General features: G+C 36.1%; 4 protein-coding genes across 12 annotated transcripts in view; 2 read left to right on the top strand and 2 right to left on the bottom strand.

Annotated features, from left to right (window-relative positions):
* Positions 1-3,214: 3,214 nt before the first annotated feature.
* rfk (riboflavin kinase) lies at positions 3,215-7,528 on the top strand. Its single transcript, XM_058785667.1, has 4 exons — positions 3,215-3,595; positions 5,117-5,268; positions 5,374-5,476; positions 5,599-7,528. Exons 1-4 carry the CDS (start codon positions 3,514-3,516, stop codon positions 5,745-5,747), a joined length of 486 nt encoding a protein of 161 aa, XP_058641650.1. The 5' UTR covers positions 3,215-3,513; the 3' UTR covers positions 5,748-7,528.
* Positions 7,529-14,350: 6,822 nt separating this feature from the next.
* pcsk5b (proprotein convertase subtilisin/kexin type 5b) lies at positions 14,351-74,775 on the bottom strand. 3 transcript variants are annotated; one of them, XM_058784769.1, is made up of 37 exons: positions 74,011-74,775; positions 72,301-72,405; positions 70,846-70,989; positions 68,517-68,660; positions 66,452-66,528; positions 54,668-54,756; positions 53,040-53,212; positions 51,484-51,696; positions 48,922-49,022; positions 48,028-48,131; positions 46,606-46,723; positions 46,340-46,528; positions 46,016-46,152; positions 43,551-43,676; positions 43,359-43,461; positions 40,871-41,064; positions 40,700-40,784; positions 38,960-39,063; positions 37,060-37,198; positions 36,855-36,970; positions 30,999-31,101; positions 30,765-30,901; positions 30,484-30,684; positions 28,991-29,059; positions 27,471-27,513; positions 26,654-26,796; positions 25,512-25,712; positions 24,880-24,963; positions 24,567-24,762; positions 22,689-22,903; positions 21,874-22,110; positions 20,571-20,804; positions 20,160-20,337; positions 17,611-17,825; positions 16,419-16,519; positions 15,975-16,164; positions 14,351-15,078 (listed from the first exon to the last, which is right to left on the bottom strand). In XM_058784769.1, the coding sequence occupies exons 1-37, from the start codon at positions 74,179-74,181 to the stop codon at positions 14,675-14,677; spliced, it is 5,583 nt and encodes a 1,860-aa protein (XP_058640752.1). In that variant the 5' UTR covers positions 74,182-74,775; the 3' UTR covers positions 14,351-14,674. The 3 variants fall into 3 exon arrangements, with proteins under 3 accessions (XP_058640752.1, XP_058640754.1, XP_058640753.1); XM_058784771.1 differs by lacking the exons at positions 14,351-15,078; positions 15,975-16,164; positions 16,419-16,519; ... (12 more) ...; positions 30,765-30,901; positions 30,999-31,101 and adding an exon at positions 31,121-35,365 and having other exon boundaries at positions 74,011-74,713; XM_058784770.1 differs by lacking the exons at positions 14,351-15,078; positions 15,975-16,164; positions 16,419-16,519; ... (12 more) ...; positions 30,765-30,901; positions 30,999-31,101 and adding an exon at positions 31,122-35,374 and having other exon boundaries at positions 74,011-74,710.
* Positions 74,776-82,138: 7,363 nt separating this feature from the next.
* On the bottom strand, positions 82,139-113,203 carry ubap2b (ubiquitin associated protein 2b). 6 transcript variants are annotated; one of them, XM_058784596.1, is made up of 27 exons: positions 113,098-113,203; positions 111,935-112,071; positions 111,745-111,822; positions 110,128-110,238; positions 109,766-109,910; positions 109,519-109,596; positions 106,039-106,099; positions 105,838-105,908; positions 105,454-105,506; positions 105,296-105,366; positions 101,282-101,468; positions 100,068-100,272; positions 98,047-98,282; positions 94,202-94,389; positions 91,425-91,569; positions 90,910-90,949; positions 90,665-90,800; positions 90,509-90,554; positions 90,185-90,377; positions 89,964-90,055; positions 89,808-89,858; positions 89,030-89,105; positions 88,560-88,913; positions 87,866-87,964; positions 86,988-87,049; positions 83,003-83,185; positions 82,139-82,836 (listed from the first exon to the last, which is right to left on the bottom strand). In XM_058784596.1, the coding sequence occupies exons 2-27, from the start codon at positions 112,028-112,030 to the stop codon at positions 82,756-82,758; spliced, it is 3,138 nt and encodes a 1,045-aa protein (XP_058640579.1). In that variant the 5' UTR covers positions 112,031-112,071; positions 113,098-113,203; the 3' UTR covers positions 82,139-82,755. The 6 variants fall into 6 exon arrangements, with proteins under 6 accessions (XP_058640579.1, XP_058640577.1, XP_058640582.1 ...); XM_058784594.1 differs by having other exon boundaries at positions 113,065-113,142; XM_058784599.1 differs by having other exon boundaries at positions 88,560-88,799; positions 113,065-113,142.
* A 300-nt stretch (positions 113,204-113,503) lies between these two features.
* Positions 113,504-121,896, top strand: part of adamts13 (ADAM metallopeptidase with thrombospondin type 1 motif, 13) — a 25,303-nt gene continuing 16,910 nt past the window's right edge. The window contains exons 1-12 of one of the 2 annotated variants that reach the window (XM_058784686.1): positions 113,504-113,587; positions 114,321-114,726; positions 114,984-115,050; positions 115,155-115,423; positions 115,508-115,670; positions 116,977-117,110; positions 117,193-117,276; positions 117,362-117,486; positions 117,737-117,883; positions 117,986-118,120; positions 118,812-118,962; positions 119,397-119,501. In XM_058784686.1, coding sequence (XP_058640669.1) covers positions 114,634-114,726; positions 114,984-115,050; positions 115,155-115,423; positions 115,508-115,670; positions 116,977-117,110; positions 117,193-117,276; positions 117,362-117,486; positions 117,737-117,883; positions 117,986-118,120; positions 118,812-118,962; positions 119,397-119,501 — 1,473 coding nt within the window. In that variant the 5' untranslated portion in view covers positions 113,504-113,587; positions 114,321-114,633. The remainder of the gene's footprint in view (positions 113,588-114,320; positions 114,727-114,983; positions 115,051-115,154; positions 115,424-115,507; positions 115,671-116,976; positions 117,111-117,192; positions 117,277-117,361; positions 117,487-117,736; positions 117,884-117,985; positions 118,121-118,811; positions 118,963-119,396; positions 119,502-121,896) is intronic. The other variant, XM_058784687.1, reaches the window with a different exon arrangement.

Genomic DNA, 121,896 nt, shown 5'->3' with positions numbered 1-121,896 from the left:
GCCGAGACGAACAGATGGCGAGAGACTATCAGAGCAGTTGAAGGTTTATTCACAGGTGTGTTTGAGGAGTCAGTGCGCGTGTATGAGGGGAAACTAAGAGAGAGCTAGAGAGATGGGGGGCACTGCTGTTGTAATAATGTTGGAGTGGGTGTATAATGTGAGTATACAAGCTGTTAATCTCTCCTGTGTAGCTGTGTTTAAATGTGTTTATGCTTCATTAAGCATGCATTACCTGCTTCATTACTGCTGTGTTGCATCCACAGCCAGCGAGTCTCACGCTCTGAGTGTGGGTGTGTGGAAGTTCATCGCGCTCACAGACTGACCCGGCCCTGACAGGACGCTTGCTTCTCTGAGGTATTTGCTCTTTTTTGAAGCAACTTGGTTTAGTTTCATTTGTGCAGTGTGGAAGGGTGATATGAGAATGGGTAATTAATGACAAAATCTTCATTTTTGAGTGAACCGGCGAGTTGCAGCTAAAAGGGGTTTCTTTAGGTTATGGGGAAAGTTGTATATTTTTATCAGGTGTGGCCAGATGATGTTACATAATGTCCTGTGGTTGTCTCATGTTATATACAATTATAAGGTAAGGTCATTAAAAAGTATGACCATAAAAATGTGTAAATACACACACATGCACATCGATATCCCCTCCAAAAAACATCACCTTAAAGTTGCACAAAATAAAAATTCACCCCTTCTATTTTGTAAATACAATGTATAGATCTTATTGTGAATGATTCATCCATAGGTTTCATTTAAGGCAAGACACTATGGGAAAAAAATCTGTGTTTTTTCAGATTCTAGTCCCAGAATTTTTAGATTTTGGGCTATTTTTCTTCCATAACTTGTCTTCCTTCGGTCTATTGAAAAGAAAACATCCAAAATAAACATTTGAGTGTTTAGGTTATGCATATTACATGTTAACTATTTGCATGTGTATATTTGAATTATAATACATATATCTTTAAAGTAATTTTCTTAAAATGAGTTTATTTCTCCTGCACTGAGCCAGAAAGTTCTTTTCATTTTCTTTCTATTTTCTATTATTTTTTTAAAGAAGGGTTTGTTCATATAACATTCACTTGATTTGTATTTTTTTTCCTTTTTTTTTTTTGCCCTTGCTGATAATAGTATTTTTGATTTAGAGAGATATCACCTATGTAAAAACCAATATGTCAATAAAATGAAAGGAGAATGTTGAACCTGCTTTACCCAATGTTTAAATTTCTGTTCTTAAACATTTTAAACTCGTCATACAAAACAATTGTCTCAATGTACAGTGATTAATCAACAGGGGAGAGTTTGGTGATGTTTAAATTTTTAACCTATTCACCTGTTTTGTCATTGTAATGGTGAAAACAACAATCTTCTCTCTGGTGACGTATGCCAGATTTCTCCAATTATTTAGTTTTTTAAACCCCGCCCCTCCACAATTGACTCCAAGCTCACGTTCATTTTTGAATGCAATGCATTTTTGTATGCCTATATCAAATCCAGTCAACAACCAATGGACGGACCCAATTCTGTCAGATGTACTCTCTCAATTCTCTGAGTTTCACTCAGATGTACATCACAATAAGTAAAAAAAAAAAAAAAAAAAAACCATCAGTCCTTGCTTTCACAGCAGCTTTATGGTAAAAATGTAAACATTTAATAAATAAACAAATAAATAAATAAATGCAACTTGTGCCTGTTTTGACTAGTTTTGACTACTTTTTCAAATGAACAATAAGTGATGCATTAATTTTCTACAACAAAAAGTCAATTTCATGCTTTTAAGAGCCCTCTGAAAACTATGTAAGGGATAATGTACAATCAGCTGACTGTAAAACAAGACAATGAAGTAATATAGCCTAAATAAAATTAGTTTCTAAGTTACTTTTTCTATGGACTATTTTGGCAGTATAATATAGCTATAATGTAACATCTCTTGCTCTCTTTTAAGTTCTCTTTCATTTAGCTCTTTATATCTGACCAATCAGTATCAAGTATGACATGTTTTTAGAATTAGCACAGGGTTTTTACGGCGTTAAGCACAGTGTTATGTAATACTGGATCACTGTTGTTATACATAGTTATTTAGGCTTACTTACATCATTTACGGGATGTTCATTGTGAGGAAAATATGTTTTTGTTTACTTTAATTAAAGCTTGAATATAATATGGTTATATCCAACATGGGTAACAGAGATTAGACTAGATTTAGATTAGACTTTATAGCAACGATGTGAACATATGAATTGCTTTTTTAGGTTTTAATCGTTTAAATGATCATTTACAATATTTTAATTTTGATGAATATCACTTGTATTATTATCTCTTCTGAGAATATTTTCTTCATTTTCTTCTCTTCAACAACATTATTAGTGTTAAAAGAGGACTAAGTACACAACAAGCAGCTAAATGAACTGCAACTGTATTTTTGCATTTAACTGAATTATTCATTAAAGTATGTATCTCCAGAGCCAAATGTTTTGAGATGTTTTTTTTAGATCAACTGATTGATTGATAAATTAATAAAATGTAATTTAAGATTTAATAAAACATAAAAGAGTGTGCAAGAGTCTGGTGTTAGAGACGCAAATGATGGAAGAATGATTGAGGACACCTCCAGACGAATGGCGACACCTTGTGGTCACTGACTAAAAGCCATGACCTTCCCAGATGACTACTACGCAGTTCGGATAGTTGCAAATTATTAAGAAATCGCAGAAGTACATTATTTGGTATTTGAGGACATAAATACTCATTTATTTTACTTTGCATAATAATTTATCAATCAAACAGTATATATATGGGAAACATAAACGTTCACATAAAATGTAATAATTTAAATTCATACTGAAGTTATTTATTCAGTGAGGTAAATAAATATTTCAAAGAATGTAATAGAACGTGAATACAACTAATGCAAATTAAGGTATTGAAAAATCATACGATATCTGACCTTTTATACACATTTTGTCACATGATGACTGACAGACAGCAGGAGTTGGGAAGGTCTGTGGAGGTTTAACTTTATTAATCCTACCAGAAAAAAAAAAATCTAATTATTATTTTTGTCTATTCACTTAAATCCAGTGAGTAAATCCAAAATACCAGTGAGTAAGTAAGTTAAATTTACGTTTCCGTTTGATTTAGTAAAAATTGTGGGACTTTTATTTTGAATGTACGCCAAAGGAAATACGTAAGCGAAGGTCGTTGAAGAAAAAAAAAAAAAGAAAAAAAAAAAAAAAACCTGTATGATGATGATGATGTTGAGTGCGACACACAGTTGACTAACCGGTCACATTACGACAGGAATCAACTTACTGACCTCTTATATCACTGAGGATATCACTTCTTCATTCCATCTCTAGATACACACCAGCTGGGATCGAAACTTAAAGGCTCCTCGCTATAAAGCTGGGTAAACGGCGCATTAGATAAGAGAGAAGAGTCTAGAGTCAGCCGGTCACTGTCCGCTCCAGCGCTGGATCTCTGGGTCACTTTAAACACTTTAAACGCGTCGACATGAGGAGTTTACCGCATTTCTGCCGGGGACAGGTGGTCCGCGGATTCGGTCGAGGAAGCAAAGACCTGGGCATCCCAACAGGTGAGACTAAGAGAGAAATAGCTAAGTTAACCCAAAGAGACAAACTCTGAGAACACTTACTGAAGCTTGTGTTGTTTAAAACTGCCTGACTTTCTTCTGTGGGAGAGAAATAGGAAGAGTGTTAGCGACATGACTGTGTGTCAGTAACCATTCACTTTTGTTGAATAAAAGGACCCAAATAAATGATACTGTGACTGAGATGCATTCTGATTAACCTCATGTGTAAATGACTACATAAGTTAACGATTTTTATGTGAACTAATCATTTAAGTATTAAAAGCAGGTTATTAATTATTTGACTTTCTTTAACTTACACTCAAGTGATAAATTCATTTTGATGTCAAGTGATCTTGTTTGAAATTAAACTGATTCAATTTAATATTCAGTTAAACATCACACTCTTGTAATGAATGTTATATTTAAACTAAAGCTCTGGTTAAATTATTATATAACTTCTCTTATGGGTTATAGGTCTTTCTACACGCTTCTGTAAGCGGTTTTATTCTGATTGGCCAGACACGGCACTCAGTGCCCGCCCATTTTTCAGTGGCCTTGGTTACCCATTCATTTTCCATAGGGAGTATATAGAAGTCTTAAAGAGTTAGAAGTGATCTAAACTAACCAGCTACGAGGTGAATCATAACATTGCAAACTTTGATTTGAAGCAAAAAGTACTAGAACTTTTGACAAAATGACCAAGGTACAAAACTGTACACTTTAATGAAGCATTGTAAGTGACAGTCTATTTAAAATTATTTAAAGATGTAGATTTTATGGAGAGATGGAGATAAACAATATATTGTGGGTTTATTGCAAAATATGCATATTAAGTATACAAAACAGTTTTTTGGCAATTTGCTTGTCTTTTATTATCTGATTGGTCGATTTCTCTTCGGAATTATGGGTAATGTAGTTTTTCCACTGGAAATTAAGCTGTTAAACTAATTTTTATTTTATTTTTTTAATCATTTGAAAGAATGCGGTTGATGGCTTCAACAGAAGCATATGCCGTTGATTAACAACCTCATAGTCTGTCTTGAGCGGTATAAGTTATTGTTCAAAATCAGTTCCCCTATGGAGAAAATTAATGGGATTTTTACTTCTAGAACCCGACTGCTGTACTCTATTATTACCAAATTGGATATTTCACCACAGCCCAAATTCACATTTTTGTGCATCACATGGAGATGATGACAGTATCATTTTCGAGAACTTGCGTTTTCAAAATCATGCAGAAAGCTTTCTGTTTTTACTTGAAAAGAATGTTGTGTAAAAGCCCCCTCATAATCTAGAAAATAAAAAAATAAAAAACATTTCATGTGCATGTATTTTTAAGTAGCAAAGTATTCTCAGATAATAAACGGCTGTATATTATCCGTTACTTTTCATGTTTTTGTACATCTGTAGCTCTGAAGATATCATATCTCAAATATATACACGCACATCCTGATAAAAGAAAACAACATGAAGCCAGTATTTAGTCTTACTAGATCTAATGTTTTCTTTCCATTCTTGTCTCAGCGAACTTCCCAGAGTCGGTTGTGGACAATCTCCCTGCTGACATTAGCACAGGAATCTATTACGGATGGGCACGCGTGGATAACGGAGACATTCACAAGATGGTGATGAGCATCGGCTGGAACCCTTACTACAAAAACACTAAGAAATCCATGGTGCGTCCATATCTATATTTCTAGTGTGCAGACATCTACAAGCTAGTGGTATAGTTGATTTGTATGTCTTGTGTCTGATATCACATTTATCTTTCTGTGTAACAGGAAACACACGTGATCCACACTTTTGAGGAAGATTTCTACGGTCAGATGTTGAGTGTGGCCATGGTCGGCTACATTCGCCCTGAGAGAGGATTCAACTCGCTTGGTAAGACATTGAGCTGAACTCACTCCCACATCACATGATCTCACTGACGCCACAACACATTGCTCAGCCACCCAAACACACTCATTCTGTTACAGTAACTCAAGGTTGTGTCTTCCTCACAGACGAGTTGATAGCAGCGATTCATAGTGACATTGAGGAGGCGAAGATAAAGCTGGACCTGCCTGAGCACTTAAAACTGAAAGAGCATCATTTCTTCAAGACGTCAGTATCGACAACAGCCAATCAGATCTGTAACGGTCATCGACTGTAACATTCACTTTCACCATCACCTATTTAAAGCCTGTTTAGTACATATGCAGTCTGTTATTTTTTTTATGTTAAAAAGATTTCTGTCCCCATGTGGTGCTTTGGTCAAGTGGAGGCACTATATGTATTTCTTCATACGGTATCATCACGCAGCCCTTTTGTTTCTATATTTATTGCAAAAAGGAGGATTCAAGTTACTTACTGGTGAATGATCACTGCAGTTCACAGGGTAAACGACACAGAGCCCTTCCCAGAATTCAATGATTGCTACGGATGATACAATGTAGAAGTCATGGAGTGTCAAAATCTCTTCTTTCTGGTAAAATTCATCTTTAGACGGAGAGTTCTTCCTCCACCTTCATTTTAATTTCATTTTTGTTTAAGAAAGACTCTCTTTTAATGAATAAAACACTTTAACAATAGTCAAAATTGGCGTTCCTCCTCTTTGAGATAAAATGAATACTTTTTATGGTTCTCAGAGAACCGTGCCCAGAGGTGGAAGTCCAAGGTTGAGATAAAGAGAGTTAAAGCCCATGTTATTTGTAATATGAGTGCAAAACTGGGCAGTCGGAGAACAAAGTGACTGAATTGAATTAATTTAAATGTTCTTTTAAATATTTAAATGCTTACAGAAGCTCTGCATAGCAAACACTTGCTCCTGTGTACATATGTATTACTAAACCTTAACCTAAAATAACCCCCCCCCCCCATCATTTGCAAATGATCTTCTGATTTTACCTTATTTCTCCATGGTGTGTTCTTGTTGAATTGATGCTTGAAACACGTGCTGCTGGTTTAGTGTTAAACTGCAGCAATCCTCAGTAAAATGGTGCGGTCACGTTATTAGCGAAATTTCACGAAATGTTAATTAATTGTCAGTAGTGTAAGGATGTATGTTTACACAGAAATCGATTTCAAACCAAATTTTCGCCACTTTCTGTTGGTCAGAGAGAATCTGTGTGTGGGAAATGGTTCGCCCTCACGCGAAATTCCCGGTCACGTGGAAAATTCGCTGAAGAACGGAAAATGTGACCGCACCTTAACCTCTTAACTGTCACCGTCCACCCTGTGGGACGCCTACGTTTACTTCACTATTTTACAATTAAATCCTAATCTAATCATGACAAACTATATGTCGTTTGGAAAGGTCTAAGACTCCTAAATAGATATTTTACCACTTTTTTTGTAAAAAAATTATGTAGGAAAAGTAATAGATTAATTTATGACAAGAGTGCACCTGAAAAATCTACATCATAACAGGAGTTCTGACCTTTGTCACAGAAAGTCTTCTTTTTTGCCTTTTTCTCTGTCACGCTTTAGAAATCATAAGAAATTATATATCAGTTGAAAACTTAAAATCTCAAAATTCATCCTTTGAAACCCATTTTAAAATCAGACATTGCATTACCATGGAAATGGTACATCAAAATCATGTTGGAAAATGTTTTCATTCATGAATTATAAAAAAATAAGTTTGGATAGTGCACTATAATGTCTCTGTTCAAAACTGTGAGTGACAGTTAAGGGGTTAATGTAGGAATCAATAGAAAAATGTTACTCTTTAAAACCTGTCTGTTAATGCTGTTATCGTCACAATCTATATTCATCAGACTGGGCCTTTAATTGTTGAATTGCATGTTTTCTGTTTCTTTTTTTCTTCTTTGTTTTTGTAGGTCAGGGCAGTGCCTTACTATGTGAAATCAGACATTAATATACGGTGCACAACCAAGCATTCCTTCACTGTTGACACCTGCTTGTAAGCATTAAACAAAAATGCCTTATGTTTTACTGTCTCTTCTTTTTGTGTGTGTGTGAAAACAATGCTTTCATGATGTCATAATAAATAATTGAGAAGGGAAATGAGAACTGGAAGTAAATCATATCTAGTTCTGAATCAGTGGTAATAAACACTCTGTTCATTATAAATTTCGCCAGCCATTGGTCATCTGGTAGCTTTACTTTAAAAACAAATTCTTTTTAATTGTAGCCTAACTATTAAATCTGGACAAAATAAAATTAATATTAAAAAGCTGACATGACTGAACACTGAATTTAAAGGAATTATTTACCCAAAAATGAAAATTCTGTTATTTACTCATCCTCAAGTTGTTCCAAATCTATAAGAGTTTCTTTCTTCTGGAACACAAAAGATGATATTTGGAGGAATGTTGGTAACTAAAGACTGTTCGTTCCCATTGACAAAATACTATGGAAGTCAATGGAACCCAAAGCTGTTTGGTTCCCAACAATCTTCAAAATAACTTATTTTGTGTTCCACAGAAGAAAGACATACAGGTTTGGAAAGACATGGGGTGAGTAAATGACTAAATTTTCATTTTTGTTTGGACTATCCCTTTCAGTTTAAGTAGCCTACTAAAATGACTAAACTGAACAAATAAGATAAAAACTAAAGTATATAAAGTAGCCTATATATTATTTTGATAAAGGAACATTTGAATCGTCTGACTGACAAGGATTCACAGCTGTAATCTTTCCTGTGTCTATTAGGTGATGTCCCAAGATCTTAACATTAAGAAAGAGTTAAATATTTGGTCAGCTTGTATGGATGAGAGGCTGCTGTAAAGATAATGTCCTGAAAACAGACGCCCTCAAGGCTAGTGAACCGGCTCTTATTTCATTTTGTGCGCTGTTGGCCACGCAACGCCAGAAAGATCAGCTGAAGTGATCAGATAATGAGGCAAGATCACGCTGATACTGTGGTCTATAAGTCCTCCCCGAACACAATTAACAAAGATGACTTGTTAACAAACATACTTCTGCTGGGAAATTTTTATATACACAAATCTAAGTAGCCTACTTGAAAGTGAAACCAACGTGTTGTGCATTTTATGAGTGTATTTCTTATAGCCTATAAAAGCCCTCAAAGTGCTGAAAAAGAAAAAATGCAATAAATCTCTTACTTATTATTTACAGGAAAAACCCTAGTCCCTTCAGTTATTGTTCAGCTCAATGTTCAGTGGCAGCTGTCACAGCTGAAGTGGTCCGAGTTCTTCAGATGCAGCCTCTGATATAGTTAGCAACAATTTACTTTTACTTTTTACTTTACTTTTAGTCATTTAGCAGACGCTTTTATCCAAAGCGACTTACAAATAAGAAAAAGTAACTCAAACTAAAAGTTAAAACTCTATAAATACTATATATACACATTTAAGAAAATAAAGAAATTAAATAAAAAATGACAAATACATACAACTACATTTCAAAACTACACATTTAAATGAAAACAAAAAATAAAGCTAAAAACAATTCAAATACTAAAACAACAAAAGGTATGAGTATAATAATGATTCTAACATAACACTAAGCCAAACACCAAAAAAACAACTACATATTTGTATGTACAGCCACACAAATATAAATAAATTCAATATATATTATTTCATTTCCATTTAGTATGTTGAAATACTAAAATAACTCAAATTAAATAAAACTAAAACTTAATTAAAAACGTATGCAGACATAAAATAAAAAAAAACTAATAAAATGACAACATTACTACAACTGTAACTAAAACTAAAATAGATAACAAATACAAATTAAACTGCATTATTTCATCAGTAATCCTAAAAAATAACACTGAGCCAAACACACATGCTAAAAAAACAGCGATAACTTACTTACACATAGTAAGAAATGGTTATAAAAACTGAAACAGAAGTGAAACATGTGGTAGGAAAGAGGAAAAATAAAAAGCAATACATTTATTAATACTATTTTTTTATTAATTTTTTAATACTTTTATTTAATAATTTGTTAATATTCTGACAATAGATGTTGTTACTTTCATTTTCAAAATAATCAGTGGTGGACTGTAAGGAAGTACATTCAATAAGTATTCTCGTACAAATGTGAAATACTAAGTTTTCTTCGTCTTTTTTTTTTCTCACAGGACAGCAACACTACAAAAATATGGTCTTTTACAACATCATGCATTGTTGTAGATTAAACTACCCAACAGTAGGCAACTTTAAATTGAACAATCTTGAACATATTCAGAAGTAAAATGCAACATAAACAGTAGTGCAACAGTAATATTAATGCAAAACCATCCAGACGAATTCTTTTTCAGAACAATACTGTAAATACCTTTACTTTTACTCAATAAGTATATAGAGTATGTAAGATAATACTTTTAATTAGAGGATAGGTACCTAAAAATGAAAATTCTGTAATCATTTGCTCACCCTCAAGTTGTTCCAGGTTTGGAATTTTCATTTTTGGGTGAACTATCCCTTCAACTAAGGTTTTAAATATGACTAGTTTTTCCCCAATGTGGTATTACTACAAGCAGTTTACTAAAGTGCCTCAATATCTATTCTACTAATTACTTTGTCATAGCTCTAAACAATTTCTCTTTTCCTTCTTTCCCTGAATCAGACCAGACCCTGTACTGCAGGATAAAGCTGAATGTGCCAGCGCTGGACAGGTTTTTAATGGTTTTGGGCTGAGCAGGGAGGCCCTGACAGTGCTGCTGGATCTTCTGAGAAGTGCCACAATCCAGACCCTGGTGTTTCTCTTCTGTCTGGCCAGTGGTGCATCATACAGAGTGGTCTCCAGAGTGTTTGACGTGCCTTGTTCCACTGTCCACCGCACTGTCCTCCGAGTCACTGAGGAGGTGCTGGCCATTCACCTCCCGAAGACCCCAGAACACATGGAGGCAGGGCTGGGCTTAAAACTGACGTTGTTTTTCTGATGTTAAACCTAAGCTATGTTGTAAATAGTTGTAAAAAGTACTTTCAGTAATGTATAGAACAATTTGTTTTAATGTGTAAAAAATTTATTTACAGGACAAAAAAATAAACGTATATAAGGTTCTGTAAGCTGCATTAAAAAAATGAACAATGTAAATAACAATTACTTCCCTTTTATTTACACGTGAATATGCATAACAAAAAATACAAAATGTGCAGAAAGTACTCAGGCTCATTTACAAATAAATTACATTACAAAAATGAATAACATATACAACTTACCATTTCGTTTTTAACTTGCATCACAAAAATAAACTGCAGAAATTAGGTTATTTCATTGACAATGTGATATAAAAAAAAACGATATTTATGTACCCATTTTTTCCACTGTTTTCTCTGGACTGGATGTCCTCCCTGAGTAGCTCCACCAGCCTCCACTCACTCCCTCACCTGTCCCAGGACACTCACCCCCTCACCTGTCCCAGGACACTCACTCCCTCACCTGTCCCAGGACACTCACCCCCTCACCTGTCCCAGGACACTCACCTGTCCCAGGACACTCACCCCCTCACCTGTCCCAGGACACTCACTCCCTCACCTGTCCCAGGACACTCACCCCCTCACCTGTCCCAGGACACTCGCCTCCTCACCTGCCCCAGGACACTCGCCTCCTCACCTGCCCCAGGACACTCACCCCTCACCTGTCCCAGGACACTCGCCCCCTCACCTGTCCCAGGACACTCACTCCCTCACCTGTCCCAGGACACCTGCAATCCTAAGGCAGAGCAAATAAACCATGCCTGTTAACAACAACAGCACAATGGATTTCAGCAAAATGTGTCTATTTTAGCTGTATAAGATTGTGTGCTACGCTAATATATTTCTTCACAGGCATTACTGGCTTGTACTTTTACATCCATAATATTATAAACTGACAGTTTATTGCTGGTCTGTGGTTTTACAGTGCTGTAATTTTTTATAGATTTCATATTTCAAGCTGAGTTTAAAGGGTGCACTATTATGAAAATCACACTGCTTCATCAATACATCAATAAGAAAAAGTATAATTTCATAGATATTGTTAATGATAGTTGTTCATATTGAAATATGTATGAACATAATACATGACCTAGATTATTTATTTTACAAAATCTTGTCATTTTAATAAATATTACATGAAGTTACTTAAAAATTGTTGCTGCTCCAGTTAAGCTCAGTGTGCTCTTTCACATTGAACTTCATAAACAGACATATAAACTGATGGTTGTCACTTTAAGTTAAGTTAATCGATTTTCTATGGATTCTGTCGACTCAAATCTGCAGACTGGCTCTGATATTTGCCAACAAGCATCAACTTCTCCAGACTGTAAATCTGTGGAAAATCGGGGCAAAAATCGTGTAGTGTATTCAGCCTTAAGAGACTATAGATAAGTTTACATCCATTTAATAAGAGGCTTCATAATGAGGCAAGTTTCTGTGTTCATCCCCATGAATTAAATGTTTTATTGATTTGTTTTATTTGATTTTTGAATATGTTACTTAGCTGAACGTGGACTAGTCGTTGTTGCAATGTGCTTAAATGACACTTCATTATGGATATATATCTGATCACATTGAATGCCTTGTTGCTTGATTTTAGCGTTCCGTTTTTTTTTTTGTGATTGACTTTGTGAAAGTGAAAGTGACGTGACATACAGCCAAGTATGGTGACCCATACTCAGAATTTGTGCTCTGCATTTAACCCATCCAACGTGCACACACACACAGCAGTGAAACACACAGCCATTTATGCTGCGGCGCCCGGGGAGCAGTTGGGGGTTCGGTGTCTTGCTCAAGGGCACCTCATGGTATTGAGGTGGAGAGAGCGCTGTACATTCACTCCCCCACCTACAACCTTTGGATTATGAGTCCAACTCTCTAACCATTAGGCCACGACTTCACCAGTGTACCTTCAAAAAAATATTTTTCAGTTATTCTTTTAAAAGGTTGTTTAAAATAAACAAGAATTTTTAATAAAACATGATGTGTGCTTAATGGGAACAGGGGTGTGCTTAAAGGTCCCATCCCATGGCATGAAAATTTTACTTTATGAGGTTTTTTAACATTAATATGAGTTCCCCTAGCCTGCCTATGGTCCCCCAGTGGCTAGAAATGGCGATAGGTGTAAACTGAGCCCTGGGTATCCTGCTTCGCCTTTGAGAAAATGAAAGCTCAGATGCCAGATCTGGAACCTTCCCTTTATGTCGTCATACGGGGAAAGGTTACCTCCCCTTTCTCTGCTTTGCCCGCCCATGTGTGAGGCGAGAGAGACCTCATGGCTTGCAAACGAGTGAAGCATGATAGTTGCTCAGTGTTTGGATGTACAAATGAACACCGAAGTATTTTTTAGTTCCTTCATCCGAGCCTATGGCTAGCATTAGCTACATGATAATAACTGTAACAGCATACATAAACAAACCAACTAAAGTACCGTATCCAGACACAATATTTTAAACTAACCATTCAGAGACGTCCTGCTGTAGCCGCTCAGTTTCAACTTCTTCATCCGGTGCTTCTCCATCCAGATCAGATTCTGGGTCAAACTGAAAAGCTTGAACGACTGCGTGTCTATGAGCCATTGCGATACATCCACCGTCAACATTAGCGCATGGTAGCGCAAGCTTTTTAAGGCCACACCCCCACCCTCCACCTTGCCCCGCCTCTCTCATCCTCATTAGCATTTAAAGCTACAGACACAGAAATGGCACGTCCTAAGGAAAGCTCATCGTGGGACTGGCTCGCAGTGGCTGAAATTCTGCACCAAGGCTGAATTTCGGGAAAGAGACATTAGATATAGTACTAGGGACCACTTAGGCCTATATAAAAGCATCCAAAAAGCAGCATGTCATGGGACCTTTAAAGGGTACAAAAATGTCCCATTAAGCACAGCCAGACTTTTTGCACTTGATGTATATCTTAATTGAAATGCTTTTGTCATTTAAAATAAAATTAAACATTTTTGTGTGAGAGATTATTTTATTTTAACATAACTTTTTGTACTGAAACCAATATCTTGTGTGCTAAAAATGTCTCAATGTAGATTTTGCTGAGCTTAATAGGTACTTTTACCCTATCTCATGTTTTCAGCATGTGCCAATTTAATCAATTAATCAAACTTAACTGAGATAAACCCAAATCAAGAAGCCATAATGTCCTATTCATCATCCTTTATAGATAATAGACCGTTTAATCGGCTAACACTTGAAAAGGACTGTCAATACACTGTATAAATCCTTTACAGATCTTAAAGGAATAGTTCACCCAAAAATGACAATTTGCTGAATATGTATACTCACCCTCAGACCATCAAAGATGTAGATGAGGTTATTTCTTCATCAAAACAGATTTGGAGAAATGTAGCATTACATCACTTGCTCACCAATGGATCCTCTGCAGTGAATGGGTGCCGTCAGAATGAGAGTCCAAATAAATATTTATAATAAACACACACCTTTTCGCTTCACTAGATGCCAATTGATAGACTGGAGTTGTGTGGATTATTGTGATGTTTTTATCAGCTGTTTGGACTCTCATTCTGACGGCACCCATTCACTGCAGAGGATCCACTGGTGAGCAAGTGATGTAATGCTACATTTCTACCAAATCGGTTCAGATGAACAAACAAACTCATATACATTTTGGATGGCCTGAGGTTGAGTACATTTTCATTTCTGGGTGACATATTCCTTTAACTACAAACATAAAGCAGGCATGACATTTAATATTTCGCTATTTACCAAAAGAGTATTACATTTGCACCATCAAAGATGCTCTTTTCCATTAGAAGTAGATGGAGACCAGAGTCTGTCAAGAAAAAGAAAAAAAAGCACCATAAAAGCATACAAACAATAGCCTGTATGATTCCTGCACTTTATTCCAAGCCTTTTGAATTCACTTTTCAGTACGGTACATCAAAATTTACTGAAAATTCATGGTAACCATTTATTGTATGTAAAAGAGCAGCTTGAACATTCTGCTGAATATCATCTTTTGTGTTCCATAAAATCATATGGGTTTAGAACAACATCATGGTGAAGAAATGATGACAGAATCGTGATATTTGGGAGAACAATTTCTTTAACGGTTGATTGGTGAAGATTAGTGGGTTTCTACATGTCAAAATGGTAATGAATAAAGTATTGATATGCATATATCAAATAAAATAAACAGGCTTTTTGTTTTATGTGAGAGTATACATATCATCATATTCCAGTTCCACCTCCACCTCCCCTTCCTCATCTCCCTCCAACAGGCTGTATTTAAACTTTCGATACACTGTCCCGTCCCTCCCCATGTACACAATGTCCTCGTCGTCCTCCTCGTCATCCTCTTGGCCTACTTCTTTATCGCAATACTCCGCCTGCATGCTGTCACTGAGGGTCGCAGAGGTGAAGGGGTCATCTTTGATTTTGGTGTAGCCGTTCGATTTGACGGTGATCTTCTGCCGAAAATGCAGGAAGAGAAAAATGGCAAGCCACAAGCTCACCAGCACAAATATGACAGTGAAAACAAAAAGGCCAGGATAAACCGAAGTCACTGGATTGTTACTGAAGAGGTTGTAGCTCAGTGCTGCAATGCATTCATCTGAGAAAAGAGAGGTTAAAGGTCAATGGCTTCACACTGAAAGCTCCAAAATTTAATTAAAAAAAATGTACAAACCATAATTTAGTAACATTTCCCGCTTTGAGTCAGTGTTATCTAATGATACAGTATTATGTGAATCTTACATGGTTGGTTCAGGCATTGATGGCATGCTGTTCATTACGAAATAAATTTGTTTTTCATTCTCAAGTTTTTAAAATCAAACAAAAATGCATGCAATATTTGAATTTGTCAGGGTGTTGAGCAGAAGTGTGAGCTTGTGTGTGTGTGTGTGTGTGTGTTTATATAACTTTATCTGTAAAGCAGTTTAAATATGTCAGTGTTGTTATTTTTTACTAAAACTAAAACTGTTAAAAATGTTACTTGAAATGAGGCTGAAATAAAATATAAATATTAGACAATTTTTTTTAAATTGAACCTTGGCAACTAACTGAAATAAAATAAGCTGAAGTACCAAAATTAATAAATCTAAAACTGAAGCTAAATAGAAATATTAACTATTTAAAATAACTACAAATAACAAGCACATAAGATTACTAAAACTAAAATAAAAAAAGAAAATAATAAAAGCTCATTTAATATGAATAAATACTACAATAGTACATTAATAATATGTAAATAACACTGACATAAAAATAATTTATATATTTCTATTTTTTGTAATTTTAAAGACTCAAACTGTATTTATAAATGACAGTTAAAACTAAATTTCCTTTTAAGCACGTCATTCACAGTGAAACATTTTCAAAGATGTACATTTTTGAAGATGTAAATAAAAATATTATTGGAGTACATTTCAAAAGAATACTAGCCTTTCTTGACTGTGTTTTTTTTTTGTTTTTTTTTCAGTGTAGAATGAATGCATTTAAAGCTTGTACCATTCATTGTGTGGCACTGGCAGCATTCCGAGGGAAATCTTGAGGAAGTCGTGCGCATGTTTTCTCCACAGCAATGAAGACACCTCCCGTTCTCTGTGAGGCGCTGTAGAACAGGGCACGAGGTGCAGCTGTAGGGTCCCGGACCTTTACATTCATTACAGGATGGGTCACATGGGGCACATGTCTTATTCTGTGCAAAACACAAAACATGTTAGAAAGAACTAAAAATATCTAAATTAAGGAATTTGTCTAGAGTATTCTATGAAGTTCACACATTTAATGTACATTTGAATGGCTAAGAAATATCAGGAAGTGATGAAATATAAGATAAACAAACAATGAAGTTATAAGAGAGAAAATAAAAAAAATAATAATAAAAACACTACAATATAGTTAGATTAGCACATTACAGATTTGATAAAACTGTATTAAAGAGACATTTACCACATGGATGGGATATTCCCCAATTAGACACGTAGATGAGCAGATTCCTCCAAACAGTTTGAAACCATCATAACATGATGTACAGGAGATCGCACCAGAGCCTGCCGATCACATGACAGACTAGTTCAATCATGCTGAGGTGCACAAATAATATCATCTGCACTAAAAACTGTCTAAAATGATTTAAAATGCAGGATGAAAGACAACTTTCTGAAAATCCAGAGTTACGATGATAAAAGATTATCTAGTCTTATTTTTAAACACTTAAAAGTAAAAAAAAAAAAAAATTCACTGCATTAGTATTTAGACACTTTTTTTGTCAAACATTAATGTTCATATTGTGATAAACTTCATATCAATAAAAATCACTTGAGATATGCATAAGTGTGGATTCAGTACATGATTAGGTAAATCATCAGAATAATGTTGATTACCATAAAAAAAACTATTTTGACTCTTGTTTTGTTTAAAAAGAACTTACAATGGAAGTGAATGGGGACCAGTTTTGAAAGCGTTAAAGCAGAAAGATAAAGCTTATTATTTTATAGCTGCTATATTGTCATGGCAGCAAAGTTTAAAAATTGAATATTAAACTGCACACAGAAAAGGATAGTACCTACTACTGTACTATTGAAACACTGAGTATTTAAACATTTACAGACTGGCTGCATTCACTTCCACTGTAACCCAGATTTTATTTTTAAAGAAAAGGAGCGACAAATCAAACTGAACAATATTATGGCAATAAACATTATGCCTGTTGATTGAGCTTAACTTGTGTTGAACCCAGCAACCTTCTACAACGAGAGGGAAAAATAAAAAAATAAATAAAATCACTCCAATATTTTTGAAAAACCTCAGACTGGCCATTAACTAGTTAATTGTTCTCTCTCTCTCTCTCTTATGAAGCTGTAAGATGCAGATAGGCTTCTTAAGTTTATTTTTTAATTTAGTTATGTAAATCAGGGTTTCCCAAATTAGGGTTTGCATTGCATCCAAGTAAATAGATAAGATATTACATTTTTAGTTTTTTTTAAGTGTTTTATTTTGAGTTTATAGCTGGATTTTGAAATCTGCCACTCCTAAAACATGCTACAGCACTTAATTTCACAATCAGATTAAACTATATATCACGATTACTGTGCAACCCTATTTATTTATTTGACAGTTGCAGGCATGTGGCGAGTCTTACCCTTGCATGTTTTACAGGTGGGGTGGCATCTTTGGCACTCTCTGTTTAAGATGTGAGGGAAGTAGTTTGATGGGCATGTACGCAGACACTGTCCGGACTTTCTCAACAGGAAGTATCCATCTCTACAGCTGAGACAGAAATGGCTGCTTCCTGAGCATTTCTCACATGTGTGGTCACACTCTCGACATGCTCTGCTGGAGGCGTCCACAAAGTAACTGCAGGAAAACATCATTTTTGAATAATCACGATTTAGTTGCATCAAAAGCAGGTCATTTAGCATTATTATTACCCTACACTCTGAAACACCTGATTCTGATTGGTCAATTGTGGAAAATGTTTCTGTATAATTACTGCTAAACTATATATTTGACCTTTGCGCATGGCATCATTTTGCTACTTTCATGTTTCTCGTAATAATCTATGGTTTCAAATGAAAGCTGTTGTGAAAATGAGAAAAATGCCCCATATTCTACCAATTTAACCTGCTCAAGCAGCATCAGTTATAAAGAGGTGGAGTAGAAAAACCTTTCTAGCAATTATTGAACATCTTGCTGCACATGTATTTTGTTGCCATATAGTCTGAAACATATCCCAACAAACCGAAACAGTAAATTATTAGTTTCAGTTAGCTCTGGTGAGCAGTCATAGTGATAATATCAATGTGACAGTCTTATGACACTGGGAAATCCCCATTCAGAGAATCCACCATGTCCTTTTGTGGCCTTATAACCATCTGTTCTCTATCCTATAACAAACGAAATGGATGAGAAATTGAAAGTGAAAATGCTTCACCTTGTTATAATATATGTTGTTATAAACCCATGTCAGTTTGTTTCAGCTGTGGCAGGTTTTAATGCACCTCATTAGGATGAGTAACTGTGGAAGAACTAACCCTTTAATGCTTATATGTTTGTCATTTTATTATTTACCTTTCAAATGTTTGAGGTTGGTAAGATTTTTAAATGTTTTTTTTATTCAAAAAGTCTCTTATGTTCACCAACGCTGCATTCATTTGATCAAAAGACAGTATAAACAGTGGTCATGTAAAATAGTGATATAATTAAAAAAAAAAAATAAAATAAAATAAAAAATAAATATATATATATATATATATATATATATATATATATATATATATATATATATATATATATATATATATATATAGATATTTATTTATTTATTTATTTTTATTTTTATTTTTAATGTCATTTATATATGTAATGCAAAGCTGAATTTTCAGCATCATTACTCCAGTCTTCAGTGTCAGTGACCCTTCAGAAATCATTTTAATATGCTGATTTGTTGCTCAAGAAACATTTATGATTATATAATAATAAATATTTTTGTAGAAACTCTGATTCATATTTTTCAGGATTCCCTAATGAATAGAAAGTTGCAATAGAAATCTTAACATTATAGATGTCACTTCTGACCACTTTAATACATGCTTGCTGAATATACACTTTTGAATGAATCAGAAATATAAAAGCGTAGTGCATAAAAAAGATAAAGCAGCAGAAATAAAGATGACAGTGTAAATTTCAGGTCAAATTATCCAATTGCAAAAAGACTTTCTGGACTAACCCATTGACCTCTTAAAGTGCTTCATCTCATAATTGGAAGGAATGTCAGTAACTTGGCATTTAGCTGAAGCTTTTCATCCAAAGTGACATACAGCATACTAATTAGAGATGCAGTTCCCCACAGCAAACCCAGATTACATGCCTTACTAAAGCGCACAATGGCAGGAGTGCAGGACTGTACCGACAGCAGCTCCTCAACCACACGGTCACTTCTGTGTTATTACCCCAGATCATAAACCCAGAGGAAAGTATGTGAAACTCTGGGCCGTTTTGAGGGTGAAATGCTTCACAAATTTTAGTAGAAAGACAATAAAGTACAAAAGAGTGCCATTAGTATTAACGGTAGTAATACAGCATTTGGCCACTTAAATCACATTTAAAAATGTCAGAATGTTAAGGAAGCCCATTTCTGCCACTGAATAAAAAAATAAATAAAAAAAGTAGTAACTGTGACTTTTTCTAACTTTTTTTTCTCATAATTGCGAGATATAAAGTTAGAATTGAGACATACAAACTCGTACATTGAGAGATAAAATTGCGAGTTTATATCACGCAACTGTGAGAAAAAAAGTCCGAATTGTCAAAATTTGACAATTTTGAAAAGTCAAATGTTTAATTTTTTTTTTATTCAGTGGCAGAAACGGGCTTCCATAGAATGCCATTGCACAGATGCACAATAAACTAAAAAAAAGATATGTACTGCACCCTAGAGGTGAAAGAGTTAAAAGACATGAATCTCTGTCATTATGACAGTATAAGTTTTTCTGGTCCAGTTTAATTTACATAAATGACATAATTGACACACAGTCCTGTTGCACTGCATTTGATTTAATTTTAACTGTAACTACATTTATAAAGATAATAAAAAACGAAATAAAATAAAATAAAATAAAACAATAAAAGCAAATAAATAAATAAGTATATAAAATAACTACTAAATACAGTAAATAAGTTACATGATACCTTGGTGGACAGGTGGTGACGCAGCTGTGTCCGAGCAGAAGCCAGCCTGGTTTACAGGTTATACAGTCATTACTGTGATGTCCACGGCATGACGCACATTTCACGTTGCACTGAACACACTCCAGCCTGCCCTCATCTACATAGTAACCACCCGGACACGTGGACACACACGTCTGATCTGATGAATGACCAAAATAACATGTACAAGACATTACATCATGCATGTAAGACTAATGCATAACACTGCCTTTCCATTAGTCTTCTTCAGTTATGCAGTTGTTTCGCAATTATTTAACAAATTGAAGAACTTCTTTTGTGCTAGATTGCTTTATAATAAACGTTACTAATGCTCAGTTTTATTATACCCAGTTTCATATGGAAATGAAAAGTGATGTGCAGGTGGGATCTTACTGAGCAGGAAGCGTTTGGGGTTGCAGCTGAGGCACTGCTCTTTGCCTGCACCCGAGCACTGGAGACAGCTCTTGTGACAGGACTTGCACTGGCCGTCCTTATCGGTAAATGTGTGCGGAGAGCAGCCACTGAAGAACTCGCAGTGCCCGTTCACATCCTTCCTCATGTTGTCTCTGCAGGTGAGGCAGGAGGACGGATGAGGACCTGAGCACGTCTGGCAGGACTTGTCACACTCTAAAAGCAGACATATTTGGGTGTCAACAAACAAGTATGGTATGACTATAATGATAGCACGATCAGGTGATTGTTATTAAAATATGTAAGGCTGCATTTGCTTGATTAAAAACACAGTATATTCTTGTAACATTATACATGTATTTGCTGTCTCTTTTGATCAATTTAATGCATCCTTGCTGAATAAAAGTAATCTTTTTTTTTTTTTAAGTTTGAATGATAGTCTATCAAGATTTCCACAAAATTATGAAGCAACGCAACTGTTTTCTATACTGATAATAATCAGAAATGCTTTTGAGCAGTAAATCAGCATATCAGAAAGATTTCTGAAGGATCATGTGACACTGAAGACTGGAGTAATGATGCTGAAAATTCAGCTTTGAATCACATGAATTAATTATATATTTGAATATATTCTTAATTTATAATATTTTAAATTGTAATAATATTTCACAATATTACTGTTTTTCTGATCAAATAAATGCAGGCTTGGTGAGCATAAGAGACTTATTACAAAAATATATTTTTAAAAAAAATACTTTTTGAGCTGCAGTGTAGGAAATCTTATGGAAGCCCGTTTCCGCCACTGAATAAAAAATAAAAAAGGTTGTTGCTCTCACAAACTCGCAATTCTGACTTTTTTTCTCATAATTGCGTGATATAAACTTACAATTGCGAATTAAAAAGTCAGAATTGTGAGATATAAACTCAAAATTCTGAGAACATATCAGTCCCCATTCCCTTTAAAATTGGACTTTAACTCGCAATTGCGAGTTTATAATTTTGAAAAGAAAGTCAGAATTGCGAGATATAAACTCGCAATTGCAAGAAAAAAAAGTCAGAATTGCGAGTTGTCATCTCGCAATTCTGACTTTATAACTCGCAATTGTTTATATCACGCAATTATATGAAAAAAATGCAGAATTGTGAGATAAAAAGTCGCAATAACCTTTTTTTTTTTTTTATTCAGTGGCGGAAACGGGCTTCCATAAAATCGCATGCATCATCACCTTGCCCAACACTATCTTGTCAATTATCCTGTCAAAATGACGGAGAATATGTACCATACCTCGACACTCTGCTCCGTCCAGATACGTTTCTGGCGGACAGTGGAACAGACACTTTCTGTTGTGACGTACAGATCCATAATTGCCACAGGAGGTGCAGTCATCTTCATCAGGTCCGTCACATTCTGCACAATCACTGTGACACGGCGTACACTCTTTCTGCTCAACGTTTGTAAAGTACCTCTTGGGACAGTCATCAAGACATCGATCCTCATGCAGGAAGTGGTACTCTTCACATGCTGAGAGAACAGGAGAAAGATAAATCCAGAAAGCTTCAGAGGTGTAATGCCAATCTTCAGTGTAGAGAGAAGTAAAAGGAACTTGATAAATATGTTCACTAAGATTACATTTATTTAATTAAAAATACAGTAAAAACAGTAATATTGTAAAATATTATTACAATTTAAAAGAACTGGTTTTTATTTGAATATATTAGAAAATATAATTTATTTCTGTGATGGTAAAGCTGAATTTTCAGCATCATTACTCCAGTCTTCAGTGTCACATGATCCTTCAGAAATTATTTTAATATGTTGATCTGCATCACAGGAATAAATTAAGTTTAAAATATATTCAAATAGAAAACAGTTGTGTTAAATTGTAATAATATTTCAAAATATTACTGTTTTGTTTCTGATCAAATAAATGCTTGTGAGCAGAAGAGACAAAATTTTTTTTTTTTAAATATTCCACATTTTTGACCAGCAGTGTAGCGGTGTAGGAAATCGCTTGCCTGGGACAAGAGTAAATTATACAGTTTTTTAGTGGTTATTACTATAAAATGTCAGTCGGTGATGAATAATGTTGAGAAGCTCACCACTGCATTTGCCCCTTTGGTCACATTCAGTGCAAGCGTTTGGACAGATCTCACATACTCCATCCTTTACAAAGTGTCTTGAAGGGCACTGAAGCACACAGGAGTGTTTGAAAAGCACGTAGCCTTCCTCACACCTCAGACAATAATTGGCTTCTCCCTCACATGAAGCACATCCAACAGCACAGCTGACACACACGTCGACCTCTGGGTAACCCCTGCGACGATGACAGACATTATATGATGTTTGTTAATATGTGGCTTTATATGATTTATGTTAATGCATGGCTGTGTTCCAGCTTTCATACTTCAACTAAAAGTTGGTACCTCGTTGGTAATGGCACATATTTTTGAGTTTTAACAAGACGCCGCACAGGTATTATGATCCAAAAAGTCTAGTAAAATTAATTACTTTAAAAATCATCATTACATAAATTTTAGAAAAAAAAAAAAAAAACACAACATAACGCAAGAAACCAAATTAAAAAAACAAAACAACAATCAAATAAAATATAATTGCAATAAATAAAACACTGCTAAAAAGTTGAGAGTGTTAAAATAAATAACACAAAATATAAATAAAACACTGCATTTTCTCTACAGCTAATAGGTTGTAAAACTTAAAATAAAATAAAATATAAACTAAATCAAGTTACTATTTTAGGATTACTAAAATACATTAGTCAACATTTGAAGTCGATCAAAAAAAGTTCAAAGTTTTGATGAACGCATTTTGGTTTTAGGTTTTAGGACAACTTTGATGAAAGGTTTTGATCCACTTCAAATGTTGACTAGTGTAGTATTACAGTATTAAAAATTAGTATTATATGGGTGTTATAGTACTGCACAATAAAAGTCTTGATCTACAGAACCATTTGTCATGTACTGTTAGCTACATTCATTACTTTAAATTTAATCATTACGTAACTTAGAAAACAAAATAAAACAACAGAACACAAAATGTGAGAAAGGAAAAGAAAACAGAAAAATAAACAAAATAAAATGTAATTCAATTTAAATAAAAAAAAAACTGAATTTTCTATAGAAATAAAAATGTTGACAGTGTTAAATAAAATAATAACAAATAAAATAAAACACGGCATTTACAACTAAATTAAAATAAAAGGATCTTTCGGTGTCTTTCCCACTTGGAAAAATTAACAAATAAAATAAGTTTAAATCAACATTTTTTAAATATCCATGAATTGAAGACACCTTAAAATGACAAGAAATTGTATTGTGCCATCTCAGGCTATGTAATTTATTATTTTATGACTACTTTTCTACCTCAAGTTTTGGTATTTTTGTCAACTCTGTTACCGACACAAGCATTACTAGATACTATAATTTAATTAGAACTATGTGATAATTTTCACATACTGTATATGGGCAGCATTTTTAGACCCTCTTTTCACTGGGATTCCTTTTAATTTTGCAAATTAAAAGTCCCACTGAAAAGAAAAATCATAGTGAGGGACAGGCCAAAAACCTTACCCTTATCAACATAAATGCTATTTAAATTATTTAAAATATTTAATTGAATTTTTTTATGTAATATTGATGAAAGAATACATAGTATTGTTATGTTTTTAAATTGTAAATTTACTGGTTGTTATATTAAATCTATGTATGATTATTTCTTAGGGACGCAAAAGGCAACGATTTCTTGGAATGACCCAAAAATTAATTTAAAAATAAAAAAGCATAGAAAACAAAAACAAAACAAAATGTGAGAAAGGAAAAAGAAAAGAAAAAGAAACAAAAAAAATAAAAGAAAATGTAATTATAGAAAATAAATACAACATAAATAAATCAAACATTTAAAAAATTACAATGACAAGTGCAATCTGGAATTTTGTGTTTTGAAAGAACATTTTTGACCTTTTACACTCAGCAACACATTTGCCGTCCTGCACGTAGAGTGGACCAAAGGCATTTTTGCACTTCAGACAGTGATGGGCGTCCTGACACGTCAAACAGCCTGCTGAACAGTCTTCACAGCGCCCGCTCGTCTGGTTCCCATGAGTCTCATGTGGACAAACGGACACACACAACTGGCTGTTGGTGAGAAACGTGCCTGTGTAGACATACAAACATGCATATAGATTCCAGCTCTCAACATTTGACAAAGATAATCTTTCTGCACTTGCATATGAGAAATATGTAGACTGGAGGCACTACTGAAATCACTCACCTTCCTGACAGGAATCACACTGGTCTTTCCGATTCCCTGAACACGTCCTACAGGAGGAATCACACTGCTCACACTCGCTCTGACCTGCACACACAAACACAAAATCAGTGAACAAAGAATCAGACTGGTTTTAAGAGATTTGCAAAGTCTTTAAAATCAATATGTGACCCTGGACCACAAAACCAGTCTTAAGTCGCTGGGGTATATTTGTAGCAATAGCCAAAAATACATTGTATGGGTCAAAATTATAAAATTTTTCTTTTATGTCAAAAATCATTAGGATATTAAGTAAAGATCATGTTCCATGAAGATATTTTGTAAATTTATTACCGTAAATGTATAAAAACTTCATTTTGATTAGTAATATGCATTGCTAAGAACTTCATTTGGACAAATTTAAATTTCGATTTTTTTGATAGATTTTCAAATAGTTGTATCTCGGCCAAATATTGCCCGATCCTAACAAACCGTACATTGATGGAAAGCTTATTTGTTCAGCTTTCAGATGATATATAAATCTCAATTTTGAAAAATTTACACTTAAGACTGGTTTTGTGGTCCAGGGTCACATATAATATAATTCATGTTTACTTTTATTAAAATAATGACTTATTGAAGTGAATCTTTCGTACCGTTTAGGAATTTTCCATCAGGACACTTGATCTTGCTCATGCTGATGCATTGACCCTTGTCCAGCAACATGTCATCTTCACAGGAATCACAGTCGTTATAGTCCGGACCGCCACATGATCGACATGTGCGGTGACACGGCTCGCACTCCTGCTTCATGTCAGCATAAAAACCCTCCTTACAGGTTTTTGCACATGTGCCATCTGCAGAAACACAGGATTTCAGTAAACAGACAGATATTTGGGCAGGTGGAGGTTTAAATAAGGGTTCAATGTTTTATGTTTAACCTAAAGTAATACAACTGTGGGGAAAAAAACTAAAATACATTTCATGACAAAAAATTTAAAAAAACTTTGATGGTGTATTATAAAACTTCTCAATCTGTCTGCATAATTTAAAATGCCGCTAGACAGCAATAAAACAGAAATTTAACACAGCTAAACATTTTAAATGATTGCCCTAAAATATTAAAACAAACCTAAATCAACTGGAAAAAAAAAAAAAAAAAAAAATATATATATATATATATATATATATATATATATATATATATATATATATATATATATATATATATATATATATATATATATATAAAACACAAAACATGAAAATGAAAACAAAGTAAACAAAAACAAAACACTTTTCTCTGCAATTTAAAAAGGTCAAAACACATTTGTGTAAAGTGTTATTATTGTTAAAAAAAAAAAAAGATTTCCATTAACTGAAATAAAAATAAAAACTAATACAGCTTGGAAAAACTGAAACAAATACATTTTCCTTAGTCTAAAACAGTTTATGAGTTTGATGGTCTATTGTAAAACGTGTTTGCTTAAAAAAATATGTAAATAACTGAAACTAAAAAAACTGTTAAAAACTTAGAACTGACAATAATATAGTGAGACCTCACAAAAACGTAACTTAATTACAAATTTATTAAATAAAAATAAATATGAACACTATACTAACTATGCTTACAAATATGCCATGTGTGCACATGTGTCAAAACCAGCTTCTATTCAGAGTCTCCTCAAACGCGAACAACAGATTACATGATGCATACATAACTGGGGCATGTTGTCACAAAGGCTCAATGTATATCCAATGAACTTTTTTTCTGTGTAGTAACATGTGGTCCTCTTACCTGACAGGAAGAAGCCTTCCTCACACAGGTAACACTGAGAGGCATCACAGGTCTCACAGTGATCATCACATCGAGCACACCTCATCGACAACTTGTCCTCAAAAGTCCTCTCAGGGCACATCTTGTGACAGCTCGATTTCAGCCTGCAGAAATACACCATCTCTTATACTTTACATCAATTATAACTAGGGTTGGGTATTGTTTGAATTTTATCAATTCTGATTCTTATCGATTCCAGTGTTGTTAAAAAAAATCAAGTCAAACATCAAACATATTTATTCTACGTCTCTTTTTGCAAAATATTTATTTGCTGCTGAATACCATGAACAAAAATCAGCCAGCTGCATAAAAACTGGACTCGTTTAAGAGCTGGGTTTTTTTTTTTTGCAAAATAGAGCTGCACAATTCTGGGAAAAAAATAAATAAATAAATAAATAAATAGATAAATATATATATATATATATATAAAAATGGAGGTTGTAGTTCTCTCACAATTCTGAAGAAAAAACATGAGACAACTAAAAATCTCATTCAATGACTCACTCAAGATTCACTTGTTTCATTACTGAATGAATCAGTTTTTGAATGAATCTCTTGAATGAATGATTCAAAGACAAATATTAAAAGGCCCTGTTCACCAACTAAAAAAAAAGATGCGCACACAGGAATTGAATAGGTGGAATTGAAATTTTAATTTTACAAGTAGGCTATCCGATCCCTGACCTTAAGTATCCGGAATTGGAATTGATTTCGATTCCAAACCCTAATTATAACTCATTATGAAGTCACAAAGTTAAAAAACATGAGACAGACTTACAGATAATAGTCCGGTAAACAAGACATACAATGCTCTGGATTCACTAAGGGAAAAGACATAACGTTAATACACTCTTCATAGAAACAGAAATGACTCAGTGGCTACTGAAATTACTAATGATTTCTTAACTTTGAATAAAATGCAGATTTTATTTATTTATTTATGGTAACCAGCAGAGGATGACATTGCTGTATTTCTCACATACATTTCACACACTCAGTTCTGGTTTACTGGAGGTCATAATACAAATCAAGAACGTTAATACTGTTGTGTTACTAGGTTGTCTCAGGAATTTATTCAACTAAGTTTCTTTGGTTTGACTATCTATGCGTTTCAGCCCTGAATGAAAAAATAAAACCGTTCAGGAAGTTCGCCAAAGCATTGTTTATCTGCCTGAGCTGCAGCAGAGAAAGAAATGAATGTGCACAGGCAAGAATGACCAGATGATAAAAATGAGAAACTACCGTGTTTAAGCTTTAAACACCTCTTTTATTGTTCCTCAGTTTGAATACGGCATTATTCTTGCAATACTACACTGACCAGCAGAGGGCGACAGTGACGGACGGAATATCTCCATTCACACATCAAATATGATCTGAGGGGAAGATCGCAGGTTTCTGTGTTTCTAGTGTCAGACGGTATTTCAAATCTTTTTGTTGAAGGAAAGATTGTAAGTTTCTCTTAAATTTTATCGATTTATCGGATTTAAATGGGCCGAAACGCTGCGGGCTGGTGTTAGATAATTATCGGTGTCTTTACTACTTTGATCTTGACACTGACTAGCTGCAGATGCAGGCAGCCTGCCACATTTTGAGATACAGACCAGACATACTCACATTTTGAGAATTATAACAGATGCAAAGAGATACTGGAAAGCTGTGGTGAGACACACACAACCCCTATCATTTGTTCACTACACACGCACAGAAATCACTGGTGCATCTAGAGCGAAAACGGGCCAAAGGCACAAACCATTCGTGAAATGCTTCTATTTTGAACTAATTTAGAACAAACATTTGATACATCAGGCTTTTGATGATATGGTCAGAATATAGTATGATATAGCCAGCTCACATTTGAGGAAAAACAAAAAAATGATCATACATACATACATACATACATATATATATATATATATATATCTCAAGTTAACCTAAGTTGCCCAAGTGTTACTCTTTTAATATTACTGACAATGTTAGAGGATTTAAATGGATTTCACTACAAAAAGACCCCTGAAATCAATGTTTTTAAAATAATACTAAAATGCCTTTTACTTGCCTAAAAAGTATAAACTATCAGTCAGATGACATAGTGCATATAAATCATTTTTAAAATGCTAAAACTTTATATCCAGGTTTAATTAAAAATGTAGCCTCTGTTAATGTTAAACAGAATGTTAAATCGGACGTTTTCAAAACTTTATACCGAGGATGTTTTTTTTGCTGAAAACATGATGCATTTCATTTCTTCATGAGCAATGCTTGCTGTGCACACATCCTTCCAAATAATGATATACTGACCAGTGAGGCATTGCTGACAGCCCTCCTCACAGGTTACACAGTCTTCATGATCAGAGTCAGCTGCGTCACCTATACAAGAACAAGCATCACACCACGAGTCAGCAGAATTAGTGTTGCTAACATGGAAAAGGAAAATGCATGATACAGATGTACATAAAAATCAGATAATGTCTGTATTAGCATGTGTGCGTGAGTCTAAAACTACGCAGGCAGAGGCTGTGTGTGTGCACACAGTAGTGTGTGGGAGCCCTGGAGGCCAGAGCGCAGGACCCGTTTATACATGTCTGCCACTAATGATAAGAATTTCTGTTCCCCCACTGTCTCATTTCTGGTGCTATTTCAGTCTGATTTCTGCAGACAAGCTCTTCCCTCATGCTCAGCGCATCTTTGACTGTGATAACAATTTGTGAAGAAGATTAGATAAACAGCAGTGGGTGTCGTGAGAAGCCAAATAACATCCATAGAGTTAGATTTACAGATATACGTAGGCTAAAGCGATCTAGCTCAGCACACAAAATGAGAGAAAAGTCTTGTGTCTAATGGGGTGAATCTCATGAAAACATGTCTTTGTTAAACAGCACTGCAAAATCAAAAGATAAAAAGTATATTTTCGTGTATTTTTAGATCCATTAGCATTGTGTCACATTAGTTTCATGACAGTTAAGTGAATTACCTTCTTTTGAAGTTCCTGTAATTCTTTTTAATGACGACTTAATAGATTCATGACTTAAGATTCATTCAAATAATATATAATTGAATTTTTTTTTTTTTTACTTAAATCACAATATACAATTACTGTGTTTTTTATAGTACTGGTCAAAAATGGGGTCAGTAGAATTTTATTCTTTTAAATACTTTTCTTCAGCAAAATCCTACAAAAATTCTCACGATTTCCACAAATCAGCACAACTGGTTTCAACGTTGCTAATAATAATAAATGTGACACTGAAGACTGGAGTAATGATGCTGAAAATCCAGCTTTGTATCACAGGAATAAATTAGAAAACAGTTTTTTTTTTAAAAATAATAATATTTTACAATGTTGCAATATTGTTTTCATTGTATTTTTGATGTATTTTGAGGCATTTTTGATGCCTTGGTGAACAGAAGATACATTGATAGAGCAGCAATGCAAACAACAACACAAGCAGCAAAACATACTATCATCATAATGTATAAACACATACACCATATATCATAAATACGATATATGTAATTTCTTGACAGGTTTTGTGAGATTCATCCATTGGGAACATTATGGTGATAAATACTGGCAAAAAAAAGCAAACAAAAATGTTTTGGCAGTGGCAATGTGTTTTTAACACTGCGCCCACAGCTCAACCACTAATTCGATTTTCAGAAGAATTTTCAAATAAACCTCACTCACATTCCAAAAAAAAAAAGTAACCAGAATCTTAACATCACAAAAAAGAAACATGGAAAAGGCCAAGCAAGCAATCGAGAACATTCGAGAACATTCTGATGCAACTGACCCAGTCCACACTCCAGTTTGGCACACGTCCCGTCTTTAGGGTAGTAGGAAGGGGTGCAGTGGAGACAGTGGCCTGTAGAAGTACACACAGTGCAATTTGGAGGGCAGGGATCACATGTTCCCTTTGAGGAATGGGAATAGCCCTTTGGACAGGTTTCACGACATTCCCCTTCAAAGAGGTACCGCTCCACTTCGAACTGATCTGTGTGAAAACAAACAGAATAACAACGTTAAGAGCTTGTATTTTCCTCTATTTTGTGAGGCAGTCATGACTCAGGTTACCTTTGCTACAGCGAGTACATTTGTCAGGCCCCTCGTCTGTACATTCGAGGCATGTGTGGTGGCAAAGATGACACTGTCTCTCCTTCTTGTATTTCCCAGGATCACAGCTGATCACACATTGCCCGTTATCAAAGAGCCTGCCAAAGAGTAAATACTGAAATCTGTCCCCACACAGTGCACCTCTTGTCTCACTGGGGCTTTGACTGGTTCTGTGGCGATTTGTTCACACCTCACCTGGTGGAAGCACAGCTGATGCAGTCTTTACTCTCAGGTCCAGTGCACTTTGAGCAGGTTGAGGAACACAGCTCACATTTATCAGGTTTGCTTAAATACTCCCCTGATAAAAAAACAATACCGATAACACATCAGCTACATAAAGCACCTTAACTAGAATATCCCACTTCATCTAGTGTAGGTAGACACTAAAATTGTATTAGCAGTTGTGAAAAAATGTAATGTAAATAATCCAGTGGTTCATGTTTATTATATTAGTATATTTATGTATGTAGCATCAGAAATAACTAACATTTCCCAGAATGCACATTTAAGAAAAGTAGGAAAATACAAACAAGTAAAAAAATAAAATAAATAAAAAGCAAGCAAGCTGATTAAATACAAAAAAGCAAACAAACAACCAAATGAAACAAGAAAATCAAACATGCTAACAAAACAAGCAAACCAAACAAATACAGACAAGCAAGCAAATGAAACAAGAAGATTAAACAAATACATGCAAAGCAAATGAAACAAGCTAACGAAACAAACAAATACAAATACATGCAAACAAGGAAATAAAAGAAGCTAACGAAACAAAAACAAATACATGCAAACAAACAAGAAAATTAAACAAGCAAATGAAACAAAACATACATAAAGCAAACAAAAGTATATTAAATACAAACAAGAAAAAAAACAAGCAAGCAAAACTAGTATTAAACAAATACAAAATCAAAAAGGAAACAAGCAAATAAAACAAGCTAATGAAACAAACAAATACATGGAAACAAGCAAACGAAACAAACAAAAAATAAACATACAACACGAACAAAACAAACAAGTAAAAAAAATACATACTAACAAAAAAGCAACCAAACAACACAAATAAAAAAAAAAAAAAACATAGAAATACATATATACATACAAAAAGAGGGAAACCAAAGTGCTTACCTGCTCAGAGCTTTAGCATTAATAGGAAAGGCTTCTGGTTGAAGGATTGACCAGCTGACGTTTATGATTGCAGACAATTCAAAGGCCATGCACATGCAGGATTCATAAATCAGAACACTCTCAAAAGTAGAAAGAAAGCTTATGAAGATTGTCTCATACAATCAGCAGGCCTTAGAAACTGAAAACTTAAAAGAACTGAAAGCTAAATAAAAAAATAATTGATTTTGCGAGTTGCAAAAAACTGACCACAATAAAAATTCTTGCACATACACAGTCAAACTGACACCTTTGTTCGTATAACCAAAACATATTTTTCACTCTCTAGGTGTCAGAATGGATCAAAACTATCCCAAAGCGATGTTATGGGAATGTGAGAAAAGCTAAATACATTGAGCTAACCTTTAACCCCAGGCTAAGCAATGTATTTGTGAGATTTCCTTTAGAGTGAGCTGGACATCTATAGCTGGCTGACCCTTCTAATGACCTCAGGCTTACGCTCTGATACACTCTATTCACTCAATTCTGACAGTCCTGAAGCAGCCGCTCATGACCCTACATGACCGTAATTGAGTTGTCAATCACTAGACTAAGCATGGGTCCAAAGCCAATGTCAGTTAAATGAGTTTTCTCACTCAAACTGCTTGCATTAAACTGTAAAAACACTGAAGAATCGCTTTGATATTTCTCACAAGGTTTGTAACATTTAAAACAGCATGTGTCAATAGTAATTGCTTTATCACGTTATTCACCACAGGAAAGTAACAATGGTTGTGTGGCAGTCGCAAATATTTTAGAAATGTTCGTTCTAAAGGAAACGGCCACAGGTCACAACAAGGGGCTGCGCATATATTGTCTCTTTTAAAGTCATTGTGACCACTGCGCATTCGAGTTGAATTTCTCTCGGTCAAATGCCGAATTGTTCTCTTCAAAACAAAAAGGGCCTTTTATAAAGAAAACAAGGAGAAGTTAAATCATTCTCACACCAGTTCACCACAAGAATTCAACTCTGAACCATTTCTTGAAGTCAAAGTAAACAAGTGGTTTGACAACACAAGATTTTTACGATGAAAATGTGAGCGGTGCTCGTCAGTGTTAAACTCGCCACTAAAACACTAGTTTTGTGTGCTTTTCTGAGTGCTATTTAGCGTGTTGCTATGTGGTTGCTAGGGTGTTGTATATGGATCCAAGTCAAAAGAGCTCTGTCTTTCTGAACTCTATATATGACTCAGGTCACTATGCAATTGTTTCACCCAATTTATCCACCAAGTCTGACCCAGAATCTAAACGAGCAAACAAAAGTAGTCTCTTTTAATCTCTGAGTCTTATTTTTATTTTAAAGTTCATTAATAAAAAGATCAGTAAACCATTTGTTTCGTCCAGTCTTCTCTACATGATAAAACATTTTTCTTGGCCCTGACTACAACACATCTTCATCTCTAGACTAACTGTTCATGGCAGTTGGCTAAAAACAGAAATACAAAATAATTTTAGAAAACTTGATCATCCATTTTCCCCTTATTTCAATTGAACGTGGGTGCAAAATATATTTAAGGTTAATAGTGATAAAAATACATATATACATTAAGAAAAAATGTTGCCAGAACAGAGTAAATGTAACACATTTGAACAGACTGATTCTCGTAATCCTATATAACATTAGTTATGTAACGTTGCATGTATCGAGTTCGCAGAAAACATCATACTACAACGTTTTTGTGTGTCATGAATACACAATTAGCATTAAGTGGTTGGACAATCCCATCCACAGAACACAACTCATTTGAACTATGACCATTTATAAATCTTTTTCATAAATAAAAGGCTACGTCATCTTAAACCACATCATTCATAAATAAAAGACATAGAAATCCCCTTAACATTGCGCAAAAGCGGATTGGTCAAACATGTCCTTAATGAATGTAGAAGTCTAATTTGTGTTGTGTAGTACTATTAGTATAACTAAACATTTCACCTCGTTTCTGACCTTTATTAAAATGTAGTATACTTCCCCAAGTATTTTTTCTGTTTCCCAAGATACTGCAATAGGGACATACAGTAAATACAGCCAATATGATCAACTGAAAATCTAGACACTCGATTCGAACTCACAAATATCTGTTGGAAATGTGAATTCAAAAACATTCACTAATAACTCCATTATGTCAATAGCACCAGTTACATATGTGAAACACAGACTTGTTACTTTCATAAAGACCTGGAATGATGAACTATTTTAGGTGGCCATTTTAAAGTCGAGCAGTTTAACTTTACATTTCCAAGATGAATCAATAAAATATAAATAGTTCTTGAGGAAAGTGGTTGAAACGGACACTGCGCTGTAAATAAAGTTCCTTATTTCACACGAATCATTTAGGATTAATATTGTGGAGTTGTTTTTTGAAATGGCGAGATATAAAAATGCACGCTTAGGGATTTGTTTTAAAAATATACGATGGACTGATGAGATCAAATGAATTAAACGTATCTCAAATCTCATTTAGCTACCACGACTAAAGCCTGTACTTCAACCCAGTCAACGATTCTTCAGGGATCACTTACTTACGTTTAGGTTTTACGAAAACCTATTTTTCCACTTATGCAACGATGTTGAAACACAAAAACACACACGCACGCACACACACACAAAAACAAGTATGAGATATGAGCCTGAGGTGAAGAATTGCTGAACAGTGAGACCACCTGACGTAACGCATTCATCTTATTTGCTCGGCTAAACGGCAGGTCATTAGTGTTAGTACAATACTCGTCGCTTCAGAAAGTACTTATTGTACCTTGTACCTCCGGAGTCAGCTATCGATTTGACCGCAGTCATGAAGGTCAGTGGATGAACCTGTGCTATGGTTTGCGTGTCCCTTTGCTCACAGAGGTCTTGCTGAAAACTCGTAGAGGTTCTCTGAGTGTGCTTTATTCAGAATATGCACAAACTGGCTTTGATCATTGTTGTCGTCATCATGCGTGAAACTGTGGAAAAATAAAGAACCGCCGCTTCAACGCTCAGCATGTCGCTCCAAATTCTTCTCTTGGACCCAAAACGAAGAAAAAGGTACAAAAATTTGGCATCCATGCTTTGGTCACAAAATACTGACATGTATGATTTGCTGTTTATTACTGATCCCAGTCGCACCACCCTGACAGCTTCTGTCGACACACTCGCATTCACACACACATACAGACACACAGAGATAAAGGTAGGTTTGTTGTAGTTCTGGCATCGAGAAACCTCACGACGTAGTCCCATATTCGAGGTTCCCGACTGGAATATAAATTAGCGGAACGAGAGCGGCAAGTGGGGCCGGAAAAGTTCCTTCAGCCCTTTAGAGAACATGTTCTACAGCAGAGCTGCTGCAGAACCTTCCTCTGGCACAGATTGTTCTTTTTCACTAGCACACAGAAACTTCCCTCAGCCCACGATTCTTCATTTGCTTTCCAGAGAGCAGGAAGAGGAGAGAGTAGCAGAGAGACAGCACGCGATTGGGCAGCGGACAGGAAATGATGCAGATCAGGGCACCGTGAGAGATGACGGGCAAATGTTGTTTTGTTGGGTTTATTTTTATTTTTTTTATAATCCAGTTGATTGGTCGACGGAGGAGGATATCCAGGTGTGATTGGAATCCAGGATAAAAAGATTTGAAGGAAAGATCATCGGGAAGAAAAGGAGAACAAACATTTAGAAAGTGATCAAATAAAATCATTTTTACAGCGTCACAGGTTGACAGTGTAACTTTGTTTTCATTTGCTAGAAAAAGCAGACATTACGCTCCACTGTAAAAATGTAGTCCACATTGAACTCAAGGTTCCCCAAATTCACAAGGATTCTTTGAGAATAAATTGGCCTGAAATATTTGGGTACATTTCACCTCAAAATCAGAAGGAAAGTTTTCAAAAATTATATTTTGCATAATATTTTCTGTGTTTATTGCACAATAGTTTTATTTATTTTATATTGCAAAGAATTTGTACATCATGGTGGTATTCTTTGCACTGCCTTTTTAAAATGTATAAATTTTTTAAAGATTTTTTTTTTCTCCTGAAAGAAATTAATACTTACATTTATCAAGGATGCATTAAACTGATCAAACACAACAGTAAAGACTTTTATATTATTACCAAATTCTATTTCAAATAAATGCTTTTGAATGTTCTATTCATTAAAAGTATGCTGAAAAAAATATCACAATTACCATAAAAATATTATATTTTTAAAAATTACCTACTGTTTTAAATTATGTGTCAGAAACAACAAAACAAATAATTTTGAGATGTAAACTCTGAATTGTGAGAAAAAAATGCAGAATTATTATTATTATTTTAAATGAGCTTCCATAGTTTGCAACATTGATAGTAATACATCTTTCTTAAGGCAGCAAATCAGCATTTCTGAAGGATAATATGACACTGAAGACTAGAATAACGGCTGCTGAAAATTGAGCTTTGCATCTCAGGAATAAATTTACATTTCAAAATATATTCAAATAGTAAACAGTTCTTTTAAATTGTAATTATGTTTTACAATATTAATGTTACTGTATTTTTGATCAAATAAATGCAGCCTTGGTGGCCATAATCGACTTGTAAAAACAATTGTACTGACCCCAAACTTCAAGTAAGCCAATCAAGTAAAACATTCATATGCAACACAGAATAAGAATTTAGGGTTAAATGTGCTTGCTTACGGGAAAAAAAGGTATTTGCAAAATATAATTTTCTTGTTATTTTGGGATGAAATGTAATCTGGACACATCTTTCCAAAATCAGAAAAACTAAATAAACAGACCATGATTCAACCCCTTGCAAAAACGAAATATTTTGTTTTAAAAGATTCAGATCAGAAACTGCAGGAAAGAAAACACAAAATTAAAGGAGCTAACCAAAAGCTAGCATGGATGAATCTACAATACTCACCATCTTTGCAGATGGTGCTGACGACACACACGCCGTTTTCCAGGTTATAGCCGCTCACGCAGGTGCTGCAGTTCCTCTCCCCGGGTCCTGCACAGGCGTAGCAGGTAGGATCACACCTGCAGGCACAATCACAGTCGTGACGCATTGTTACCACTTTAAATCTAAACGCTTTCTCGGATGTCACGTTTAGCAGTGAAACACTGACTTTTGACAGGACTTCTGGACATCTCCGTTGTCTGTTGTTTGTTCTGCCAAGAAATATCCCACACTGCAGCTGGAGACGCAGCGCCACTCCTCAAAGTAATAGCCCGGAGCGCACTCATTACACGCTTCCATGCCAGTTCCTGAGCAAAGGGAATACCATCATGTTCCCAAAAATTTAGACCGCAAATAATTTGGAATACACTTTGGAATGTACACACAGAGACATTCTTCCTGAAAGGGTTTCCTCTGAGAATCCTTGGAAGCCACTGACACGAGTGTATTGGTTACAAAAACACAAATAACTTGTAGGGAAACAAATTTTAAAAGGCACATATCATGATGGATGGGAGCTAATATTAAAAAGAATTAAATCCCTGAGCTATTGAAATTCACATGGAAGCCCATTTCTGCCATATACAAAAATAAATCAGTATGAGATAATTAAAAATAATGAGATGAAGTCAAAATGATGACATAAAAGCTCTAGCATAAGTCAAAACTGACATACTAAATCATATTCATGACAAAGTTATTACTGAAAAGTCAAAATTATGACATATATTAATTCACAGTTGTGTGATAAAGCTGAAATTAACATAAATATCAAAATTATAACATAAAATCTATGGCATAACTCAAAAGTATGACCCAAGTCAATTATGAGATAAAGTTGAAACTGACAAGTCAAAAGTATGACAAACCACTATGAAAGTCAAAATGACCTTATTGAATATGCATTTGTAGCAGTTTCCCTTTCAGACACAAAATTTATGGGAGGAGAGTATTAAAATTAATCACGCAACGTGATTTACTAATTACTGGCATTTGCGCCATTATTTAATGCCCCAAAAAAGCATGACTTAAAGCAGGCGGTAATTTGCGCTGCAGTTGGTAGATTGCGCTGGTCATTATGGAAATGATCTGGCTGCGTCTGTGTTCTTTAATGCGCGCATTGTTAGTAAATCACACGCAGAATTTTCCCCTCCATCAGCGCTTTTATGGAATTGCGCTCCAATGCTAATTTGCCCTGTTTAGTAAATCTGGCTCTAAATTATAGTTATGAGATAAACTATTATGACACTGTCAAAAATATCTTTATTTAGACTATATAAATTTAAATGTCTCATAATTCTCTCATAATTTGGATGTTTAATCTCAAAATTATGACTTAGTACCTCATAATTTTGACTTTCTGTATCATTATTGTGACTTAATTTACCAAAGCATGACCTTTTTTTCTTATATGGTGAAAATGTGCTTCCTTGGATTGAGAGTCGACTCAAAAGGTCGTTTACAACGGTGTTTATTACTTTAATAACCAAACTATTACACATCCCAGAAGAACTTTAATTCAGCCTACAGTGACTTGAACCAGAAAGCTTTTTGTGACCAGAGTTGAGTGAGTCGTTACAATAAAGATTTAAAATCTGTTGTTAAAATCTGGGGCAGAATCTGAGTTAGCAACAGTAATTGTGCTGGATAAACTATATTCAGAAGCAAAGCACTGGTTGTTCTGCAAAGCCTTAGTAATTAGCTGCCATTTCTGGACACTGGAGAGAACAGTGCTGACGTAATAGTCTCAGAAGGCACTTCACAGTCTTGCTACGTCTAGACCTTCAAAATGACATCATACAGTGCATCTTTTTCGTGCCCAGGATGATTATATCCTTGTTTCATTTTTGGATTCAAATTGCAAACTAAAAGGTGCGTATAATATATATATAATTAATTACCAAAAAAAAAAAAAGGAATAGCCAATAAGTATTCTCTCCAAAAGAATATAGAAAACAACTACTGGAAGTTATATTTTATAAATGGCTTTTAAGAAAGAGATCATAATTAAAGTCTACTGCAAACCTAAATGGAAAATAAAGTACCATAAATACAGGTGAAGTGTTTACCTGCACAGGTGGCACAAGTCGAGTGGCACTTTTCACATGCTCGTCGGTGCCCATTATAATAGGTGCCAGGTTCACAGCTCAGCTGACACTTATTCCCCTGTAGACTAGCAGAAAGACAGACAGAGGCAAAGGAAGTGGGAGAGACAGAATGGAAGAGGGAATTATTCAAAGGGGTTCAATGCTGAGACTGAGCCACAAGACACAAAGTTATTTCTTACACACTTATGCTTCACGTCACGGATTAAAAACTGTGAGATGAGCCTCCATAGGGGGCGCCAGAACATATCAGGGGAACAGAATAGTGAATTTACAAAGTAAAAACCCATGAAAATGAATATTATCATTGTTGGCGTGCAAAATAATAATAATGATGACAGCAGGTGTAGCTAAAAAACTAAAAATGTAGGCATTGGTTCTCATCCAGGGGCCCGGAACCCCCGAGGGGTCTCAGCAAACTCCCAAGAGGGCCACAAGATGACTTAAAATTATTTAAAGTAAGACAAAACAAGCAATAAATTAAGCTAAAACCTTAACAAAAATCAAGACTGTAAACTGGCTTTATATTTTTTATTTCATCTACAACTGCCAATTCAAGAACCAGGATTCCCGAGGTCTTGGAAAACCTTGATATATGAGCACATTTGAAAAGTTTGATTAATATATTTATTCAATAAAAAGTATTTTCTCTAGTTATGTCAAGCTCAAAAATATTTTATTATATTTTGGGAAGAAACTGCTGTTCATGAGTAAATAATAATAATAATAATAATAATAATAATAATAATTCTTTAAATCGCAAATGATTGGAGCAATCATGCAAATTAAATGATGTCAAAATGTAAACACTGAAGAAAATTCAGTTATCATTTTATTGGATTATTTTTTTTAAATCCCTTACGGAATTTCCATGTGGCTTAGATTTTTATCCATTTTTGTTTTTTATTGATTAGACTAAATGAACATATTCAATTGCCAGTTTCAACATTTCAAAAATAACTGGTTGCTAAAGTAACACCTATAATATGTGAGGAAATACCTCTCAAAATGGTTGGTGTACAGCTGTTTTTTAAATCACAATTTTTATAAAATAGTGCTAGTTTTTTTTCCCCAGAGGAAAGGGCTACCATCTAAACTCGTGCGGTAGACTAATAAACTTTCCACAAAACAGCAACGAATGACTAGCCATATGAATAATTACAAAGACTGTAATTGCAACCTTAAACGGAGAGAAACTGCAGGCAGAAAAAATTCATCTCATCTGCACTCTAGCCTTGCCATCCTGCTTCATAGCTTCCATAGCCTAAACAAGTCTAAAAAGATCAACAATGATGGATTAAAGTCCAAATGAGTGGGCGAAAAAACCTTTACGTATATTCAGAGAATATTTCAAAACCATTCACAGAACAGCTGCTGCGCATTACGCCAGATTTTGTGCCATGACCTGTTTTTCTTTTCTCTCTCTGTTTTTTCCAGCTCTTTATCGAACGTCAGAGAGGAGTAGGAAAAGCCCAAGCAAAATCACTCACTAGAGACAGTATTTCAACATACATCTGAACCCAAGAGCTACACCGTGTGTAACAGGATGTTTCCAGTGATAATTCAGCATCTAGCCAGAATGGCTTTATTTTGACAGCTCAACGTAGACCGTAGGACAGTATCAGTCATTTTAGTCCAAGATTCTGACTGTATTTCACATATTGGCCCAAAAAAAACATGTAGGAGGTGGATGGGCTGAATTACCTGAGACCAGTCTGGCATTCCGTGCAGATGTTCGCAGACGTGCATTTCTTGCAATTCTCGCTGCATTTCCGGCACGTGGTGGAGTCTGCGAGAGAACAGCCACATGAGGTCTCAAATTCAACAGCCAATCAGTATGTGGGGTTTTCTGGAGCGAGATGAAGTGTGACTTGCCCAGGTCCAGGTAGAAGCCGTCAGGACAGGAGCTGACGCAGTTGTTTCCTCCCTCCATGAGGTACAGGCCTGGGCGGCATGCTGAGCACTGATCGCTGCGGCTGCCCATGCAAGACTCACAGAGCGGAGAGCACTTCTTACAGCGCTTCTTATCGTCCCGGAAAAAGCCAGTCGGACACTCAGGTACACACATCCTGAGAGACAGACAGACGGAGGTGGAAAGAGAAACGGAGAGAGACAGACACAGACAGGAAGAGCCACATGAGACCAGAAAAATCAACATCTGGCAGCCGTGAGGAAAGACTTTCACCAGGAAACAAAGGCAAAAGTCAGGGTCTGAGAAAGCCATCAGCTCCAGATGTGAGCGCGGCTTGTGTAACTGGGATCCCGGAGAACACAAAATTTATAAATGTAATCATGACACGTGCACACACACACACAGAGTGTCTGGATAGATGTGAGATGTTAGCAGGGGCACGCAGACACACAGCTGTTGTCAGCACGTGCTTTGGTGTTTTTATAGAAGTTAATTAATCTTTTGACTCCAAGTCAATAATAATAATAAAATTTTTAAAAAAGAATTAAAAAAAAAAAAAAGAAAAAAAAAAGTACTTTCAGTAATACAACCTTTCTGTAAATGCTTTGAAAAATGAGGTTTTTTTTTTTGACTGACTGGCTGTAGCCAGTTCATTATAAGGTTACATACCAGACAAATGAATGCATGGATATTTAATACTGGTTTGAGTTTCACACCAAAGTTATGTTGGTCAGTGACAAATGTACCAAGCTCTTAGAAATGTACTCATGTATTCCTGCTGCTCTCATACACTACTGTTCAAAAGTTTGGGGTCAGTAAGATTCTCATTTATTTAATCAAAACAATAAAAAGAAAGAGTAAAAACAGTAATATTCTGAAATATTATTACAATTTAAAACAACTGTTTTCTATTGTAATATATTTTCAAATGTAATTTATTCCTGTGATTCAAAGCTGACTTTTCAGGATCAGTACTCCAGTCTTCAGTGTCACATGATCCTTCAGAAATCATGATGATTTGATTTCTTATGATCATCAATGTTGAGAACAGTTGTGCTGCTTTATATTTTTGTGGAAACGGTGATACAATTCAATATCACAATTCAAAAGAATAGCATGTTATAAACATTATAAATGTCACTTATAATAAATTTAATGCATCTTTGCTAAACAAAAGTATTATTGTAATATAAAAATTTATTTTCACATACAAAGTTCAAATTTACTGACTAAAAATGTCTTGCATCTTATAATGTAAATAAATATTGAAAGCAGCAGTTAAAAATGCATCTGATTACAACGATGTGGATGTTCGCATGAGCTCTGCTTTTCAGTAACGTAACGTTACTCCAGTGAAGTCCGGTCACATCATGTTTATTTACGGTATTAAAGCAGCTTTACGGTATTAAACGTGAAAAACCAGAATCAGTGTTGCTTTCAGTTAGAATTACAACTTGATTTTCTGTAAAGCAGCTCTCCAGTGTGGAGCTAGCTAATGATAAAATGTTTTTATTTGTGGGAAAAAAAATTGTGTTGTGAATAAAATAGTTTATCCAAAGCGTCTTATATTTTGTTTCTTATCTATATGACTTACAAAAGGAGATGTTAGGCAGAATGTGAAAGATGTGTCATTCAGTTACTTTTTCATGTAGCTAATTAAATGGTGAGAGAGTGTCTCTGTCATCTTATTTTGTGTGCCAAATACATCTATTTGTATAATGAATTGGTAACACTTTACATTAAGGTATAATTTGTTAACATTAATGTATTAATTAACAACAATGAACAATGCATTTATTACATTTAACTATTAATCTTTGTTAATGTTGGTTAACAAAAATACAGTTCATGTTAGTTCAAAGTGCATTTACCAATGTTAAAAAACACAACTTGTGATTTTAATAATGCATTAGTAAATGCTGAAATTAACATTAACTAAGATTAACAAATGCTGTAGAAGTATTGTTCATTCTTAGTTCATGTTTACTAATGTTAACTAATGAACCTTATTGTAAAGTGTTACCAATTAATTGTATAATAATTGTAATTACATAATATGCTTTTCTAAAGCTGAAGTGACCTTTATTTATGTTAGAATATGTGTAACTTAATATTTTAACTAGTTGCAAAATCTGAATAATCAAACAAACTCTACTGATTAATCAGTGAAATAATTGACGATTAGTCGATTGATCGTTCTAATAATCGTTCGATTAATCGATTATCAAAATAATCGTTTGTTGCAGCCCTAGTGCACATTGGTTCTACCACATGACATGCATTTTTTATATTTGTTTGTATAAGTTAATGCATCCAGAAAAAAAACAATGGGCATTATGTTATACATAAAATTTATAAAAAGTAGTTTAAATTACACAAAAAAAAAAAAAAAAAAAAACACACCAATCAAATAGTCATTAAGATGTACTGATGTTATGAAAAGCTGTGTACCTGGTGTTGTTCTTGAACTTGAGGAAGTAGTGGAGGCAAGTGATGCACTGCTGGGGCCCTGGACCCTCACAGCCGTTGTCACCACACTCAGGGTGGCATGAGCCTAATGTGAGAAAACAGAAACTGATCAGTTTCCACAGTGATGGAATATCCACAATACTCAGTGATGCACAATATAATTAGAGTACTTACCCACATACTCCTCACTGTACTCGTCATCAGGCTGAGGCTCCGCCAGTGAGCGGGGCTTGTCACTGCGGAATGAGTACGGATGCACGGAGGTGCCATAAAGTATCAGAGACCACTCTTTCAGCTTGCCTGGAATGAATCACAAGTCAGTCGATGTGCAATGAAATTAAACCCTCATTTATAGAACTAATATTTCTCAGCCTTGCTAATTGTAAATGGTTATTCACTAGTATCCCAGTATCAGTACTTAAACTAAACAAAGACTGATGAAATGAAAGTAGGATTAAATAATTTTTAGTTTTATGAAATATTACAAGATATACTCAAAACTTGATTTCTACTGTTTATATTTTATAAAAAACTGCTGTCGCATTGCAGCCACACAAATACTTTTCCACTCAGTTATGTCGTAGTAATGAGATGTTATGTTAAAACAATACATTTTCTCATAATAATGAGATACTACAACATTAAATCTAGAGATGCACTGATCGATCGGCCAGGGACAAGAATTTGCCGATTTTCCGTATGATCGGCCTGGACCGGTGACCCGCCAGTCAGTCTGCCGATTCCAAGCCGGTCTGTTTTGACGTCTAGTGAGAGAGAATTGTACTTGCCTGACCGTACAAGAAGCCTGATTAAAACATCAATAACAAAAATAACTAGGGAAGCACTGAAACTTGGCCAACAAAAATTTTCACGCAAGAATGATTGTGATTTTATTGCATTCGGTGTAAACGGTTACTGATAAGGTATATATATATCTTGCAGATGAGGCTTTTTTTATAATATATGATATAGATATAAACTATATTTATAATACATGATATAGGCAAGCAACATTACACGCCCAAGATGTTTCCCCATATATCAACACGATTGCAATTACACACGATTGCACTGATTTTATACAATAGTGGTTCAATAAACGAAGTTAAAATGAAGTGACTTAAATTTTAGACTCAATATTGACTGTTTTTGCTGAATTTCGAAAACAAAACTAGTTCCAATCAAAGCGACAGCAGAACTGTTGTGTTTCTCCCAGCAGCACAGCAACACATTCAGTTTTGTTACTGAATGAATCCACGTTTTTAAACGAATCGAGTGAGTCAATGATTCAGCAATTTATTCACAAAGACAGTCACTTGCCTCGACTCTGAATGATTTAGCCATTTGAATGAATCTGTTGAGTGAATGACTAAATGACTCACTCATTAAACAGTTAATGCTGCCACAACCAATTATGGTTTGGTTTCATATTTAAAGTATCATTGCATTTTCCCTACATTTTTATGTTATTTGTATGTTCAAAAAAATATTTAAAACATTAATCTTTTATAATTATTTATGCATTTGCAATTTTTGCGGTGTAAATGCATTTATGGCACCTCAGTTTCATCAAACAGTCTGTGCCACTTCAGATGCAGCTTTTGTGTTTCCTGCAGTGGAAAGATGGTGTTACTTGTTACCATTCTAATGAAATCAGTATCAACTCTACAGTTTCTTATTATAACTGAATTAATTGAAACAATGTAAGAATTTGATGTGAAAGATGACCATTTAATGAGGAAAAAATGACCATTTATAAACATAGTGGGAAATGACATCTGTTTTGTTATATAAAGCAACTCATTTTCAGTTGATTGTTATCCTAGCTCTTTCCGGTCACAGAGCACTTTATTTTGAGAGTTGTTTAAGTGAGAAAACATCTCTAACTTGGTCCAGATTGGGGGAATTGTAATGTTTAAGAATTTCTTTTAAAAAATTTACTTGCATTGAAAAAAAAAAAGGATTTTTGTTTATGTTGTCAATTATAGTTCTTAGAAAGAAAATTGGAATCGGCAAAAATCAGTATCGGCAGGTCACACCTACAAAAAAAAAAAAAAAAAGGAAATCGGCCAAGAAAATTGCAATCAGTGCATCTCTGATTAATTTTCTTTTTTAAATGACATCTCATTTTTAAAGAATGTTGTTTTAATGACATAACATCTCATCATTACTAGGAAATGAGTCGTTAAATCATTGTATTTTCTTGTAATAACAACATATGCCTTAAAAGCGACATGGTTTTCCCATTATAACTAGATATTATATTGTTAAAACGACCTATTTTGTATGTGACCTGACAACAGGGGAAACAGACGTCACATCCAGCTTCGATATTCCGCCTGCATTATTGTCAATGGACGATTGCCAACGTTGACAAAAAAATTTGGTTCAACTTGAAATCTCACACATCAATTAATTAACTTCTATCACACCACCTGATCTGTTCAAATGTAATCATTGTAATCACTGCAGTAAATGTTGGTACTGTGGTAGTTTTAATAGTGGTGCACCACACAACCCAAAGGTTTATATATATATATATATTTTGTGAAATCACCTCTGTGTAAGACCATGTGGTGTTTTAAAAGGTGAAGGAATGGCTGAAGTAACAGGTAGTGTGTTTTGCTTCGAGAAAGTACCTGGTGCTTTCTGGCTCCTGAGTTGGGAAGGAGAGTCATAGATCTCTAATATCCAGTCTCCAGCAGCTTTCTCTCCCCAGCAGTGAGTTGTCATGAATTCCCAGTTCTTAAAGCCCTCCATTGAGTGATCAAACAGTCTGCAGTTACAATAAACAGATGCTACATCACAGCACAAAATGCACTTAAAAATATTGGACCAATTCAGTGGAAATCTGGGAATTCTTCCACTGAAATTCACCAGGGATAAAGAACAAACCACAATATGCAGTAATTCTATCAAAGTAGCCATTTACTGAAGATTAGTGCGTAGTCTGTATATTGTACCTATTGGCGAGCAGCTGTGACTTTGTCCCTGATGGTGACGTTAGGTTGATTGACAGGTCTCCTCGTCGCGGGTGAGTAATTGTTATACGCACAACCACATGCTCCAGATAAATAACGTGATGGTTTGCATTATCCGTGCAGCCTGTTGCCTTGTATACCGAACGAACAACATGCTCTGGACGGATGGTTCTACGGGAAACAAATCTACATTTATTATGACTTGCATAACAATATAAATGTGACCTGCTGTTGGATGTTGCATATACCTGATTTGTTTATCAGCATTCTCCACACAGATGTGTTGTGGGGGAACCTGTTTCCAGCGCTCCGCCTCTTTCACCATGGCCTCTGCGTCCATCAGCCCAAAGCCATACAGGTGACTGACTGTAAGAATATTTACAACTTAACTGTTCAACAAAAAAATAACAATATGCAAACAGATTTAGAGTTACTATGAACACCAAAATTACCATCAATCATGATGCAGATCAGTGCTATTTTAGTAGCATTGAAACACGATTACAGGTTTTTAAAATATTTTGAATATTATATGAGTTTTTATTTTTATATTTTTCATTTAATTTTAGTAAAATTTTTAAACATTTCAGTTAATGTTTAAGTAATGAAACCGTTTTTTTATGGTTTTAGTTTACTATAAAAACCCTAATCCTAACCCCGGTGCTGTTGGAAAATTTATTGTTTAGCATAGTCAGGAATGATGTGGGTGATACACCATTGATGAACCGGTAGAAATTGGTCAACTGGTAAAGATTTTGAATCATTTTTTGGATTTTGGATCATATTTATCATGGTTATGCTCATGTGACATTTCCATGCAGTGTGCAGTTGCGAAGCCTAAACTGCCTTATTGGGCTTGAACGGTCAAATACACAGACTTGTGTGTCAAAAAGCTCATCTTTGAGACTATCCTCATAAATACAGTCATTTATGTCTTAAGTGAACGTAAACAGTTGAGAAAGAAAATGAATGTGTGTCAGTTTATTAGATCCGTGCATTCAGTCTTAAAGTGACAGCAGTCTAATAAACCTGCTGCTGTCTATGTCATTAATATTAATCAAACAATAAAAGAGAGAAAATCTCTTGCTGCTCTCGACAGAATAACTTCTGTAATTTTAACAGCGATAACTCTATATTTTAATTTACAATGTGAAGACTATGCAGTGTTTATTTTGTCCATAACATACAATTTAATTAGTACTTTTTTTTATTTCTAGCGCTTGAAGTTTTTCCAAGTAGATCTATTTCATTTGTGTCCTTGTTCTGCTGTAGTTTTTAGTCCTATTGCTTGTAATTAGTTTCTTTGCTCTTATTTTATCACTGACTGTTTATTTGTATTGAGAGTTTTTGTTTTTATATATTATGCTTTTTTGTGGTATTGAAATGTATATAATATAAAAATATTGATATCATAAAAGCCTTACTTAAAGCAAAAATAACTAAATTGTGATGTCATTAACGTGAAATAAAATTACTCATATCGTGATATAAGATTTTGGTATTTTGCCCAACCCTACTCTGGAAAAAAACAGAAGACTGAGCACAATAAAATTAACTTCTGAATATTTCTGGGTATGCTTTGTTTCACACAAGCATCACTTCCAATCTAGTGGTTAAAACAAGACAAGGCAGTTTAAAGCCTGTTAAAAACAGTTTAAAAAGGCTGTTACCGTTATAACCAGCAGCATTGGTTTTCCAGTCAGGAGCGCTGAGATGGCCAGCACGAGATGTCTTCACTATTATGTGTTGCACGTCTCGCCACGTCAGGAAAGGACTGCAGCAGAGAGTCAGAAATAAGATTATTGGACATTTGCAACTACGTGACCATTTGCGTGACTAAATAATATCTCCAAACTGGATTTTTTAAAAATCCAATTATTATAATCCAAACAATCACACTGGCCGCAGTTTTCAGCTGTAGTTCACAAAGTCCCATTGCCTGGATGTCTGGTTGAAACATTCGCTCCCATAATTCACCGTGCACAGTGGGATCAAACATCAAACCAAAGAGAGATGGATGCCATGTGTCCCTGAATATCCCCCGAAATATCGAAACAATCTAACTCCGTTTGGTTTGCTGCATTGTGCTGGGAATATACAGTCACATGGCAGCCATATGTCAAGGTTTTCTTCAATTTCCTGTGTGAAATCAGACACAGTTGAAACTTACGGGAAGCACGCTGCTTGCTACACGGCGTTTAGAGTCCCAGCATTTTGAAGGGGCCTGGATTTTTCTTGCACTTTTGAAATAAGGGATTGATGATCTATAAGGACTGACCCTATGAATTAAAGGGATAGTTCATCCAAAAATGAACATACTATGGAAGTCAATAGCTAACGTCAACAGTTTGGTTATCAACATTCTTAAAAATTTTAATTTTTGGGTAAACTATACCTTTAATTCACAGGGTCAGTAAGAGTGTGAAAAGTAACTGGAGTGTATAACATAACAACTGCATGATTAGTGGATAAATATGCTAATTCCACTGAAGTGGCCTGGAGCAGACACTTCCACTAACAGCTGTTAGAGAAATGAGAGCATTCAATAGTTTGCTTCCACTTACTTGGCTTCCAGAGCAAGAGCAATGATCCCTGCCGCCATCGGCGCTGACGCTGATGTTCCAGTGTGACTGTCTGTGCAGCGCTGCCTCAGATCAGTCGTGATCTAACAGGAGAGACAAAAATAATTCAGGCTATTCTTGTGCTTTGTGTTTCCATGTGTTAATCTGTGAATAAAGTGAACATGTTTCGACACTGCAAGTGAGTAACATGACGTGAAATAACCATACTTGACCTCTCCTGTTATAATACACAACACTGTCTACATTGCGAGTATGTGATAGACAGCTTTGTTTATTTTAACAAGTGTGTTCTAGTTTTGTTGCATTGCTTTTTTGTATTTTGTTATTCGAGTTTAGTTTTAGTTAACTATTTTTTTTTAATATATCATTTGATTTTTTGAAAATTACTACTATTTTTTGTATGGTTTAGAATTATATAGTGTATTAATTTGCATCCCGTCTCACACAGGGCCACAAACTGTTCCATCTGCTGCTTTAATCACACACACTATACTTAAAGTTCGGAAATATTTCTTTTTGGATTAAGTTTTATTTGTTAAATGCACTTCAGCATACTGGAGTACTTACTGACAATGAAATGTGCTATAAATGTGCCATTGTGCTACACTTAGCAGTAAATTACCACCACTTTGGGGCATCTGTGATTCAGCAGCATGGACTGGATCCACTCAGATACTGTGTCAGTATCAGTTTGAAGTTTGTGAGATTCACGCAATAAAATCTTTGAAATATATTCATTTGGATCAACGAAATGAGACTAATTTAGCTGCGTGACAGATTTCAGATTTACTCAGCTCAAAACGTCAGATACACAAAAAACAAAGAGTGGCTGGTTGATTTATAAGTCAACACCCCCTTCCTGTCTAATTGGACAGTTGTGTTTTATTTATTTACAATAGATCAGATCAGGAGTCCCAATGAAATCAAAATCAAAGTTTTTTGGCTTTCAGTATGAACATGTTAGCCTTACGGTTATCTATTAATTGGTGTGCTCCAAAACAATGACAAAATTTACATTTAGAAGACATAAGCATTCAAATCTTTCAGTCTCTCACTTTCGCCAATATGGATTAATGATTTTGATCACCCTGCACTTCAGCTTCTCATCAGATTTTCTGTCCAATCAGATGCTCTCTAGAATCTGAAGCGTCCCGCCCCCTACACTATAACACTGAAACTGCGGCTGAAATCGGTCACTTGTTTACAGCGTTAGTATTTTCTGTATGGTGAATGGCACATAGTGCACTATATAGTGGGCAGGGAACGATTCAGACTGGGGCGAATAAGTATGGTTTTCTCGGTAATAGTTTTTTTTTTTTTTGCATTTTAAAGGTATGGACATGTTTACCATTTTTCTGCAAGCATAATCCAGTCTTTCAATATATGAATTCACACAATCAGGAGTTTCATGTGGGAGGGAAAGATTTACAGATTTTACTACAGGTTCAAGTTCATCACATGAATTCACCATGCTGACCAATAGAAAGCTGTTTTGTGTGAAACTGATGTGTGTGTAAGCTGTGCTTCATACATTTGTCTACCTTTTTTGCCCAAATTTTGTTTTCCGTACAGCTGTCTAAAATTATTTTCACTGCTAGTATTTATCTTTGTAATAGTTGCCTTTAATGACAATAACTCTGGATGGGTTGATAATAACTGTGTGTAAATATAAGTGATCTAGTAAATGGACAATGTTGCAAAAACTTGGAAATTCAGTGAACTATAATCTGAGCTGAATTAACTGAAAACTGCAGGAGATCACAACAAAGAAAAGTGCTAATGTCTGTAACACAGGGCTTCAGAATGTAAACATGCATTGCAAAAAGAGTTTGAAAGCCGGTGTGGAATTTCACACGTCACTCTGAGACAAGCCGAGAGACAGGGAAGAAGCGTCGCTCTGTAACTCTCAGAAGAGTGTGTAAAACTGTGTGTGGGCTGTAAACCACAGTGGTTAACACCAGGATGCTCTCATGACACACTGATCAACAAAGCAGATCAAACACGCATGCATGGCCAAAGAAACGAATGAAAATGCATTAGATGTATTTAAACGGCAACAAATTGGAAAAAGGATGTGAGAAGCATCTCTACTTTTGAAGATATTTTGCAGTTCACTGGTGTTTGACTTCCAAAAGGTTTCCATAAATATTTGAATGATTAAATGTGCTTCAGCTCATTTTTTAGCACAGATTAATATCAAGTTTCCACCCATTTGGGGGAAAAAACATTTATTCTAAAGTTACAAGCCAAAAACAAAACTTTCTTTCTTGTGTTAAACACAAAATATGATATTTTGAAGAATGTTGGTAACCAAACATCTGGCGGTAGCCACTGACTTTCATAGTATGGAAGAAAATAGTATGGAAGTCAATGGCTACCATCAAATATTTGGTTACCAACATTCTTCAAAATATCTTCTTTTGTGTTTAACACAAGAAAGAAAGTACAAGTTTGGAACAAATTAAGCATGAGTAAATGACGACAGAATTTAGCAAGTTTACTCAGTGCTGAAGATCTAGTTTTAGCGCCTTCTTGATATCTTACGATTTTGCGGTCGTAGTTCTCTCCGCTGCTGTAGGTGGTGGTGAGGGTGGAGGCGCACTCTTCCAGATACCAGGGCTTGCGGCCGCTCTCTGCCGTGCTGCTGATGGATATTGTGTAGATGCTGTTGGTGTAGCCATCACATGAACAGTGATCGCGACTCCGACCGCCATTTCCTGATGCCCAAACAAAGATTGAGCCCCGTCCTTTCCTGCCCTGTGAAGAAAAACAAAAACATAAGAGAACACATTGTTTACCATGAAATAGGTACTCTTTAAAAATGACTGTTTATAGTACTTATTACAGAGACATCCCTCCAAGAGCAACTTGGGGTTTACGCTCAAGAGAACAAGGGTGATCATGGCTGCAAATTTAAATTAAAAAATAAAATGACAATGTAAATATGAAATGAACTTGAATACAATTTCACCAAAATAAATAATATATATACACACACACACATTATATTAAACCCATTTTCCTTCCCTTACCAACCTCCTTTTTCCTCCATTTTCCTTCTCATTACTGTAACCAACAAATAGATTCTATATCAATTAATCAGAGTTATTGTGGTATTTTTATATATTATTACGAATTTTAAATTCATATATTTTAACAAATACATATATTCTAATAAATATATTTTTTCAATTTTCATTTTACTTAAGTACTTAAGTTACTTAAATTTTAGTAACAGAGTCATTATTATTAGTTTATTATATTTCTATTAGCATATATTTCTATTTATTTCAGTTTTAATTTTAGTAATTTTAGTATTTAAATTAACTTAAAATATTGCCTAGCCAACTAACTGAAATAAAATAAGTTTAAATGGTTTCCTATTTTATTAAAAAAAAAAAAAAAAAAAATGTAATAGTTTTAACAAAAATAAAAACACTGGTGGTTAAACTACATTAACTTAATTTAATTTTAAAAATATATATCTATTCAAAACGTTCTTCATTTCCAGACAGGATGGTTTTCATTGCCATATTACAGTAAAGATAATCTAAAACGAAACATTTAGAATAATTTACAAACATCATCCAGATACATTGCAATAGTGAAAATTGACAAATAAATAAATATAAACTTTTTTTTAACTGATTGACAGCCCTACTTGAAACACTTCAAAGCAAGAACTAACAGCATCAGGACAATATAATCTCCAAGCATTAATATCCTCCAGCCTTTTCTGATGAGAGGAGACCAGTATTACCTGATGTCTATGAGTCTCACATACCTGAAACATGCCTAAACCACTCCAAACACACCTTTGGCACAAGATACATGCCAATTACCGACTGTGACTCATGACTCAGGGAAGATAAACTAAAATCACGTTCTAAAGTTCACTGGCGTAGCAGGTGGTGAGTGTGAGAAGGAAAGGAAAACACCCTAGGTGGGCCAGACTGCTGGAGAAACGTGACTGATGACCTGAAAATTACACTTGCTGATTTATGAGCGCCAACATCATATGGAAAAAGACCATTTCAGTTTCAGGAGAAACACAACACACATTTCATATAAACTTCTATACATGCTGAGATGATTCTTACCAGTCTGATGCCGTTTTCAAAGGCCTGTCTGGCGAGGGAAGCGGGCCCATCCACAGTTTTGCCATCATCATCTGGACCCCAGCTGGCACTGTAAATATCTATGTGTTGAGGGTGTAGACTCAGTGATTTGGCCTCCACCATGTCTGTCACATCTCCGTCCAACATGCGGACACCTGCAGGATAAGCGGGAAAGAAAACCTCAGCAGGGAAAATATATGCAAGGCACTAAAGATCAATGTGCCAATGACGTCCAACAGACATGCAAAACTACACATTTCCAAAATGAACAAGTCAGGGGATGTTGTCTAAATGACTAGTCAACCGATCTATCTTAAGGAAGCCCTGAATAATTTGGCTTGGATGTATTAGAGGGTGTGTATACATATGCTACCATTCAAAAGTAAGAATTCAGTTTTGTTTTTTTTCAGCAAAGATGCATTAAAATGATGAAAAGTTACAGTAATGACTTTCATAATATTACAAAAATATATATTTCAAATAAATACTGTTTTTTAAATGTTATATTAAAATCAAAGAATCCCAAATAAAGTGCATCATGGTTTTTTTTTTTCGTTTTGTTTTTTTAACAAACAACTATTTTCAACTCTGATATTATGCAATGTTTCTTGAGCAGCAAATCAGGATATTAGAATGATTTTTGAAGGATCATGTGACACTGAAGACTGGAGTAATGATGCTGAAAATTCAGCTTTGCATCACAAAAAAATTCATTACATTTTAAAATATATTAAAAAAGAAACAGTTATTTTAAATTGCGATAATATTTCACAATATTACTGTCTTTACTGTAGTTTTGGTGAGCATGAGAGATTTCTTTAAAAACCTCTGAAAATCTTACCAACCCCAAACTTTTGAATAGTACTGAATATGATGTTTTCTTACATTCATAAACAGATACACAGAATGTTTGTATATCTAGTTTATAAGCCGTTATATTTTTTTTAATTGGCATTACGTCTTTAAAGAAAATGACAAAAGTTAAATTAATTTTGCTGACTTCCAAAAAATTTACCATAATCTATAAAAGATGTCTGTCCAGGTTTTCAGACATGCGGATTAATATAGAATATCAGTAGAATATTAGAAATATTAAGTTTCCAATTTTAAAAATATCTTATCTGAGTGATTCCAACTGGCAACATCTAGCAGAAGATTGTTTACTATCAGTCAAAAGTCTGGATACACTTAACTGAAATATTTCTTTTGATTTAAGTTTCTGAACTAAAACTTTTTCCATGAATGATTTTATTTAATAAATTGAGCCCATGTATGAATTTCTTAGCAAAACTTTATTTATTTAAATTTTTATTAATAATTATTAAATTATTACTAAATGGATAAGTTGTACAGTGTGCAGAGCTGTAATCTTGTCATAGCAATCTAGCTACTTTGAAAAACATGTATATAAGTCAGTTTATTTAATGTAACATTTTTGCTCACTACAATTAATATAATAATTTGTGTTAATTCACACTTTTTACTGTTGTGGTGTACTGGGTGCATTCGGGGGCAATGTATTCACTGCACGTGTGCGAGTATGAACAAAAGGCAGAATTCCCAGGTACAGCAGTGATCTAAATCAGACAGTGACCGTCAGCCACACTTACCCCCAATCTTGGCATTGTAAGCGATGCCCACCGTGCAGTGAGAGTTGTTGGCGGATGCTGCTACTTCACCAGCGCACCTCGTGCCATGCCTGAACACAACACATCAGACGATAGTGTTAGTACAGACACACACACACACACACACACACACACACACTGACTGCATAAACACAGACTGGGGACCCATACGCAAGCACAGGCGCTGCTACTGACCTATTACACACTCGCTACAGAAGGAACGTAGAAGTAGACAGGATACAGAGAGAGAGAGAATGAAACAGCTGGGCTGAAACTAAACATGTGCTTCCATGGCCAGCAGAGCTAAAACACAGCAGCTAAATATTTGAGATATTGAATGAAAACATTTGAGCGGTTCCTCCGCTTCAGACGCAACGTGGATACATTCCTGACCCAAACTAAACCCACATAAATCTAATACAAATCATCCGCAAAAAACACACTAAAACGCTCACTAAAGACAGAGACAGACAGATGGAGAGTGATTCGACTGTGGAACCTCCAGCAGTGAACAGCTGCATAGAAAAACTCATGCTACCATGGTAACCACTGTCTCCAATCTAAGCCATTTAAAAAAAGAAAACAAAAAGAAAAAGAAACAAAGATTGTAAAGATCCATAGCAGCACCAGATCCGGGATGAGACCAGGGTTCGGTCGCCATCGCAACCATAAACATTTACAAGGTCAAAAGGTCAAAAGGCTAGAGGAACTCCCAGGTGGTCTGTGGACTCGATCCCAGTGCCAACCCAATGACTCCAAACTAAAACTATTCCAACGATTATCCAATACTGAAATATTTCATTGAAAATAAATGTACAATAAAATCCAAATAACTGACCACTTCAAGTCTACATTACTGTTCAAAGGTTTGGGTTTGTTAAGATTTGTATGTTTTTTTTAAGTAACTTTTCTATTTGAATATATTTTAAAATGTAATTTATTCCTGTAATGAAAGCTGTATTTTCAGCATCATTACTCCAGTCTACAGTGTCACATGATCCTTCAGAAATCATTCTAATATGCTGCTCAAGAAACCTTTCTTATGGTTATCGATGTTGAAAACAGTTAATATTTTGGTAAAAGTGTGACTTTTTCAGCATACTTTGATGAACAGAAGGTGCAAAAGAACAGTCTTTGCTGTCACTTTTGAACAATTTAAAGGATTAGTTCACTTCCAGAATGAAACTTTCCTGATAATTTACTCACCCCCATGTCATCCAAGATGTTCATGTCTTTTTTTTTCTTCAGTCGTAAAGAAATTAAGGTTTTTGAGTAAAACATTCCTGGAATTTTCTCCATAAAGTGGACTTCAATGGTGGTCAACGGGTTGAAGGTTCAGATTGCAGTTTCCATGCAGCCTCAAAGGGCTCTACATGATCCCAGCCGAGGAATAAGGATCTTATCTAGCGAAATGATCTGTCATTTTCTTAAAAAAAAATAAATAAAAATGTACATACTTTTTAACCACAAATACTCATCTTGCACTAGCTCTGCGATGCGTGTCTTGTAATCACATTGGAAACGTCACGTGCGGTTAGTTCTTTGTCTGTATACTTTGGCTTAAAAAGGTAGGGTAGGGCAAAAAACATCTAATTTTCTCCTCCAACTTCAAAATCGCCTGACATCGTTGTTTTACTTTTTTTGTAAAGGGCGTTTGACTTTCTTTGCATGTTCTGCATCATGTACTGATGAACGGAGATCTTACGGGTTTGGAACGACATGAGGGTGAGTAATTAATGACAGAATTTTCATTTTTGGGTGAACTATCCCTTTAACGACGACAGCGAACAAGAGGGAGAATGTGAGCACTGTGTGCTCAGGCGCTGCCGTTCTCAGTGCCGTCAAAATAAAAGTCCCGCCTCGAATGCATCGGCCAAACAGAAAAACTTATCAGCCGATGCCGATATTTGAAAAATGCCAAATATCGGCCGATATATAGGTCGACCACTATGTATTATTACTTCCAGAATGAAAATTTCCTGATAATTTACTCACCCCCTTACCATCCAAGATGTTTATGTCTTTCTTTCTTCAGTCGAAACGAAATTACAAAATTAATGACGGAATTTTCATTTTTGGGTGAACTATCCCTTTAACCGTTCTGTCTAACTGATAGAAAATCAGCTGTCTACAGATATAAAAAGTCTGTCTACGGATAGAAAAAGTCTGTCTAATAATCAGAACTGTTAAACAAAGGAATTAAATGTATACAATAAGTATTATAACGATTTCTTTTATATTATTACTAACAAAGGAAAAACATAATACTTTCTCGTTTGCTGTCAGTATTTAGCAAATACGCATTTATATCATTTAAACAAATCTTTAAATGACTAATAGACATTTAATTTCACAAACTTGCAAACTCAGTAGAATCCAATTGTGAGATCTTGTGAAGTGTGCATGTGTATCCTGCATGATCACGTGTGCTCTGCGTGACGGTTGGTCAGGAGGAAACGCGCGATCAACAAACTTTAAACTCATGATTTCAAACCATGCTGCGCTTTATACATTTGCCCACTGTCATATTCTTGTCATTTTGTGCTGTACGTAAAATACATGTGTGCTGTATGTAAAATGACTGTTAGATTGGCTTTATTTGAACAATATGATTCCCGGTGCACACAAACTTCCCAGAATAAGTGCCCTGTTAGTTACAGTGTTTACGTCCTTTTTAATTATATTTTCATTAAATATTTATTTATTTGTGAAAAATACTTGGTCACCTAAAAGTATAAGTATGTTTATTTTAAATATTTATTTTTTAATCCATTTTCAAATTATTTAAAATTTCTTAAATCTTAATTAACATTAAATAAAATTATATCGGCTATATATATCGGCCACCCTACTTTCCAAGATATCGGCAGTCAAAAAAAAAAAAAAAATTTCGGTCGACCACTAATAATGCACACAGATCTTTAATGCATCCATGGTGAATAAAATAAATTTAAAAAAAATGTGCTGACCCCAAATTTTTAAATGGTACAGTATAAGTTCAGAAAAAAAACCTGAGTCAATATTTTTGTTGATTTTACTCTAAATCAGGGGTCAGCAACCTTTGGGCATGAAGTGCCTTTTTTAATTTTTCTGGTTAACCACTGTGCCTTTGACTAGCAATAGGAAGTAGCAAATCATGGTTCATAACTGTCATGTAAACCAAAGGCTATTGCCGCAAAAAAAAAAAAAACTTTCATACTTTTCACCCCTAAGCTTTTTTTTTTTTAATTCTCAAACAATTTGTGAACAAGCAGTTTTTCCATTCAATGTGCAAAATATAAATGGAAACAAAATTTGTACCCACTGGGGAAGTCACTGTAACTATTTATGCAAATGAAAAATGCATCCAGCTTTGTGTGTGTGGGCTCTGCACAGAAAACAGCGTGCGAGTGCAGAAGTGAGTTCTATTTCGTCTTCTTGCAGTTGAATCTTTTGAAAATCACAATAAATGCGCGTACAGGAATGGAGAAGCAGAACCGAAATGTAATTTTATAACAAGTAATTTGATTCCTGACCTTACGCATCTGATCTGATTTCCAAAATTGGAATAGCTTTTCGATTCCCAACTCTCCTACTAAATAATTTCATTCTTGCATGCAAAAAGACCTGTATGGTGACTACGGGGCTGTGTAAAATATTTTTTGCAACTTACTAGGTTTATCATTTGTAATTTTTTTCCGATAATGTTGATAATCGTCTGTTACCTGACTGTTGATATCGACATTGCGATACTTACGAGACATCGTCGATATATACGATAATATCTTCTTTTCGCCCAGCCCTAATTTTAACACCTCTGCAGCTTCTCTCACTATTTTCATGATGAAAATATTTGTACGACACATTTCAGAATGTTTTATGAAACACAGCTTGCAGAACTTGTGCCATTAGCTTTCACATAGTTGTGTAAAGTATTATTTAGGCGTAAAAACAAAGTGTTTGGTCATTTTACATATCACTCAGACAGTCTTTTCCTGTCTAACTGACTATATGCCAATAATCAAAACCCTGCTCTGTGAGACGAAGTCACATCTGCTAGCAGAATACAGGTCAATGAGAAAACCAGAAACACAAACCACACCTGAACAGAACATTCCAGCATTTCAGCATTTCCAGAACCGCACAAGACACTGAAACCTTTCCTACGTTCCCTTAAAAAAAAATTATAATCATATTATGTAACATATAAACCCATTTACCATACAGAACATACACTGTCCACAGCCACACACTTATGATGTGCTGCACATTTGACATACAGCTTAAAAGTCAGACTGGGTCAATAAACAGCAGTTCCACTGAAAGTCTAGTGCAAAGCCCATGTTCATCTGTCAGATATATGAACTTCCAATATTTACAGTACAGCCGCTCGGTCACTCAGAACGACCCTCGGCGGTGGAGCTCACGGTCAAAACCCACCGCAGGGAAATACAGACTCGCATTACACAAACTATCAGCGGAGGAACCAACACAAAACATTCCAGCACATAAAAGATCAACAGCTTGTGTAGGATAGTGGCCAAACGACAGGGGAGACTTTACTGAATCACTCAATAAACCCCAAAAAAACAGTCATGTTCAGAATTATTAGCACCCTTGGTAAAACTGAGCAAAGAAGGCAGTGAAAATAAATCTGCATTGTTTCTCCTTTTGATCTTTCATTAAAAATGTTTTCACAAAAATCTTTTCACAAAAAAATTAATCGAAGTAAATCAATACACATTTGCCACAATTATTAGTACCCCTAGGAATTATTATAGAGTAAAATATATTCCCATTTAATGAACATGAAATTATCCAACCATGGTTTCCTGTTTCACAAAAGTATAAATGTGAGGGATCACAAAGGCCAAATCCCCTTAATCAATCAATCACAAACTCATAATGGCAGCAAGCATAATCGTATTAACATAGGTGGCGTACGCAGATTTTAATCGAAATATACAGGCATGTAAACACCTTAATCGCAGTATTGCCGCTCTGACCAAAGTGCGCATAGCACAAGCAAAGCACATCTGCTCTTTCTGAGTCCATCATTTGTGCTGTCCAGTGGGGTGTGTGAATAATGGCAGTAAAAAAATAACCACAATTCTTAGCGAATAATAAGAATAATTGCATGTAAACAGGAGTGAAGAGGTTTGCTCTTGACATGTAAACATCATAATGCGATTAAGTCCTTACTCTGATTATTGGAAATAAATCGCATTATTCGTGCGCATGTAAACGTTGTCAATGAGAAAAACCAAAAAATATAGTTCTGATGTGCAGAACAAGATTGTTGAGCTTCACAAAATAGAAATTGGCTGTAAGAAAGTAGCTAAATCATTGAAAATTCACACTTCCACCATCAGGGCAATAATTAAGAAGTTCCAGTCAACAGAAAATGTAAAATCTGCCTCGAAGAGGACGTGTCTCTATTTTGTCTTGTGGATATTTCTCACAAAAATGAAAATTACCCCTTGATTTACTTACCCTCAAGCCATCCTAGTGAATGGGTGTTGGTATTTGGTGGGGGGGGTTAATAAAGGCCTTCTGAAGTGAATCAATGTGATTGTGTAAGGAAAATATCCATATTTAAAACTTTATAAACCATAATGTCTAGCTTCTGCTAACTGTTGTGCATGCATTCATGAGAGAGTGGTGTTCCAGCGGACGACGTAGGCGTAAACTCCAGTGAGAATATGCTAGTCACGTCAGAACCAAGTTTTGTTTACAGCAAAGGAAAACCACGTTAAGAAGTTAACTGTTTTCACTATCCTATGACATTTTTTAACAAATGCTTATTTTGTACTTCTAATTCTCTGTGTTTTGTTTTGCTCTCTCCTCTGTGCTTCCGTGTTCGTCACTTCTCACTGGAGCTTACGCTATGTCCTACATCATCCGCTAAAACGCCACTCTCATAAACGCACATACGACATTTAGTGGATTACACTTTACAGATTACAGTTTAGAAAGCTTTAAAGGGGTCATATGACATTGCTAAAAAGAACATTATTTTGTGTATTTGGTGTAATGCAATGTGTTTATGTGTTTAAAGATCAAAACACATATTATTTTCCACATACTGTACATTATTGTTGCTCCTCTATGCACCACCTCTCTGAAACGCGTTGATTTTTACAAAGCTCATCATTCTGAGAAGCGAGGCATGTTCTGATTGGCCTGTTATCCAGTGCGCTGTGATTGGCCGAATACCTCAAGCGTGTAACAGAAATGTTACGCCCCCTTACCGTATTGTGATGCCGTGTCCCGGCGCAATGAGACAAAAACAATAAAACCCATTTATAAACAAGGCATTTGTTGCATCCAGTGGGGACATAATTACTGATTATAATTACTTATACTGTCTTTTTATGTGTTGCATCGCTCCGCGTAAACATTACCATGTCTGCATTTGTGATCGGAGAAATGACAAACAACAAGCGGTACTCTACACTGCTCAAAACTCGCGTTTGAATAGTCAGTGGCAAATTCTTTAAATAAGAAAATGTACTTACAGGCTGTGAGTCAGAAGCGCCTGTCCTTGCAAAGTTGGAATTGCCCCATTTTATAGAAACAGTCTTTGAGCAAAGCTGGCATTGAAGGCTACTCTCCCAGGTTCAGGAAATAGTCCTCTGTTAAAATGGCTTGAAACACTCTCTAATATTTGGGTTGAACTGTTCTGGAACAGTGTTGTAAATATAACTTAACCACTGATTTCTAGTTGTGTCCTCTTTTGGAAGCCCAAACAAAGTAGTTTCGCTTTCACAATGAAACCCAGCGTCTCCAGGACATGGCGCTGGCGGCAGCAACAACACTACAGCGAGAATAAAAATCACAGCCTCTTTCTTGGTGTATACATTTCAGCTGTGTTTTGCAAATCTCCCCACACAGTGACATAGACATGTGGGGGCGTGTTTAAATGAGGCGTTTTAGGAGGGCGTGGACGAGTCTTAACTTTTATACAGAATATCTCTTTAGGTTTGAGACTTTAGTCTTTGAAACTTTAGGGATCTTATCTATGCACAAACAGCTTGTAACACTCCAAAGAGAAAGGAAAACTTGAAATCGCATCATATGGCCCCTTTAAATATGGATATTTTTCATGTGGAGCACTTTTTATGATGGATTGACGCACTTTTTTGGGATTCAAAACCTTGACCCCCTTTCACTGCCATTATAAAGCTTGGAAGAGTGAAGACATTTTTTAACATAACTCCGACCGAATTCATCTGAAAGAAGAAAGTCATACACACCTTAATGAATAATGAACGTGATATTGCGTAGCTTGTCAGTGATCTACGGCTCTGTGTATTAAACGGCGCTCTATTTGAAAACAGTTGATGGAGATTTAGCGCTAATCACGGAACCGGCTTTTCTGACGAGATGCGCATGAATATCGTGTTCGATATATCGCCCAGCCCTACCTTGGATAGATTGAGGGTGAGTAAATCATGGAAGCAATTTACATTTTTGGGTAAACTATCCCTTTAAAGCAAGGCGAGGAGGATAGTTTGTGTGGCCAAAGACTCTCCAAGGATCACAGCTGGAGAATTGCAGAAAACAGGAGAGTCTCGGGGTCAGAAAGCCTCAAAAATTATCAAACAGCACCTACATCACCACTAGTTGTGCACCACAAGGAAGAAAAAAAAAAAAAAAAAACACATCTGCTTTCATTCAAAAACAAACTCCAGCATAGTACTGGATCTTCAAACAGCAGTTCTACGTAAAAAAAAAAAAAAGAACTTTTTGGCACACATGAGATGGGTTTAAAGGGATGCGAGATAAAGATGAGAGATTAAAAAAATAAAATAAAATAAAATAAATTACCCCATGTGTACAATGAAATATACTGCTGTATCTTTAATGTTATGGGCCTATTTTTCTGCCAGAAGTCCTAGACATCTTGTTCAGATGCACAGCATCAAGAATTCTAGCAAATAGCAACAGACACAAAATCTAATTCTGCCCCTCCCTGCTAGAAATCCACAGTTGGGCCACTGTTGGATATTGCATCAAGACAATGATCCAAAACAAAAATCAAAATCACAAAAATGGGTCACTGAGAACTAAATGAAGGTTCTGCTAAATCCATCCCAGTCTTCTGATTTGAACCCTATAGAAAACAAGTGGGGTGAACTGAAGAGGAGAAGCACCAACATTGAGCTGGGAATCTAAAGAATGTGTGTATAAAGAAATGGTCTCTGATCTCTTGTCAGGCGTTCTCCAAACTCTTCGGGCCTTATAGAAAAGACTCAAAGCTGTTATCTTGGCAAATGAAGGTTGCAAAAAGTATTAAAAAAATAAAAATAAATGTATGACAATAATTGTGGGCAACTTGTAATAGAGAAAAACATTTGTGTCATAATTAGATACCCCCCACCCCATTTTCAATATAGCTGTTGGTACATTATATTATTATTCATTCAATGTATTCATTAGTAAATGTATTATTCATTATTTACAACACATTATTTTTTTTAATCTTATTTGATACACACCCTAATCTGACATTTTTTATAGAATAATAAAATAATAATAATAAATTATTATACACAAATAACACAATAAATTGCTAATTATTAAAGTACATTATAAACGTAATATTTTATGAAATTATAACCTAATCGGATGTTAGCCAATCATAAAGCAGGTCATTTACATATGCAATTCTTAGAGACACAGTAGCAAAATTTGCCTATTTAATTTCCTGCTCAGAGGAAGCTGGAAAGAGGTCATAACTAAATTTTGTTTATCGCAAATAATCTCAACTAACATTAGCAGACTTTGAGAAAATAGAATGGTACAAAAAATGTAGGCTATGCCCAATTTAAAGGAGTTAATTGCCATATAGTTGTCTATACTTCCTTTATGAGGTGAGAACATTTGAACTTTCTGCACTCGAAGCCTGACAGAGACAGAAGAAGCCAGGGCAGGAGGTGGATGGTATTCTATAGAGCGTGTCTATACATGCAGACCTAAACCTCCCTCTCCGTCTCCAACACACGCTTCCTACTGAAAACAGTGACAGCATCAAACACTCCCCTTTTCCTCGGGCCACGGAAATACTTCTAATGGGGCTCCTGAAAGTGTAAATTAAGAGGGGGAATAGTGCTCACGACAGCAAAACACTCATGTATACGTGCATTCACATACAGACACCTCCAGATGGGGGTTTGTGGAGCATTTAGAGGTGTGTGATACAGGCAAGGCAAAAATCACTACTACTACTGCTCATTCTTAGGGATAAGTATTACATTTCATCACATAAGTCGTCCTGCACCATTTGAGCTGCAGACATGAATCATATCTCAAATCGTGCAGATTGAGGAGAGGTGTGCTATCACTTTCCTAAAATAATACAGGGGGGAAATCTTATAGACAATGGAAAAGGTACATAGAGACTTGTTGGACTCGGGGGAAAAATATTTTACCATTTAATAAAAAAAAATGATGTTTTCTTTTTTCTACATTAAGGTAATGAGAATTGGTGGATTAGAAATGTGTCTTTTTGTCATAAAAATGGTCCTAAAAAAAAGCAACACTTTACACAAAACAGGGTTCATTTTGTTAACTAAAACTAAAATTATAAAAAAAAAGAAAAAAAGAAAAAAAAAAGGAAAATCTGAAATTAAATTAAATAAAAACACGAAACATTTAAAATGAACAAAAATGAGAAATGTTGCCTCTGCAGCTAGCTTACATAAACTGAAGCTAAAACCAACTAGAAATAACCAAAACCAAACTAATACTACAAGAAAAAATATTAAACCATAATAGCAATATTTAAAAAAAATAAATAAAAATTAAAAAAAATCTATAAAAATGACAAATACTTAAGACTAAAACAATGAAAAAATTTAAAACTGAATTCAAAATCTGAAATAAAATATTAAATGAAAAAATAAAAACTTAAATTAGAAAAGCTCATTTCAAATAATAAATGAAGCAACAGCAATATTAATAGTAGACATGATATATTTTTAAAAATAATAATTTAAAAGGCATTTAAATAAAATAAGACAAAAATTAAAATGAAAAAAAAAATTAAAATGAAAAAATAACAGCCAATACAAAATATTAATAGAAACTATCATACTATATACATATTACTAAAATAACACTGCACAATCCATAATTTCTTTGTTTTGATTTAAAGACCAAATGTGACCAGTTTGTAGAAATTCACTTTCAAATATAGCACACCAGATTATTTACAGTAATTTTATGTTGCCTTTATGATGTCTTTTTATATTTTAAAAGCTATCTGTTGTTACAGTAGATAGCTTTGTGAACATAAAAATTTCTCCTTTCGCATTCTACAAAAGAAAAAGAAAAAAAAGGAAAATCTGAAATTAAATTAAATAAAAACACGAAACATTTAAAATGAACAAAAATGAGAAATGTTGCCTCTGCAGCTAGCTTACATAAACTGAAGCTAAAACCAACTAGAAATAACCAAAACCAAACTAATACTACAAGAAAAATATTAAACCATAATAGCAATATTTAAAAAAATAAATAAAAATTAAAAAAATCTATAAAAATGACAAATACTTAAGACTAAAACAATGAAAAAATTTAAAACTGAATTCAAAATCTGAAATAAAATATTAAATGAAAAAATAAAAACTTAAATTAGAAAAGCTCATTTCAAATAATAAATGAAGCAACAGCAATATTAATAGTAGACATGATATATTTTTAAAAATAATAATTTAAAAGGCATTTAAATAAAATAAGACAAAAAATTAAAATGAAAAAAAAAATTAAAATGAAAAAATAACAGCCAATACAAAATATTAATAGAAACTATCATACTATATACATATTACTAAAATAACACTGCACAATCCATAATTTCTTTGTTTTGATTTAAAGACCAAATGTGACCAGTTTGTAGAAATTCACTTTCAAATATAGCACACCAGATTATTTACAGTAATTTTATGTTGCCTTTATGATGTCTTTTTATATTTTAAAAGCTATCTGTTGTTACAGTAGATAGCTTTGTGAACACTTAAAAATTTCTCCTTTCGCATTCTACAAAAGAAAAAAAGAAAAAAGAAACATCTGGAATGGCATGAGGGCGAGTAAATTCCTATCATTCAGGGATGCTTTACTCTATGAAGGGAGCAGATGAGGTTCAGTTCTCGCTCATCAGTTGCAGAATTGCATTGCACTGGAGCTCCTCGCAGAAACGGCAACGGCACAGAGGATCAGAGCCCGGGCCAAGCTTTCAGTCTGAACGGTCCAAAAAAGCTGCAGAGCCATCTGGCACAGACTCGCACACGCTGGCAGAGTGGCAGCCACAAAAACACATGGGGGCCTCCACCCACTCACCAAACACACCCATATATACACACAACAAACCAAATATCAACATTCACCAAACACTTCCAAATACACACTGATCTTGTGCCAACATTTCCACACACACACACACACACATAATCTCTCACAGAAAGCTAATTTCAAAAATCCCTTTTTGCCAAACAAACATGCCAAATACACTTACTTCTACACACACCGATTGCAAGCCAAGCGCAGTATTTACTCATACACCTAAGAAACCCTCAAACACACAGAAAGCAAACTCCAAAAACCCACATTCACCAAACAAACATGCCAAACACTCTTACTAGCGTACAGATCAGAAGCCAAATACCCACATTCACACACACCACAGAGAGGACTGTATAAACAAAGCCTTTCCAGGGTTTTAATGACCTGATATGCTCAAAGAATTGAGCGCGTGCGTGCGTGCGTAATGAACTTCACTCTTACTTGTTCTCATTACTGGCATCATATCGGGGCATGGGATCCATGTCATTACCGTTCACATCATAACTGGCCTCATTATCCTGCAAACAGATCAAAGCAAGAGAAAGACGCATGAGAACATGGTCAAATGTGGATTTGTCCGTCCATTATGTGAATGTGCCAATTAGGACACTTAAAAAATGCTAAAAGTGAACAAAATACTGCATCATTTTTGGAATTTTACATGCGAGCATGTGAATTTGCACATTTACTTTTAGGACAGGGCTTACATAAACACAAAAGCATCAGTCAATGTACAAATAGGCTTTGTTTTGCTCACTTGCTCTGATCCAAATCCTAGTTTTTAGGTTGCCAATGAATGTTTGATGGCAAACGTTGAAAATTAGCCGATGTGCGGTCATTTTAATAAATGATAAGTTGTTTTCCCACAAAAGCAGTTCATTGAGCATAGTGAAACCTTTCCTCCATTGGCATTCATTCAAAAAATGGTCTCTGGTCTCCTTCCCTGTGTACTGAACCTTTGCACCTTGCACTTAATGCCTGATACCTCGACCTTAAAGAGATTTTAAAAATTCTGTCATTAATTACTCACCCTCATGTCGTTCCAAACCCGAAAGACCTTTGTTCATCTTTGGAAAACAAAAAAATATATTTTTGATGAAATCCAAGAGCTTTCTGATCCTGCATAGGCAGCAACATAACTGAAACGTTCAAGGCCGAGAAACATAGTAAGGACATATTTAAAATAGTCCATGTGACATCAGTCATGAGCACGTGTCGAAGACTAACACGGAAGAGAAGAAAACGTTGAATTAAGTTGCTATTTTTGTTTTTTTTTGCACTCAAAAAGTAGCTCATAGTTCTCGTAGCTTCATAACATTACAGTTGAACCACTGATGTCACATGGACTATTTTATCGAGGTCCTTACTGCCTTTCTGGGCCTTGACCATGTCAGTTGCGTTGCTGTCTATGCAGGATCAGAAAGCTATTGGATTTCATCAAAAAAAAAAAAAAAAAATCTTAATTTGTGTTCTGAAGATGAACGAAGGTCTTATTTGTTTGGAACGACATGAGGGGAGTAATTAAAGACAGAATTTTCATTTTTTGGGGTGAACTAACCCTTTAAAGCCTGATACTGTGTTTTAGCCAAATTCTAAGGCAGTATCACATATATCCCAGAGCTCACTGCAAGAAGTTCAATAGGGATAATTTCAAGATTTTTCTGATGAGATGAGAAAAATGTTAATAATAAATAAACAAACATACCATTAAATTCTAAGATGTCTCAATAAAATAGCTCTAATGTGATTAAAATTGATTTTTACCCAATATTTCGGTATGCAATATGCTTTTTTATGCTTTAGGGGATTGTGACATTAGCTTAGCATCATGCTAACGTTAACTTCATGGACCTCCTTCTCATTTCTAGGGAGCTCTGCAGCATAAGTCTTTATAGTTGGGTAAACCATTTTTAATGGTGAACGGAAACTACATTAAATATAATTTTTACATTCCATTTTCCCCAATATCAAAAGAATGCAGAAGCGTTAGTTTTCTAAAATTTAAGGTGAAGTACATTACAAAACGCAAAGTATAAAACAAGTTCTGTGTGAACAGCCCCTGAGAAGGAAACTGCCTGTATAGTCAGTAGTCAGCAAGTCGGCTCACTAGGTTTTGGAACAGAGCAAGTATGTTAGAAGAGCATACTCAATACATTATTTCTACAGTGCATATAAAAAGTTTCTGTAAGAAAGGAATACGTGGATGACAGACACAATGTGCAACATACAATGCACATTGTTTCTCCAATGCAATGTGCTCAACCTGACCTACCATTTCTACTGCAACAAATAAATCTTTTTTTTTATTATAATTTGGTTATAATTTATTATAAATTGGTTTTATACAAAATTTGGCTAAACATGTAACCACTAAAAAGTATATAATGCAGAGTATGCAGTATGCAAGAATTATTAAAAAAAAACAAAAAAAAAAACAGTCACACTCTCTCTCACACACACACACACACACACACACACACACACACACAGAGAGAGATACACTTACATAGTTCTGTATGAGATCTGGGTGGTTCCTCTCAATACCGTCATCCAGAATGGTAACCACCACATCCTTCCCCGTATAGCCTCTCTTCCACGCGCCCACGATATTCATGTCAGACTGACAGTTATGGATGTTATCATTACAGTGCTACAAAGACAGAGATAAAAGAGGACGCGAAACGAAACAATCCAATTAGGTGAAGAGTAACATACTATACGCATACACCATTGTTTAAAAGTTTGCAGTTGGTAAGATTTTTTGTCGTTACTGTAAAGAACTAATACTTTTATTCAGCAAGGGTGCATTACATTGATCAAAATTTATAATGTTACAAAATATTTAAACTTCAAATAAATGCTGTACTTTTGTACTTTATATTCATCAAATGATCCTGAAAAAAAATGTATCATGATTTTAACAATGATAATAATAAATGTTTATAAGCAGCAAATCAATCAGCATGTTAGAATGATTTCTGAAAGATCATGTGACACTGAAGACTGGAGTAATGATGCTAAAAATGCAGCTTTGCATCACAGGAATAAATTACATATTAAAATAGAAAACAGTTATTTTAAATTATAAAAATATTTCACAATATTTTTGATCAAATAAATGCAGCTTTGTTGAGCATAAGAGACTTCTTTTCAAAAATCTTACAGACCCCCAAACCTTTGAACAGAACTATACATAGTAGCATTTTGAAGGAATATCATAAATAAATTTAGTGTTTATGTTTGCAAATACAAAGAAAATTTGGGTCTTCTGGTTATTATTTAAAAAAAAAAAAAAAAATGACTGAGATGCAGGGTAGGGTGGATTCGATCCCACATCTCCCACGATTACCACAGCTCAATGTGTCTGCAACATACATGCTAAACACAAGGCCAGAGTAAAATCCTGGCTATTTTTGGTGCCTTTAAAATCCCAAGCACGTGGTAACAAGCTAACATTATTTTTTAAACATATCTTTGTAAATTACTGCATCTTTCCTCATGTATCTCAGACACTGTTATTACATGCGTCACATGGAACCAAATGTACAGTTTCATTGGGCCTAGAGTTGGAATTAGACCCCATCCTGGAAAGTCAAGTTTATTTGCTCCCAAAGTACAACTCGCAGGTCAACAAGAGAAACCTGAGCCAAATGGATGCATTCAGGTCAAAGTATTAATGTTATCTGAGCCATATTAACCATTGACAGAGCTGTAACAACCCATTAGAGAACAAGCGCTTAGTTCACTCTCGCCGTTTCGGTTGAAGCTATAAATACGATCGTAGACAGAAAGTGATGACAACAATTGCTATGTGTGCTATGACTCAAGGTTTCAGCCGCAGCCAAAGTGCAACCTTTCATACATTCTGGCAAATCTAAATGGCTGTTTACCATGTAAAAAAAAAAAAAAAAAAAAAGTGCAAGGATGTCTTCACATTCCCTACGCGCTGATGTACCACACCATCGTGAGCTGAGAAACATGACAGCTACGAAAACAAGAGCCTGTTTGTACAATTACCTCACAGAAAATGTCTCCGCTAGACGTTATGTTAGAGCTTAAGAAAGTTCAATGTATCTCTCTGGGTGGTTTTCACATGTAGAAACTCGGCTAATCTGGTGTGACAAGCATCGTTTCCTTTGAGCGAGATTTAAACTGACAAATTGGTTTTAGTTAAAAACACCAAAGGTTTACTACCTGCCATAGTGTTTTAGTGAAAAGCCGTCTTGAAAAGCAGAAGATCGGTTTTGCATTTAACTAAACACAACATGATACATTGTCTTTAATGAAAGCATTCGCAACACATTTTAATTCAATAATGGCCTGTATTGCTGACTTAAACAGAATATTCAGCTGCAAATAACATGGGACGTGACTTGATTTTATCCGTCTGGACGTGAAGTTAAACTATAATATTACTGGACAATAATTTCATACTATAATAGTGTTTATCTCAAAGTTTCACCTTTTCATTGATCACTGTGGGATTTGTAAGGCATAAGGGAAAAAATGTATTGTGAAAAAAGCTTTACAAATAAATTGAACAGAGTAGTTTTCTCTTTTGTCTGTGTGCCTTTGCTAACATCAGCAAAACAGAAGTTATTTCTGAGGAGAAAGAAAATACATTTTCATGATAGAATACAGACATGACTTTTTGTCTTTCACAATAAGATAAGCTTGATGATTCATTTACTGTTAGACCTTGGTGAAGGACTCGCAGCTCAGAAGTTTTTTTGCGGTAGGAAATGATGAAAACCAACAAAGATCAAGACTTCAGTGTTTTTCAATGTTAGCAATTCAGAAGAGCGATGTACAGCATGTTGATTCTGAATACTCACTATGTACCACATACTGCTCCATTTAGCATCATTGAAGTAAATGGAGCTGGACTGGGCCATACTGGACTGTACAGGACCAGGATATGAGGGTTTATAATCGCGCTTTGTTCTCCTCTTCACCACCTGCTGTTGCACCCACTCCACCTGAGAAAGAAGGAGAAGAGATCCTTAAGAAACTGACAAACACCAAAATCGTTTCATGACATTCATTTTCTTTAACATTCATCCAATTAAATGAATGATGGCTACTGGAACACAATAATGAGAAACTTTTTTTTATTAGGAAAATATGCTTAATTATAAAGAAGGTAATGTCACCATGCAAAAATGTGTAATAATATATATGCACAATATCATACCTTAATTTTCCTTTCAATATTGTGGTGAAATATACATGTTATTATGTGACAGGCTTCATTCATGTAGCTCACAAACATGTTTGACTTAAATTATATGGTTAAAAAAAAATCCATGATTTGGCCATTTCATTTTTTAAAGGACTAGTTCACTCAGAAATTAATATTATGTCATTATTCACCCTAATGTCTTTTCAAACCTGTATGATTTTCTGTCCTCTGCCGAATAAAAAAAACGCAAATGGTTACGAGGCACCAGGAGATTTTGGCATCACTGATGTCAAACTAGAAGATGCATCTTGAGATACCAGATTTCTAAATATATAAATTAGTGCTGTCAAACGATTAATCGCGATTAATCGCATCCAAAATAAAAGATTTTGTTTACAGAATATATGTGTGTGTGTGTGTGTGTGTGTGCTGTGTATATTTATTATGCATATATAAATACACACACATACATGTATATATTTAAGAAAAATGTTATGTTTATATATTAAATATATTTTTAATTATATGAACATAAATATATACATGTAAATATTTTCAAAATATATACTTGCATGTGTGTGTGTGTATTTATATATAAATAATGAATATACAGAGTACACACATATATATTCTGTAAACAAAAACTTTTATTTTGGATGCGATTAATCGTTTGACAGCACTAATATAAATATGAATGAGATTTGAAAGCTACAGTGGAAAAAAATAATTCTCATTCTCAGTTTTTGCTTTATAAAAGTGCTTTTTGTCACTTTTACAGACTGACAGCCACTGGTCACCATTCAGTTTAGTTGTATGGAAAAGAGCAGCGTGAACATTCTGCCAAGTATCTCTTTTTGTGTTCCACAGAAGAAAGACAACCAAATGTTATGAATGACACAGTGATTAAAAGATGACATAATTTTAATTACTGATTAGATAACTGTCGAATACACAAAGCGTTGTTCATGAACAGAACAGTTTACTTGATTTGCATTGTGCAACAATTGTTTTGAATACACTGTGAGTTATAGTCATTCATAAGCAAGATCAGGAGTCCATATAGACTATAGAACACACAGGTGTGGGGTTGTCATAGTGACAGCCTGACCTTTGGCTCCATGGAGATGAAGCTGTGTGTGCCTCTGCTGAAAAGCGTCGACCTTTTTATCGTCCGGCTGTGGAAGAAATGGTAGTAGTCCTTCAGATCACCAATCTACAGGAACAACACACAAAACTGTCATTTACTGTATCAGAATCACTACATTACACCAGCACATCACAAAATAACAGGTTGCAAAACAAGAATCCAACCACGCTGCTATACTACATAACTAAAAAGGCATATCTAATATGGCAAGTCTAATATGTAACAATATTGGTATGAATAAATAGGAAAGAGCTACGGCAACATTTACCGCAGGAACGTTGAAACTGGCGTGCATCATTAATTATTTAGAATGTCATTGACTGGAAGATTGGTTACTCAAGAGGCTGTATCACTTTCCACTGAACAGATTCATTTGACAAGTGCAATAACACCAGGCAGCCATGACACATTCTCCACAGACTACTGTACTCCATAGGGATGCATAAGTCTGCCATAAAAAACAATGACTCCTGAAGTCATTGATAAGCTTTGCCAGTAAACAGTCAATCAAATGAGCTTATCGTGCTTTGAAAGCAACTGCTTTGGAATTAACTTGATGTAGGAAACTTCTGAGTTCATGAAGAGCATCTTACACAAACACATGTGATACAACTGGCTCCTAAGGCAATCTCACATTCCTACAGCAGATTCCCACAGGAGGACACGAGTCTGAGGAGTTGCAAAGTTCAGGAGTACTGAAACTTTCATAAATAGGGACTTTGGTGGTGACAACCTTGCGGTTGAGGAAGGACCTCTTTGCTGGCACAATAAGCACAGATGAGCGATAAGATAGCACATTGTGAAACAAGACACAGAACACGGTCCCCGTGAAATCTCTAACCACATGGCAGATCTGAGATCTGAATGAAGCACAGGGCGAAGTTTAAGGCTCCACCATAAACTTACATTAACCTACTATTTGTTTAAATGCACCAGCATTTTTACCACCAAAGCACTAAGTGGATAACGAAACATATGATTAAACTATATTATTATGAAGACTCTTTCTTGCTCCCAGGAGGAAGATGAAACTGAGACGAAAGCAGTTTATGCTATATAATGCAGTTCTTTAGTTCTACAAAGCTTGGCTTGACAAATTAAAAAACAGCTGCATTTTATGTAATTTTAATATCAGGTATTCCAAGTCCTTAATTTGAACACATAAAAGGTGAAAGATGTAACACTTTTAGCCTGTATAACATTTTCAGCATGTTACAGTGAATGTTACATATCATGAATCCTGCAGAAGCTATACATGTAATTCATGACTTCAGTTTTTAACTTATTACTTTATAACGAATTTGTTAAAATTCATGACTAACAGAAAACAGCAGATATATCCACTAACACGCAGTTAAAGTTTCAAAAACACCTGTTGTTGTTGGGAGTCAGGAGAGACCTGTTTGTTTTCTGGGTTTTACTCTAAGAACTGGATACTCTTGCGCTCTTCAGGCAGATTAATGAAGATTAAAGTCTTGAAAACGAGAATTTATCAGTCTGAGCTATAAAACACAACTCTGTGAAACTTGTGTGTAAAGCTCCCAGCCTTGACGTTTGAACTTCAATCAAAGTGATAGCACACTTGAACTGAGGGAAAAGAGGACAGGACAGCATACGATGAAATAACACACGTGAAACGCTTCAAAACATGTTTGTGCAGGACTCACGTACCTGGCCCAGGTTTCTATACCCATATTTACTAGCGATATGGTCCGCTTGCTCAGGTCCGCCGGCTATCCGAACAGCCCAGTGGTTGGTGTAAATCCGAGCTTTGCACGGAGAAGACGAGAAAAAAACCAAGCACAGCGAAACCAAGACGCACGGGAGGCTGTTCAAAACCATCTTTCGCTACCTCTCTCTCGCCTTGACTCTCCGCAGCACCCCCGGTTTAGGAAAACAACCAAACTTCGTCTCGCCGTTCAGCGGGGATTCTCATAGAAGTGTCGCTTGAGCTCCACATATACTCAACAGAGGGAGAGCGCAGGATTTAAACGGGATACGAGCCTCGGAACGCTTCAGTCTGCAGCGCATCGGCCGCGCACACTCCGACGCCACGGAGAGAGAGAGAGAGACGCGAGAGTCTGTTTGCCCAGCTTTGGCTTGATTTGCTCTCTCAAGACAGTGCCGTTACTTCTGCCTTTTTTTGTAAAGTGGAGATATGGCTCTAGCGCCTCCCTCAAATAACTACAGAGAGAGTCGGGAGAGTACGGACAACGAGCCGTGTGGGGTTACCGGGGCTCCGCAGGGTCTTAAAGACACACCGCGTTCCATCGCCACAGATCCGCTGCGTTGCCACATTCATCACAGCGATGAGATTCCCAGAGCCTTCTGTGAAGAGTAAGCTTGACGAAGTATACTGTTCTGGGTTATTTGTATATTTATAGCCAGTCATGTAGTCAGTATTAACAGCGGTAGCCGGTCAAGTATTAACAGCAGTTTGTTCTAGTCCTCAAATTTGATTGGCCGTGGAGTGCTTAAATTTAATATAACAGCACTGGATGTTTCAAGGTTTGTTTTATCCCCATGATCAAAGAATTTTGAGGGAAAAAAGTCCGAATTGTGAGATTTAAACTCATAATTCAGAGAAAAAAGTAAAAATTATGAGATGAAAACTCAAAATTCTGAAAAGAAAAAGTCAGAACTGTGAGAGTAAACTCAGAATTACCAGAAGAAAAATCTGAATTGTAGGATGCTAATTTTTGCGAGAAAAAAGTCAGAATTCTGAGTTTATATCTCGCAACTTTTCTCTCAGAATATTCTCAGGAATAAAAAGTTGCAACTAACTCTTTTATTTTTCATCCTGTGATGGAAACAAGCCTCTATAGGACGCAGAGTAACAATATTGTTGGAATCACTTCACTTCCAGATGATGAACAATAAAAACATCGACAGCCAATCAGAATTAACTTGATCTCAGGCATTTAAAATGACAAAAGACATAACTGCAGTGTGTGCTTAAACAGAACATAAATGTTTTGTGTGGATGTTAATATTTGTCTTCATTGGTACCAAAATAAATATTGATAACTATAAAGTTTTAATAATCGTTCTAATTCTATGAGAATAGGGAAGTCCACACCAAAGCTTTAACCATAATGACACAGAGGAATGATATAACTGGAATCACTTTCAGGATGATTTTTTTTTTTCGAGCTGATAACATAAAAACATTGACAATCAATCATAACCACCCATTTAAAGCAGCAGACAACATAAAAACACACTTAGCCTTTAATAATATAATATAATATAATATATACAAATAATATACACAAAAGTCTGTTCCAGTTCCTGCATTGCTTAGTGACATGCAACACTTGAGGCTTTGGCTTATTCTGGGACTATTTTCATTGGTGGAGAAACAATATACAAATTTTGATCTGAAATATTAAATACTTTGCATAAACTTTATTTTATTTTTTATTAAAAGCAACAACACATTTAGGCCTACAGAATATCAGCATGACAGCTGAATCACCGTCAATCATTTCAAAGAATAAAAACTTCTGTGCTTTTGGAACTAACTTGCTCTTGAGTAAACACCTTGTGTGCCTTGTTGTTTACTTCGAGTCCATAACATTTTGTCCATAAACTTGTGACTTCTAAGGTGGTGGGCTGCTTATAATTATTCCTCTCACAGTCGCATCCGCTCGTCACCAGACATACTTTTGATGGCATCATTATGTGGCGAGCGTTACGCGTCGCTCTCATTCACGTCATGATTGATTGATCTTTGTTTTGGTTATCCCTCCGCGCTCTGTTCCGTTTGCAGTACAAGTGCGAATCAGCATAATTGCACTAATTACGGCCAATTTCTCCGTGAATGGAGCCGCTGTCAAATCCGACAACAGACGAGGGACAAGAATATCTCACGGTCCTTATAAACGAGATGAAAGGGGACGAAAACACCCCGTGAACACGCCATTGAGTGCGAGAGCAGGATTGCAATTTAAAGCACCGAGGGAGGAGGAGAAAAGAAGGGAACATGCGGAGATTTGAGAGCGGAATCAAGTACCCAGCTCACGGAGGTAGCGGGCAACCCCATTCAGCGCGTCGCTTCTCTACCGGGGGGCGCAAATTCCGCTTGACAGCCATTACCCTGCGAGCCCGAGTCGCCCCCCTTCAAGTGTCTTTCTCTGAGAACAGTTACCAGCGTGCATTCCTTCTGCTGCAATTAAGCCTTTATTTATCACCTCTTCAGAGCTGAGTAAACAAACGTAATGTGCGGAAATCACTGGATAATTATTATCCCAGGGTGCGAATTATGGGGGTTTGGGGGGTCTGACCCCCCTAATTAAGGCTTGAACCCAAAAAGCCAGTCAAAATAAAAGAATGGGGGGGTTTAAGAAGACAGAATAAAGTATTGCTATTTTTATTTTTTTTTTCAAAATAAGTTTCAGCTGCATTTTCAAACAACATTTCAGTAAAACACAAAGTTAGTAAAGTTAAGTGGGAATGTACAATACAGCTTTTGTGCAATTTTTTCCCTGATTTGCAATCTGGGCGCATCAACGTTGCCAAAATCCAGAGCCAGTGTCCAGATTTCAGTTTACAAATTTAGCAGAAAATCGCGTAGAGATTGATGGGCACCGACTCTGATTTTTAGCTTCAATCCAGTTGGAGGACATCAAGCGTGCTTGATATTTTGGGACTATTTTAGACACATAAGGTGTGTCCCAATTTGCATTCACACCACTGATCTATGAATGACATAATTTATAAAATTCATACACTACAGGGTTGAGTACACATTTGGTACATAGGCCCTGTACATGGCACACTTCATGTGCACTTGCAGTCTTGCAGACATACAATGGCCACCGCACGTGCATGTCCGTTAAGTCCATGAGACCATAGGGTTTTCCATTCTTCATTTTAGCTTTCCGAAGTGTGCTCATGAGCGCCTCCTTTGTGGCTGTTATGCACCATTGATGCATACTTCTGACGAGCTCCACAGCAGACTTCTACCCGACAATACGTCATGAAAGTGTGGAAGAGGCACTTCCACACTAAAGGGTTTAGGGTGCGATTTGGGACAGGGCCCTAGTATATAGTGCATCATTTAAGAGAACTATTTTGTTTACATATGTGATGCTTCTCCTAGCAATAAGTCTGTTAGGCCGTGTGTTTTTTAGCCAGCTGAAAACGCCAGGTGCTCTGCTGAAAACACCCAGATGTGAGCGCTTCTGCGGCACGTTTTCAGTTGAGACGCTTTGGTTGCTATGATACAGAATATTGCTAAAGTAATATGGCAGGCCCATCTTGAATTAAATGTTTCTTAAAGCATTATTTTCATAACAATATTGTGGTAGTCTGGGAATTCCAACTGGTGAAGATATGAATACTCTGAGACAAGCAATATTAACTTCTCCATTGTTGTTCAGTCATAGTACAAGCAGGGTGTGACGGTTGGTCGGTGTGGTATTAGTCTCGCCCCTCCTCCACTGTGATTGGTTAATTGACTAAAAAGTGACAGTGATGAGTGCTGTGTTTTAACACAGTTGAACATTCTTCAATTCTCAGCACCGAGAAAAAACGCTGAATGTGTAAAATAGACACTAAGTGCCTCGTCACACTCCTGGCATTTTAAAAAAACGTGGTGCTCCCATTAAAAACAATTGAAAAAATACACTAGCCTTTGGTGGACATGCGGCCTTAGGTGTGTGCACACCAAAAGCAAAGCGAATATTTGCATCGCGTTACTTGCTCTAGATTACTCGCGTCACTCGCACAAATAAAAACTTTTTTTGATACAACGTTTTCTGATACAGTCAGAAATGTCAATAAGCTCTTCTCTGATTGGCTTGTGCGACAACACTTCATACGACTTTTCCATTTAAGTTAAAATTTTTGCACCTTGCATGTAAGATGCAATTGAGGCGAATATCGCGTGTTCGAGGCAAACGTGTCACCCAATTTGCGTCATTCACGTGGCCCAGCACAAATTCACATTTTTTTGCGTCTTTGTATTGACTTTGTATGTAACCTACTTGCGAAAATATTTCGATTCGCTTCTGGTGTGCACACACCATTAGTGTGTGTTAATCAGTTGTTTAGCATGATTCCTAGTTTTCTCTCAAGAATATGAGTGTTTTAAAATCTGTTCAAAAGTCCTGTGTATTCCAGCCTTTAATCAGACTGGTCACCGTTGTGAACTGCAATCGCGCTCACGTGACAAAGTAACCGGTAAAAATGGGGATAAAATACAAATTTTTTGGCTTGGTTCCCCTGGTAAAATTTGCATTAGAGTGGCTAAATATCACGTTATTGGAGTCGCTTTAACCCATGACATGAAAAACAACCCACGGCAACAGTGTAAAAGTAGCCCAATTCGCGGGAAAACCGCAGACCTGGCAACACTGACAATGAGTGCAGCACTGAAAACAGCCAGAGCTATAAGGTCTATATAGAGTACATACACAAGAAATATTGTCATTATTTATCACTATATTATAGATTGACACATTACAAGTATATTGCAAATACATTATTATTACCATTTAAGATGCCTTTAAAAGGATAGTTCACCCAAAAAATAAATAAATAAATAAAATAACAAAAAAGAATCAAAATGTTGTTAATTACTTGTAATTTTCTCTTTCAAAACAAGTGTGATATACTTGATATATTTGGGAAAAAATGTCTCAGTTCTTTTTTTTCTTTTGGCCATGTTTAGGACCCCACTGACTTTCATAATGTGGACAAAACAGTTTAAACATAGGTCAAAATACAGAATGTTTTCATACAGGTTTTGTACAACATGAAGGCGAGTAAACGATGACAGAATTTTCAGGGTAAATATCCCATCTCTTTATTATCCCACACAAATAAGACAAACCTCAACCAAAATTTAGACAAAAATGATTTTAAATATTTCATTCTTCCCATAAGCCCTCTTTAATGTCACTGAACAATTTTCACATGGTCGGACACCATGTAGCTTCTCAGACCACCTAACAAAGAGTTCAATGGCTAATGCATAAAGCCCATTTATTCATTTGTGCACTTGCTCACCAAATGCAATAAGAGAAGTAGGGCAGCAGCATGTAAAATGATTTGACTGGTTGATGCAGTCAAGACTATATTACTTGATAGCTTATCTAAATTGAATTTTTCGCAGGGAGGATTTTTGTGCTAAATGCTGATGGAAATGAAAGAGACAGTAGTAAAACATCACACAGGCTGGGCCCATTGACCTGCATATGCGAGAGGGACAGGCAGCCAGAAAACACACAGCAGCAACACAAAAAGGGCTCTGTGGCCCTGACGGCAATGTGGGAGCCCCTCACTGGTCTCACTGGCAGGAGATCATTGTTATTCTCAGCAAATCAGAGCATGGATGACACACAACTTCATTCTTAGAAACATTTTCCCTCTATATGCGCGCACACACACAGAGACTACATTATTCGGAGCCAGCCAGCTATTCAGCTGACAGACAATCTTATGCTATAGCAAAGTAAATTAATGCAAACACTGCATCAATTAATGCAAAACCTCACTGCATCAGAGTAATTAACACTGCAGGCCAGCCCTATATGTGTTGACATGAATGAAAATACACAATAGTGTGTGCCATGAAGACGGCATCATCTTCAGAAGGTCATTGCTGTACTGTTTTAAAACCATTTTATAGAATTTAAAGGGACAGTTCACTCAAAAATTATTTATCAAACATGTACTCACACTCTTGCCTAACAATCTAAAAAGTAAAGTAGGATGTTACAGCAATGTGTACTGTAGTTCCGTTCCTGCTTTCTGATTGGTCGATGCAGCGTTTCAGTAAAGTAACATATGTTACGTCAGGGATTAGCCTATATCTTCAATTAACGTAATTAATTTGCTTAAAATAATGTTTAAATGATCATATGTGTTCATGATATTTTTATTATGAAGTAAATGTTTTGTAAGAACATTAAAGCACTCGATGCTGTGCTGTAGGCCTATTGTTAATATAGTCAGTCCTCTGCACACTGTATGGACCCGACAACAGTTTTTACTCGTAATATAGGGCAGCTAATATAGCACAACCCGTTACATATCGCTTAATTATGTGTCCTTACTGAACTTTTCTGAACTTATTGTGTTTAGATAGTTAAACATAGTATACTAATATAATACAGTGAAATACTGTGTTGTTATTTCACACTTGACAGTAACATTAAGCGCAGTTAAAAACTAGGTTATGGCTTGCCGCTTCATAACACTAACAGTGATGCTGGCGTCCTCTAGTGTTCATAACCATATGCCGGCCCTGCGGTGACAGACACTAACAGCTCTCTACTGAAACAAATCTGTCGTCATGTTTCGATTAAACTGCTATAAAAAAAAAAAAACAAGATGTAATCATATGTTCAATGAATCAACACTTCCACTTTCTATTACAGCAGAAAAAAAAAAAAAAAAAATTATTTAGCCAATATGGGGGCCTAAAATATTGTGTTGGACAATGGAGAGATTTAAAGAGAAAAGCTGAGAAGCACTGCTGTACACTGAATGCGTATGGACCTCATGTCATTGCAAATTGTCTCTGTGGCAGATGCTATGCAGCTTTATTAGAGAGAGCGTTTGAGAACGTGACACACCACCAAACTCCTTGAACAGAACCAGCTTAGATGAGATAAAGCACCTACCGACGCTAATTCAAGTCTGAAGAGACTTCTTCACCCTGTAAATCTATTAAGGAGATGTTGGCGAGATGTGCTAATTCACTTTAACCTTGATAGCCGTTTGAGCTTTTCACAATCCAGGACACAAAACAGGTACCATTTAGGTCCCTCATTTGCAAGTGTAAAAATGACTTGAACATACGTTTACATGCGCACGAATAATGCGATTATTTCCAATAATCAGAGTAAGGACTTAATCGCATTATGATGTTTACATGTCAAGAGCAAAGCTCTTACTGCCGTTTACATGCAATTTCTATTATTTTTATTATTCGCAAAGAATTGTGGTTAATTTTTTACTGCCATTATTCATATACCCCACTGCACAGGTGTGTTACTGGCCGCTGTTTTAATTTATTTACGTCTAATGCATAATGATATTGCATGGCTGTATTCGGCGCCATAGAAATGTGATGGAATTCGTTTGCCTACGCTGCCGTCGCTCAATGGATGAGGGTAAGGACCAGAGACTGGTGGCAGCTAACGTTAATTGTGTTTTCGCCAGAAATGCGATGCTTTCCTGCTCTCCATCGTTTCTAATCTGCGTATTATTACAGGTGCGTGTCACGTCATTCATGTCCATCACGAGCGCATGCGCACTTTGGTCAGAGCGGCAATACTGAATAGAATTTTTTTTTTATAAACAAATGGACAGAAATAGGTATACTTTTTCTTCGTGATGCTTTTCTTCCATCATTATAGCAGTTCATAATACATTAGCAAATATGAAACAATGTAGAATTTTACCTTTGTTCTTTTTTCATGGACTTTTAATTAAAAACAAAACAAATGCACTAATGAAATTTTTAGAAAACTATTTGTGGGAAAACATTTTTTGATACTAAAATGGCAAAAATCATTTTAATAGTTTTAAGACTATAATAAGGTAATATTATAGTTATAAAGTTCAAACTTGCAATCAAACAGCACATTTCAAGTTAATGTTTACAAATGTAAAAAAAAAAAAAAAAAAAAACCTTTATCATATAAAATTACAGAAACAATGGTAAAACATAACTTCAAATGGAATTTTGGTAAAACCAAGCAATTCCATACTTAATAAAAATTGTAACATTTGAATTAATCTAAAAACTATCACCAGCAGCACAGCAAATAAAAGACAACACGTGAATAGCTCAGAACCTTTATTCAGAGGGCAACAAGAGTAAAATATAAAATTTATGGGCCGTTTTTCCTTTCTTTCAGGTGACAGAAATTAATTTCAGAACCATTGTATGGGAGAACAATCCATAGAGGAAAAGAGTCAAGAATGGTGCGCTCTCGATGCTTGTGAAGCCCCTCAAGACGTCTGAATGGATGAAACCCCAGTTCACCCTCCTCCACCATCAGTGCTCTAGCTCTCATTGCAGTGTCTCTGTAGTTTTCCTCAAAATGCTTTTCCTTTTAATTTTTTGCTACATCTCTGCAGTTTTTAAAAAGTAAACAAAAAAACAAAACAAAACAAAAAAGTCCTTCAAAAAAATAAAATGGAGCAACCACATCTTATGTTCGGCTTCTTAACATTTACAGTATATATAAATACTTACATAAATATCTTACATGGAAAACCTAATTCAGAGAAGGAAAAAACAAAAATGGAAAAAAGCAGAGGAGAACGTTGGAGGAGGGGGACGGGGGAGAACTGATACGGCGGGTGTTTGTGCGAGTGTGCATTTCATGTTAGAGGCAGGACAGTGCAGACACACAGATTCGGGCGTTTATGTGGGTAACAGTATAAACAGCGCGTTCAGTTAGCCCAGTATGGAGAGCTGCTGTAGTTGGATTTGCCCTGACTCTTCTGCATGCTGTTGGACTGACTGCGTTGGCCCTGCAGATGACAAAAAGTATCAACATTAACCCTATAAAGACCACTGAATCATATTTAATATGCAAATTCTTAACATTATCAAACAATTTGCTGAGAAACCTTTACTAATGAGAAACCTATTGTAATCTAAGAATAATGATTCTGAATACTTGTAGACGCGATGTACCTGTGTGTCTTGAGCCATGTGGTGGTGCAGTAACTGTGAGGGGGGCTGCTGATGGGGCAGGATATGAAGGAAGGGTGCGTATCCGGGGGCTCCTGCGGGGTTAAGCGGGCCGGTTCCTCCCAGAGCTGAGGGCAGGCTGAACGCAGGGCCGGCTGCTGTGGGGAAACCCTGCTTGTCAAATGACTAGAAGGGTCAGAGAAGAGAAATGAGATTAACAAATTCGATAAATGGCCTTGAAAGGACCCAATAAGTTAAATTAATATTTTGTTTTAAATATTAATACAATTTTAAAATGTTAATTTTTATATAGCATTTATAATAACAGCAAAAATGTAACTAAAATAAATACAACACACACGTATACATATACACTAGTGATGTGCGGATGGTGGTTATATCCGCGTGTGCAACGGGTACAGGGCTCGAAATTAACTTTTTTACTTGGTAGCACTGGTGCTCCCAACTTTAAAATTTAGGAGCACCCACCAAAAATTAATGAGCACCATAACTACAAATTATATATTAACAGATTTCATCTTTACATTCTTAACTTTAACGCAGATTGGTTAATATATTAGCTGTCAATCACCCAGTCAATGCTTCCTGCTGTCAGGTGACAGGGAGCTATAACTACAGCGGGGGATGCAAAGGGCTGAAGAAGAGAGAAAATGAAAAGAAACACTGACTGATTTCTTTCGTAAAACCACCGAAGTTAATCTGAGTTTGGTTAAACACAGAGAGAGAGATCTCCTCTTTGGCGAGGGTTAGGATGGTGTATGCCGTGTTAAATTTTACATTCAGCTCTGCAAATTGCGCAGAATGGCTGGCTAGGGGTGTGCAATATTGACAAAAATGTATCTCTCTTTTTTAATCGATAACAAGAATTAGATGAGATTTTGCTTGTGTTATTGTGCTGATCTTGTGTTATTGTGCTGGTAGTCTTAAGGACTACCGTGGACAGCTGATTTTGATATTCTTCATATTCTGTGTGGTGGTCAGTTCACAGCAGTGATAGAAATTAATATTTTCCAATAAGTTTAAATTGATTTTTACCTTTTATGGTCATTTTCACAATTAAGCCATTTTTTCTAAAAGTGTGCATCATCATTTGAGTCAAATTCTTAAATTTAATCAGTCAATTAGAATAAGACGACATTTGGGCTGTTATCAAGCAAATGAAATCAGTATCAACAAAATTCATCTTTGAATTTGAATTTTGAATTTCTGAAGTGGCATTTAGATGCACTTACACCCTACTTAATGCAGGACATGAATGCATTTAACCTACAGTTACACATGCATATATAATGTTTTAATACTGTAAACATAAAATGTTGAATACTGATATTTGAAATTATTTTTAAAAATTAAAAGATACCTTAAATGTGAAATTACAATCGCCAGCAGGTGGCATCAAGTCACTGTTAATAAGTGAGTCACTGCGATTGAACCGAATCATTTAAACGGTTGATTCATTCAGGAACGAAACCCCTTCATGTTGCTCAGAGACGCAAAACAGTGCTGTGGCTTTGTTTGGAATTATTTTTGTTGTCGAGATGGAGCAAAAACAGGAAATATGGTGTCTAAGACGTAAGTCTCAATTAACTTCTTGTTTATTGAACTGTTGTATAAAATCAATATCATATTTGTAATCATGCTGATTTTTGGACGAAAAAAACGGCACTGTCCGTGTGATATTAACTATATGAAATGATATAAAGCCCCCATATCTTGAATTTTGTTATGCATTTTAATAGACTGAATCATGCACTGTAAATGCGCACGCGCACTAGTCTAACCTACTAAACTTCACGTCATGTGTGCGTGCACTCTCTGTAGGTGTTTGGTTTTTGCAATATACTCTATAATGTCAAATCGCACATCGTTAAAACAACAATTACGATATTATCGCAGCCCCTTACGTGAGCATCCTGACAATTAAAGGCCTTAACGATTGAACCTGATGATCCTGAAAGTTTTGCCACACACTTGTCCCTGCATTTCTTGTGTTTGGCACTCTCTGTATTTAACCAAGCTCTCGAGCTTAAAATGCGTAGATTCGGTGGCGAATGCTGTTAGTGTTACCTGCAAACTCCGTCCCACAGGCTTTAAAGTGAATGCAGTGCATAGAGCACAGTGCATTTTTCATAGCGGAGCCTCTCGAAGTCTTTCAACCATTCTCTCCGAAAACTGTACGCCGCCTTTACGGGTGTTATTAACCAATCTAAAATCTGCATTAAATTTAAGAACGTAAAGATGAAGTTATATAACGTATGATAGAACGGCAGACCGGTCACCGTATCAGCACACAGAAGGCACATAACTGTGAACGCTTTTAGAGAAATTAAAACAGGTCGCACTACAACAATTATATGCACGCGCACAAATGCGCCCAAATATATTTTGAGGTCGCACAATTACATTATGAGAGCTTATGCGACCAAAATGGTCGCAATTTCGAGCCTTAGGGTAATAAAAAAAAAAAATGCTTTGATTATTTGCGGGTGGATAGGAAATCAATAATGATGCAAATATTAACTACATTTTCTAAATAGGCTACAGAAATTGAATAAAGTGTAAATTAAGTTATTCAACAAAACATTTAGTCAAGAGCAGTGAGGGATTTCCTCTTTCTTTTGTTGTTGATGTTTGCTGATTAACATTAATGACAGACGGCACAGCTTTATTAGGCTGCTGTCACAAGACCTCTTTCACAGATCCAATACTTATACACATGCGTTTTGATTTATTTACTCATCTAACCTATAAGCTATATTGAATAAATGTTTTACAGTAAATTTTAAAGTTGAAAGCTGCAGGAATGAGTAATGCGATATATGCACAATCCCACACCCAAATTCAGGACCTAATTAAACAATTCTATTATACAGAGGATTGTGAAACAGATTTCCATGACTTTTCCAAAACTTCCTGGGTTTATTTTTCCAAAACTTTCCAGGCCTGGAAATTGCCGTTTTAAAATTCCATGACTTTTCCGGGGATTTCATGACCATATGAACCCTGAATGTGACGATCGGGTGCGGTTATCTAAATCAGACAAAAATATAGGTGCGGGCGGTTGGTGGAACATTTTAGCGCATATATATATATATATATATATAGTTTTTTTATAAATATAAAACATAATAAATTATCAGCCTAAATAATAATGAATGTCGTAGTTCAAAAGCTAGGATCAAAGTTAAGAGGGAACCATTTAAGCCGATTTGGTTTTTCCTCATGTTTGTAAACCACAGTGAGTTAGTCTAAGACATAAGCTGCTATTTCACTGTCTGTGACCTCTGGAAATGTCTGTTGCAATTTGCCCCCTAGTGGCAGTTGTGAAGAACTTTTAATGCTATTGTGATGACTGACCATAAACCAAGCAATCAGAAATTCAATAAAACTGTGCTTCATTTGTTCTTTGTCTTTTGTTTATGCTTTATATGCAATCTTCCTAGTAATTGGCTTTGGTTGACATCACAACTATGTGCACATGAAAGCGACTACATATGAACATCAGATGCAAAGTTAGCAAATTTGCAGATACAAGTCTCAAAAGTACAGTAGCAACAAACAACAGTTTAATCCATCTGGCTTTTTAAACATAAGAGCAGGTGCAGCCATTTTTACGTCGAACGTGCAAAGCTTCTGGTGTCAGGCGCTTACAGTTATTTTAGCTGTACAAATCCAGTACGTTATGCTGCTTGATGTTACAAAATTTATTATCGTAATCATAAATATACTGGTAGCAGTTTTACCATTTACTATTTGTTATTCTTCTGGTTATTTACCTACAGTATAGATGCTAATAAATGGGGAGTCTCGAACATTCACAGGAAATAGCTTATGCAGCGTTGAAAAATAAGGTAGATATGAAGTGATACTGAGAGGGTGGAAAATGGCCAAGTAAAACTAAATATTGACTGTTTTGGTGCAAGGAGGATGAAGTAAAACAAAAAACAAGCAGAAATGTGAAGCTCACCTGGGTCTTGCTGTACACTGCTCCAGTGAGCTCTGAACTCGCTGATCCAGACAGTCCTGGTGCTAAAGAAAGGTTTCAAATGGTCAATTCAAGTCATCTTAAATTTGACCTTATTCAACACATCTGCAATCTCTGAACAGTTATTAGAGTCTGATTAGTAAACTTTTCCAGAGCACTGCAGCGATAACCAGAAGTTAACGTGACCTTAGTTCCCTCGACAAAACCCAAAAGCCAGTGGAAAATCATATTGGGTTTATTGCAGAAAATAAGCTCTGTGATGAACAATATTTGTGATTACACATTTTGTTCATCATGATAATCTTCACAAATTAAAAACCTATGAATTTTGAAGCCTAAATACAATCCAAAGTAGTAAAAAGCTTTTTATACTATAACCAAACCACACCACAGGAGAGGGGGGGAGGGGAAAAAAATAATAAAGCTTGTTTCCAGGTTTCAGGACTTATTCCAACAGCACTCCATATCCTAGTGAATCAAGCCAGGCTGCAACTACTAATCCAAACTAATGATGAAAAATTTGATTATCAAATCGCCTCTCCACGCTGTGCATGGAAAACAATCAGGAGTCACGCTTCAAAAGCAGTAATTTCCATTTTTTGAAAATATTTCTATGAATGCATTTTACAGATGTGTGTTTAATGACTTTAAGTCATGGTTTCTTCAGCACATAACTGAAATTTTATTGTAGTACCCTCATCTGTAAAGCTCCAAAAAATACTTTGGCTGTCCGCGTGACAATTTTCATCATCAGGTGTGTCGAAGATATGATCAACAGATTAATTGATTATCAAAATGATTGCTAGTTGCAGCCCTAAAAACAACAACATCTGTGCATTAATTGTGAGTGCAAAATCTACCTTTTCCCGAGCTGTTGCTGACTGCTTTGGCCTGGGAGCTCCCTCCATATCCTCCTTTCCCGTAATCTCCAGCATGAGCCTGGGACAACTCATCATAACCTTAGGAGAAAAGAGATTTCAAATAAGGAAGTCCATTTTACAGCCCCAATGATTAACATTTCAGGACCCTCAAAATCCTAAGACCTCTAAATCATCAATTTGACTGAAAATCATGTTCTACACAATCTACTATATGCATTCTGTCACCTGATTATACTTCTGTCTAGTTTATACTTACAGCAAGTAAAAATCCTTTTAGTATTAATTCTAAAAATGTCCACCATCAGGTTGTGGTACACTTTTTGTTTTACAGTGAAATCTTCAATATTTTTATATAGTAAATGTAAGAATAACTTTTATATCGTTAGTAATGTTTCAAGATAAACATTTAAAGGACCGAATAAACTTACGTTTACTTGATTATCCATATATTACTTTTTAGAAAATCATGTTAAAATTGGATTATCAAATATGATCCATAAGGTTTTGAGGAATGTTTATTTGTTTATCTTTTAATCATCATTGTATTGCATTATATATTTTGCCCTCCACAAAAAAAAGAAGAAAAAAAAATATATAAAACTATGCATTTAAAAATCTACGAATGGCAACTGATGTTTATATGCATTTTATGCAAAAGTTACATTTTATGTACCTGGGCCATACGTGTGCTGGCTGTATCCGGCCTGGTGTTGGTACTGGCTGGACGGGCCCATGTTGTGCTGCTTTGTGGACGCTGGAGGCATGAAGACAGTGGGGCCATACTGGAAGGCACTGGGCATTCCCGGCACCCCGGGGTAGTAGGGCAGGCTGGTGTAGCCATAACCTGGAGGCAGAGGGGGGTTGAGGAAGGCCTGGGTCTGACCTTGCTGGGCTTGACCTGGGTTCTGCGGCCCTTGATTATGAGGGGGGACAGCACTTTGTTGAGACTGTGAGGGGGGCACTGAGGAGAGACTGGTGGCAGGGGCTGGGGAGTTTGAGTCGCTGCGGCCAAATTTGGTAGGCTCACCTGTACAAGCAAGACAATACAGAACAGTCTTTTTAGACTGATTAAGTACTGGATTGTCCTATTTGCACAAGCGTAACAATCTTTGTGCTTTAATAGCAACAACGATGGCAGCTTACCTGAGTAGGGATTGTTTGCTAATCCTCCATCTCTGCCAGCTAGCGCTGTTCCAGGGAAAGTCATGCCATAATAATCCTCCATAGAAAAGTGACCAAAAAACAATTCAATTAATATGAGAAATAAGTATCAAGGGACAGATCATCCAAAAATAAAAACTGACATCATTTAGTCAATTTATCATATTAACATCACAGTAAAATCTCCTCCACATGAAATCTCTGCATGTGCTTGAGTTTGAGTTATAAACATGCATTAGGGAACAACATGCAACATCTTCCTATACTTGTAATTAAAAAAGGCTCTTTCAAAACAGCTGCTGTCAACCAAAGAGAAGCTTTAACGGCTCGCTGTGGGATTCTGCCATAAAAGCTTGGTTTAATGTTTGAAAATCAATTGACAGACAATTTCACAGTTGTACCGTAAAAAAAAATTCTCAAATGCTCCATTTTTTTTTTACAGTGAAATATCTAAATAGTAAATGTTACAATATTAATATTTCTTATTGTTAGATAGTGTTTTATTTAGCAATACGACTAAAAAAAATTTTGCCCAAATTGCGCAGCACAAACAAGCACAGCGAACTTGGAGGTTAAAAAAAAAAACAAAAAAAACAAAAAAAAAAGATCTTAAATCAGTAAAGTAGCAATTGTATTTTTATTCCCCAAAATGTGCAGCCATACTAAGCAGAACTTATTTTTGGCTAAATTATTTTATTAATAGGAGGAAATGCATTGTCAAAAGAGTGTGAAAACAAGCAGTTGACTATGAAATGGTTACCATGGGCAGGCGGGACTGCATCATCTGTAGGTCCTCATATCCATAGATTGGCTTTAGGGATGAGAAGGCACAGAAAAATCAGAAATGTGTACAAGACAGGTCAACATGTAAAAATTTGGCTTCCTCGATCTGAGAGCAGATCATCCATACACTAACCGGGTAAGCAGGAAGGAGGCCACCAGGACCCATGATATATTGACTGGCCAGCAGCGGCGGTACTCCTTGAGCCAGGTTAGGAGGAGCTTTACCTGAAGATATATATAAAAAAAAAAAATTGGAAACAAGAATACACCATTTACAGATTGACAATTATGATAAAAATCCTGGCAACTCTGCTGCATCACTATAATCATGCAGTGAATGTTTTTGCGACTGACCAGAGGTGTTGGAGGGTGTGATGTTGGTCTGCAGCGGTGCAGAACGGACAGCAGAGGGAGCGGATGCGCCATTAGCGGTGAGGCTCTGGTTCCCAGCACTCAGGCCGTTTGAGTTGACCGTCGAGCCGGAGACGCTTGGCACAGAGCCAGAGTACGTGGACAGGCTCACGTTCACCTCAGCACCCATCTGTGTCTGAAGGAAGCAATTCAATTTAACACTGATCCAGTCACACTTATCCCTGATATAAAACCCCTCAAACAGAGAAGCTGAAATCAGGAAGCTAAGAGAAACTGGAAACGGAAGGAGCCTCATGAGTCACTTACGCTCAGGGAACAGCTGGTGGGTGCAGAAGATCCAGGAGAGTTAATGCTGCTCACGTGACAGAAAAAAGAAAAAGCAACGATAAGACCATAAGGAGACTGCTTGCTTCTCGTGAATATTTAATGAGATTGAAATTCGAAAGGGGTGGTCAGTCATACCTGCTAAGTGATGGAATAGCTGTGCTCAGGACAGGCGCTGCTGTTGAAGAGGAGGAAGATGAGAGTGATGAAGATGACAAGCTAATCTCTGTGGACAGGGCTGTGGATACGGGCAGAGGGGTGCTGGACGGAGCAGCTGCAGATACATCAGATCAAAAATGTAAAGTGCTGCCTATGCTACAAGTTTACCTAGCAAAGAAAGTACAGGTAAAAATGGCAAGCCTGTTAACACAGAACTCATTTACCTTCCTGTGCGCTGGACGTCCTCATTTCACTGAATCCATTCTGTGGGGGGAAAAACATTTAGCTGTTAGACCATTAAGACCATTATGCAAAAAAAAGAATTTATAGGGATGAAAAAAACAAAAAAAAAACATTTAAAATCAAATAAAAAGTTATTATAAATCACTATTGGCAAGGAAAACCCAAAGAGGAGACATATCAAATTTCTTGATATTTCCAGGTATTTCCAATAAACATAGGAACCCTGAACAAAATCAGTTCAGATAGTTCTGGATAGTTTGGACCAAGCTAACCTAATTAAGGTGAAAGCAAAAAAAGGGTCAATGTTAAGAGCTTCGGTATGCATGAAGCACCACTCACACAGAAATCACTTTCAAAGCAAGCAGCTTACTGTTGGTCAAAGTAGCCAACTTGAATAGGAGCAAAATCTGCAACTAAGTAAGTGATCGTGAGGATTCCAGAAGAAATGGCTGCATTTTGCCTGTGTAATGGTAAATGTGATTAATTTTAGTCATACACTGAGAGGGGTGGTGGCGGATGACTCCACTCTGCTAGCTGAGGATGGAGCCAAGACAGGAGGGGCAGTAGTGCTTGGTAAAACAAGAGAGGCTGATGGGTAATTGGACTCCATTACTGCTTGAGGCAAGCCACCTAGAGACTCACTAAAACAAGAAAAATAAGATTAGAAATGCATTAAAGTCATTTGTTTGTGGAATGTTCTGGGTTTTAACAATAGTATTTGTGCCAATGTTGATATCAAACAAACATATTGTATTTACACAATGTTAAGAAAAATATTCCTCCCAAAAATTCTGTGATCATTTACTCTCCCTCATTCATATTCAAAACCAGTCTTAAGGGTCAGTTTTTTTAAAATTGAGATTTATACATGATCTGAAAGCTGAATAAGTAAGCTTGATGTATGGTTTGTTAGGATGGGACAATATTTGGCTGAGATACAACTACTTCAAAATCTGGAATCTGAGGGTGCAAAAGAAAAAAAAAAAAAAGAAAAAAGGAGAACATCGCCTTTAAAATTTTCCAAATTAAGTCCTTAGCAATGCATATTACTAATCAAAAATTAAGTTTTGATATTTACGGTAGCACATTTACAAAATGTCTTTGTGGAACATGATCTTTACTTAATATCCTTATGATTTTTGGCATAAAAGAACAATCGATAGTTCACGCTAAACATTTATTCTGTCTTTTTACAAAGCGTTCTGTTGCAGCTGAATAACAGCAAAATCTGTAGCCTACAGAACACTTAGGCCTACAAGAGGAACTTTGGCCTATGTTTTTAAAGGGGTCATGTGATGCGATTTCATGGTTTCCTTTCTCTTTGGAGTGTTACAAGCTGTTTGTGCATGCCTGAACATCCCTGAAGTTGCAAAGACCAAAGAGATATTTCTCAAAACCAAAGAGATATTCTTTATAAAAGTTAAGACTCGTCCACGCCCTCCTAAAACGGCTCATTCAAACACGCCCCCACATGTCTACATCACGGCGTGGGACGATTTGCAAAACAAGGCCCAAATGTATACGTAAAGAAAGAGGGCGGAACTATTATTCTCGCTGTAGTATTGTTGCTGCCACCGGCGCCATGTCCTGGAGACGCTGTGTTTTGTTGTGAAATTGAAAGTACTTTGTTTGGGCTTCCAAAAGAGGACACAACTAGAAATCAGTGGTTAAGTTGTATTTACAACACTGTTCCAGAACAGTACGACAAATATTCGAGTGTGTGCAGCACATTTTAACAGAGGACTATTTCCTGAACCTGGGAGAGTAGCTTACAATGCCAACTGTGCTCAAAGGCTGTTTCTATAAAGTGGGGGAATTCCAACTTTGCAAGGACAGTCTGGCGCTTCTGACTCACAGCCTGCAAGTACGTTTTCTTATTTAAAGAATTTGCCACTGACTACTCAAACGCGGGTTTTGAGCAGTGTAGAGTAGTGCTTGTTGTTTGTCGTTTCTCCGATCACAAATGCAGACATGGTAATGTTTACGCGACATGTAAAAAGACATTAAAATGTAGAAGTCATTATCATCAGTAATTATGTCCCCACTGGATGCAACAAATGCCTCATTTATAATGGGTTTTATTGCTTTTGTGTCATCGCGCCGGGACATAGCATCACAATAGGGTAAGGGGGCATAACATTTCCGTCTCACGCTTGAGGTATTCAGCCAATCACAACGTACTGGATAGCTGGCCAATCAGAGCATGCCTTGCTTCTCAGAAAGATGAGCTTTGTAAAAATCGATGCATTTCAGAAAGGCAGAGCAACAATGTACAGTATGTGGAAAATAATGTTTTTTAAAACCTTAAACCGCATAAACGTCGCATTAGACCAAATACACAAAATAAAGTTCTTTTTAACAACATCATGACTCCTTTAACAAAAAAAAAACACAGCTAAACTAGACTAATATAAACATTAAAGACAAGTTAACAGTAATAAAATAGGAACAAACTAATCAATTAGTAATAGCATAAATACAATTCAAATTTCAAGTACAGAAATTGAAATCAAAAGTTCATTCAAAGATGATCAGTGAATGATTTTCTTTTGTTCCTTGATTTACATTATTGTCAGGCAGCACTTGTTTATTAGACTACTGTCTCGAACACTTAATGCATGAAGATCTAAAAATACAAGTGTTTTCCTCATCCGTTTACGTTTACTTAAGACAAAAAAAAAAAAAAAAAACGGCTGAGTTTACGAGCATATATTGACATCATTTTGTGCATATTGTTCGCAAGATGTGAAAGTCAGTTCCATCCCCGAACTACCTTTTCAGTAGTGGAAATGCACAGAACTGTTCAAGAACAGACACAGGCCGGGAAATTGCACCAGGATCATGGTTCTCTGTGCTCGCGCTTCAGATGTGCGCGTGGCACGAGAAATGGCGCACAAGTTCTTTCCCTTCTTGCTCTTAAATGGTTTAAAAATCACATTAAAATGTGAACGCAGGAATCGTTATGAAGATTTGAAATGCATGTCTTATCAAATACCCAGTTCTAGGAAACGGTTCTCGATATCCAAACCTAGTCAAGCATGCAAGTTTAAGCCTTGTTCACCATATTTGATGTGCTCTGGGTGTGCACGTTGATCAATGTTTGTGTGTATAAAGGCCTAAATTAAATCTGTCCATCATATAAAGCAGCCATGTCTCTTCAGAAAACATTTGGACCGACTTGAGTGAGCAAATAATTTTTATTTTTGGGTGAAATATACCTTTAAGATCTTGTAAACATGCATAAACGAAAGACACACAGGTGGACAGACAGACCTGATGGCAGTGGATTTGGAGTACAGGCTGCTCTGGGTTTGAGGAGCGGCCACAGATTCCTGACAGCTATTTTCTGATTGGTTGAGATTCTCCACAGTGGATTCAGATCCAAAATCCAGTGCACCAAACTGCACATTCAGCCCGGACATGTCAGCAGACCCTGGCATCTCTACTGCTGAAGAGGGGATCTGGCAAACAAAACACATTTAGTTGTTCATTAAGATCAAAAAGTCATTTAAACTAATACAAATGAGGTAAACAGGTCACTATGAAACTCATTTTATTTTTCTCCAATATAATGTTTGTTTTAATTTTTCTGGATTCTGTTTATGGTTTAATTACATTTTAATAAGTCAAAAAGCATGTCTAAATTATAATAAAACTTAAAAAATGAACCGTAAACATCAGTTTACAAATGGTGCATTAATAAAATTATGAGCCACAGGCCTGTATTTTAAACGTATTCGTTTTTTTAAACAATAATAGAGCCCTATAAGATGTTTTTCTTAATTTTTCTAGTAATCAAATGAAGGCATAAAACATTAATTTATCCTAAGCAAAAGAAAATTAAACCCTTTTATTTTTGGCAAACAAAGTGCTGCACAACAGAGGTTTACTGTTAAAATTAAAAAGAACAAAACAAATGTGATTCCTTTAAAAAAAGTTTGGCTACACTTTATTTTAAGGTCTTCTTGTAACGGTGTACAGTGTTTCCCACAAGATTGAGAGAGACTTTTGGCGGCGGGTGACGTCACATTAATTTGCATATTTATGACTTCATTTTGTCAAGTTTGCGTTCAGACGAGTTTTGGCACTTCAGATCTGTTCAACTATGAACCGTCACATACTGTAATACAACTGAATGCCCAATAAAGCGGTTCACATTATATTTTCTGTTGTCATACATGAAACAAGTATAAATAGTAAACACGACCCATTAATACTACATTAGTGAGAGTGATCCCTGGTTATACTCCTTAAATCCTGATTTATAAACCAAAAAGCGACTATATGTGGTGGTTTTGGCTATATTACCGTTTTGTCTCATTCAGCGCACTGCCTGCATCTGAGTAACAAACTACGAGCATTTTAACAGACGAATTACACTCAAATTTAAAAGTCCAAACAGTCAGTAAGGTGCTTGGAAACGCGGTTTTGTAAATGATTTATTGAGGAGTCTGCTGTGGTACAACCAACTGAATGCGCTGCTTCTCTGCCACTCACTGCACAGAACAGTCGCCAAGAGAGGCAACACTGCGCCGGGACAGTCAGACCTCGCACTCACGGGGCAGTACTGGCGACATCTTCCAATTGAACGATAGCTAAGGTATTTTTAAAAAAGTTGCTTTGTCAGTATGTACCTGTTATGGAAAAAAAGCCGCCAAAAGGGTCTGAAAGTTGCTAAATATTGTGCTAAATTCACACTTGTGAGTGTGAGACGCGGAAGCTGACGGCAGTGGGCGGTGGATATTGTGGTGGCCCATCACAAATAAATCAACAAATGGGAAACACTGGAGATTGCAGGGGTTAGAGCAAAAAAAAACTTTTGACTGAATTTTTCCTCGGCCAAACCCCGGATCCACAGCCATACCCGTCACACACCCAGTTTAAGAGCCGTGTTTTTCTTCTTGTAATTAGGAGCGCTTGTCCTCCTAATTAAAAAAATTAAGGAGCACCTTCTAATCAATAATAAAACATTGATAAAAAATTTGCCTTTTTAATACAAGGTGACATTTGACAAATTGATTTACAGGGGAATTTTCTTTTTACTTTTGTAAATGCATTTTTCTAATTCTAGGATTTTTTCCAGTTGTGGTGGCAGAACTATTTCCCATGGACCACGCCCCCTCCCCACCCAAGAATCACCTGCACTCAGAACTGAATTTATATTAACTAAAAAAAAAGTAGCATGACTTTGAATAATTTAGTAAATAATAAAATAAGAACAAATAAATTAAATGACAATCAATAGCACAAACAAAAATAAGATACAAATTAAATTATTAGTACTTTAATTTTTTCAGTTAGGTCTAACTATAATCTATTCAACTGTAAAATAACACTGGATAGTCTTCACTGTATAATGAAAGACAGCAGCAGGTTTATTTAGGCTGCTGTCTCTTTAAGACCTCATGCATGGATCTAATGTGTTACACATGGCTCTATGCTTACTTTTCTTTTTAGGAGCTTTGTCCTCCTAATTGAATTAGGAGCAGCTTCTGATCAATAATCAAATTCTGATAAAAAATTAGCCTTGCTAACTCGGTGACATTTGACTCAAATTGTGTTTATAAGCTTTTTAAAATTTCTATTTAAAAAAAAAAAAAAATTATTAATAAGTAGAAGATGACATAAGTTACCAATTATATGAAATTAGTATAAATAAGAAATTAATTTGTACTACAGAGGTGGACATTTTCAGACGTTTAATGAGGCTCAGAGGTGGCATGAGTGCAATTAAATTCATAAATGTGGAGATTAATGTTTTAAATATACAATTTTGAATACAGAACTATTAAATGATTTAAATAACTGAAATTATACAGTAACCTGTGTTTGATTTTAGAGATGTGCAGTGGCTCAGCTGTTACTTTATTTAGAACTATTTTCGTTGATGATATAGAGCAAAAATGCAGTACTTGTTTATTGATCTGTTGTATTAAATCAATATCACATTTGCAAACTCCCTTAATTATTATTAAAAGCTGTCACTCTCCTTATCGCGATCTGTGCACATAGCGCGCGAGTGATTTATCAAGACTTAAAAGCAGGTGCAAATGTGATACATTCCGTCGGAACCTGCGGGAATGAGTAGAATGATTATTACCGGTAATAGCTGCAATCCCGCACCGAAATTCAAGTTCTGCTCTGTTCTCTGCTAATAACCCCATACATGTTATTACACAGTTTACACATTTCATTAACAGCTCAAGTTAGTATTGTATATTTACCATGGTAACGGTTGTTTCCATAACCCAAAAATACCATGTTATTTTCACTTTGTGTCAGTTTGTATATGTTTAAATGACTGTTGTGGCTCAAACCAACTTAATTGTATTAACAAAAACTAGTTTGGGACTGCTATTTAATAGCTTTACCTTATAGGATGTTTATTCAGTATTAATCATATTCTTAACAGTCTTAATTTTTGTGAAATAAATTTGCTTTTGTTTTGATACAAATCCCATTCAAAAAGAGACCTTAGGAATGCTAAGGGGTTAATTATTTTATATATTTTATTTAATGCAGTCCAGTATTTAAAAGAATGGCTTTCGAGTTAAGTTTGATGTTAAAGAAAGCGTTCACAGACTCTTCATTTTATTTTATTAAATTAAATGGAACTAGTTTGATGAGCACTTTATTTCAAAAAGTATTTTTCTATTGGACTTTCTGTGGCTGTTTGCTTGTTTTTGTTTACTGAAAACTGAAATAAAACAGGAAAAATGACTGCTAAGATGTGTTATTTATTTATTTATTTATTTTAATCGTGACAGTCTGTATATTAAGTGCATCATTCAACTTTTTCCCATGGTCTAGAGTTTAAAAAAAAAAAAAACGCAATACATATATCAGCACCCAAGTATCGTGATAGTATTGAATCGGGAGGTAGGTGTATTGTCCCATCCCTAGTAATTAATACCAGAAATGATTGATTCGTGGATTTTGAGAATCAATATCGAATCAACGTCATTTTAAACAATTAATCAAAAAATCTATTGTTTTGCCCAGTCCTAGTGAAGACCTTCAGCAGCCTTTTACGGCTGCTATAATCACACTGCTAACGCTCGCATACATTTACAACAGAACTCACAAACAATAAAAAGGGGTATAGGGTATTTTGTCACCTTAGAGGGAGGTGGTGCTCTCCGTCTCTGTGGTCTGATGTTTCTGGGTTGTGGTGGCTCTGTCGTGGTGATGACAGGCTCACAGAGGGGTTTCAGTGTCGGAGAAGGCCCATCATGTGGAGGAAGTGGGGCAGGGTCTCGGGCCTGAGCCGGCAGGTCCGACTGGAGTGCTGCATTCTGATGCTGGGTCAGACGACCGAGGATGGGGGATGGGTCAGGTTGGGGCTTCAGGTCCACTATAGACAGAAGAGACACATTCCAACATGTGTCAGTCTCTGTCAAACCTTGGCAGAGAATTTGTTCAAAATGTTAAAGAATGCGTTAGGGATGTGTAAAACCACACTGATTACAAGGCATGATCAGGGGTGAAAAGGATGACAAACTAAACTAAACTAACTCCAGCCTCTAGTTGAGCCACAGTAAGGGCACCTTACTCCTCAAAATCTCTCATTACCTCACTCTGAAAAAAAAAAATTGAAGTGGGTGAGTGGTAAAGTTTGGCTACCTGAACTAGTTAAATGCCAACGTAGGTAAAGGCAAGTTAATTCACATAGCACATTTCACACACAATGGCAAGTCAAACTGCTTTTATAGGGAGAAAATGTTACACACTGCAAAAAATGCTTTTCTTACATTTTTTTCATCTTGTTTCCAGTCCAAATATCTAATAATCCTTAAAATAAAATCTTTTTTTATTTTTTTTTTTTTTAAACAAGTCAAATGTCAAAATCTTGTTTTTGGTTTGAAATAAGATTATTTTGCTTACCCCACTGGCAGATAATTTTGCTTGTTTTAAAGAATTAAAAAAAAAAAAAAAACTCTTAATTGACTTTTCTTCTGAAAACAAGAATTTTTACTCGTCTAGAAAATGCTTCTTGAATTAAGAATTTTTAGATATTTGGACTAGAAACCAGACAAAAAAAAAAGTAAGAAAAGCATTTTTTGCAGTGCACCATTCAAGAATAAACCTTTATATGATTAAAAGACGTTTGAGCGACAACTACGGTCTACAATCAACAAGGATTGTTGTTAAGATGTTACATGAACTTAGTCAGGGTAAATAAACCACTGTAAACCTTAATTTCAGCACTCTAATTTTTAAAGCAGCTGACGGGCTAAATGCGTGGTTTCTCTCCGTTTTGAAACAGGCTGTTACAGGCTGACACTTAGCTATGGCTTCTATTACAGGCTGACACTTAGCTATGGCTTAGCGCTGCCTCCACTTGAGCTAAGTGATACTAATATTACTGTACATTAAACGGTATGCTTTACTTTTAGGTTGAACAGTTCTCAAATCGACTTTATGTCAGAGTAATAGCTTACTGATATGAGAGACAAATGTAAAGGTCGAGACTGAGGAGTATTTTTGCAAAGGTTAGCAAACTAATGTAGCGATACCGTAACTTACAATCTTCATAGCTATCGCAACAGCAGCCTCACACACAAAAAAAACCAGCCTCACGCAGTAATCACCATTTAAACTGGAACACCATGATTTACAGCAGACACAAATGCATTCCATCCGAAATATGGATAGTTGCCTGCAGAGTCTAAAAGTTAGGCTCCAGGAGTGAGATTGGTTGGATGAGGGAAAGTACATGAAGGTAAGCCAATCAGAGGCAGAGTAGGGCGGGTCCATTCCTTTGCCAACAGGGGAAAAAAAACGCTACGTGGCGTGACACAGATGACTTGCAGCTACGACAACGACCCCCCCCACACCCAATTTTATTTTATTTTTTTTAAAGATCTACATGATTCACGTGAATGACCTATTTCAAGGTGAAAACGGCGAATTTCGCCGAAAGGTGACAAGTTTGCACCCCTGAGATGCAATGGTCAATGACCTCCAGTTACATGTGCATTTCATGTAACAGTACAGGGTGCATTTCCCAAAAGAATCGTTAGCTAACTATGGTTAGTTCCATTGAATTCTATTGGCAACGACAGAACTTGCGACCGTAGTAGCTTTCGGAAAACGCACCCCAGACTGGGCAACCCCAGTGTGCACGCAGAGTACTTACAGTGAGTTGTTGTAACAGGGGTCTCCTTGGGTTCATTCAGAGTCACAGGGGTAGTTTCAAGAGGCACCGGAGCAGTAGATTCAACAGATGCAGTGCCATTGCTCAGTGCCCCTGAAACCTGATTGGACAAAGGGGCAATTCGGGGTGTGCTGATTGGCTCCATTTTCTGTACGTCATTCTGGGGAAGCCTGGATCCCAGCATGGACTAAAAGAAAAAAAGAAGGGTTGTCACGATAGCAAAATATTAGTACTCAACAGCAGTGTCAGTAAATTTCATGACTCTATCAATTTTGATTTAACAGCAAAAAACGAATGCCATTCAAAACACTATTTTATCAAGTTTGAGACTTAAGTGCCATCTTTGTACCCAAGTTCTTTTGACATTTCATACAAAGACTATACAATAAGTAGATTGCTATGCAGTAAGTAATGCACACTATATGATTTATTAGCAGTTTTTGTAGTTTATAGTTATTTAATTTTATCCTCTAATTTGAAGCATTGGTTTAAAACATCACAGAGCTAATTTAAAGGGACAGTGAGATTGTGTCAATTCTGGTAAAAGTTTGGTGTTGGTATGATTTTTTTTTTTTTTCTCTCTTTTTTTAAAGATAAGTCTCTAATGGTCACCAAGGCTGCATTTATTTGATGAAAAACAGCAAAAACTTTAAAGAATATCATTATATACATTATTTATATAATGATTTCAATTTGGATATTTTAAAATTGTTGCTGAATTTTCAGCATTATTTCTCCAGTCTTCAGTGTAACATGATCCTTCAGAAATAATTCTAAAATTGCTGATTTACAGAAAGAAACTTTTTATTATTAACTTTCATTGTTATTTAATATAGAAAACGCAAATGGACAGCATTTATTAGAAATCCATTTATAAATTGTCGCTTATCACTGTCACCTTTATCAGTTCAAATCATTTCACTTTTTAGCAATTTAATGCAACCTTGTTGAACAAAAGGTATTCATTTAAAAAAATGAAAAAATCTGACTGGCTCCAAACCTTTTGAAGAGTAGTGTACATTATGTAAACAATTGTTACAACTGGTTTAAAAAATAAAAATAAAAATTAAAATTAAAAAAATTAAAAAAAACTGCAATGAATAGCCACAGTCCTGGATGGGAAAATGAATTTGGCCCAGTAAATGCAGAGTCAAGTACTTTGGTGCTCAGTGCTAGTATGTGTGTGTTTTTCTCACCGATGCGGCATGTGCATAAGTGCCAGCAGCAGCAGATGCGTAGCTGTGTGTGTGTGTTCGGGTGGTTTGCTGCTGAGAGTTGGTGAACACCAGGCTCTGGTTGAGAGTATCAGGGTATGACAGCTCCAATCCGGCCAGCTCAGAGTCGCCCTCAGCCACCTTAGGCAACAGAGAGCCGAGATCCATCCTGAGGAGCAGAGAAACACTTTCAGACAACTACAAAAGAAGTCTTTGCCCTAGGATGCAAAACATCAAATTCATTTTTGATGGAGTTATGCCCTATTGCTTTCACAACACAGGAAGTGAGGATGTTCCAAGAGTGCACCTACATATGCCTGCTAATCTGTCTCTGCATGCTCAGTTGTAAGGCTGTTTGCTTTTTCGTCTTCAATTGCTAAACATAAGTCATAAATTAACGAGACCGGGAGGGGAAATCATACCTGAATGCATGCCAAATATTTTGTAGCACTCAGGTAGACGGATATGTCTAAACTTGCTCTTCTTAACTGCTTGTTGAAGATATAATACAGAGCAGTTTCACAAGATATAATACAGAGCTGAATCATCTTCATCCATAATTAATGAATGAAACAAAAGAAATGACTTGAGCTAAATAACACCATCGCCCTCTCTAGAACTGTATATAGCTGAATCAAATGTGTTTCATAGTTGTTTTACTTTGCACAGTAACTGAACTGAACTAAACCAACACTGTATAAAGTTGACTAAAAATATTGTCTTTTGGAGGTGCTTAATAGCAGAAGTTCTCTCATAGTTGGTAAAGTTTGCATCTCTGATTCTGTTACTTTCCTGTTTATTAGTGTGAATGAGCAAAACCAGGTTCTTTACCATGTAGAGATGTAGTGGTCAAGGCAAATCAGGAGTTGTCAACAGTTACTTACAACACTTCAAATTAAATTCATATAAAAGGTACCAAGCCAAAAATACTTTAAACAAGTTGTACAAGTTATAACATATGTCTGACAGAGTGATAAGTAATTCCATTGTAATCCTAGGTGTGCCACTTAAAAACAAAAGAAGAAAACTACTATCAGTGTTTCCCCTGCCATTATATTAGGGGGGCGCCCCTGAAGGTCAAGTTAATTTTATTTTCTCTATAGCCAGCCAGATCACAACAGAAGTCATTTAAAGTTACCTTTCCTATAGAACAGGTCTATACCTTGTTCTTTTATTGAACAAACTAAATAGCCTTGTTATTTATCTTATTTACATGACGGCATGTCATTTCTGTCTCTACATGGTCCCGCGTTTATAATTCTCCTCTGCTCTCTGTATCGCGCACACAGTTCACAAACACAGACACGTGCGCGCACACTCCCACTAGTATTTGTAAATATTAAGCCGCAAAAGACTAATTAAATATGAATTCTGCATGTCTCTGTGTTAATAAATGGCGCAGACATACGGTTTTGTTTTAGTACTCCTATAGAAGCGCGTGAGGCTCACAGTGATATTAATGTCTGCCCTCTCACTAAATGAGGACATAAATACATGAACAACATCTCCAGAACTGCTGAGAGTCACTTCACGAGCATTTTACCACTTCATTTGACTAAAACTAGTGTCATATCATATATATATACACAGTAACCTGTCAAAAATGTTCGGTTTAACTTGTCTTGACATTGTGGCAGAAATACATTAGGCCTACTATTGTTCAGTAGAATGTACGTAGTACTACTACTAAAATTATTAAAACCTTATTTTTAAGGAATGATTGATCATACAATATTTCTTCAATGTTTTAATTGTAATATTAAAACCTCTATTTGCCAAAAATCTAAATTGATTTAATTTTCATTAATTAAAAGATCATTTAAAATGAATGTTTTATGCAATTTGATAAACAGAAACAATGTAAATGCACAACAGAATTTCTGAGGGAAATAAATTCATAAGGCTACTGTAAGAATAAATTAATCTTGTTTTTATGCTTTCAAATAATTAGACATGGTAAAACACAGAATTTGGTAACAATTAAACATAAGGTTGGCAAAAATAAAACATTTCACAAGGCCCTAGACATGTAATTGTTGTTAAACTTAATAAATTGATGCTAAATTGTTTAAGTTTATGATTTTAATTAATCAGGCTTGCTTTTTGATTAATAAAATTAAATTTAACCATTAAAAAGGAGTCCAGAAAAATTAAAACAAAAAAAGCGGAATCCGGAAAAAGTTTAATGTAAAAACCCACTCCCCACAAAGCAGCAAACCTAGGGGAAACACTGACCATTAATGTACTACTACAAAATTTAAAATTACATTTACATTCAGTTATTTAGCAGACGCTTTTATCCAAAGCAACTTGCAAATAGGGACAATGGAAGCAATCAAAATCAACAAAAGAGCAATGATATGCAGGGCTCTAGACTGCGACCATTTTTTGAGAATGTGCGAGTAAAAATTTGACGTGGTTGCATGAGTGAATGGTCTGCGCAGCTCCAAAGCGTCTGCTTCATACAGCGCGCCCTTCTGAGCCCTGGCACATTGAAGCAGGAGTCAGATTACAGCAGCGAGCGCTTCTGGTTTATACTCGTTGTGTCAGCACAAGTGCGAAGGTGTGCGCCACGTATGAAGCGCAACAGAGGATTTGGTTTTCAAACCAAAGTAAAAGCCGCTTCTTAAACCAGAGAAGGTGAACATGTTGGTATTCTTGTAGAAAGAAAACATGCAAGTCCTGTCAGAGACAGCCAGTTTAGTTTTACTTTTTTTGAAAAGCTTATCTTTGCTGTTTACCTCAAGTTATGCTATGGAGGATTTCCTTTTTTTTTTTTTTATATTATTAATTTGATTCCTCAGTGTTTGCTAAACATGCTGTAATTTATTAGTCGGTATATAATACAGCATGTGATGTGTCCTATGCCATGCCTCATCTTATTCGTTTTGGTTAATAAATGTTATGCAAGCTAGTTCGTCATTGTAGCCTACTGTTTTATTGTTGTTGTGCATTTTAAGAATAACAATGAATCCATCTTTTGTTTTAGTCTTAAAAAGTGAAAGGTGTATAGATGTAAGCAATACAGACAATTATCTTTTCTTGTAAAACGTGACACCAAGATCTCGAATTTGAAAGTGAAAGCGCACAAAAAAAAGGAACATCTGTTTTTAAAAAACAAAACTTTTACAAAATTTAAAAATCACAAAATACTGATGAAAAAGAACGGGTTGAACGTTGAACACTTTCGTTACCATATAACTATAAACTATGATAAATGTTCATCAGCATGCATTGATTAACCAAATGTTGTAGCAAAAAAATAAATAAAAATTGCGACCAAATGATGTGCTCATGCGTCTAACTGAGAAAGTTAGTCGCAAAAGTGCGACCAGTGGTAAGAATGAGTCTAGAGCCCTGATATGCAATTGCTATGACAAGTCTCAGTTAATTAACGCAGTACACGTAGTACAATTTAAGCTAGCTTCTTTTAGCCATGCTATTAGGACTCAATTTTTCCTCTAAAATTTGAACAAGGCGGATGTTGTTTCTTGTTTGCACAGTAAGAAACAATTATAAATAACTAATTTTACTTTAAGTGTCTTTTGTCCGCATTAGAATTAATTGTTTTCCCTCCATTTCTGACTGCTTTTAATATGAATATTAAACTATAGTCTTAATTTTTTTATATTATCTTATTATATATACATATATTATCTTTGATCTGTTTCAAGTGTATGCTGAACTGTTTCAACTACCTAATGGCATTTATTTTAACTTGATTGACAAATGACTAAATAAAAGCATCTGGTCAATGACAAAGACAGTAGACAAATCAAATGAACCAATTTAAAACTTGATATATTGAGGTAATATTTTGTAAATTGTAAAATTATTGTATTTTTGTGCATTAAGCCACAGTAAAATTAATTTTAAAGTTACATTTCTAATTTCATTAAATTATTCTTTCAATTTCTTTATTTTTAAGTGGCACTCCTAGTCATCTGTATATCAGAGCACTGTTCTGCAAAGTGCTGAAGCACAGGAAGCACTCACCCCTGTCCAGGCTGCACAAGGTTCTTGGAGCCAAGTGCATAAGAAGCAGTGAACACTTTGGTCTCAGATAGCTGATAAATGGAGAAAGTGAGCATTACACACTGGCATCTCTTGATCAAATTTTCCAGTTTCATTTTAACATTCATGAAATCACTCACATCTTCATTCCAGTCTTCGGTCGCCCAATCTTCCAGACTTTCCTTCCAGGCTCCTGAAAGCACAGGTGAGGTAATTAAAGATAAAATGCTGTTTTGCAGAGGGCTAAATTAAGAAATTCATAATCGCTGGTTAGTGATTATGCTCATTTGCAACTTTTGCTTTTTGGTTTGAGGATGACCTGCACTACATAAATCGGATCAGTGCATTTCGACTTTCCATCTATACAGAGCCTGCCGCATGAAATCAATACTACAAAAAAACAGCTTATCTGACATCGATACTACACTGAAAATGGCTTCAGATATGATTAAATAAAAAGTATTAGAGAAGCAAATTCTGCTCTATTAAAGAAATCAGGATCCGGATCAATAAACAGCACTCACCTTCAGTAGTCTCATTTCCAGCCTCCCCTGCCTCAGCAGAGCCGGTGTAGTCAGCAGGGTTAAACGTCCTACTGGTCAAAGAGAATCCAATGGAGGACAAGTAAGACTAATGACCAAGAACATTTTTGGAATGTGCACAGAGATATTTCTCACTGGAGGAGTGTGTGATGGGTTTGGAAATACAAAAGCGTGAACACTCACCCCATTCCCTGAGAGAACCTGCTCATTCCAGCTCCTCTGCCTCTTCCTCGGCTTCCTACACCTGAGACGACACACCAGCATAAATACCAATCAGAACAAGTGAAAATATAAAGGAGGAGTTCAGCTAAAAATGAATGTATTTACTACTTCTTGTGCCTTTCCATTGGTTTCCTTTCCAAGATCTCAATCTTGATATGCCATGCTTGACCATTTAACTCCCTTTCACTGACCTTTTTCCTCCTGTACCTTTAAGACAGCTTTATACAAACATCCACGATTATGATTAGCTAATGTTCTTGCACATGAAATTAAATGTAGATGCAATAGACTAAACTTCATTTAAAAACTGGAAGTGATGTCCACTTTAAAGGGATCCCCGGGTATTAAGACATGTATAGCTTAATATAACGTAAATGATGTCTCTTATTTAAATGTGGTAAAAAAAAACCATGAAAATGTATATTTATAAAAAAAAAAAAAAAAAAAAAAGACATCGTTTTTGGACTATGGGGGGCGCCATTATTTTATGTGCACAGTACATTCTGCGTTGACGTCAAATGGTTGCACTCAGTAAGCTACTGGTGCTTTTTACCGCAACAAGTCAGAAAATAAAATACTGATAAGATACCACATTGTGAGGCTTTTGGTTGTAATTTTCAGTCGAAGGGCAACAAAAGAAGCGATGTAATGCAAGACTTCACTGCTTTCCTAGCGATAAGAAAAGGAGAAAAGTATGGGAAGATGCCTGTGGACGAATAAAACTTCCTAAAGACCCACTTCTTTTTTCTCTCCACTTTAGCCCTGATACCTTTGAGTCTTTTAGTAGACCACAGCTACTGAAAGAGCTTACAAACGGCTGAGACAAGAAACGCTAGATGCCATCTGTTAGGATGTAAACATACCGACACTAATCATGACGCGCGGCTGCTAGAAGAGTTTCTCAGAGCGGATTTCTCTCGATATCTGTGGCGTTTAGACTCCTTGTGGAGAAAAAAATAAATAAATAAAATCGATGGTACAGCATTTGGTTTAAATCAATACTTATATCCATCGCCACCCGTAAGCGCTTTCAGTAGCTTTGGTCATCATATAAGTATTTTATTTTCCGAGTTGTCTATTCCGAGTTGTGTTGTGGTAAAAATAGCAACAGATAGCGCTAGTAGCTCATGGAGTGCAACCATTTTACGTCATCAGAAAAATGGCGCCCCCCCATAGTTCAAAATATGTATAAAACGATGTGATTTTTTAAAACAACACACATCTTTAATGGGTTTTTTTACTACATATTTCAGTAAGAGACATAATTTACATTATATTAAGCCATACAAGTCTTAATACCCAGGGATCCCTTTAAGAGACATATGACGGAAGACAGGCCATTCTGATGACTCTTTCCTGTCCCATTCTTGCTCCCTCACTCACCATCTTCCCCTCTCGAGTTGCAGCTGCTTTAAACAACGCATTCGTCACATTTAGTGCCCTACAAACGTTGCTCAGAGTGACACAAATAGCAACACAGGAACAGGCCCCATCCTGCCCAGTCTGAGATAGCAGAACTTGCATCAAGCATAAAGGTTCCGAAAAAGAACCAATAAAATGCAATAGAAGAACCATTTTGGGTTCACCAGAGAACCTGTCACTACGCCTACGTCATCCGCTGGAACGCTACTCTTTCATGAACGCGTGTACGACAGTTAACTAGAGATTTCAGTTTATAAAGTTTTAAATATAGATATTTTTATATAAATGCATCGCTTCGCTTTAGAAGGCCCTTATTAACCCCCTGGAGTCATGTGGAGCACTTTTTATGATGGATGGATGCACTTTATTGGGCAGATTTATTCAGATTTCACCAGATGATGATCACTTATCAGACTGATATTAGCACAACCACTACTGACTAGTGTTGTCAAAAGACCCGGTACTTCGGTACAAAAAAAAAATGAAAACGTCACTGTACCACTGGTACTTAAAAAAACCTGGTACTGAGTGCCATGAATGAATGGCAGAGATGCACTTTTTTTGTATTTCTTTATTACACACTCAAGCGCGCCTGACGCTCGCGGTGATTTCAGCATCTGCCGTCTCAATAAGGACATAAATACATAAACAATATCTACAGAACTGCTCTGAGAGTCACTTCACGAGCATTTTTGGGGAGGGTTCCGTTTTTTTCCCGACATAAAAATAAAGGGGATTTAATATTGATAATAACATTGAAGACATTGTATGATTATTCCTTAAAGTAGTTTACTAGTTTTACTAGTAGTAGCCTATTACGTTCTGCCCAATGTCTTCCAAGTAAAACCTATTTTGACAGGTTGCCGTGAATATCTTTACATTTCTGTGTATATGATATGAGGATAGTTTTTCTCAAATGAAACGCTCGAATGCTCATGAAGTGACTCTCAGAGCAGTTCTGGAGATGTTGTTCATGTATTTATGTCCTCATTTAGTGAGACGACAGACGTTAATAATCACCGTAAGCGCCGCGCGCTTCTGTATGAGTAAACAAACCCACGCGTCTGCGCCATACATTAACACAGAGACAAGCAGAAGTCATATTTAAATAGATGTTTTGCGGCTTAATATTTACAAATAGGAGTGGGAGTGTGCGCTTACGTTTGTGTGTGTGCGCGCGCGAGCGAACCGGGGCGGAACTCCGCTGTGCGCGCAATACAGAAAGCGTGACCATGTAACAGAGACAGAAATGACACGCCGCCGTGTAAATAAGATAAATAACATAAGGCTATTTAGTTTGTTTAATAAAAGAACAAGGTATACACCTGTTCTATAGGGAAGGTAACATTGAATTAATTATTTTGTAGTCTGGCGCTATAGAGAAAATAAAATTAACTTGACCTTCAAGGGGGGCGGGGGGTGCAGGCTGCCCCCCTAAAATAATGGTAGGGGAAACACTGGAATGTATGTGATACTATTACTACTGCTGAAAAAAATTTATATTTATTTTTAAAGAAATAATCACACAATATTTCTTCCATATTTTAATTTTAATAGTAATATCATATAATATCAATATAATATCAAAAAAATAAAATGTGTTTAAATTTCATTAATTAAAAGAAATTAAATTTGGGTGAAACTTTACTGTTTTTCATACTTTTTTTACTTGCAGAAAAACTTGAAGCAATTTAAATAATTATAAAAAGACTGGCATTGATTTTTGTACATTTTATTTTTATTATTAAAAAATAGTGTGTTTTTTAATTAGCATGTGGTACCGAAATTGGTACCGAGAACCGTGGATTTTCACTGGTATCGGTACCGAATACTGAAATTTTGGTACCGTGACAACACTACTACTGACACTGCGACTTTTGAATGGTAGTGTTAGTTTTCCACATATTTTTGAATAATAGACTGTTCATTTTTATGCAGCTAATCAACTTAAAAATCACTTCTAGGGGCAACAGAGTATTAGTAAGCAGTAATGTCTTGAAGTGCATATAATGCACTGACCTCTCCCTCTTCCTCTGCGCCCGCGGTCTCCTCCTCTCTCTCCTGGAGCTGAATCAAACCCGTTCTCTTCCGACCGCCCTAAAAAAAAAATAAAAAACAAGTCCAAGAGCAGTGAATGCCTATACACCTGATCTCCAATCATCACAACAACATTATTGTGCGGTCTAATTGGACACCTTGCCTCAGGCAAAAAAATCTAAACATGCAAGTTAGGATATGTACACAATAAACGCACAGAAATACGCACCTTCCTGGTTGTGGCTGGCCCCTCGGCCACGTCTGTTTGGACCCCCGCGGCCTCTGCCTTCCCTTTCTCCTCTCTTCTCCCTGCTCTCTGGAGCTGTCCCTTCTTTTCCAACACTTTTCTTCTTGCCAACTGTCTCCCATGAGTCCTGTGCAAGGATGAGAATAATTCAACAGAATCAGAAACATGGGTATATTAACCTCAAAGACATATAGCAGCTTAATAACTAGTATGGCAGGCTAGCAAAGCTGGAAAAGCTCCATGACATTTCAACCCACTCTAGTTTTTCTAGCATAATTAATGCAATTACAAAAGACACTGAATCAGAAACAAGTCAAACAGGATCAACTGTAGCAAGCACGCACCTTGACAGTAACCTCCTCCAGCAGGAAGTTGATAGCCCTGTTTACGTCCCCATTGCAGTCGTGAAGGGCCACCATACACTCATCCTGATTTTTGCCTGTAACCTCCATGAGCTGGGACACAAACACAACCAAATACAATCAAACACTTTATACAACAAAACATCAATTCTCTCACTCTATTATATTTTACAGTAAAATTTACTTCTGTAACATTGATGATTTTATTAAAGTCTACAATTTATTACAACAAAACTTTAAATGTGTAGCTATCAGCCAGAAATTATACTGATTCCTTTGAATGAAGCATACAACACAAAAACCTAGATTCACTGAATTAGATATCTGAAAGTAAGTGTAGTTTAATGAATTAGGAACCACTCTGATTTATTGAGAACGAGTCATTAGACTAATTCAAACAAAAAGGTAAGAGTTCAAGACTGATTCTAGAATCTTTGTCTACCAGACTGAAATTATATTGATTTGTGGGAAGCTAAAATAAACAGTAACAAATATTGATTCATTTTGAGATGGAAATGTGAAAGTAACTGCTGTGAATGAAGAACCATTCTGACGGATTCATTAGTCATTAAGGTCCTTGCACACGGAGTCCGTAATTTTCGTATTCTTCATCCTTTCCTATCAAAATGCTTGCTATGGATGCGAAAATGCAGAAAATCAAACCTGGTCCGAATTATTTTTATTACAGATGAATATTTTGGAGGCAGTGTGTAAAATTGATTGACAACATGAGGTTGTATTTATTTTTTAACGTGCGAAAATTCCAGACGATAATTTCGGACTCAGTGTGCATAGACCTTCAAAACAAGGCAAAGTGTCCAGACAGATTCTTAAACCTTTTTTTTTTTTTTTTGCTGATTCATTAAAGGAAACTGGCTCAAAAAAGTGTTACCCCAAATTGACCGAAGAAACAGTCACCTACATCGTGGACGCCCTTGGGGTAAGCAGATAAGCATCAAATAAAAAATTTTGGGGTGAACCATCCTTTTAAAATTGGACTACACTAATTCCAGCTGTTGTTGTGCACAATCAGCAGTTCTAGATTCTGTTTCAATGGTTTATAGTTACGCAAAAATAAAAAAGGACATCCAATCAATTAAATTAATAAAACCAACAATTGAATAATTTATTCAATTTAACAAAAATGCCCTATAGATTTTTTTTCCCCCCAGACATTCTGTGTCTGTTTTAATTTAAATGGATTGTTCTATGATTTAACACAAATATTATTGAAAATGAGGGTAACCAATTGAATGCATAAACCTTTAGTTTTGTCTACTACACATACTCATTCACACAGAGACATGCAGACTTTATATTTAAAGTAGATATATTTTTAAAGTATATTTAAAATACAATATTGTTATTTGATTATTTACACAGCCCCACTTTTGATTTATTCATCCAAATTTTGCTCAATTCTGTGACATTCCATATTATACAGTAAACTCCATTTTTGAGATTGGATTCTGCAATTCCATCCTCATTACTGGATATCAGATTTTGTCCTCCGTATTGGAATAAAGACACGAATACGGAAATTAAAACAATCTTCTGGCCACGATGCTGCTGAATTCTGTAGATTTTGGTGTTGCTCACCTGCTGGACTTTGCCCTCAAAATCTGCATCATTTTTGTCGTAAATCACCTGGGCAAGTCGGATCTGTTCTGCTGTGGCCTAGAGACAGATGACACAGTTACACATCCATATTCAGAACACAGTTATACGCTGGTCCTCAGGCTTGTGTATATGGTACACCTAACTGATGAAGAGTGTGTGTGCGGCTCACCTGTATCTGTTTCTGTGGCTGTGAGGTGTGTGTGGTTTGTGGTAGGGCTTTGTCCCGATTGCCCCTGGCAGCATCAGTTACCACTGAAGTCATCATAAACAGTATATACAAAATAATGTATGTACAAAGTAGAAAATCTGGAGGAGAAGAGGAAACAGAATCAAATTATTACACATGCATATAAGACTATAAAAAAATATTCCCAAGACATTTGTGTACGAAGCGGTTGGTGACAGGTGCAGCGGGCCTGTGGCTAGTTTAACTCTCAGTACTGTACTTCTCATGTAAAACTATCACACCCTATCTATCCAGCACTTAAATATAGCCATGCAAACATAGTCTGGACTGGTGTCCACTTACACACCCACCCAAAACCCACTCCTGAAAAAATAAAACACGCCTGCAACAACATATAAACAGCTCATCAGTCTTAAAGGGCCAGTTCACGAAAAAATAAAAAAAAACAGTGATAAATGCTGAAAACGATATTAGAGTAACAAACCGTATTTTTGTGTCTATCCCCTTAAGATAGACGTCTCAAAACCTACCGAGTCGCCTAATTAGATCGCATAGTTGGGTATTCCGAACGTAACGTTACGGTTCGGCCAAAAAACGCTGTCTAGGTAACGTTAGGGAGCTCGGTGCGTTTTAATCAACGACAAGATTTTAACTAAGTGCTGACTTAAATAATCGCGGTAACGGTTTGAATTCGCTGTGACCGTCATGTAACGTTATATCAATCGTCGTGACGAACTAAAAACACACAGAATCGTGAAATGGCCCTTAGCAACAGACAAACTCACGCGAGTGATTATGTCCTTTTAGCGCACGTGAAAATACACAATTGCGTCATAGTTATGTATTTGCAGTCAATTTTGGATAGTTAGATTAGACGGGAGAGTAAAAACAAGCAGATGCTAACGCACTCGGCTAACTGTTTGGTCTGCACCACGCCGCGCCGTTGCTAATGCTACGAACAACCGTCAACAGACTTCAGCTCATCTGCCGCTAATAATGTGTCGAAATCGAGTAAAGTAAACATTTAATCATTGGCCAGATAGAAACATAAGCTCTTTTTACAAGTCGACGGTGATGGCTTTGTTTTCAGTCTTACTGCATCACAGTCATACCCTTTCCGCTCCCTCAACGCTGTGTGTTTTTACCTGCCCACTGACCGCACGCGCTTCCCTCATACAGCAGCGAGAAGCCCGCGACAACAAACAAGACGTTTTTCAATATAAAAGCCCAGACGAAATTACTAAAATAAAAGTCCTGGCCGTTTTCGCATAGCATTTACTACTAGGTAAAGTAAATTACATTTTAGACAATTTTCCTGTTTTACATTTCTCTCATTTAAATTTATTTATTTATTTTATTTATTTTTATTTTTTTTTATAAATTACATGATCAGTACAATAATCTCAGTTTGAACATCTGAACTGTCCAGAATCTCATGTAGGCTACAGCATAATCAATTTAATCTCATAACATTTCCTTGATTTAAAACTTCGGAATTCTGACACTTTTCTGTTTATTTTCAAATGTAGGTGATTTTGAGAGCGATGTCCGAGTCATTTTTAATGAAACCAGTTCATAGATCGATTAAACGATTCGCGAGGAGTGGAGAACTTCATTCGGACATGTGGAGCGAAAGTACGTTACTTTAATAGACGAATGACTTGATTGTGTGACAATTTTCCAGTCGATAGGTCTAATGGGTTTTGTATACGTAAATGCACATTATATTTAGATTTTAAACGATGCTGTGTTTTTATTAGCTGAACCATGGCTGCAAAATTGCACTGGCACAATGCAGGGAACTTGGACTGGGAAGTTATAATTAACACATTAATAGAGAAAACCGGTATATAAACATCAATATGTGCATACATCTGCCTTTATTGGCGTCGTGATGATGTAATAGAATCACTGAATCATTTTAGTGAGTTCATTGAAAGAACCGATTCGCAGAAATGAGTCGGATTCCCATAATCCCAGATTTTAAATGTGGTCTCATACATATACTATTTGACCCACCAAATATCATTAATAAATCATTAGCAAATTTGAGGAAAATTAAGAGTTAAGCGTCTGTACCAATCCAAAAACATTTAATTATTTAGTTAACTGATACAATTAGTAATAATTATGCCACAAACTAATATTTTTAATTATTAAAATGATGTGGTTGACAACAATGAAAATCATTGTCTCAGAAATTCTAAACAGAGCTTCCATATACTATACATTCATCGAGTAATCTCATAAACTGACTGTTGGTTATTACTATAGTATTTATTTAATGTTGTGTCCCCCTCCACTAGTTTAACATTATGTTCCTGTACTGTGATTTGGAGTTTGTTTATACATGAGATTTCTCTTCTAGTTTTCCAGCAATGTCAGAAATCAATAAAACAGGCATCAAAGGAGAGCCAACCACAGCACAACTTGTTACCTTCTACACAGATCATGGTGTGTCAACAACTATTGTCTGTCATTCATCAACTCAGTGTTTCAGCGGGACTTGCCCATGCCTGCTGATCAATAACATTTTATGTTGATCTTTCTAAACAAGAGTGTGAGACATCAGTCTATGCACAGGACACAACTGCAAACATTCAGTCAGAATTGCGGCGGTACGGCAGGCTGCCTGCTATCTTGGCATGTTCAGCTTCATTTGATTAGCTCTGTGCTTCAAGATGTGGTCAAACATGGAAGCTCTGATCTGGCTCTTTCTGGTTCTAAGTTTAAAAACAACAGCTCTGCTGATTTCACAATGCACTTTGCAGAAGGTAAGTGCTTTTAAGCTTGGAAAAAGACAGATTTATGACCTTTATTTTAGAATGTTTATAGATATTAGATACTTTTAAATCCAAATGTATAGGACTTTCACTTGGTTCAAACATAAACATAATTATAAAAATATATACAATTTAAAAAAAAATGCAAGCAATAAAGTAACACACATTTGCAGTATTTATGTGCAATATACCTTTTTTATTATTTGATCAAATCTAATTTTATTTGTATTTGTTTTTTTATTTCTCAGGATTTTTTAGAGTCACTGAAACCTCAAGATTTATTTTATTATTTTGATACCATTTCCATTAAATCAGGTGAGTCTGATTCACGGATGTTGAGAAATACTAGTCACGAATAAGGAGTCAGAAGGTTCACAGATAGGCCAGTAGGTTCATAAATACAAATTTGTTCTCTGCAGTGCCTCACTTTGAGTTGGTGTGGGTGAATTGCTCAAGGAATGAGTCTTTCAGAGGGCTATGGAGGTGCTCGTTTCACAGCGAAGAAGAGAGTTTTGAGCTGGGCCAACACAGAGATGAACAACCCGTATCCTGTCCCACGAGTCTGGAGATGGTGATCAACTCAACAGTGAGCGTGGTGAAGAAAAGGGAGGATGTGTGCTGCGAACAGCTGAAGTTACTGAGACCAGCACATACGAGAACTCTTCTCCCCATCTGCCATGGCAAATTAGTAAGAAGATGTTTTTTGCTGTGCTGTCCATATACAGTACTATATGGAGACAAATTTCTAATAATAGTCTGTATTTGTCCTCAGCAAGGTCTGATTCAGTCAGGGGAGAAGAGGCTGTATATTCGCCCGGTGCTTCAAAAACACATAGACCATCTGAAGGAGCTTACTGTGAATTTACCTTCTGGTGTACCTCACCTGCTGTTGACCCACACATTACCAGTGAGGACACGTCTTAAACAGCCTAAAAGTGAGTGAACATTGTACTGGTTAAATATACACAATGCACAGTACCATATCATTGAGCATAAGCCTATCAGTGGCCTGAAGTCCACAGCAATACATTTTGCAATTGAGCTTGTCCATCTTTTCAAAGTGCTGTTCATGTCAAGTCGAATCAGCTTGATTTATATAGTGTTTGATTGTTTCAAATCAGCTTCACAGTGGAAAGTAACAAAATCATTGATGGATGTATTCTTGTTTTCTGTCCATACTCTTTTTCAGTTGTAGGTCTATGTACACATGCAGACTTCTTTGGCCACTGCTTCACATTTCACTGTTTTTCTGTGTCTCAAGCTATGAGTACCAAACACAGTGTTCATTTAAAAATGATCAGCTGTAAAATATTGTAAGAGCATTTTCTGAATTTTACATTGTTATGCCAGTAGGTGGTGACAAGTAACTGACAAGTGACTCATTTGAATCATTCAGTCAAGTAATTAGTTCAAAACATTGATTCATTCAGGAACAAAACAAAGCTGTGTTGAAAATCACATACTGCCTGATTATTACTTTTGAATACATTTGAACTTACGTACAGATGTACAAATAGTACAAATGTGTATAATGTGAATTAAATTCGGACATAGTACTGTACATCCACCATGTTCCCATTGTCATGTAACTTAAAGTGTCAGATGCACACTTCATAATCTCGGCGGAAGTAGCACTTTTCGTCTTCTGTTTACTTTTCATTTTCTGTTTTATGAATGGTATGAATTAAGGCATAATACGTACTTCACATACTAGTTTTTGCATACTACACAGGAAGGAAGTAGGCATATATGAATGCAGGGCAAGTCTTTATGAGTGAATCATTCATTCAGATTTGATCAAAACATGGATTAATTCAGGAACAAAACAAGTCATTGAATCATTCACTTAACCAATTTCAGACACTGATTCATTCAGGAATGAAACCTCACTGCTGTTTGTTGCTGAGAAATGTGCAACATGTTAGCAGAGCAAAAAGAGACAATGTAAACATCAATATTGAATTTAAAATGTGTCTAAAGTTACTTTTTTATTTATTGAACTGTTATACAACAGAAATATTGTGCTACAGCCAAATCAAGTTCAGTATGCTAAAGTAAATATGCAGTACATAGACTACAAAGTGATACTTTGGTCATACTATGATCTTCTAAATGTAATACTTAATTTCGAATGAATTAAACTTCTCTTATTATATAACCTATATTGTTTCTGATGTGCTGTTCATGTAATAAAATATCATTGCTACTTTCATTAAACTGTGTGATCTGCATCTGTCTTAGGTCAGTTCAGGTTACGGCGAACACCTCTGGGGTCAAAGGTCACACATCTGGAGCTAGCAGTGGTGGTGGGTCCAGATGTCTATGATGTTCATAGGCAGGACACTGAGAGATACATCCTAACCAACCTCAATATCGTATGTGTGTTTAATCTACATTTTCAGTTACAAACAACCAAAGACACTTTATATTGTTTAAGTATCTGTTCTACTCTTGCAGGCCTCTGAGCTTCTGAGAGATGTTACTCTCGGCGCCAATATAAGAGTTCATCTTGTTCGTATGGTCATTCTCACAGAGCCGAAGGTAAAAATGACTATTTCACCTAATGCTGTGCATAACAACCATTATATTAATCCACAAGGACAACAAAGTTTGTTTTAATCAACAGCCAGACATCCAGATCTCCGAAAACATCACATCCTCTCTAAAAAGTGTGTGTGAGTGGGGTCAGAGGGTCAACCCTGATGCTGACAATGACCCTTTACATGCAGATCTGCTGTTATACATTACCAGGTGTGTACTTAAACCATAGAGAGCTCTCCTAATTAACGGAACTTTCTGTATGGTAGAAAATAATGCCTTAAATTCTTAAAAGATGAAGACATTTTTATGTATAAAATCAAAATTCATATATTATATGAAGTGTAATTCATTTTTGGAGTAAGCTGTTAGATATCTTGCTAAAATGTTTGAAGTACCAGAATATCACTATCAAGTGTTTCTGCATACCTGCAATTCAGTGTCTCTCTTTGACATCATTAAGGTTTGATCTGGTGTTACCCAATGGGAATAAGCTTGTGAGAGGTGTGACCCAGCTGGGCGGAGTCTGTTCCACTCAGGGGAACTGTGTGATTACAGAAGATACCGGCTTTGATCTGGGCATCACCATCGCTCATGAGATTGGCCACAGGTGAGCTTGACAACTTTAAAGCTCAGAGGAGAGTTATATTGCCATGCTGAAATGTGCTGAAATCCAATTCTTGGTTTATTGTTTTTTTTTTTTTTTTTTCAGTTTTGGCATAAATCATGATGGAATAGACAACACATGCAGCTCCAGTGGCTTTATGATGGCATCTGATGGAGGTTATAACAGTGTCGATCTCACCTGGTCCCAGTGCAGCAGAGCTCAGCTCCACAACTTCTTCAGGTGTCAGTCACTTACTGCATCACAGACATATACATCAGCCTCCAAAGTCTGAGACCACTATTAAAAATGCTGCAATTGTGCATTTTTATTTAATTACAAATTATGATCAATTTAACCATTTGTTAAAGTTTTTAATTGTACAATTGTCATGAATTTCAGAATTTTCAAAAAAAAAAAAAAAAGTATGTATAAATTGGTGAATCATGAATAATTTCTTTTTTTTCCCGTTTTATTTTGAAATATGACATGCTGTGACAGGTTTTGTGAGAATCACTCTTAAAATCTGTTTCAATTCCATTTCACTTAAAAGTTTCGGGTAAGATTTTTATTAATAGTTTTCAGCAAGAATGCATTAAAAGCAAATAAAATAAAATAAAAAAATCAACGAAAAACAAAGTCATGGTTTGCACAATAATATGAAGCATTACAACTGTTTTCAACATTGATAATAATAAAGAAATGTTTCTTGAGCAAATCAGCATATTATGATTTCTGAAGGATCATGTGACACTGAAGACTGGAGTAATGATTTTAAAATACAAAACAGTTATTTTAAATTACAATGATATTTCACAATATCACTGTTTTTACTGTATCTTTGATCAAGCAGCCTTGGAGAACGTAAGAGACTTCTTATGTACAGTATTCTTCATCATGATGATGTTCTTTATAAGATTGACTGTCTGTGCAGTGCTGGGAAGGCGGAGTGTGTGAAGGATGTGCCGGTACTGGGTGGATCAGTGCAGGACTGGAGGCCTGGTCTCTTCTATGGAGTGGACGATCAGTGTCGTATAGCATTTGGCAGCTCGGCTACTGCTTGCTCTTTCACTAATGGTGATATGGTGAGTAAGAATGACCCTCAGAACACATTTATCAGAGTAAATCATCAAAGAGCTGACTGCCATGCCAACACTTTAATGACCTCAAATCTCTTGATCAATGCAGTTCTCTGTTTTATGTTGACATCTTTCCTGTTAATACAGAAAGTTTGGGTGTGACATATTGAACAGCACTGCTTTTTTGACATCACAGGAATAAATTACATTTTAAAATATATTAAAATCGAAAACATTTCAATGGTATGTAGTTAAAAATAATTTAATGAGCTTTTAGGAGAAGCATATGCAAATAGCTTATTGATATAACATAAAACATTTTACAAATCATTTTAATTTTGATTTCATTACTGTAGGTATTTGATTGTCATTTTTATTTTGTCAATAAATTTCTCATTAAGCTTTATTGTGGTGATTTATTTTTTTTCTCTCTCATCAAGGCAACATGTCGTGTTTTGTCCTGCCATATCAACCCTCGTGACCGCAGCTCATGTACTCGTCTCCTTGTTCCACTCTTGGATGGGACGGAGTGTGGGCCCAGTCAGGTGACAGACTGCTATTGACCAGCATTTATTAAAGGGGTCATCGGATGCCCATTTTCCACAAGTTGATATGATTCTTTAGGGTCTTAATGAAAAGTCTATAACATACTTTGGTTAAAATTTCTCAATGGTAGTGTAAAACAACACATTTTTCCTTGTCAAAATCAGCTCTGTTTTCAGCAAGCCGTTTTAGTCCATGTTCCTTTAAATGCTAATGAGCTCTGCTGACAAAACTGCCATGCCTCTCTTCCATGGGGTGACTAGCCGTTCTATTGAGACTGTTTACTTTAGCTGGGGAACTTGCTAACTAGCACATTATTAGGAAAGGCAATTTGCAAAGATTCATTAAAAACCTTACACTCACGTCTTCTGGAGGTGAAGCTGGATCACAAATGATTTGCGTGAAAATAAACACATTTAGGTATATCGGGGGAGCATTCCCTTCAAAAATAAACGTACTCTACTGCGTCTTCAGTGGCTCAGATGTCGGGAGTAAATGACGACTGCTATGTTCATTATTACTGTCACGAATCCGGTTCTTGGTCTTCCGTCCACTCGCCATCAGAGGTCACCCTTCCTTCATATTGACTCTTACACCACACAGACTATTACATGTCACTCTGTAACAGTTCCCATCATCCATTGCACTAACAGTTCCCATCATCCATTGCACTGATTGCACATACACAGCTGAATGCACTGATCACACAGCTGTCAACAAACACCCACTCAGATCCTGTTCAGATCGCTGAGTATTATCTAGCGTTTAGTACTCTCCTAGTGTTAGCTACTTACCAAGCCTTTCTGTGTTTGTTTTGTGTTTAGTCTCCTGTATGGTTCTGCGTGTATCACACTCCTAGTGATAGCTGCCTTACGGAGACTTGTTCTAGTTTAGTGTAGTCTTTTCGTATTGCCTTGTTTCTTGTTTCCTGATTCCTGACTGTGTACCTTGGATTAACCCTTGTCTCGCCACTCGGACTCTGTCTGTACCTCGTCTGGAATATTGCTTGTGTTTCTGGATTACTCTTCTTGTCAAGCCCTCTGGATTCTGTTCACCGATCGATGACCTACGCCAGCCCTAGGAATATTCTTGTGTTTTGCCTGTGCCATACCTGTTTGCTAGTGTTTTGACCCTGCCTGTGTTTGTTGACCACGTCTGTCAATAAAAAGCTTGCACATGGATCCGCACGCCTCACGCTTCTGTCACTCTGTTACAGAATACTCGGCCACCCAAGGATCCAGCATCTTTCATGATCAATACTGGCCAAGTATGTACACTGCAAGACTATTATTAGCCCTCAAGCATGGTACGCAATCACTCGAGGACTTTATTCAAGAATATCTAGACTTTGCTAATTATTCTTATTTTCCTGATGGTGTCTTGATCGATTTTTTTTTTTTTTTTTGTGACAGCATTAATCAGCCACTAAAGTCTAAGCTTTAGTCTCATCCAGAGTCTCATCACGTCTCGTCTGTTCATCCAGGGTCCTATCACTCCCTGTCTGTTGCACCCGGATATTCAAGGTCAGTCCTTCGATATCCCAGTCTGGTTTCCAGTGTGAAGGATGCACCGCTGGTGTCTGCACGAGCAGCTGGTATCCCCAAACCCACTCACTCTAGCCCTTCAGTTCCTGAACTAATTCTCCTGTCTGAAGCCCTTCCCATAATGGGGATCGCTTTGTGTTGCGTTTGGGCTGCTTACACCACCTCAGAACTGCCCGAGGTGGCGGCTGATGCTGCAGAACCTCTTGGGGTAGTGACACAAGCTGCTGTGTTCTCCGAAGCGATGGCACTCGCTGCAGTTTCTCCAGAGGTGGTGGCTCATGCTGCAGAACCTCCCGAAGCGGTGGTGCTCACTTCAGCTCCTTGTATGGTGGTGGTGCCCAGCAATGTACTCTCAGCCTGTCGTGTTGTGGTCAAAGAGACTGTTACTGCTGTAAAACCTCCAGAGGTGGCGGCAACAGCTGCAGAACCTCCGGAGGTGTCAGTGGTATCCACTCATGAACACTCGTCCTGTCCTGTCACGGCTATGGAGGCTGTCTGTGAACTCTCTGCCTGTCCTGTCATGGCTATGGAGGCCGCCTATGAACCATCGTCCTGTCCTGTCCTGTCATGGCTATGGAGGCCGCCTATGAACCCTCGTCCTGTCCTGTCACGGCTATGGAGGCTGTCTGTGAACTCTCTGCCTGTCCTGTCATGGCTATGGAGGCCGCCTATGAACCATCGTCCTGTCCTGTCCTGTCATGGCTATGGAGGCCGCCTATGAACCCTCGTCCTGTCCTGTCACGGCTATGGAGGCCGCCTATGAATCTTCGTCCTGTCCTGTCACGGCTATGAAGGCCACCTGTGAACTCTCTGCCTGTCCTGTCACGGCTATGGAGGCCGCCTATGAATCCTC

The sequence above is a fragment of the Onychostoma macrolepis genome, chromosome 08, assembly GCF_012432095.1.
Source record: "Onychostoma macrolepis isolate SWU-2019 chromosome 08, ASM1243209v1, whole genome shotgun sequence".
Lineage (NCBI taxonomy): Eukaryota > Metazoa > Chordata > Actinopteri > Cypriniformes > Cyprinidae > Onychostoma > Onychostoma macrolepis.
Note: the sequence above shows the minus strand (reverse complement) of the source record. Positions and strands in the feature narration are given on the sequence as shown.

Coding starts and splice junctions, on each gene's coding strand:
- pcsk5b (XM_058784769.1), bottom strand. CDS start 74,181: ATGGTTTTGAACAGCCTCCCGTGCGTCTTGGTTTCGCTGTGCTTGGTT. Junction 68,661..70,845: donor GGAGCAGTATGTGGTACATA/GTGAGTATTCAG, acceptor CTGTCTTTGTAG/CACTGTAATGATAACATCCA. Junction 29,060..30,483: donor CAAACTGGAGTGTGGACTGG/GTCAGTTGCATC, acceptor GTTCTTGTATAG/GTGACGCAGCTGACTCTGAT.
- ubap2b (XM_058784596.1), bottom strand. CDS start 112,030: ATGATGACTTCAGTGGTAACTGATGCTGCCAGGGGCAATCGGGACAAA. Junction 110,239..111,744: donor TTGAGGGCAAAGTCCAGCAG/GTGAGCAACACC, acceptor TTTGTGTCCCAG/CTCATGGAGGTTACAGGCAA. Junction 105,507..105,837: donor TGGAAATGAGACTACTGAAG/GTGAGTGCTGTT, acceptor CTGTGCTTTCAG/GAGCCTGGAAGGAAAGTCTG.
- rfk (XM_058785667.1), top strand. CDS start 3,514: ATGAGGAGTTTACCGCATTTCTGCCGGGGACAGGTGGTCCGCGGATTC. Junction 3,596..5,116: donor AGACCTGGGCATCCCAACAG/GTGAGACTAAGA, acceptor TTCTTGTCTCAG/CGAACTTCCCAGAGTCGGTT. Junction 5,477..5,598: donor GAGAGGATTCAACTCGCTTG/GTAAGACATTGA, acceptor TCTTCCTCACAG/ACGAGTTGATAGCAGCGATT.